A 144,179-nucleotide genomic window follows, 5' to 3' on the forward strand; every position below is an offset into this window, starting at 1 on the left:
CCTGAAACCTGGTTGATGCGGAGGCTTGAAATAGCCGAATTGTTGTAAAGGTTTATTTCCATATTGCTGGAAGGGTTTGTAGCCTTGATTAGGCGGAAGGCCAAATTTAAATTGTGGAGGAATTATCGGTTTGATTGCATTAGAGCTGACAAAATGAGGCTGATTGCCTGAAAATTTCTGTTGAGTTGGCGTAAACGAATTGTTAGGTTTGGGTTGCGAATGCATTTTGCTTCGCATGTTATATTGGTCCATAAAGTTTACTTCCTCGAGCACAATCGAGAGGGCGGCTTCCAAAGTGGACGGTGCCTTTAGTCTCACAATGCGCACAAGGTTTTCTGGTAAATTATAGAGAAACACGTTTAACGCGGTGTTGTTGTATATGGTGATTTTGGCGTGACGGATTGACTCGTCTGCTATGGTGTTTACTTTGGATATAAGCATTGATCTGGTTGATTGCACGCGGTTGCAAAAGTCTGTGTATGATTCATTCGATCTGATTTTTAGTGATTCTAATTCGATATTAATGCATGCCTCACTACGCGGGTCTCCAAAATGTTGTGTCAGAATTTCCTTAAGTTCCGACCAGTTTGTTAAATTTTCTTGTTCTGATAACAGTGCTGCTGCATTTTCTGTAAGGCGGCTAGTGATAGCGTGGTACACGTATAAATCTTGCTCAACCCCACCTCTATATCTCGATATAACATACTCACATTTTTTAAGGAACAAATTTAGATGTTTTTTGTCACCATTAAAAAATGGAATTAATCTGAGCATCTCGTTGGGTATTGGCGTGATTTGTACGGATTCGATTTGTGGTGAAGCCATTTTTACTGAATTTAAATGTATTTAATTGATATGCGCCAGTCAGAATTTGTAACAGTACTTTACACAATATTCACAATTAAAATATACGGTAATCACAATAAAACACACAATAAAATACACAATAAAATACACAGTAAAAATAAGAGTAGTTCTTAATTTAATTGTTCAATTTCGAGAGACAATTAACTTAAAAACTTTAATAATTTTTACTTTACACAATAAACTTATTTAATTTAATTCAATATTCAATTTATTTACTTTATTTCACTTTATTTACTTTATTTCAATTTATTTACTTTACTTTGTTTCAATATTTAATTCACTTAAATCTAAACGAAAAGTGTTAACGATAAAGTTTTATGACGAAAACACAAAATGCGATACCCTGGGAGAAGTTCTATCCCGGAGTAGCAATATTTCCCTACGATTTAAAAAGCATGAAAAATACACAGAGGATAAGGAGTGGAAGGATTGGCGAAAAGTTCTACTCACCAACCGACCGTTCTCTGCATACTCGTTCCACCCGTACTTCGATGACAAATTTATTTGGTTCGGCGGATTTATTAGTTTCCCGTAGTATCACGAATTTAAACGGCGGATTTTGACACCAATCGCGTAAACTTTAGGAAAACTTGCAGCAATAAATCCGAACGGCTGCGCCAGTCAGATTTCGGGAGCGGGGTGGAAGCTTTTTAAAAAGGATTATATTTAATTAAACTAAGTGATCACGTCCTCGCCGAGTTGGAGGCGATTTAATAATGATTTAATATTGTGGCCGATCGCAGTCGTCCAGTACGGTGTTTACAATTTAGTTCTGCTGACACATCTCTTATGTGAATAACAATTCTACGAATGCTTACACTGTAGAGCGGAAAGTGATGACTTATCTTGTTTAGTCTAGAGCAGAGGGAGCTGACGGATGCATAACTAGGTAGGGCACTAGCATATCAAGCTAAATTCTGTTACATCTTTTACAGTTGTAATAAATGCTGTTTTCGAAGAAAATTGTCTGGCAGTTGGCGACTGTACTTGATAGTATGAAAATTGTTAGAAAACTAAGAACTACTCGTAACTCTACATCTCATTCCTACATATAAACTTTCTACGGAACGCCTATGAACTAACTTTCTCAAAGAAAACATTCCTTTATTTTTGAAAAGAAATAGAACTGCATTCAAAGATTTTCGAAAAATTTTCGAGAATTCATTACCATACCATAAAATTTTCTGTATGTAATAAAAATAATTTAAGATTTCATGGTTTTCCTTTCATTTGATTTATCAAGTTTGTTAGAGAGATTATTTTCATCCTTATACTTACCTATCCCTAACGATCGATGCAATAAAAATACAGGGTGTAATTTTTAACAGATTTTAGTTAGTTCGATGCCCGGGTGTGGCAAGCAAATTTTTGGAAATCTTTGAATGCAGTGCTATTTCTTTTCAAAAATAAAGGAATGTTTTCTTTGAGAAAAAAATTCTATCTTCAATTTTAAGAGCACTTTCCCTCCAGGTGGTACTACAAAATTCCACCCTTTATACCTAACTAGCGGCCGCCCGCGACTTCGTACGCGTGGATCCCGTTTTACCCCCTTTTCCCGAATTTTCTTTGCTATGAACCTCACGGAGCCCGAGACCTTTCCAACGAATGCAAAACCGTGGAAATCGGTTCGTGCGTTCTGGAGTTATAGCGTCAGGGAGGAAAACCCGACTTATTTTTATATAGTAGATTAACGTATCCTTGCTACAGTATTTGCAAGCGACACGTCTTCAAAAATTCGTGTCTTTTTAATCTTTAATCTCTTCAATGTAACGTTTCTAATATCCGATATTTATGTATGGCCAAAAAATCAAATGATATCGCGATTGAAAGGAGCACAGCGCCATCTATTGATTGCCGGTAGAACTATCACGTTAGTGCAGGAAAAACTTAACGCGTTTTTATTTTCCACTGGAGTTTTCTGCTCGTAAGATTTTATTTACATAAAAATTACTCAGTCTTTGTATAGCGCGGCTAGTCATGTAGTCGGAATAGGTTGTGTGATTCTTTCAGGCAGTGCATTTTCGCATGTTAACAGCGCTATGGAACCGCTGGAAACGTATCTTTGTTTAACAATAATGTCGAAACTAATAGACGTAGACTAATAAATTTACATTTGTTTTGTAGAATAGCTCAAATATTAATAATACAATGCAAATAAAACATACTTTAACGACCTGGTTTTCCTTGGGTTGGCAAATAACTGAAAAAGAAATGAAAAAATTCATGATTTTTTCCAATTAAATCCATTCTTACTCCCTTAAAATGTATGAAACTTGTGTCTGTTTTCTACTTCTACTAATAGATAATTTTATTGGCTATCGCATGATATAATATATTTACTTATTAGTGTTACGCTTTCACTTGTTTTTGAAGGAAGAAAAGAAAACTAAAAATTAAAAACTTAAATCCTTGTAATTTTGCGAGAAATGGGTCAAGCCCCCCCCAAATTTGTGTTTTGAAGTATTTTCATCGATAAAATTGTCCATAGATTACGCCTTTAAATTTTGATCACTACATGCCCGGACACACTGTATAATCTTTTTGCTTTATAACATTCGGCAAGGCGTAAAAATTTGAGAAATCGTTTTCCGGAAAAACTAATTTATTTTCCCATCTGAAAAAAATAATGTTGTGGCTCGATTTTAATGATGAATTTTAACCTTAGATTTTTTCTAAGCAAACTTACACCTTTCACTAAATCCCTGTGTGGACTGCACCTTAGCATTGTCATCCAAACCATGTTGCTAATTCACAGTGAACTGCACCTAATTTCGTGTTTGGTCTGTGCATTTTTATCACAACAAAAATACAAATGTCTGGCCTCGTTTCTATTGGCCATAGTAAAGTTTACACTTAGACTCGTATTTAGGGGAATTTTAATAATTTACGGTAAGTTTTTTGCTTGTTATACTTTCTACGAGTCATCATTAACCGTGTGGTGATTCTTTGGTCGATTTTTGTTTAGGCACACGTTGTTTACTTTTTCGTTGTTCGCGCGTTTTTTAAGCCGAAGGAAAAGCGGCGCGCCAGCAACTGTGTTTTGGTGCTAAATATAATTATGAGGAAATCGTTACATCGTATAGTTATCACATCATAAAATGTTTCAGTCTCGAATGTGCAGGTCGACTACCCTCTATAATTTAGCCACCAAAAGCCCAAAGGTACATACAATCCCCACGCTTTACGAATACTCGTATAGGTAATGCCCGTTTTCACCATCAATCCCTAATTTTTAAGTGACGCCTATGAAAACAAAATTCCTGTTATGTGTTATCATAAGGATCACTTAAAAATTAGGGATTGATGGTGAAACGGGCATAAGTCCTTTATCCCTCTTTTACCAAATTTAAAAGTTTTAAAAATTGTTTTAGAATCTAAGTAAGACTTAGACATTCGTACCAGCCAGCCATTCTTCAACTCATATTGTTTGTGTCTATTCACTCACATTCATGCTAAAAATATCCAGAATGTAGCTTTTCGGCTGATTCAAAACTGGTTTTACAGTTACCATAACCAAGCCCAAAATTATTAAACAATCCCACAGACACATTCGTTTTAAAGGTGGCTGCAAATTATGCTTGGTAGAGCAAAGAGCAGAGCTTTTGTACCTAAAATTAAATAAATATGTCTGCAACTTCATTCAAATAGTTTTAGATCATCGTGAATTATTTTTCACGTCTGTCTCCTTATCAACATAGACAGCTTTAGCTTTAGAAACTTTAAAGGCCAATGTATAATTCACTTAGGCTGGGTTCCACCATCTTCCTTTAACTTTGACAAACGTCAAAAATCTGTCAAACTCTACACAAAAAACATCGGTTATCATTATAGTTTCGGTCAAAGTTAGGTGGTGCAAGTCAATCTTAGTTTTAAGCTACATTTAGGTAGGTATTACAATAAGGCTGTCTGTTTCTATGTTTTTTTTTTTCAGATGGAACTCGAAGTTCAAACTCGCTTTTTCTTGCTCAGGCGACCAAGTTAACCACTGAGCTCTATTTATTTATTTATTTATTCCTATATAGACATAGCTCTAATGGCTCTATATAGACATTTTATTTATTACAATTAAAAACCTTATGAAATATCTAGTAGTGAGGTAGTACACCTAACCAACCCTCACTGGTTGAGTTTGATTGATGGCCAAACAAAACTGACCATTGCAGCCGTAGGAAATAAAAGTAGAATTATGCCCATCAATCTCTAATTTTTAAGTGACCCCTATGGTATAACAGGCATTTTGTTTCCATAGGGGTGACTTAAAAATTAGCGATTGATGGTGAAAACGGGCATTAGTCAGGTAACTACATATTTTTTTGCAAAGTACGAGTAGGTCACTTTCACTTAGCTTCAGGTGTGATAACAAACAAACTAATAATCTACCTTTTGCATAATACGAAAGGTACAACAGTTGACACAGAACAGTAGGACCATGTTACAAGCAACCGCTCTATTCTGTCGGCACCACGAGAAAGCTTCGTCTCGAACTCTCACAGGTGTTGGGCCGCTAAGAGAATGCGCCGGCGCAGTTCTTTGGAGGCGGACCACGGTGTAGCACGTGCCATTGATTAGTAGTGAAGTGTTTTACCGGTGTGAACTGAAAAGCTGCAAGTAAGTACAGTTTACTTTCAGGTATTTATGTATAGTAATTAAATTTTAACGAATGGCAGAAAAACACCGTGACATTTCACAGAAAAACCCGTTCATAATCTTGAAAAACATTTTTGTATTTATGAATTGACAATGGTGACTGAGTTTGTTGCGGCGCTTCATTTCAGCACTTGCCAAATCTCGAAGCAAAATAATGAGCATGTCCATTGTCCACATGTCACATTCTTTTTTATGGATATTTGGCTCATAAGGAGCCTATGCTCCTTATGAATGACGATTTGTTAGTACTAATTTAATTAGTCTACAGTCTACAGAAATAAATATATATTTGATTTTGATTTTTGACTCGCAAGAGTACGGAGGGGATTTTTATTTCTTTAACTGTTTGATCGGCGCAGCACCGGTCTTTGTGGAAATCCTTGGGGGAGGCCTTTGTCCAGCAGTGGACGTCTTTCGGCTGAAACGAACGAACGAACTGTTTGATAGTCCATTACTTAACTGAAAATGTAGAGTGCGTATTATTTAATGCAGGTCTGTAGAAAAGGGGCTATTGCACATTAATAAAGAATTTAAGACAAAACTTGACCTCTCAACTCGACGCGGTCATAACGTTGTTCGATTGGAAACTATAAACCTAATGATATAGGTACAATAGGTATACCTACTTATTGCTGATGACTTTTTCAGCGTTTCGCTTATTGGTGAGAAATGAGAATCGTCAGTTTATAAAATAGTTTCCGAGATTAGCCGTTAGTCGGTACCTACATTGTCAGTAACTATTTGTATTTATCACTACCAGCACCAGTGAAAGTGACCTTCAATTCGCCATACTCTTTTTGTATGGTTTTAAATCACAATTAACAGGTGACTGAACCGCAAACCTGTTTACTACAACAAAGCTGTTTGAGTTTTCCCCAAATTAACGAACGCAACATATTTTAAGACTGCGTCTTTTCAAAAGTCGCTTTCACCGCTTATTTGACTTCGACTGCGACAATCTGCCGCCTACGTGATGCTATTAAATATTTAGCGACTCTATAACATAGTACAGTCAGCGTCACATAGTTTCTTCTTAGTCGGGCACTCTTGTCAGGTAACTTGGTTACTAAGTTTTATGCACTGTATTTAGTTATAATACCTTATGTACCGACACTTAGTGAGCAAATAAATGAATATGAATATGGTACCTACTATTACTTATTCTGTGTCAGAACTTTCGTCTTCCAATCGTTTGCGTATTCGACAAAATTCGATACTCAACCTTCGAATTAAACGATAACGTGACAATTTTGATTCTCAAAATAAGTTTCATGTAACCTTTCTCATACTAAGTTCACTTTACGACACGTTCACAAGAGCGCTGTTGTAGTTTTCGTACTAAGTAAATCTTTTGATGGCGATTCGAATACGCAAACGATTCGAGCTCGAAAGTTTTTCATGCTAGCCATACTGAGTAGTCGTGGTTGCGCTGACGAGGTACACGGTGGGGTGTTTGATATCATCTCCGAGGGTAGCTCACCTGGCGATGTGCTCCATTTTAGACGGTTAGAGGCATCGCGAGTACACTGGACCATGTGGACTCAGTAGCCTTTGCGATGGTGTCTATCCAGCGGGTTGGAGATCGATCGCGTACCCTTTTGCCTTCCACCTGGGCCTGAACTACCAATCTCTCCATCGAGTTCCTCAGTATTAATTGCACAGTAGACGATAGTCTGTCTCATAGTTGGTGACAACCAAAGTAGCCACAAAGTTCGCAACACGTCCTTGTTACAATTTGAATAAGGGTGTTGTCAACTTTTTGGCCACCTTGGGTGTCACGAACTATTTATTTGACGCTGACTGTACAGTTAATAGCATATGATCGCGAATCTTTCTGGGTTCAATAATCGCATTTGAACCGGTTTTAAGAATTCAAAATAGAATTGTTTATCGTTTTAGATGAATAATTTGCCCGCGGCTTCGTTCGCGTTAAACTTTGAACCTCCGTTTCATCCCTTTAAAGCTGAGGAGAACTTAGAGGTAAACTTTGGAAAATTCTTCCGTGGCGGATGCCTACGTCTTATCTCAACTGCTTCGTATGCTATACTTAGGCAACAAAAACCAAACTAACAAAAACTTATTTTTCTTTGTCAAAATGTCTGAAAATGTCACAACTTTATTTTCTTGCGTAGTTAATTTTATTAGTAAGTACTTAGATAATTATAATTATCACATCTTAGTAGGTAAATAAATAAGTCTTGGAATTGTTTGAAAGACCTCTGTAGCCTCTGACCTAATAATTACGTACCTACACAATATTTAAAATCAACGGATCACACAACATTAATGTTTGAAGTATTAGATACCGTTTCAGTATTCGAGTAGTTAAAGGTAGGTAGGTAATTAAGGCTAAGTATAAATCAACAGTTAAAGTAAGGAAAGTTAAAAAGGAGGTAAAGGAGTTATTGATACTTCACCGTATTATTACGAATCTCATATTATGTAACTGCCATATGCATGCATCTGATGTATGTAGCTACAGTTAGAAATCAGAATCAGTTGGAAATCTGCAGATAGATTGGTTCTCAAGAAAGCCAGGCTTCAATTTCATCTCAACTTTCTTTTGAAATTGATATTACTCAAATGGCTATGTTAAGTTCTACTTCAACGACATGGGGATTAGCTCAGCTATCTTGAATTCTCTAAAAAAAAACATACGGGTCGAATTGAGAACCTCCTCCTTTTTTTGAAGTCGGTTGAAAATGTCCAGCAGTAGGCTAAAAATGTCCAGCAGTAGGCTAATAAAACATGGACTCATTTCTTGGACAAAGTTGAAAGAAAGAAAGAAACTTCAAACTTCCAAAGCTCTTACTTAATTGGGATATAGAACCTTGTATTTAGGTCTTACATACACAACCATTTTTGGAATCTAAAAGTAGTCTGTAAGAAGTCTTTTAAAACTTATAGGCCTAGAGTTTACTTCTTAAAAACAATCACTTTCAACTTGCCAAATCATAAAATACCTACTAAAGAGCCTACTTATTCCGAGTTGGGTACCGTTACCTAAGAACCTCCGTTCCAGCGTCTAATGCCCATTATTTCCAAAAAAAACGAATTATCATACGAATGAGCAGTTATGACGATACAAGCGCGGGCGCATAGCAAGTCAAACCACGAACAACAAAAAACACACTGTAATTTGGACTCAAAACTGCAATTATGGTGGTAATAAAAATGCGGCCAAAAACCGAATTGGTGCAAACAAGCTATGCCACTAAAGAAAAATGTTAACAGTAAATTCCATATTTTAATCGTTCAATGTTTTGAGTTTTCGATGAATCGTATTCGATGTTTTGATTTTCGATCAATTGTTATTCGATATGGTGAAGGTAACCCGTCCTATCTACCTTCAAAATTCCTAAGGCATACACTGTGTAAGCACGTGTAAGTGTGCATAAACTGTTTTTTTTTTGTGTAGGTATTTGTGAAAACTAATTCTATGATGTACCTAACTTATTTTCTATAGGTACATGCTGTCAATATTTGAAAAATCCAGTATGACGTACCAAAGTAGCAAAGAGACTTTAAATAAAACACCACGAACTAACGCGTCATAATAACCGCATTAAACAAGTACAAACGAATAAGAAGTTAAGGAAACAATTTATTTAACAACAAGTTAAGATGCCCTTTGACTTAACCAGTGGTTTAACTGACTCAGTAATCAAGCACATCTTGCCGTGGGCGGTCGTTGAATACTAATTCGAGACGTCATGCGGAAATAGCTTTGAAACAAGAAAACAACATAATTGTGAGTTGTATTATCATAAGTAGTTTTATAAGAAACACAGAGAATAGGTAAATGGATAGGTTTTCTAAAACTTTATTAACTCAATCCAAATTAATATGAATCGTGGTAGAAAATCTGAGGAAATATTTAATATCATGATTGTTATGGAATTTAACCCCGGTTGTTCTGCATTATAATAGCTTTGGTGTTTTGTCTTGAAGTGGTGTAAAAAAGTTTATCTTGTCTGTTTTACAAATCAATCATCATACAACATCATCGTCATTTGTTTAGGTAGTTAAACATTCCATGCCATGCTTTTCACGTCAAAAAAGGCTGGTTACATTGTAAAGGAAACACAAAAGTAAAACGTTGGACGGCATTAGTTTTGGGCAATCTTATCGCTATCAAGCGATTTCTTTCAGGTTTCAGACAACCCGATAAATACAACAACAACTATTTTCCAAGAAAGCACTAAGCTACCCAATTGCCTATGCACGACATTTCCTTGTCTTTCCATGGTTCATGAATCAAATCAAAATATTTATTTGTAAGTAGGGTAGACCCTTTTTAGGGCACTCATACATACACGTCCCTATTATATAGCTTTACCTACCACCACTTATGGATATGGGACAGCATAATAGGCTGGTGCTGAAAAGACTAATAACATTTTTTACTCATTGTCATTTGTGATACCCATGAGTTCATTCTCTACCCATGACCGATCGGTCACACAGGTCGTGAACATCTGTCTGGGTCAGCTATTCACCGCGACTTTTACCTTACGAATGCCGGCGATTCTCCGACATTCGAAAGCCGGTTTAAGACACATCAATATTTGAATTGCAATCTCAAGTAAGCCAAAGAAAAGATACAAGTGAGAGAACTTTCCAGTTACTAAACTTAAACCTTTGTTTGTCACCTGTCATCCGCTTTAAAGAGGGAAGTCGATCCTTAACTTCAAACTCCACCTACTTACTTAAGTATCTGAATACTTTCGTTGCGGGTCCAATGTCAGTTTAACTTTCCCCCGGAACAAACTTGACCTTCACTGGTTGGGTTTTTTTTGGCGGTCAAGCTGTAGATCCTGGCCACACGGGAGATGCAGCGATGGGAATAGTAGGAATTTTCCCTATCCTCTTTAACTCTTTATGATCTTCTTAAACTTCATTGCATTGATCTAAAATAAATGAAGGTTAAATTACAATAGGTAGCCTAGTGTGGTAGTGTGTTTAGGAACAATAACGTATGTATAACAATAGAAACAAAACATTGAACTTAAACCTCAACAAAAACAATAAGTACAAACTTACTTAGGTAATTAAACAGGTAGGTACCTAAATGAGCTGTCATTCAATGAAGATCATGGCAATTAGCATTAAATACGTGTTATAGCACCTTAACATCAACATTGTAAGGCACTTATTTTTTATCATCATAAAACTAGTTTTTTTATCAACAACAAAGAAGCTCTTGGCATGCATCTCACCTGATGAAAAATATCATCATTTTTCAAGCCGAAGGTGGAAGCGAGCTTCATTCAGAATCCTCAACCACAGAGTACTGGCTTACCTCCAACTGCTGGAACACAACAATGGTATTAACATTGATGTTATGGCGACAGACATAAGGTGAGATGGTGGTAGATAGCAAGGTGGACATTACAAGCGTTTCAACCGCCTCTGTGTTCTAATTGTAAGACCCAGAGGTAGGTACCGGGTTCGATTCCTAGTAGGGGCAGATTTTTCTGTTCAGTTTGGTTGGTGGTAGGGCTTGTTTCGATTTATACACAAAATACAATCAATTTTAAAGTCACTTTATATCGATTATGTATAGATATTATTTATTAACCTGCTGAGGACGTAGTTAGAATGACAACGACACCGTGTGTCCCACATATTGTTATATGTTGTAATCGATTGTTTAGAATGCTGTGCGCGATTTCTTTGGCGTAAGCGTTATGTTAGTAGCTACTCACATGTGATAGAAACTAGGCGTGTACTTATTGGTGGAGATAAAGTTTAATTTGGCTAATTGAGGTAAGTGCTACATGTACGAGTAGGTATAGTTTAAAACTTATTTTCTTTTGAACTCAGTCATAAACATTTTCATTGTCAACTTTAAATAGGTTTAAATATTCAAATGACTGCATAGAATGAATGAGACGTGATGTAACTTAGGTATTAAGTAATTTTCTTAATAAACTGGAAGAAATATTACATAATGAATGGAAGAAATAATATCTAAGCCTATTGATTAAAGTTCTTGGCTAAGTTTGATAAGTTCTTACCTAATTTACGAGGCTGTTTGTAAAAATGAATGAGAAATTGAATCTTAAATTAATCGATCAGACTATTGTTAAAATAAATTAGGAATATTAATTTTTAACCGACTTCAAAAAGGAGGTTCTCAATTCGGTTCTTTTTTTCTTTTTCATTCAAAAAATGGCAAAGTACCTAATCGTCAGTCAAGCTCAAGACTGAAAAGCAAGGTATGGATTTCCAATCTTAAAAAAATATTTACCTCTCACGCTTCCGTTTCTCCGTACCCCGTGCGTGGGTAAATAGTATTTTGCAACTACCCACCAATATCAAATGGTCATAATGTCTGTTGATGATGATATTTTATCTTGTGTAGGTACACCAAATACTTAACCTACGTACGAAATTCAATACATTCCTTAATAATTTACAAGTTATTTATGTTTTTGGATTAGGTTACACCTTAATCGTTTTGAAACTATGCTTGGTAAGTGGACGGATCATTATTATAATCTGATGACAATTTCTAATTAGTTTCGCGTTATGGTGGATAAGATCAGTGGGGTTTCTAAGAGAAAACCACATAATTGGGTACTTCCATATTGCGGTGGATAGACAGATGTTAGTGGCTTTACGTGATTAACAAGATTAGTTTTAATTTTATTACCTCAAAATGATGATTGAAAATCGCAAGAAAGCGAGTCGATTCGTCAAAATCTTAATTTCGAAAACCAGGCGTTAGTTTTAGTTGGTTAATGTTACAGGGACCAAATTGTTACTGCTACATTCGGTTTACTGTTACTAAGTTATGACTCGTTATTTTAAATAAGTAAGTGGAAGTAGTTGACCACTTCGAACTTCGTACCTACCGCATAACTATGTTCATCAGAAATAATGTGAGAATTCTAATGGTGAAAGAATTTTTCAAATCAGTCTAGTAGTTTTGGAGCCTGTTCAATACAAACAATCAAATCTTTCCTCGTACATAACTTGTTACTTTACGAAAGATCCGCGACGGCCATTTCCGTTAAAATGTGACAAAGGCCTTAAACCTGTCTAATAAAACTTGTGTAAGTATCCTTTTTTTGTCAGCGAAAAAATGCATGAAAATGCATTACCTACCATGCAGGGACAGGATAAGATGTGGGGCTCACCAAGCCAGAAGGACAAGGCATACCCACTAAAACAACCCCGGTGCTCCGTCATTCGTCTTAAGTGGGAAAGAACTGTGGGATTCCGGCCAAAGCCTCCACTACCAGTCTTTTCCGAACACTAATGAATGCCATATTAAGATATTTTCTCTATCTTTACAGACATGATCGTCGCCGAATCGTGGGGAGCGCACTACCTGCTCTGGATCTTCCCGTTCCTCATCATCATCGGTCTACTAGCCATCCTCGGCTTCATCGGGTTCCTATTCGCCATTCGCCTCTACGCACAATACACTTGCGGCATGTTCAGGGATAAAACTAACATGGACGGGAAGACTGTCATAGTGACAGGGTGCACCAGCGGAATTGGGAAGGAAACTGCCAAAGATCTGGCGAAGAGAGGCGCTAAGGTCATCATGGCTTGCAGGAGTGTGGAGGCCGCTGAGAAACTTAGAGGTAATTTATTCATTTTTTTTTGCGAAGGTGATTAGGGAAGGGACGGAGTTAAAATTTAGGTTTATTAATCTGGAAAAGTTCTTAAAATTTCAGTTGAATTAAATACAAACATTCCTAATCAGAGAAAATAGCACCAATAGATTTACTAAATAACCTCCACCTCCAAATTCTAACTCTTGGTAATGAAAATGATTTGCCTAACACCTAAGTTTGACAAAAAACCCCCATTTCGAAGCTCACCAGTAAGAAGCCAGCTTTGAAATGTTTTTTCCCCACTTTGTAGCATACAAAAGGCTACGAATCCAGAGGGTTATGTTTTACCTATAAACACCTCGACCTCCTAAGTTCAAGCAACTTCAAACGAAGCTGAAGATGTCCCTCTAAGTTACAATCGATATTAACAGTAGCCAAAACAAACGATTAATTTTCGTAATCCCCTTTACAGATGACATCATCGAGTCCACGAAGAACCCCAAAGTTATCGTGAAGAAGCTGGACCTCAGCTCCTTTTCCTCCATCAGACAATTCGCAGAAGACATCAAGAAAACAGAAGACAAACTCGACGTACTCATCCACAACGCTGGATACGCAGGATCTTTCAGCAAAAAGAAGTCTGAAGACGACATCGAATTGACCATGGCCACGAACCACTATGGACCATTCCTTCTGACCCATTTGCTTATTGATTTACTCAAGAAAAGCACGCCCTCAAGGGTAGTCGTTGTGGCATCGTCTTTGTATCGGATAGCGACCGTCGACTTGGAAAACCCTAACCCAGTAGATAAGTTCCCAGCATATTTGTACTATGCATCAAAGGAAGCCAACATTCTCTTCACAAAGGAGTTGGCTCGCCGCCTTGAAGGCACAGGCGTGACCGCCAACTGCTTACACCCTGGTCTGATTGACTCTGGCATTTGGAGGAACGTGCCTTTCCCGTTGAGCTGGGGCCTACTGCTTATTGTGAAAGGCTTCTTCAAGACCCCCAGACAGGGTTGCCAGACTACCGTCATGTTAGCTGTGGACGAGAAATTGGAGAAAGTCACTGGAAAGTACTTCTCCGACTGTGGTGAAAGCACTGTATCTTCAGCAGCCAGTGACCCCGGCAGAGCCAAGAAATTATGGGAGATCTCCGAAACTATTGTCAAGCTGGAAGAAAGTGATCCTAAGATATAAGGGGATTTCGTAGACTGATTGTATAGCTCTTGATATTGTGTAGCCAGTTCTTCCGTTGTTTACATAAAATTAATAAGTTATTATATCAAGAGACTCTTAATTTACATTAGTATGACATTGATTGACATGACAATAATGAATAAGTTGGAAAAACAACTCACAAAAACTTTCTGCTTCCATATTTTTTCAGATTTTCTATTCTATTCATCTATTTCCTTATTTCTTACAGGTATTAGCTCAATAGATTTAAGTATTTTTTAATTTATTAATGCATTTGAATTTTTTATATTTTAATAAACTATTTTAACTGAATTTGTTTTTAATTTTGAAATGTTAATAAAACTGAATTTCACAACTGAATATTTTTATTGAATAAGCATTATTTACAGCACAAAAATAACAATTTACTATACAAATACTTTTCTTTAACAACAAGAAATAACATAATGATGTTAATATGAGTTATGAAAATAATTTATCGATGATAATGAAAAATGTTTAAAAATATATATTTGGATACATTAGGCACTTAACATGAGTTAGTTGAATACATGAATTAGTAAAAATATTAGTATTTCTTGCTACATAATTCTTTTTAGAAACAGTACAGTGCATTAAATTATGCATTTTATTGTTAATAATAATAGTTCAAAAATATGCATGCTGCAACATCTAATTATATGTATAGGTACTAACTGCAGCAACTATCATTGCTTAAAATAGTAATAGGTAGTGTGTAATAGTAATTCAATGATAATGTTAATCTATCAAATCAAATTGATCTAAGAACGTGTTATCAACGCCCAGCGCTGTTCCAAGACTTTGACGCGGTTTTCTTTGCTCCCTCTCTTCTAATTCCATACAAAACTGGTCTAAATAGTCCGTAGACTTGATGGACAGAGCACTGCAACTTGGACTTAACAGATCAGGCAATAGAATCTTGTTTGCTGTGAATACATCAACGTTGACCGAGTTCGTATTCTCCTTCTCTTCAACAATAGTCTTAAACTCTCCAGCCTCATCGTTGCTATCAGATGGCAGCACATTCGCGCGAACTTTCTTAAACCTATTGATGATTTTTTCCAACGAACTCGTTTTCCTTATAAGCTGGCTGGTATTCTTAGGTGTTTCAGTCTTTAATTCCTCCACTTTAGTCTCAAAACTTTTCTTAGGCTCTTTTAATACTGGCTCTATATCAGATAAATCTGCCTCAATAACTTTATTGAAATCTATCACCTTTTCTGCAGATGGATCTTTAGTTTTTGATTCAATATCTGGTGTGATGCATATTACAGGTAAACTGGTAGCATCCATTAGTTTCCTGGAGTTCTCTAAATGTGGAATTCCTTCAGGGGTGCCAAACATGTCATCTTTCTCTAACGCTGCAATGCCAGATACTTCAAGAAGCGAAGGACAATCTTCAGGCATAATCGACAGCTTCCTTTTACCTGATTTAGTGAAGGACCTCTTTTCTCTGTTCTCAAAAAGATTTGGGGATGAGTAGCTTCGGAATAATCCATTGCTCTCGTTCGATGTACTGGATTCATTGAACAAACCACCCTTTTTGACGTTCAAACTTGGCCTCTCCATCTTTTGCTTCATTTTCTTCGAGCTGCTAGACTTTTTGGTGGATAAAAGCCTCATTATTTGTTGTTTCGTGAACCCTGAACATTCAGCTATTGTTTCATTGCCACGAGGATTTACTTGTGATATGACTGATAGATTGTGGAAGTTTTGGCTGACATCAGGGCAATAGGAACTGACACGGCAAGAGAGATTCTTCAGGAAGTCGTCACGAGGCCCTGGTTGGAATGGCGTCGCGAACATCGATTTGGGTTGATTTGTTTGGTAGTTTGATTTTGTTGAGTAACTAAACGAATTATGCTTTCTACGTAAGTTGAACTGGTGTTTGGACATACTGATCGGTGTGAAGGTGTTGAAGTGAAGGCTTGGATGCTCTCTTGTAGCTTTCAGATCAGAGAGGTCTGGCAGTGGTGGTATTTCATACTCCTTGATTGATATTGATGACTGATCTAACAGCGTCGGCGATGGCTGAAAGGAGACAGAAAAAAATGATAGTTTATCATACATTTAAATTAAAAGAGGAATAATTATTATATGTAAAGATTTTACTGCATAAATAAGTACTTTCCATGAGCCTAGAATATAGCTCAAGAATGCTAGACATACAAAAAAAACAGTGAATTAGCCATCTAACTGTGCCAAAAAAGTAATTGTGAACAAGAAAGAGAGATTTAGCCAAACAAAACATAAATACTTATTTTTACTTGATAAAGGTACACCAATAGCAAAACACAAAACATTCACAGTATAGGGTTTGAGGATAGAAAAATACTGCACTATTTTACAGAAATGCAATTTTTCCCAAATAACAAGGCAGGTATTTGACCGCAATCGCACCTATTTGACCGCAATCGCACCTGGTGTTAAGTGAGAGAGATAAATTAAAATATTTTATAGGTTTGTGCTTCAATAATAATCAAGTTATGAAATATTTAAGCCTATCAAAGATAATATCTTACCTCTAGTCTAGCTTCTGCATTCAATACTCGGTTATTGAGTATCCTCATCGCTGACACAACTTCATTAAAATCTCTGCGTCCACTCTCCAAATATTTGTTGAACTTGAAAATATCATCATCAATTTCTGTATCCTTGAGTATGTAGCATATTGATATTAAAAAGCTTCGAACCAAATTAGGAAAGTAGAGCTTCTCATCTCGCACAATGTTCATTAAAATATACTTTTGCTGACTATTCACTTGACTTTGCAACTCTTTCGTGTCGATTTCATCCGTTTTGTGGTTATACTCTACCATAAAAGAGCTGCGGTCTGCCTCCCCCGTACATCTAGCTATTAACGCCTCTGTACTATCACGAGTCTCCATACATATTTTTAGGAACGGACACACTTTCTCTGTCCACTTGCACTCCAGTTCTTTCATTTGTTCATCAACGTACAATAACCAGTCATTGAAAATAGGAGCTGGTACGTTTACGTTTTTAATTTTCAGCAACTCATTTTTGGTATTTTCATCAAAATCTCTTTGGCTGATGTAACCGTCAACTAAGTTGTTGATATATTCCTGGGCTTTCGTTTCAGATAATACCTTTTCCATTGAAGTGATTCTCTCACGGAATATAGCAGCCATTTTTTCCATAGCTTCTCTTTTGCGCAAGTAATTGGAGAATTTACTTTTCATGTAGTGTGTTTCCTTCTCAACAACTTCAAGAAATTCTTCAGAACTGTTCTTGTATCTGTCTGTCATGGTGCTGTACAAATCTTTCTGTTTATTATTCATTTTAGACACAAGCAATCGCTGTACCGCAAGCTGGGACAACTGGAAAATCAGCATGGTGACCTTGTAGCATCCTGGATTCACCAGATACGACGACATAACCGGAGCCACCAGTCCTTTAGAGCTATAATCGTTTATAAACGCAGACAACTGCCCCCTATACGTTCTCTCGGTCTTCGTATCATATAAAGGCCACGAAAACTTGTCGCAAACCTGCGGATCGATGATTGACACCAAGTAATAAGATAAATGGTTGAACACGTTCTGTGTGGGCTTTTCGAGCGCATTCTCTTTGAAAACCTGCCTTGATAGGTCTGAAGGCATCTGCTGCAGCTTGCTGAGGATCCCCACATTTGAAAAAGTCTCCCTTTTCAGGTTCACTACAAGATCTCTCTGCATCGTCACTGATGCCATGATTATAGATTTTTAACTACACGGGAGACATTGGTCAGCTACAGAATGGCAGAGTCGGCACTAATTACGAAGGGAGTGACAAATTTAACTGCAGGAACTCGGAAAATTGTTGAAAGATAATCAAATAAATATCAACAACAAATCGGATTCCGGAACCGCGTCACTTCACTTCAAAAATTAAATGTCAAAATTTCCGTTACTGCGACTGTGCAACATTTTGTTCCGTTTCGTTTAGAAACAATAAAACTTAATCATTTATTTTCAAAATTAATACTTACTCGTTAGACTGACAGCTAAATAAATAAATAATAAAATACTGCTCATAATTTGCACAATTTTCTAAAATTGGATTTTATTGAGATAAAAAAAAGAAAACATTTCTTTTTTCTTTATAAGCACATTGGCAACAAGTTGTGCAGCCTTTGGTAATATATTTTTTAAATAAAATTAACTCGTTATCCAAAAGTAAAACAATATAACTTATTAAAGAATAAAATTATAAGAATAATTCGAAACAATTTTGAAGATTTTCGAAAATAAAATACTGCGCGTTCAGTAATATAATAATCAGTCGTGGTGGTAACATTGAACAATGCAAAACGGAACGTAACAAATAACCTCAAAATTCATTCATGTCAATTTTCCCGAAGAAGCGAGTTGTGCAAACAAACCACACGTGTTTTTATAAAGTTGACTAAAATCAGTGATGTTGCAGTGAATACGTGAAAATGGTGTGTAGTATTTCTGTTTTCTATTGTTATTTATCTGAAGCAGTGTTTAATAAATAGTGTTTGCGTTTCCAGAGTAAATTATACGTGCTCTATGAGCACAGCGCAGGCTTCGCGCTTTTCCGAGTGGCGGAGTTCGAAGAGCTTGCTGCGTTTTTGCCGCAAGTAGAAGAGTCTGTGACTGACTTGCAGCGGTTCAACTCGGTGGTGACTTTGATAGCGTTCCAGCCGTTCAAATCTGCCGTGTTGGCTTTGGAGAATATAAATGCTATTTCTGAAGGTTAGTTAGTGCCATGCTTTTTGACCAAAGATAGGAATTGTAGCAGTCTATGCTAGGACTTAGGCTGCTACAAGTTGTTTTATCAGTATAATTAATCTCAAAAGGGTCTAAACTATTTAATACAGTGTTAAAAAAAATAGTAAATACCTAATAGGTTATTCCTAAACAATGAAGTTACATTTTGATATCAGCCTAAGCTTCTATATCAATTTATCCCAATCCCATAGTAATTGAGTGAATGTGTTGTGTAATAAATTTAAAGCATGTAAATATCACACTGTTAATAATAAAAATATTAAATCCATAAAAATAAATACCACAACAAACAAACAAACTCTATAAATAACCATTCTCTTCCACAGGAATATTGCCTGAAGATTTGAACTTGTTCCTCGAAGGTGCTTTACCGAAACGCAAAAAGCGTGGCAAATGCACACTGGGTGTGCTCGACCCCAAGTTGGGGGCGGCGATCAGCGAAGCGCTAGAAATACCATGCTCACACACTGGTGCAGTCCCAGAGATACTGAGAGGTATATTTTATATCCGATTATTTAGTTCCTTTAGGGCCTATTTTTCATTCGTCAGATATCTTTTAACTGAAGAATAAACATTTTGATATATTTCCCATACTGAAACTATCAATGTACCAAACTTATTCTTCAGTTAAAAGTTATCCAATGATTGAAAAATCAGCCCTTAACGAGTTAAATCCTCTATTTTACCCCTTATTTCTTATTTTTGCAACTAAAGAATGTTAGAGATAGAAACTAAGTAAAATTATCAACAAGTTTGGGCACAACATCTTTATTAGCTCTCTCTAAGAGAGCACCCAACAGGGTCCATAATGAAGTGTATTTATTAACACATTGTAACATCAAGTCATCAACCTATTATGGAAGCAATTCTCATAATTTAGTGTGTCTCTTGACTGAGGCCCAGTTTCCACTTAGGCGGAGTGGAGCAGAGTTTTGTATAACCAACCAGATTTCATTATTTCCACATCTCTTCTCCGCCCGACACTTCTCTGCTCCGCCTTGGTGGAAAGCAGGCCATAGACCTCCAACTACATCCTTGTTTTTCCTTTAACCAGGTATCCGTCACCACTTCCACGCACTGATCAAAGGGCTCACGCAGAAGGCATGCAGCGTCGCCCAACTAGGTCTCGGCCACTCGTATTCACGAGCTCGTGTCAAGTTCAATGTGCACCGTGTGGACAACATGATTATACAGAGTATTGCGTTGTTGGATCAGCTGGATAAAGACGTTAACACGTTCTCAATGAGGATAAGGTATGGCTCGTGGATATATTGAAGAAACTTGACTGTTAATGTTTAACCTATCACAACATGACTGATGTGAAGACCATGACAGCTTGTAAAAAAGTAGTCAAATTGCTGATTAAAAATAGATGGTACTTATTTATTGGGCTATCAACATAGATATTTGTTACCTGTATAACACAGAAAAAAAAGCTAAAATATCCATAGATTCACAAGCTTTCCGCCCGCGTGAAATTTCGTTTGTTAAATTTTCCTGAATTGTCTTTGCTATAAACCTCATGGAGCCCGAGACCTTTCCAACGAATGCAAAACCGTGGAAATCGGTTCGTGCGTTCTGGAGTTATAGCGTCAGGAAGGAAAACCCGACTTATTTTTATATAGTAGATTGTCCAAGAATGAAGAATGTTCACTAATTTTGTTTTTTAGCTTTCTGTATTCTCTGTTAAAAATAAAAAATACACGTGAAAGAATTATTTCGATACGTCAATTAGTTTCCAAGATATTGAATTTTAAAAGTGCGGGCGGCGGCCAGCCCGCCATTTTATGCGCGTGACGTCATATTACAGTGACTGGCTCATATTTGTATGGGTGGAATCTTGCAAGCTGAATTAAGACCCACTTCCAGGCAACCGATTAAGCTGAAATTTCGCAAACACATGTGATTTGGATGACTATGCAACATTATGATGACATGGAGCTGATCTGATGATGGAGCTGGAAGGTGGCCATAGGAACTCTATAATAAAACGACTTAAATCCATCGAGTTTGGGCTCGTTCGTTTTGTATTGATGAGTACTTTATTTCTATATAGTAATCAGGGTCTAATGATGGAGCTGGAAGGTAATTCGCAATAAAACGACACAATCGCATCAAGTTTGGGTTTGGTTCAATTTTTATTTCTGTAATGGGTCTAGGTGTTAATATGTATAATAAGATTGTATTTACAAAAAAAATGTATTTAAGTATGTTTATATCCGTTTTCTAGTGAGCGGACACTGTGAATGTACGTCACGCGGGGTCACGTGACCGTCGGCGGGACTCAATATTTAAGCGAACTTTGAAAGCCTATAAAATCATAGCTACTGGGTATTTTTGAATGAAATAAAAACTAATGTATTTGTAAATGTAAAAGCTTAACTGTAACATAGGTTTCAAGTGATTTTGCATACCTAGTAACATTCTCAATTATGAGTATTCTGCTTATTTGAAATCTCTTCTTAGTCGGACACTTGACAGAGTTGTTGTGGTTGCGCTAACGGTTTGAAATACTCAGTAACTTTTACAAGAAGATGTGTTTCCATAACAAAGACAAAAAGAACAAGTACCTAAAAATCTGCTGCTTAAACTTGCTCAAATTAAACAGTACATTCTTACTTTTCCAGAGAGTGGTACTCATACCACTTCCCAGAGCTGATCAGCATCGTCCCAGAGAACCACTTGTACACCAAATGTGCGGAGTTCATCAAGGACAGGAAGACGCTCAGCGAAGAGTCAGTGGAACCGTTGACGGAGATCCTCGGAGACTCGGAGAAGGCCCAAGCTATTATTGATGCGTCTAAAATGTCAATGGGCATGGACATTTCGCCGGTCGACTTGATCAATATACAGATGTTTGCTGGGAGAGTTGTTGCGTTGAGTAATTACAGGTTAGTTTTTTTTTACGTATGGCTAGTGTTTTCTAAGTTGACAGCACATCAGATTCTGTTGTGTTAATTTTTGTTGAAAATTAGCACTTAGGCCCGGTTTTTTGATTCGTAGTTAAAATAACCAATGGTCAAATTTTGCTACTAATGGTTAAATATTAACAAAATGTAAACAAATAGTTTAAAAATGTACTAAAAGTCCAACTAACCATTGTTCGAAAAACATTTTCTTCTGATATTTAACCACTTGTCATTTGACATCTGTCAAATTTGACCATTGGTTATTTTAACTACGAATCAAAAAACCGGGCCTTATTACACTAAGGCCCGGTTTTTTGATTATAGATGACCCACGCTGAACTGTCCCGCCAAACTCAATGACAGGGGGGCGCTACCATCGTTCAACTATATGGTTTCCAACATGGCAAAAATCTGAACCAGCGATCCGGTATTGACGGTGGCGCCCCACTGTCAATGTCATCGACAGGACAGTCCAGTATTTTGGAACTATAGTAGTTGAAATAACCAATGGTCAATGACAAGTGGTTAAATATCAGAAAAAAATGTTTTTCGAACAATGGTTAGCTTGACTTTTAGTGCATTTTTAAAGTGTTTGTTTACATTTTGTTATTATTTAACCATTAGTAGCAAAATTTAACAATTAGTTATTTTAACTATGAATCAAAAAACTGGGCCTAAGGCTGAGTTGCACCAACTTACTTTAACGATAGCTATAACATTACTCAGTGTTTTTTGTATGGAGTTTGGCAGATTTTTTAACATTATGTTAAGAGTTAATGGTGCAAATCAGCCTAAGTAGCCTGTTTATAAGATTTATGTATAACAGATAAAAAATAAAAGAGGCAAATTTTTTTCATTGTTTTGCAATTCGCCTTCACATACTTTTTCATATTTTTAGCAACAAATAGTCTTTTAAACAGCATTTGAAGACAAAATTGACTCTAAACTCTTCCTAAAACCTTGCTAATAACTCTGTACTAATCTCTCATCTTTATCAATAACTAAATAATTCAAAATTACATTTCGCCTTCAGAAAACAGATAGCCGAGTACCTGCACTCCAAGATGAACAGCGTGGCTCCGAACCTGACGACGCTAGTGGGAGACCAGGTGGGCGCCCGGCTGATATCCAAGGCCGGCTCACTGACCAGCCTGGCCAAGTACCCGGCTTCCACACTACAGATCTTGGGTAAGTTGGTTTTCCAGCTGTGAATGCAACTGTCAAATGGTTCGGGACTATTCCCACCGCTGCAACTCCTGTGTAGCCAGGATCAGTTGATACAGTAAAAATCCAAACAGTGAAGGTCAAGTTTGCAGGCCAGGCAGGGCAGGTCTCCCACTAGGTGGACCGACGATCTGGTGAAGGTCGCGGGAGGTACCTGGATGCAAGCGGCACAGGACCGGTCTTTGTGGAAATCCTTGGGGGAGGCCTTTGTCCAGCAGTGGACGTCTTTCGGCTGAAACGAACGAACGAATGTCAAGTTTATCCCGAGGAATAATTAAAAACTTCCGCAAAACTGCTAAATACGAACGGGGACGGGGGATGGCGGGCATCAATCAACATTGCCTTTTAGTGACATCAGCCTGTCGATCTAAATCAGTGGTTCTTAACCGGTGGTCCGCGGACCACTGGTGGTCCCTGGAGGCATTCCAAGTGATCCACGAAGTGCACTTGCACACCTTGGTCAAAACCACTTTTAATTTTTGCAGTCAAACTGGTTTTGACCGATTATGAGGTGGTCCCTGACAAGACAGAAATCTGGTAAAATGGTCCCTCATGACTTAAAGGTTAAGAACCACTGATCTAAATAGACCATGATAGTGTAACGTCACAAGTCTATTAAAGTTGTGGATATACCACTCCAAAATGAACAGCGTGGCTCCGAATCTGACGACGCTGGTAGGAGACCAGGTGGGCGCGCGGCTGATATCCAAGGCCGGCTCACTGACCAGCCTGGCCAAGTACCCGGCTTCCACACTACAGATCCTGGGTAAGTTCATAGCAAAGTACCTCTTCTTCTTCTTGTCGTGGCGACAAAAAACCTACACAGTATCAGCCCAAAACTGTGCTACAAGAGTGGCGTTGTCAGTAGCATTAATTAAATCTTCCTGTGTGCAGTTGTTTGGGCACGCAGGGCACGAAATCATATGCTTCGTCGACTGGAGAACACAACATTTGCACTCCAAGTATTTCTTTCTTTGCTTGAGAGGGATGGCTACATTCGAAACTTCGGATCACGTTTTTAGGAGTCACTCTGCTGACCACGCTAGTAAAGTAAGCGACCAGGTAGGCGCGCGGCTGATATCTAAGGCCGGCTCACTGACCAGCCTGGCCAAGTACCCGGCTTCCACACTACAGATCCTGGGTAAGTTAAGACTGTCGGTTTATCAGCCGCGGATACAGACCTCACAACGTTGTGGTCTCATCACAAAAATCCCGCGAAACGACCAAATCAAGGCAATGGATACCATCAGCCTGTCAATAGAACATAAAAGTGAGATGGCGTGATGTCGCAAGTCTACTGAATTTTGCGTGATTTGAAGTTATTTTATGTAGTTAGATAATCGGTACACGCTGACACAACTTTTATTCTTCATAGATTCTGTAGTACCTAATGCGCGGGTGATTTATAAAAGAGAAATATCCATAAGATTTCATTTTGAAGAAAATTCCGAAATGCCTGAGAGATTTATCCGATGTTTCATATTGTCTAACAATCGTGGTGGACCGACGATCTGGTAAAGGTCGCGGGAAGAGCCTGGATGCAGGCAGCACAGGACCGTTCATTGTGGAAAACCTTGGGGGAGGCCTTTGTCCAGCAGTGGACTTCATTTGACTGAAACAAACTAATAAATAATAAAGTTTTCTGTTATTCTATCATTTTATTAGTAACCAATAATACGTTTCCATGGAAACGTCATACGACACGTCCATAGACGACACAAACGAATCTTATACACTACAGCACACTTAGTCTATGTATCTCGTAATATAACTAAGTATTAATCTCAAACCCCCAGGTGCGGAGAAAGCCCTATTCCGCGCGCTCAAGACTCGCTCCAACACGCCTAAGTACGGCCTGTTATACCACTCCACCTTCATCGGGCGCGCCGGCCTGAAGAACAAGGGCCGCATCAGTCGCTACCTCGCCAACAAGTGCTCCATCGCGTCGAGGATCGACTGTTTCTCTGGTAAGTCACTAAAGCCCGGTCTCCGAGCACGTAGAATTTCGTCCAATGAACCCAAGCTACCCATCCTTATCGCTCGCGCGTAATTATGTTGCTTGGGATCATTGGACGAAATTCTACGTGCTCGGCGAGCAGACTATACAAACCCTACACATATGGTGCGGCCCCATCCAGTGGCCAAAAAGTTGACATCGCGACCTTGGCGCTTTGGGGACCACTCCACCTTGAAGAACAAGGGCCGCATCAGTCGCTACCTCGCCAACAAGTGTTCCATAGCATCAAGGATCGATTGCTTCTCTGGTAAGTCAATAAAGCTCATATTGCTCCAACACAGCTAAGTATAGGTCGCTCAACGAAAACTGAGGCAAACACGTACTCACGCTGATGTAATGTTTGAATACAAAACTCATATTACACATTCAACTTCAAGTATCAAATGCACTAGCTACCACGCTCTTGTTAGTTTATGGGCTCAACTCTCGTTGCGCGGCCTATACGGCCTTCCGTACCACTCCACCTTCATCGGGCGCGCCGGCCTGAAGAACAAGGGCCGCATCAGTCGCTACCTCGCCAACAAGTGCTCCATCGCGTCGAGGATCGACTGCTTCTCTGGTAAGTCAATAAAGCTCATATTGCTCCAACACAGCTAAGTATAGGTCGCTCAACGAAAATTGAGGCAAACACGTACTCACACTGGATTGACTGCTTCTTTGGTAAGTCTCGTACTAAACGCTACACGCGTACGTCAGCATCAAACGTTCCTATCGACGTCAACTCTGAAAGAGACCACAACAGTGCATTTCCATAGAAAGTCACGGCCTACGGCGTTTATAGGAGACTAGCTTTTGCCCGCGGCTTCACCCGCGTGAAATTTCGTTTGTCACAGATCGTCATAAATTATAGCCTATATGTTATTCTGGGTTATAAACTATAATACTGTACTACTGTAGTGTTTCATCAAAATCCGTTCAGTAGTTTTTGCGTGAAAGAGTAACAAACATCCAGACATCCAAACTTTCGCATTTATAATATTAGTAGGATTTATGCACACTTTGATCTATCGCAAGTTCCATACATCGACTTGTGGTAATAAACGTCGTGCTAAAGTAACGCATCGCGATATGCGCGCGGTTGTTATTTATATCGACCGCGTTCATAAACTACGCTACATTCCCCCCTTTAAAGCTATGCAAGTAATGTGTTAATTTCAGCTAACCAGTATACTCAAAATTATTCTGAAACGTCAAGTGAACCCAATATTGATAATAGCGCCCTCCTAAGGGTGGATTGGACCAAACAAGAGTCAATATTAATCTCGGCATAAATCGTCAGTTTTGACATATTTCCCATACTGAAACTGTCAAAATGCCAGTTATACCAGCCCCCCTAGACAAAACGCACTTTTTGATCGAATCGAAAATCGAATCCGTCAAAACTCCATACAAAAATGGGGCTTTTCGACCACTTTTCGACTGGTTTGCGATTATAATTTGCACTTTGTCTAGACCCCCTGGAGTTATTCTCGGATAAAAGTTTGGTCGAATCGGGCCTAAATGTCATAGTTTTATCACGGTAATACTATTATGGTTGTCTAACGTGGCAAAAATCGAAACGAATAATCCAGTATTGACAGTAGCGCCCTCCTGCCAATGTCATAACGGTTCAGTATTAACCAACTTTATTCTCATTCACAGAGAGCCTATCAACAATCTTCGGCGAGAAACTCCGTCAGCAAGTCGAAGACCGCCTCAAGTTCTACGAAACTGGGGATATTCCCAAGAAGAACATCGAGGTAATGAAAGAAGCTATGGAGGAGGCCACACAGGCCCTCACTGAGGCCGCTGCCAGCGCTAAGAAGAAGAAAAAGAAGAAAAAAGTCTCAGAGCCCATGGACGAAGATTAGATTTAAGAAATCAATGGTCGATACTGAAAGAATGCACAGAGTTTAGACTGTTATAAAAAGGATAGAGAAGCTATCGAATCAAAATAAAGTTCGCTGCAGCGAAAACATTAGTCTGTCATATTCAAACTATTAAAACATGCAGCGCTAGATCGCTTATGTTAATACTTTGATGCCTCTGCTTTATGAAACTTGGCTGGAAGTGTGCCCAAAGACGAATCAGGAATGAATATTGAAACTGTCATCAACAAGGATGCAGCTACACTCCGGGGCGTCTTTAACCTACTAGGGGCCCTAGGCACGTGCCCAGAGTGCCCAGTGGTAAAGAGGGACCTGTAAATAGTATAAACAAAGTCGCTTCACTCTGTCCCTGTGTATGTTCAAATCTTTAAAACTACGCAACAGATTTTAATGCGGTTTTTTTTAGGTATCTATGCGAAGCAGGGGCGGGTCGCTAGTATACTATTACAGCCTCAACTTTGGATATTGTTTCAGAATAACGGCATATATTTTAGAAATAAAAATGATTTTTATCTTTCATAATTTGTTTTATTGTTTTACCCAGTTGACAATGATTGCAAAACAAGATATATTTTAATAGATGATATAAATCTTAAATAATAAAGGATTTTTCTTTTTAAAACTAAAACTAGATTGATAATGTCAATTTATGTCATCTATTTAAATAGTAAGACGTCATTTTCGTCAAATATAAAGGCGATTTAAATAATAAAGGCACTTAAATATTCTCATGGTACCCCTGGTACCAGCTATAGAACACCATATTCTAAAGTTGTGAACTTGTGAACGTCAAAGGTATTGTCCATAGCCTGCTTTTTTAAGCTGTGAGTGACGTCACATAGGGGTAACCAGCCCAGTCGTTCGTCCGAATAAAAAAACTTGAGAAAAGTTCATATAACACTTCCATCTTCTTTTCTTGATAGCGGCGAATTTGTTATTTCGCCTCTGTGACCACACTTTTGCCATGTCACATCAACTTTTTTATTGTCTATGCCGCTTTAATGGCGGGTAAAGCGCCAGTATTTATCCGCACGTTGATATTGACGGCAGCCAGCTGCGTGACGAAGTACTTGAAGATGTATGGAATGGCGATAGTCACGAGCGCGCCGCGTGCGCATAAACGACACGCATCGCGCTGTGCGCCCGCCACTGGGCCTAGAAGAGTTCCGCACGATGTGCATAGCACCGCCTGGGGACAAACAAATACATTTATTTATGTTTGATTTGACCAATACATATTATGTGTCATATTATACAGAGTGTCTTAAAATTAGCAGGTCACATTTACACTGAAGGTGGTTGGACTTAATACTCTTCGATGAGGCCCAGTTGTAGATTAGGAGCTGTCATTGCAATGACAATGGTGACATTACTAGTTGTCAAATTATTTTGTTAGTTTTTATTTTTGTAATTTTTATAATTTTATGTAATTGCCGTAAAAGTATTAGGAGTGTTACCAGACGGCGCATGGCTATTAGTTGCCGCTTGACTTCCACGCGAGCTGCGTCGTAACAAACAACTGTCAACTTTGCCATGTTGAAAGAAAGAAATCTATACGACGCAGATGAAGCTGAAAAGTCAAAGCCTTTGTTTCTTTGATAACTCAAGTCTTTACATTCCCAACGTTCCAACTCCTGTATATCCAGAATCCATACCAACTGTCTCTTCAGAACACTAACCTCGCTTTTATCCGAGCAATGGAACAGTCGATCTTGAAGTAGGAAGGCGGCGCCGTGAGACAGTAACGCGTCGCGCTCCATCTCTCCAAGTCTCACGCCACCACCGCGGCGACGACCTTTCACTGGTTGTCTCGTTAGAGCGTCTACCACGCCTGTTGTTCTGACCTGGGGACAAAACGGAAAGCAATTTCTTCAATTTGTCGCTATTGTCACTATTTCCCGAAGGGTTATCGAGATATGCCAATTTGTTAATGAATCTTCTTAAATTATTTAAAAAACACTTCATTTTAACCGTGAAAGTTAATGGTCCTTCGAGCCGGATCACCACTTTTTACCTATCTGGTACCCGCTTTCTCATAAAAGAAACGACATTGCTGCCATCCTAGAGAGAAAAGCTACAATAGTTACATTAGGCGACAGTTGCACATTATGGTCCTTCGAGGCAGTTTAATACACACTATGGTCCTTCGAGCCGGATCATAGTCGCCCTGCCTCACCTGCCACTTGTCGGACACCATGTGTCGTAGCCGTTGGTAGTGTATGACGCCGCAGAAAATGTCCGCCGTCATCTCGCGTCCGTCCACGTTATATGGTTCTTCGAGCCGGATCACCACACGCTATGGTCCTTCGAGCCGGATCACCACACACTATGGTCCTTCGAGCCGGATCACCACACACTGTGGTCCTTCAAGCCGGATGTTGGTCTCACCTGCCACTTGTCGGACACCATGTGTCGCAGCCGCTGGTAGTGTATGACGCCGCAGAATATGTCCGCCGTCATCTCGCGGCCCTCCACGTTATGGTCCTTCGAGCCGGATCATCACACGCTATGGTCCTTCGAGCCGGATGTTGGTATGGTCCTTCGAGCCGAATATTGCGCTCACCTGCCACTTGTCGGACACCATGTGTCGCAGCCGCTGGTAGTGTATGACGCCGCAGAAGATGTCCGCCGTCATCTCGCGTCCGTCCACGTTATGGTCCTTCGAGCCGGATCACCACACACTATGGTCCTTCGAGCCCGATGTTGGTCTCACCTGCCACTTGTCAGACACCATGTGCCGCAGCCGCTGGTAGTGTATGACGCCGCAGAAGATGTCCACCGTCATCTCTCGCCCGTCCACGTTATATGGTCCTTCGAGCCGGATCACCACACACACACACACACACACACACACTATGGTCCTTCGAGCCGGATCACAATCGCCTAGAGCCAGCCTGCCTCACCTGCCACTTGTCGGACACCATATACCGCAGCCGCTGGTAGTGTATGACGCCGACGGCCCTCCAGCTTATGGTCCTTCGAGCCGGATCACCACACACTATGGTCCTTCGAGCCGGATCATTGTCGCCTAGAGCCAGCCTGCCTCACCTGCCACTTGTCGGACACCATGTGCCGCAGCCGCTGGTAGTGTATGACGCCGCAGAATATGTCCGCCGTCATCTCGCGTCCGTCCACGTTATGGTCCTTCGAGCCGGATCACCACACACTATGGTCCTTCGAGCCGGATCACCACACACTATGGTCCTTCGAGCCGGATGTTGGTCTCACCTGCCACTTGTCGGACACCATGTGTCGCAGCCGCTGGTAGTGTATGACGCCGCAGAAAATGTCCGCCGTCATCTCGCGTCCGTCCACGCCGCTATACACACTATGGTCCTTCGAGCCGGATGTTGGTATGGTCCTTCGAGCCGGATGTTGGTATGGTCCTTCGAGCCGGATATTGCGCTCACCTGCCACTTGTCAGACACCATATGCCGCAGCCGTTGGTAGTGTATGACGCCGCAGAAGATGTCCGCCGTCATCTCTCGTCCGTCCACGCCGCTATACACGCGCTCGGTGCCGTAGTAGTTGTAGCCGCCAGCTTCTAGCAGGCGCCCGAAGTAGTTGATGGCGGTGTCTTTCTCGTTGAAGCGGAAGGGCGTTGCGTCGTGTACCTGAGATGGGATTGATAAAGATTAGAAAACGGCAAAACTAAACTTCATTTCATTTTACACATTCTGCGAAAATTTCAGAAACAAGTGACCCATTTATGTACAAATAGTTCGTGACACCCAACGTGGCCAAAAAGTTGACAACATAGCCTTATTCCAATTGTAACAAAGACGTGTTGCGAACTTTTTGGCTACTTTAAGTGTAAACTACGAGTATTTGACACTGACCCTAGGAGTACAGAGCCCTAGAAACAAAAGATGTGTATTTCTGAGTACGGAACCTGGGAAATAAGTGACAAATATGTAGCTCTTAGATATAGATCTCAAGGGACAAGTGAGCTGTGTACTTATGTACCCCTTGAGTACGAAGCTCAAGAAACAAGCGACAGTTGCGTACCCGTCGGGTACGGAACTCTAGAAATAAGCGACTTTGAAAACTCAGATGTCCGTTTCAAATATGCCTACCCTAGAAACAGTGAGTTTGACAAGTGACTGGGGTACAGATTGGTAGAAATAAGTGTATGTTTTGTACCCTTGGGTACAGAAGAGTAGTATAATGAGTTGAGTAGGATAATGAGCTTTTCCTGTATTCCATCTGTACCTGTATCCTACTTAATGGCAAATAAAATGTTTGAGTTTGAGAACACCAGAAACAAGTGATTTAAAAGACTCAAATGTGTTCTTCCATCAGAAATGTATCCCCAGGTACAGAGCCCTAGAAATAAGTATTTTTAAGACTCAAATGCCAGATCCTCCGACAAATATGCACCCTATAAACAAGTAACTTTGACTCACATGTCCATGCATGCTCGCAGCCTTCCCCGCCATGCACTCGATCATCATGGCGATGGTCATTCGAGAAGGAAAGCCGTGCGGGTTGAACATAATGTCCGGGATGAGGCGTAATATAATACTTAATGTTTCTTTCTTTATGCCTGTACCATCCGTCTGTTCTAAGACAGAACCCAGCAAGAAGTGACTTTGAAGACTCTTGTAGCCACCTAGCTCATACGTCATCGCATCATCAATATTGCTCCACCGCTTGACCGCACGCGCCGCGCGCCTGAGACTGACTGGCGCGAGCGGCGGCTGCGCGCGGTATTTACGTGCGCCGGCGATGGGTGACGTCACATGCGCAAGAGCAGCGGCGTGACCATCCCGTACGAGTCCTTGCCGTGCACTGAGCGAGACAACGGGCACGCGCCGTATTTATGTGGCGTAGATTTCAGCTGCAGCGGCCTACCTACACTAGCGAGCTATGCGATGCGTTCGCAGTTTTATTTTGACGACCCACTAATTGGAATACATTTTTGATAATATAAGAACCCTGGTTTTGGAAATAAATATCTCAGTCTTATTACGGCATCCGAGTTTTACTTAACATCTACCTACAACTACTTAGTACAACACACTAAATTGGTGACCCACGCAAGCATGAACACCTGCAACGAGAAAACGGTTGAAGCCACACAACACAACGAAGAAATGGCAGCAGTCTCCGTTAAAGCCCGTATTCCACAATTCTGGCGTCAAAAGCCTAGACTTTGGTTCGCACAATACGAGTCAATTATCGCTAACCAGAAGATGGGAGACGAAGCAAAATATCATCTCGTCGTGGCTCAACTTGAACTGGCCGACATCGAGCAAGTTGGAGATATAATATTATCCCCACCAGAAAGCAACAAATACGAAGCTCTGAAACAACGATTACTATCTGTCTACGAAGAATCGGAGTCCAGACAACTTCAAAAACTACTCGGAGAGATGGAGCTAGGAAGCCAAAAACCCTCACAGCTGCTGAGAAAGATGCGTGATCTAGCACTTGACAGAGTCCCAGATAACACCTTGAGAGTGATGTGGACTGGGCACCTACCTTCATCAGTTCGTGCCGTACTCGCCATCAGTGCTGAAACAAAGTTGGACCTCCTCGCTTCAATGGCCGATAAGATGACAGAACAGACACAAGAAGTCAATTCTATTTGTTCCTGCAGTACTTCGAAGCCTACTACAAACGAAGATATACTGAGCAAGATCGACGCCCTATCTAAAGAAATCGCATCGCTTAAGATGGAACAGAACCGTAACCGCGGAGCTTATCGTCGAAACAATAACAATAGAAACCGTTCCCGTTCAAGATCTGCGAGCCGTGCACGAAAGGACCCACTGTGTTATTTTCATAGAAAATTCGGCAAGGAAGCCTACCGGTGTCAGCAGCCCTGCGAATTTAAGAAAAACAACAAGAATGAAGATTCGTTAAACTAACAACGACTCAAGCAACGACGGGGGCTGGAGTCGACGAAATATCAAACCACCGTCTCTTCATTCAAGATAAAACCTCGGCTCTCAACTTTCTCATCGACACCGGCGCAAACATTTCCGTCCTACCCGCAACTCAGGCAGATAAACGAAGAAACGCACCGAGTAATTATTTATACGCCGCCAACGGTTCTTCAATATCTGTTTACGGCGAAAAGACAGTGGTGCTCAATCTTGGGTTGCGGCGGCCATACAGTTGGAGATTTGTCATCGCAGCAGTATCGAAACCAATACTGGGAGCAGATTTTCTTCAACACTACAACATCGTGGTCGATTTACACGGAAGAAGATTGATAGATAAACAAACAAATCTATCTACAAGAGGCTGTCTCATCCCAACAACACAAGGCAGCGTTCGAACGTTGGACGACTCTCAACCCTACCACGATTTACTCGCCAAGTTTCCGAAGATTACCAGACCGAGCCTGAACAATCTGTGCAACACTGAAGTCGAACACCACATTGAAACTACCGGACCACCTGTATTCTGCCGAGCAAGACCGCTACCGCCTCACAAATATAACGTAGCTAAAGAAGAATTTCGTCAAATGATGAATCAGGGCATCTGCAGACCTTCCAGCAGCCCATGGGCAAGCCCACTTCACCTGGTACCGAAGAAAGATGGCCAATACCGTCCCTGTGGTGATTACAGAAGACTCAACGCTGTAACGATTCCAGACCGATATCCGATTCAAATTCAAATTTATTTATTTGCCAGAAACAGGTAACATAATGATGGTCAAATATACATAAAATAAAGTCCATGTTTCGCTAAATACATCTTAGCATGCAATAAAGAAAACAAGATTACCAAGATACCAAGACTTCACGATTTCACCTTCAACCTGCAAGGCAAGAAGATATTTTCGAAAATAGACCTGCAAAAGGCCTACTTCCAAATTAAAATCCGTGAAGAGGATATTAAGAAGACCGCCATCATCAAACCGTTTGGCCTATTCGAATTCACAAGAATGTGCTTCGGTTTGAGAAACTCTGGCCAAACGTTTCAACGACACATCGATGACGTCATGCGAGGCCTACCTGTGTTCTCGTTTGTTGATGACATACTCTGCGCTACGGAGGACGAGATTTCCCACAAGTTATTACTAGAAGAAGTATTCACCAGACTAGAAAAAAATGGCCTACAGATTAATGCCGCCAAATGCATTTTCGGCCAAGAAAACATAGAATTCCTGGGATACAATGTTTCTTCTGAAGGTATCAAGCCAACAAACGAGAAGGTGAAAGTTATTGAAAACTACCCGCAACCGACTACAATTCACGAACTCAGGCGATTCCTAGGAATGATTAACTTCTACCGTGAAAACATTCCAAACGCCGCTCAACATCAAAATGCATTGAACAAATACATGCACAACTCGAAAAGAAACGATAAAACAAGAATTGATTGGGACAACGCAGCATTACAAGCCTTCGAAGAGTGCAAGCGAGACATCACTAACGCCGTCCTGCTCTCGCATCCGTCGACAGTCGCTCCTTTCGCCCTGATGACCGACGCCTCCGATACCTGCGCTGGAGCTGTTTTACAACAGAAAATAGAGGGTAGATGGAAACCGCTCGGATTTTTTTCAAAAAAATTCAGCGACGCCCAGCAGAAATACAGCACCTATGATCGAGAGATGTTATCAATCTACATGGCAATCCGGCATTTTCGACGCATGTTTGAAGGGCAAGAACTCATAATATACACCGACCACAAACCGCTAACATACGCACTGACTGCAAACAGCAAAAATGAAACACCGCGGCGGACTCGATACCTAGAGTACATCGGTCAATTTACTTCCGATATTCGTCATGTCGCCGGCAAATACAACGAAGTCGCCGACGCCCTGTCAAGAATTGATGAAATAACATGTCCTTCATCGATTGATTATTCATCACTGTCTAAACAACAGAACGAAGACGAAGAACTACAAAAATTATTAGAAGACAAGAAGCACGAGTTCAAGACAATAATCATGCCCGGCACTTCAATACCTATCACCTGTGAAACTTCAACTGGCATCGCTCGACCATACCTACCAACCGAGTTCCGGAAACAAGCCTATCAAGCTATTCACGACCTCAGCCACCCCGGTATACGAGCCACAAGAAAAATAGTCAGCAAACGCTATTTCTGGCCATCAATGAACGCCGATATACCCACCTGGACTCGAACCTGCATCCCCTGCCAGCGCGCGAAGGTACAACAGCATACCCACGCACCTATATCACAGTTCGAGAAGGTAGATCGCCTATATCAAGTACACATCGATATTATCGGACCACTACCTACCTCCGATAATTATCGATATTGTCTAACGATGATCGACCGTGCAACTAAGTGGCCAGAAGCTCATCCAATGGAAGACATCACTGCTGAAAAAGTCGCCGACACGTTTTATCAAGCCTGGATATCAAGATTCGGTTGCCCAGCGATAATAACTACAGACCAAGGCAGGCAATTTGAATCAGAAATATTCAAATTCCTAACACAACGCCTAGGAATTCATCGCACACGCACTACTGCTTATCATCCTCAAACGAATGGCATCATCGAACGCTGGCACAGAACGCTGAAAACTGCACTAACAGCTCGCCTTCAAAACAACACAACTTGGACACGCGAGCTACCTACCGTCCTACTGGGATTGCGAGCAGCGATAAAAGAAGACATCGGACACAGCGCAGCCGAACTACTGTACAATCAAGCACTTCGTCTACCCGGTGAATTCTACGGTGAACCGGTGACGTCATTCACATCGTCACAATTTCATAACGACCTCACAGAAGCTATGCACAGAGCGCAAAAACAAAGATCGTCGTCGAGGCCTACGTTCGTACATAAAGATCTACATATATGTACCCACGTATTTGTAAGGAACGATGCCGTACGCAAGCCACTCACACCAAGTTACACCGGACCTTTCAAAGTCATCGATCGCAACGACAAATACTTCGCCATTCAAATGCCACTCAGACGCACGAACATCTCAATTGAAAGACTGAAACCAGCATTCATCATAAACACGGAAGCTGAAGGCGCTGAAGCACTCAAGCACTCAAACAACTTGCACACCTACGTCACAAGAACAGGAAGAACATCGAAGCCTCCCGTACGCTTCGCTGAGGGGGGAGTGATGTAGCCACCTAGCTCATACGTCATCGCATCATCAATATTGCTCCACCGCTTGACCGCACGCGCCGCGCGCCTGAGACTGACTGGCGCGAGCGGCGGCTGCGCGCGGTATTTACGTGCGCCGGCGATGGGTGACGTCACATGCGCAAGAGCAGCGGCGTGACCATCCCGTACGAGTCCTTGCCGTGCACTGAGCGAGACAACGGGCACGCGCCGTATTTATGTGGCGTAGATTTCAGCTGCAGCGGCCTACCTACACTAGCGAGCTATGCGATGCGTTCGCAGTTTTATTTTGACGACCCACTAATTGGAATACATTTTTGATAATATAAGAACCCTGGTTTTGGAAATAAATATCTCAGTCTTATTACGGCATCCGAGTTTTACTTAACATCTACCTACAACTACTTAGTACAACACACTAAACTCTCATACCCGTTTCTCCGGCAGATAACTCTTAAGCACGGACCCATTAAAACAAGTGACTGGGGTACAGAGTGGTAGAAATAAGTGTATGTTTTGTACCCCTGGGTACAGAACACTAAAAAGAAGTGACACAAGACTCAAATGCGTTTCTCCGTCAGAAATGTATCCCCAATTACAGAGCCTTAGAAAGGAGTATTTTTTAAGACTCAAATGCTAGATTCTTAGACCCTAGATATAAACAACTTTGACTCACATGTCCATGCATGCTGGCAGCCTTCCCCGCCATGCACTCGATCATCATGGCGATGGTCATCCGAGAAGGAAAGCCGTGAGGATTGAACATAATGTCCGGGATGAGGCGTAATGTAATACTTAATGTTTCTTTCTTTTTGCCTAGTTTACCTTTTGTCTGCTCTAAGACAGATCCCAGCAAGAAGTGACTTTGAAGACTCTCATACCCGACAGATAACTCTTAAGCACGGACCCATTAAAACAAGTGATTGGGGTATAGAGTGGTAGAAATAAGTGTATGTTTTGTACCCCTGGGTACAGAACACTAGAAACAAGTGACTCAAGACTCAAATGCGTTTCTCCGTGAGAAATGTACCCCTCAGGTACAGAGCCCTAGAAATAAGTAATTTTTAAGAATTTTTTGTCTTAGTCGGCCGTTTGGTGTAGTGGTTCAGAACGGACTACTATGCCGAGAGGTCCCGGGTTCGATACCCGGTCGGGCAGAAATTGAAATGAAGAATTTTAATTTCTGTGACGGGTCTGGGTGTTACTATGTATGTATTTAAAAAAAAGTATATAAGTAGTATATCCGTTAAGCTAGCACCCATAACACAAGCATATTAATTGCTTACTTTGGGGCTAGATGGCGCTGTGTGAGATTGTCCAAAGATATTTATTATTATTTATTATATTTATTAAGACTATATTGTTAGATTCTTCGAGAAATAAACAAGTAACAACCCTAGAATTGAGTACCCTTGGAATAAGTAATTTTTAAGGCTCAAATGCCAGATCCTCCGACAAATATGCGACCTAGAAACAAATAACTTTGACTCACATGTCCATGCATGCTCGCAGCCTTTCCCGCCATGCACTCGATCATCATGGCGATGGTCATCCGAGAAGGAAAGCCGTGCGGGTTGAACATGATGTCCGGGATAAGACCGGACTCCGTGAAAGGCAGATCTTCGGCCGCCCAGCGCTGGGAACAGATACCCTTCTGGCCTGCTCGGGAGGCGAACTTATCGCCCACTGTTGGGTTACGCTGTAAGAAAGACAAAGACAATAAGGGTAAGTTTCAAGATAATGTGAGAACCATATTCCCACTGCAAGTTCAGGTTCAATATACCTATTGTAAAATGATACTTGAAATAGATACTCGGGCATAGATAAGCCTATCGGTGAAATACGTCTGTCTGAAGTTTGAATTGAGTTTTAAAAGTAATTTATTTATTTTAGCTAGTATTCATAATACGCTTTTTCACTTTACTCACTTTTCACAATTTCAGTTTATTACTCACTTTTCACTTAAATGTAAAAAGGATACAGTACAATTTCATTGCCTTTAGACCTTATAATAAGGTTCGATATTAAGAGAAACTACTATTTACCTGTATCCTAAGCATAATGCAAGCCTTAGCGAGCACGGATCGCGTGGCGAAGGTACCGCACAGTCGCACGCTGTCCACAAACACTTCTTCTTTGCCCGAGTACTTGTGCACACTGTACTGGTTCTTCTCAGCATCGAAGAAACTGGAAAGGATTGGGAATGTTCACAAACTCAAATACATTTATTTCAGACAGCAAAAGATAAACAACATTTTGTTAGTACATTAATTAATATAGCCCCTTGCGAATAGTTTACCTCGGTGCATGTCAAAAAATTGTTATCATCTTTGAGTTATTGATTTTATTTGCTAGATAATGTAAAGCCACATCAAATTAAAGCATCAACGAAGGGGTCCCGAGGTTTTGAGCTAGAGCTCACTACATAATCATTTCAGCCACAGGACGTCCACTGCTGAACATAGGTATCCCCCAATGACTTCAACATCGCCCGATTGGTAGCATACAGCGCCTTCCTTCTACCTTCATCAGGCGGTCAGTCCACCTTGTGGCTCACTTACCAGTAAAAGGGGTCGTCAGTCCGAACCCTAGCTCCGACCGCAGGTAATCCATCTTCGTCAATATACGGACTGAGCTCGGGCTTGCTGGGGTCTCGCTGGAAGTATGATCCCGGCGTCTTGAGCTCTATGAAGTCTGACTTATAGATGGACCCGGCTCCGAAGCCGCGCTCGTAAGCTGACTTGTTTATGATCATCGCGTCTTCCATATCGTAGCCCTGGGAAATAAAATGTCAGAAAAGTTATTTATTTTTTGAAGTAATGTAGTGAAAACCAACAGTCAATTGACATAGGTTATAACGTTATCACGAACTCAATTGACTAACGATGTATTGATTTCAAATTCAAAATTGCTAGCTATTTGAAAACTAACTCGGTTTATAGGTCTAAAATAAAGTTATTTATTTAAAACACTTTAAACAATTGAAATTACGTCCTAGTTTAGTTTTAGCCCAAAAAGACGCTACTTAGGAGGCAGGTGAAACAAACGACAGTCGGGATCACACTGGATTATTGTGGTAAACAAGACATATAACTTGCATGTTACTTATATCGAAACACATGATCTAAAAGTAATTAAGTAATTTAAACCTTACCGTGTATGAAATGACGGCTACAATCGCGTTGGTGCCCATGGGATAGTCGTCTAGCCCAATATTGTCATAATGCGTAGGACGAAACAGAGGCGAAGCCGGGGTCTGTAGTCTGTATAGTTTGGTTTCGGCATTGGTCTGCCACGTATGTATGGGAGTGCCCATGGTTTGTTTACCCATCTGACACTGGTACATGTTACTGTGGACAAATGAAGATAGATGAAGCGTTTATTTGCAGACATTTTGACTGTTTAACAAAGATTTACAAATAGAAAACAACAGGATACAAAAGTAAATACTTTTTTTTAATTAGAACAATATTTTCATCGTTAAAGTGCGTATTCCTAGCGTCATACCTCCCTGCAACATGTTTATCTACAATGTTTTAACCATATTTCACTAATATTTTTCTAGACAGATTTAGCAAAAACAGCGCACATAATGTACGTCAGTGTCATACAATTTATGGAGAACTCTTGAAATGTTCTTAGGAAGCAATCTCTTTCTGACAATATTTATTGGCTTAAGAACTTACCGTGGTGATTGGTTGCAGTCTGGCATGGGTACTAGTTGGGCCAAGTTGCTCATGAATGCCGACTTTGAAAGCTCTAAGTGTGTTGTTTTGCCTAAAAAACAATATAAAAAATTAAAGAAAAAAAAACATGAGGTTTGTCAAGCACAGGACGTTTTTCGGCTGGGAGTGAGATAATATTTATGTATTGCAATTGCTTTATGTAATGTAGCAATGTGAATGTACCTTTGTACATCTCATCCTGCTCAACGTTACCTATGTATATCTTAACCTGAACAACTGCCTGCTCAAATGTACCTTTGTATATCTCAGCCTGCTCAAATGTACCTTTGTATATTTCAGCCTGCTCAACTGTACCTATGTTTAGGTATTACAGCTTGCTCAACTGTACCCTTGTACATCACAGCCTGCTTAACTGTACCTTTGTATATCTCAGTCTGCGTCACAGCTACATCCAGGTACAGCTGCTCCATGGTCCCTATCAGCTCTAGCTGCCCCGTGGCTAAGTTGATGACCGGCCGCATCAGACGTGCCTCTGTCGTGAATAGGAACACGCCCGCGTATTGTGCGCAGATCTAAAAGGAATTCATATCATCAGGTCAATCATCATTATCATGCTACTTTAAATAGAGAATTTGGCATACACTTTTGACAACTCAGTCATTAAAAGGACATAGCACACTTATCAACCAGGGTTCGAGGATATATATCAAGGGATATATATCAAGATATATATCGGATATATATCCGATATATATCAAGCCGGTTTTGATGATATATATCAACTTTTAAAATTTGTTACTGTATTTGTACTTTTTGACATAAGATTTTTATTTTTTCAGTTGATTTTGCCGTATTTCAAAGATATTTTATGTTTTTGCTTTATTTGTCTGATTTTAAGTTTTAAAAACATTAAAAACATGTTTATGTAACACATATGCAATAGTATTCATGAATAATACAATAAAATAATACTATGGCTTTCATACAAAATTGATATATATCAAAGTTGATATATATCGGATATATATCATAAATATCCGATATTTTGATATTTATAATAAATATCGGATATTTTCGAACCCTGTTATCAACTCGGAAAGGGATCGTAACCGCGGTCAGTATATTCTTTGTATGAAACTCCATAGCAACGCACACTTATCTTCACCGTAACGTAAACGCCTTGCCTCGCGGTTTACAGCGCGCGAAGGGCGATGACAGTGCGAAAGGTGATACGGTGTTGATCCCTTTCTCAGATGATAAGTGTGCTATGACCTTTACTGGTAGTGTCTGAAGCTGAAGGCCTATACATGCAAATCAGAGGTGGAATTGTGTAAAGCAATCGTAATCATTTGACAGTTCATAACGTACGATAAAGTCAGTTAAACAAAGCGTTTGACAGAATAATCGTACGTTATGAACTGTCAAATGATAACGATTGCTTTACACAATGAGGGCTCAGATCATTCACTGCCACTCAAGAATATACCATCTCTACATATGAAGGGTTTTGCATTGGGTGTTCTCATGCTGGCCAAATAGAGAAGGCCTGACGCCTTGGATAATATTTCCAAAACAAGCAACAGTACCTACCAGATAACGGATAATTAAAATGTTAAAAATGTAATTTAATTGGACTTAACCAATACGCAAGTTTTCTACAATCTAAAATCCACCTAATTCTCAATTATAATTATTGAAAAATAAGATTTGGAAATTGATAAAAAGTTAGTCAATCGGATTGCTGAGTAAATACAAAATCTATCATAAAATCACGTTTTGATAATACGAGTAAGGCCCAGAACAGACGGTGAAACGCAACTGCAACGAAACTGCAACTTTCTGATGATTCTGATGAATGAAACTGAAACTGAAAGTTTCAAACTGGTGTGTGGCGCAACGCATCATGTGTGGTCTCTCAACGGACGCTATGGCAGAAACTTAGATGCAACTCAAAAGTAACTAGCAGTTGCAGTTTCGTTGCAGTTGCGTTTCACCGTCTGTTCTGGGCCTTACTCGTAAAAATACGTCAGTCAATCCCAACTAATATTATAAATGCGAAAGTAACTCTGTCTGTCTGTCTGTCTGTCTGTCTGTCTGTTACGCTTTCCCGCTTAAACCTCACAACCGATTTTGATGAAATTTGGCATAGAGATAGTTTGAGTCCCGGGAAAGAACATAGGATAGTTTTTATCCCGGTTTTTGAAACAGGGACGCGCGCGATAAAGTTTTTCTGTGACAGACAAAATTCCACGCGGGCGAAGCCGCGGGCGGAAAGCTAGTTGACTATAAACGGTGTCAACTCGCTAACTTTATCTGAGCAAGGAATTAGAAAAACTATCAACACGCACATCTGACAAGAATTCAGTGAGAAACTAACCTGTTTCTTCGGAATCACAACGATCTCTGTAGTCATGGGCACTTCCTCGCCCTTGACTTTCAACGTTCTGAGGTACGCGGCGGACTTATCCACGGTATCCTCGCTCAGGTAACCTAGCAGGCGGCCGTCCAGGAACACCGGGTATTTGTACACGTCGTGCGATAAGGGCGTCTGGGCTATCGAGCTTATGGGCTCCATGCCTGGGAAGAAAGGGTAGGGGTATATTCAACGTAACGTGCGTGACTGCGTTAAAATTAGTTTTTAAGGACATCGTAAAACATATTTGATTCTGTTTTGTGTCAAAGTTTTTAGGAGCCAAGCCATGACTTCATTGTTCGTTAGTAAGCCAAATGATATCCAGTCTCCCCCAAGTATTTCTATAACTAGCTTTCCGCCCGCGGCTTCGCCCGCGTGCGGAAATATTAGTATAGAAGTATAGATAGTATACGCATCCAGGCTCTTCCCGCGACCTTCACCAAATCGTCGGACTTCCTGCAAGGCAAGGTCCAATTTGTGGTCTTGGCATTATTTCAGCCATTGCATTGGACGTCCACTGCTAAGTATGTATATGCTACCTTGTAAACGTCTTACGCTACGCTGCATAAGCTGCATTAAAGCTCTTCATTCAGACGAATGGTTTTTGCAAGATTCATAAATATCTGCTGTCTAAATAGTAAAACTTACCGCATTTTTCGAGGACATACGGCAGTGCGGCCACTTGCGCTGCGTCTGGTGCCGGGGTCACCTAAACAAAATAAATAATATAAGCTGGGAAATGGAGTTTTGATGACGTGATTGAGATATTAGATTTTGCTAAGATTGTAGCCTCCCAGACCTCCTCATTATCTGGGTATCACAGGCGTACTTAGTATCTGGCCTCAAAGTCCTAATTAGTTACAGGCCTACTCCCTACCAGAGCCTCACAGGCCTTTTTCCTGTTCCTGCCTAGTTAGCGCCTGGGCTTCACAGGCTTCCCTACTGCCTAGGCCTCACAGGCCTCTCTACTACCCGGGTCTCACAGGCTACTTCCTAGCTGGGCCTCACAGGCCTACTTTCTACCGGGGCCTCACAGGCCTCCTTAGAACCAAGGTATCACAAGCTTCCTTAGAACCGGGGTCTCACAGGCCTCGTTAGCACCGGGGGTCTCACAGGCCTACTTAGTGTCTGGGCCTCATATGCTTACTTCCTACCGGGGCCTCACAGGCCTCCTTAGCACCGGGGTCTCACAGGCCTCCTTAGTGTCGGGCCTCGCAGGCCTCCCTACCACGGGCCTCAGGCCAGTACCTGCGCCTGCATGGTGAGGTGGTTGAGCAGGCCGCAGGGCGCGCCGTCGGGCGTGTGCACGGGACACACGAAGCCCCACGCGTCGGGCAGCAGCTGGCGCGCGTCCGTCGTCCGCATCTCCATGAAGAACGAGCCGCGGTGCATCGCTCTGGCCTCACAGGCCGCCTTAGTGTCACAGGCCTCCTTAGTGTCACAGGCCTCCTTAGTGTCACAGGCCTCCTTAGTGTCACAGGCCGCCTTAGTGTCACAGGCCTTAGTGTCACAGGCCTCCTTAGTGTCACAGGCCTCCTTAGTGTCACAGGCCTCCTTAGTGTCACAGGCCTCCTTAGTGTCACAGGCCTCTTTAGTGTCACAGGCCGCCTTAGTGTCACAGGCCTCCTTAGTGTCACAGGCCGCCTTAGTGTCACAGGCCTCCTTAGTGTCACAGGCCTCCTTAGTGTCACAGGCCGCCTTAGTGTCACAGGCCTCCTTAGTGTCACAGGCCTCCCTAGTGTCACAGGCCTCCTTAGTGTCACAGGCCTCCTTAGTGTCACAGGCCTCCTTAGTGTCACAGGCCTCCTTAGTGTCACAGGCCTCCTTAGTGTCACAGGCCTCTTTAGTGTCACAGGCCGCCTTAGTGTCACAGGCCTCCTTAGTGTCACAGGCCTCCTTAGTGTCACAGGCCTCCTTAGTGTCACAGGCCTCCTTAGTGTCACAGGCCTCCTTAGTGTCACAGGCCTCCTTAGTGTCACAGGCCTTAGTGTCGGGCCTCGCAGGCCTCCCTACCACGGGCCTCAGGCCAGTACCTGCGCCTGCATGGTGAGGTGGTTGAGCAGGCCGCAGGGCGCGCCGTCGGGCGTGTGCACGGGACACACGAAGCCCCACGCGTCGGGCAGCAGCTGGCGCGCGTCCGTCGTCCGCATCTCCATGAAGAACGAGCCGCGGTGCATCGCTCTGGCCTCACAGGCCGCCTTAGTGTCACAGGCCTCCTTAGTGTCGGGCCTCGCAGGCCTCCCTACCACGGGCCTCAGGCCAGTACCTGCGCCTGCATGGTGAGGTGGTTGAGCAGGCCGCAGGGCGCGCCGTCGGGCGTGTGCACGGGACACACGAAGCCCCACGCGTCGGGCAGCAGCTGGCGCGCGTCCGTCGTCCGCATCTCCATGAAGAACGAGCCGCGGTGCATCGCTCTGGCCTCACAGGCCGCCTTAGTGTCACAGGCCTCCTTAGTGTCACAGGCCTCCTTAGTGTCACAGGCCTCCTTAGTGTCACAGGCCTCCTTAGTGTCACAGGCCGCCTTAGTGTCACAGGCCTCCTTAGTGTCACAGGCCGCCTTAGTGTCACAGGCCTCCTTAGTGTCACAGGCCTCCTTGGTGTCACAGGCCGCCTTAGTGTCACAGGCCTCCTTAGTGTCACAGGCCGCCTTAGTGTCACAGGCCTCCTTAGTGTCACAGGCCGCCTTAGTGTCACAGGCCTCCTTAGTGTCACAGGCCTCCTTAGTGTCACAGGCCGCCTTAGTGTCACAGGCCTCCTTAGTGTCACAGGCCTCCCTAGTGTCACAGGCCTCCTTAGTGTCACAGGCCTCCTTAGTGTCACAGGCCTCCTTAGTGTCACAGGCCTCCTTAGTGTCACAGGCCTCCTTAGTGTCACAGGCCTCTTTAGTGTCACAGGCCTCCTTAGTGTCACAGGCCGCCTTAGTGTCACAGGCCTCCTTAGTGTCACAGGCCTCCTCAGTGTCACAGGCCTCCTTAGTGTCACAGGCCTCCTTAGTGTCACAGGCCTCCTTAGTGTCACAGGCCTCCTTAGTGTCACAGGCCTTAGTGTCGGGCCTCGCAGGCCTCCCTACCACGGGCCTCAGGCCAGTACCTGCGCCTGCATGGTGAGGTGGTTGAGCAGGCCGCAGGGCGCGCCGTCGGGCGTGTGCACGGGACACACGAAGCCCCACGCGTCGGGCAGCAGCTGGCGCGCGTCCGTCGTCCGCATCTCCATGAAGAACGAGCCGCGGTGCATCGCTCTGGCCTCACAGGCCGCCTTAGTGTCACAGGCCTCCTTAGTGTCACAGGCCTCCTTAGTGTCACAGGCCTCCTTAGTGTCACAGGCCTCCTCAGTGTCACAGGCCTCCTTAGTGTCATAGGCCTCCTTAGTGTCACAGGCCTCCTAGTGTCACAGGCCTCCTTAGTGTCACAGGCCTTAGTGTCGGGCCTCGCAGGCCTCCCTACCACGGGCCTCAGGCCAGTACCTGCGCCTGCATGGTGAGGTGGTTGAGCAGGCCGCAGGGCGCGCCGTCGGGCGTGTGCACGGGACACACGAAGCCCCACGCGTCGGGCAGCAGCTGGCGCGCGTCCGTCGTCCGCATCTCCATGAAGAACGAGCCGCGGTGCATCGCTCTGGCCTCACAGGCCGCCTTAGTGCCACAGGCCTCCTTAGTGTCACAGGCCTCCTTAGTGTCACAGGCCTCCTTAGTGTCACAGGCCTTAGTGTCGGGCCTCGCAGGCCTCCCTACCACGGGCCTCAGGCCAGTACCTGCGCCTGCATGGTGAGGTGGTTGAGCAGGCCGCAGGGCGCGCCGTCGGGCGTGTGCACGGGACACACGAAGCCCCACGCGTCGGGCAGCAGCTGGCGCGCGTCCGTCGTCCGCATCTCCATGAAGAACGAGCCGCGGTGCATCGCTCTGGCCTCACAGGCCGCCTTAGTGTCACAGGCCTCCTTAGTGTCACAGGCCTCCTTAGTGTCACAGGCCTCCTTAGTGTCACAGGCCTCCCTAGTGTCACAGGCCTCCTCTCACAGGCCTCCTTAGTGTCACAGGCCGCCTTAGTGTCACAGGCCTCCTTAGTGTCACAGGCCTCCTTAGTGTCACAGGCCTCTTAGTGTCACAGGCCTCCTTAGTGTCACAGGCCTCCTTAGTGTCACAGGCCTCCTTAGTGTCACAGGCCTCCTTAGTGTCACAGGCCTCCTTAGTGTCACAGGCCTCCTTAGTGTCACAGGCCTCCTTAGTGTCACAGGCCTTAGTGTCACAGGCCTCCTTAGTGTCACAGGCCTCCTTAGTGTCACACGCCTCCTTAGTGTCACAGGCCTCCTTAGTGTCACACGCCTCTAGTGTCACAGGCCTCCTTAGTGTCACAGGCCTCCTTAGTGTCACAGGCCTCCTTAGTGTCACAGGCCTCCTTAGTGTCACAGGCCTCCTCAGTGTCACAGGCCTCCTCAGTGTCACAGGCCTCCTTAGTGTCTATGTCACACAGGCCTCCTTGGTGTCACAGGCCTCCTTAGTGTCACAGGCCTTAGTGTCGGGCCTCGCAGGCCTCCCTACCACGGGCCTCAGGCCAGTACCTGCGCCTGCATGGTGAGGTGGTTGAGCAGGCCGCAGGGCGCGCCGTCGGGCGTGTGCACGGGACACACGAAGCCCCACGCGTCGGGCAGCAGCTGGCGCGCGTCCGTCGTCCGCATCTCCATGAAGAACGAGCCGCGGTGCATCGCTCTGGCCTCACAGGCCGCCTTAGTGTCACAGGCCTCCTTAGTGTCACAGGCCTCCTTAGTGTCACAGGCCTCCTTAGTGTCACAGGCCTCTAGTGTCACAGGCCTCCTTAGTGTCACAGGCCTCCTTAGTGTCACAGGCCTCCTTAGTGTCACAGGCCTAATTAGTGTCACAGGCCTCCTTAGTGTCACAGGCCGCCTTAGTGTCACAGGCCTCCTTAGTGTCACAGGCCTCCTTAGTGTCACAGGCCGCCTTAGTGTCACAGGCCTCCTTAGTGTCACAGGCCGCCTTAGTGTCCCAGGCCTCCTTAGTGTCACAGGCCTTAGTGTCGGGCCTCGCAGGCCTCCCTACCACGGGCCTCAGGCCAGTACCTGCGCCTGCATGGTGAGGTGGTTGAGCAGGCCGCAGGGCGCGCCGTCGGGCGTGTGCACGGGACACACGAAGCCCCACGCGTCGGGCAGCAGCTGGCGCGCGTCCGTCGTCCGCATCTCCATGAAGAACGAGCCGCGGTGCATCGCTCTGGCCTCACAGGCCGCCTTAGTGTCACAGGCCTCCCTAGTGTCACAGGCCTCCTTAGTGTCACAGGCCTCCTTAGTGTCACAGGCCTCGTTAGTGTCACAGGCCTCCTTAGTGTCACAGGCCTCCTTAGTGTGACAGGCCTCCTCAGTGTCACAGGCCTCCTTAGTGTCACAGGCCTCCTTAGTGTCACAGGCCTCCTTAGTGTCACAGGCCTCCTTAGTGTCACAGGCCTCCTTAGTGTCACAGGCCTCCTTAGTGTCACAGGCCGCCTTAGTGTCACAGGCCTCCCTAGTGTCACAGGCCTCCTTAGTGTCACAGGCCTCCTTAGTGTCACAGGCCGCCTTAGTGTCACAGGCCTTAGTGTCGGGCCTCGCAGGCCTCCCTACCACGGGCCTCAGGCCAGTACCTGCGCCTGCATGGTGAGGTGGTTGAGCAGGCCGCAGGGCGCGCCGTCGGGCGTGTGCACGGGACACACGAAGCCCCACGCGTCGGGCAGCAGCTGGCGCGCGTCCGTCGTCCGCATCTCCATGAAGAACGAGCCGCGGTGCATCGCTCTGGCCTCACAGGCCTCCTTAGTGTCACAGGCCTCCTTAGTGTCACAGGCCGCCTTAGTGTCACAGGCCTCCTTAGTGTCACAGGCCTCCTTAGTGTCACAGGCCTCCTTAGTGTCACAGGCCTTAGTGTCGGGCCTCGCAGGCCTCCCTACCACGGGCCTCAGGCCAGTACCTGCGCCTGCATGGTGAGGTGGTTGAGCAGGCCGCAGGGCGCGCCGTCGGGCGTGTGCACGGGACACACGAAGCCCCACGCGTCGGGCAGCAGCTGGCGCGCGTCCGTCGTCCGCATCTCCATGAAGAACGAGCCGCGGTGCATCGCTCTGGCCTCACAGGCCGCCTTAGTGTCACAGGCCGCCTTAGTGTCACAGGCCTCCTTAGTGTCACAGGCCGCCTTAGTGTCACAGGCCGCCTTAGTGTCACAGGCCGCCTTAGTGTCACAGGCCGCCTTAGTGTCACAGGCCGCCTTAGTGTCACAGGCCGCCTTAGTGTCACAGGCCGCCTTAGTGTCTATGTCACACAGGCCGCCTTAGTGTCACAGGCCGCCTTAGTGTCTATGTCACACAGGCCTCCTTAGTGTCACAGACCTCCTTAGTGTCTATGTCACACAGGCCTCCTTAGTGTCTATGTCAAACAGGCCGCCTTAGTGTCACAGGCCTCCTTAGTGTCACAGGCCTCCTTAGTGTCACAGGCCTCCTTAGTGTCACAGGCCTCCTTAGTGTCACAGGCCTCCTTAGTGTCACAGGCCGCCTTAGTGTCACAGGCCTTAGTGTCACAGGCCTCCTTAGTGTCACAGGCCTCCTTAGTGTCACAGGCCTCCTTAGTGTCACAGGCCTCCTTAGTGTCACAGGCCTCCTTAGTGTCACAGGCCTCCTTAGTGTCACAGGCCTTAGTGTCGGGCCTCGCAGGCCTCCCTACCACGGGCCTCAGGCCAGTACCTGCGCCTGCATGGTGAGGTGGTTGAGCAGGCCGCAGGGCGCGCCGTCGGGCGTGTGCACGGGACACACGAAGCCCCACGCGTCGGGCAGCAGCTGGCGCGCGTCCGTCGTCCGCATCTCCATGAAGAACGAGCCGCGGTGCATCGCTCTGGCCTCACAGGCCGCCTTAGTGTCACAGGCCGCCTTAGTGTCACAGGCCTCCTTAGTGTCTATGTCACACAGGCCTCCTTAGTGTCACAGGCCTCCTTAGTGTCACAGGCCTCCTTAGTGTCACAGGCCTCTTAGTGTCACAGGCCTCCTTAGTGTCACAGGCCTCCTTAGTGTCTATGTCACACAGGCCTCCTTAGTGTCACAGGCCTCCTTAGTGTCACAGGCCGCCTTAGTGTCACAGGCCGCCTTAGTGTCACAGGCCTCCTTAGTGTCTATGTCACACAGGCCTCCTTAGTGTCACAGGCCTCCTTAGTGTCACAGGCCTCCTTAGTGTCACAGGCCGCCTTAGTGTCACAGGCCTTAGTGTCACAGGCCTCCTTAGTGTCACAGGCCGCCTTAGTGTCACAGGCCTCCTCAGTGTCACAGGCCTCCTCAGTGTCACAGGCCTCCTCAGTGTCACAGGCCTCCTTAGTGTCACAGGCCGCCTTAGTGTCACAGGCCTCCTTAGTGTCACAGGCCTCTAGTGTCACAGGCCGCCTTAGTGTCACAGGCCTCCTTAGTGTCACAGGCCTCCTTAGTGTCTATGTCACACAGGCCGCCTTAGTGTCACAGGCCTCCTTAGTGTCACAGGCCTCCTTAGTGTCACAGGCCTCCTTAGTGTCACAGGCCTCCTTGTGTCACAGGCCTCCTTAGTGTCACAGGCCTCTAGTGTCACAGGCCTCCTTAGTGTCACAGGCCTCCTTAGTGTCACAGGCCTCCTTAGTGTCACAGGCCTCCTTGTGTCACAGGCCTCCTTAGTGTCACAGGCCTCCTTAGTGTCACAGGCCTCCTGAGTGTCACAGGCCTCCTTAGTGTCACAGGCCTCCTTAGTGTCACAGGCCTCCTTGTGTCACAGGCCTCCTTAGTGTCACAGGCCTCCTTAGTGTCACAGGCCTCCTTAGTGTCACAGGCCGCCTTAGTGTCACAGGCCTCCTTAGTGTCACAGGCCTCCTTAGTGTCACAGGCCTCCTTAGTGTCACAGGCCTCCTTAGTGTCACAGGCCTCCTTAGTGTCACAGGCCGCCTTAGTGTCACAGGCCGCCTTAGTGTCACAGGCCTCCTTAGTGTCACAGGCCTCCTTAGTGTCACAGGCCTCCTTAGTGTCACAGGCCTCCTTAGTGTCACAGGCCTCCTTAGTGTCACAGGCCTCCTTAGTGTCACAGGCCTCCTTAGTGTCACAGGCCTCCCTAGTGTCACAGGCCTCCTTAGTGTCACAGGCCTCCTTAGTGTCACAGGCCTCCTTAGTGTCACAGGCCGCCTTAGTGTCACAGGCCTCCTTGTTGTCACAGGCCTTGTGTCACAGGCCTCCTTAGTGTCACAGGCCTCCTTAGTGTCACAGGCCTCCTTAGTGTCACAGGCCTCCTGAGTGTCACAGGCCTCCCTAGTGTCACAGGCCTTAGTGTCGGGCCTCGCAGGCCTCCCTACCACGGGCCTCAGGCCAGTACCTGCGCCTGCATGGTGAGGTGGTTGAGCAGGCCGCAGGGCGCGCCGTCGGGCGTGTGCACGGGACACACGAAGCCCCACGCGTCGGGCAGCAGCTGGCGCGCGTCCGTCGTCCGCATCTCCATGAAGAACGAGCCGCGGTGCATCGCTCTGGCCTCACAGGCCGCCTTAGTGTCACAGGCCGCCTTAGTGTCACAGGCCTCCTTAGTGTCTATGTCACACAGGCCTCCTTAGTGTCACAGGCCTCCTTAGTGTCACAGGCCTCCTTAGTGTCACAGGCCTCTTAGTGTCACAGGCCTCCTTAGTGTCACAGGCCTCCTTAGTGTCTATGTCACACAGGCCTCCTTAGTGTCACAGGCCTCCTTAGTGTCACAGGCCGCCTTAGTGTCACAGGCCGCCTTAGTGTCACAGGCCTCCTTAGTGTCTATGTCACACAGGCCTCCTTAGTGTCACAGGCCTCCTTAGTGTCACAGGCCTCCTTAGTGTCACAGGCCGCCTTAGTGTCACAGGCCTTAGTGTCACAGGCCTCCTTAGTGTCACAGGCCGCCTTAGTGTCACAGGCCTCCTCAGTGTCACAGGCCTCCTCAGTGTCACAGGCCTCCTCAGTGTCACAGGCCTCCTTAGTGTCACAGGCCGCCTTAGTGTCACAGGCCTCCTTAGTGTCACAGGCCTCTAGTGTCACAGGCCGCCTTAGTGTCACAGGCCTCCTTAGTGTCACAGGCCTCCTTAGTGTCTATGTCACACAGGCCGCCTTAGTGTCACAGGCCTCCTTAGTGTCACAGGCCTCCTTAGTGTCACAGGCCTCCTTAGTGTCACAGGCCTCCTTGTGTCACAGGCCTCCTTAGTGTCACAGGCCTCTAGTGTCACAGGCCTCCTTAGTGTCACAGGCCTCCTTAGTGTCACAGGCCTCCTTAGTGTCACAGGCCTCCTTGTGTCACAGGCCTCCTTAGTGTCACAGGCCTCCTTAGTGTCACAGGCCTCCTGAGTGTCACAGGCCTCCTTAGTGTCACAGGCCTCCTTAGTGTCACAGGCCTCCTTGTGTCACAGGCCTCCTTAGTGTCACAGGCCTCCTTAGTGTCACAGGCCTCCTTAGTGTCACAGGCCGCCTTAGTGTCACAGGCCTCCTTAGTGTCACAGGCCTCCTTAGTGTCACAGGCCTCCTTAGTGTCACAGGCCTCCTTAGTGTCACAGGCCTCCTTAGTGTCACAGGCCGCCTTAGTGTCACAGGCCGCCTTAGTGTCACAGGCCTCCTTAGTGTCACAGGCCTCCTTAGTGTCACAGGCCTTAGTGTCACAGGCCTCCTTAGTGTCACAGGCCTCCTTAGTGTCACAGGCCTCCTTAGTGTCACAGGCCGCCTTAGTGTCACAGGCCTCCTTAGTGTCACAGGCCTTAGTGTCACAGGCCTTAGTGTCGGGCCTCGCAGGCCTCCCTACCACGGGCCTCAGGCCAGTACCTGCGCCTGCATGGTGAGGTGGTTGAGCAGGCCGCAGGGCGCGCCGTCGGGCGTGTGCACGGGACACACGAAGCCCCACGCGTCGGGCAGCAGCTGGCGCGCGTCCGTCGTCCGCATCTCCATGAAGAACGAGCCGCGGTGCATCGCTCTGGCCTCACAGGCTTCCTTAGTGTCACAGGCCTCCTTAGTGTCACAGGCCTTAGTGTCGGGCCTCGCAGGCCTCCCTACCACGGGCCTCAGGCCAGTACCTGCGCCTGCATGGTGAGGTGGTTGAGCAGGCCGCAGGGCGCGCCGTCGGGCGTGTGCACGGGACACACGAAGCCCCACGCGTCGGGCAGCAGCTGGCGCGCGTCCGTCGTCCGCATCTCCATGAAGAACGAGCCGCGGTGCATCGCTCTGGCCTCACAGGCTTCCTTAGTGTCACAGGCCTCCTTAGTGTCACAGGCCTCCTTAGTGTCACAGGCCGCCTTAGTGTCACAGGCCTCCTTAGTGTCACAGGCCTCCTTAGTGTCACAGGCCTCCTTAGTGTCACAGGCCGCCTTAGTGTCACAGGCCTCCTTAGTGTCACAGGCCTCCTTAGTGTCACAGGCCTCCTTAGTGTCACAGGCCTCCTTAGTGTCACAGGCCTCCTTAGTGTCACAGGCCTCCTTAGTGTCACAGGCCTCCTTAGTGTCACAGGCCTTAGTGTCGGGCCTCGCAGGCCTCCCTACCACGGGCCTCAGGCCAGTACCTGCGCCTGCATGGTGAGGTGGTTGAGCAGGCCGCAGGGCGCGCCGTCGGGCGTGTGCACGGGACACACGAAGCCCCACGCGTCGGGCAGCAGCTGGCGCGCGTCCGTCGTCCGCATCTCCATGAAGAACGAGCCGCGGTGCATCGCTCTGGCCTCACAGGCTTCCTTAGTGTCACAGGCCTCCTTAGTGTCACAGGCCTCCTTAGTGTCACAGGCCGCCTTAGTGTCACAGGCCTCCTTAGTGTCACAGGCCTCCTTAGTGTCACAGGCCTCCTTAGTGTCACAGGCCGCCTTAGTGTCACAGGCCTCCTTAGTGTCACAGGCCTCCTTAGTGTCACAGGCCTCCTTAGTGTCACAGGCCTCCTTAGTGTCACAGGCCTTAGTGTCACAGGCCTCCTTAGTGTCACAGGCCTCCTTAGTGTCACAGGCCTTAGTGTCGGGCCTCGCAGGCCTCCCTACCACGGGCCTCAGGCCAGTACCTGCGCCTGCATGGTGAGGTGGTTGAGCAGGCCGCAGGGCGCGCCGTCGGGCGTGTGCACGGGACACACGAAGCCCCACGCGTCGGGCAGCAGCTGGCGCGCGTCCGTCGTCCGCATCTCCATGAAGAACGAGCCGCGGTGCATCGCTCTGGCCTCACAGGCCGCCTTAGTGTCACAGGCCGCCTTAGTGTCACAGGCCTCCTTAGTGTCACAGGCCTCCTTAGTGTCACAGGCCTCCTTAGTGTCACAGGCCTCCTTAGTGTCACAGGCCTCCCTAGTGTCACAGGCCTTAGTGTCGGGCCTCGCAGGCCTCCCTACCACGGGCCTCAGGCCAGTACCTGCGCCTGCATGGTGAGGTGGTTGAGCAGGCCGCAGGGCGCGCCGTCGGGCGTGTGCACGGGACACACGAAGCCCCACGCGTCGGGCAGCAGCTGGCGCGCGTCCGTCGTCCGCATCTCCATGAAGAACGAGCCGCGGTGCATCGCTCTGGCCTCACAGGCCGCCTTAGTGTCACAGGCCTCCTTAGTGTCACAGGCCTCCTCAGTGTCACAGGCCTCCTTAGTGTCACAGGCCTCCTGAGTGTCACAGGCCTCCCTAGTGTCACAGGCCTTAGTGTCGGGCCTCGCAGGCCTCCCTACCACGGGCCTCAGGCCAGTACCTGCGCCTGCATGGTGAGGTGGTTGAGCAGGCCGCAGGGCGCGCCGTCGGGCGTGTGCACGGGACACACGAAGCCCCACGCGTCGGGCAGCAGCTGGCGCGCGTCCGTCGTCCGCATCTCCATGAAGAACGAGCCGCGGTGCATCGCTCTGGCCTCACAGGCCGCCTTAGTGTCACAGGCCTCCTTAGTGTCACAGGCCTCCTTAGTGTCACAGGCCTCCTTAGTGTCACAGGCCTCCTTAGTGTCACAGGCCTCCTTAGTGTCTATGTCACACAGGCCGCCTTAGTGTCACAGGCCTTGTGTCACAGGCCTCCTCAGTGTCACAGGCCTCCTTAGTGTCACAGGCCTCCTCAGTGTCACAGGCCTCCTTAGTGTCACAGGCCTCCTTAGTGTCACAGGCCTCCTTAGTGTCACAGGCCTCCTTAGTGTCACAGGCCTTAGTGTCGGGCCTCGCAGGCCTCCCTACCACGGGCCTCAGGCCAGTACCTGCGCCTGCATGGTGAGGTGGTTGAGCAGGCCGCAGGGCGCGCCGTCGGGCGTGTGCACGGGACACACGAAGCCCCACGCGTCGGGCAGCAGCTGGCGCGCGTCCGTCGTCCGCATCTCCATGAAGAACGAGCCGCGGTGCATCGCTCTGGCCTCACAGGCCGCCTTAGTGTCACAGGCCGCCTTAGTGTCACAGGCCTCCTTAGTGTCACAGGCCTCCTTAGTGTCACAGGCCTCCTTAGTGTCACAGGCCTCCTTAGTGTCACAGGCCTCCTTAGTGTCACAGGCCTTAGTGTCGGGCCTCGCAGGCCTCCCTACCACGGGCCTCAGGCCAGTACCTGCGCCTGCATGGTGAGGTGGTTGAGCAGGCCGCAGGGCGCGCCGTCGGGCGTGTGCACGGGACACACGAAGCCCCACGCGTCGGGCAGCAGCTGGCGCGCGTCCGTCGTCCGCATCTCCATGAAGAACGAGCCGCGGTGCATCGCTCTGGCCTCACAGGCCGCCTTAGTGTCACAGGCCTCCTTAGTGTCACAGGCCTCCTTAGTGTCACAGGCCTCCTCAGTGTCACAGGCCTCCTTAGTGTCACAGGCCTCCTTAGTGTCACAGGCCTCCTTAGTGTCACAGGCCTCCTTAGTGTCACAGGCCTTAGTGTCGGGCCTCGCAGGCCTCCCTACCACGGGCCTCAGGCCAGTACCTGCGCCTGCATGGTGAGGTGGTTGAGCAGGCCGCAGGGCGCGCCGTCGGGCGTGTGCACGGGACACACGAAGCCCCACGCGTCGGGCAGCAGCTGGCGCGCGTCCGTCGTCCGCATCTCCATGAAGAACGAGCCGCGGTGCATCGCTCTGGCCTCACAGGCCGCCTTAGTGTCACAGGCCTCCTTAGTGTCACAGGCCTCCTTAGTGTCACAGGCCTCCTTAGTGTCACAGGCCGCCTTAGTGTCACAGGCCTCCTTAGTGTCACAGGCCTCCTTAGTGTCACAGGCCTCCTTAGTGACACAGGCCTCCTTAGTGTCACAGGCCGCCTTAGTGTCACAGGCCTCCTTAGTGTCACAGGCCTCCTTAGTGTCACAGGCCTCCTTAGTGTCACAGGCCGCCTTAGTGTCACAGGCCTCCTTAGTGTCACAGGCCTCCTTAGTGTCACAGGCCTCCTTAGTGTCACAGGCCGCCTTAGTGTCACAGGCCTCCTTAGTGTCACAGGCCTCCTTAGTGTCACAGGCCTCCTTAGTGTCACAGGCCTCCTTAGTGTCACAGGCCTCCTTAGTGTCACAGGCCTCCTTAGTGTCACAGGCCTCCTTAGTGTCACAGGCCTCCTTAGTGTCACAGGCCTTAGTGTCGGGCCTCGCAGGCCTCCCTACCACGGGCCTCAGGCCAGTACCTGCGCCTGCATGGTGAGGTGGTTGAGCAGGCCGCAGGGCGCGCCGTCGGGCGTGTGCACGGGACACACGAAGCCCCACGCGTCGGGCAGCAGCTGGCGCGCGTCCGTCGTCCGCATCTCCATGAAGAACGAGCCGCGGTGCATCGCTCTGGCCTCACAGGCCGCCTTAGTGTCACAGGCCTCCTTAGTGTCACAGGCCTCCTTAGTGTCACAGGCCGCCTTAGTGTCACAGGCCTCCTTAGTGTCACAGGCCTCCTTAGTGTCACAGGCCTCCTTAGTGTCACAGGCCTCCTTAGTGTCACAGGCCTCCTTAGTGTCACAGGCCGCCTTAGTGTCACAGGCCTCCTTAGTGTCACAGGCCTCCTTAGTGTCACAGGCCTCCTTAGTGTCACAGGCCGCCTTAGTGTCACAGGCCTCCTTAGTGTCACAGGCCTCCTTAGTGTCACAGGCCTCCTTAGTGTCACAGGCCTCCTTAGTGTCACAGGCCTCCTTAGTGTCACAGGCCTCCTTAGTGTCACAGGCCTCCTTAGTGTCACAGGCCTCCTTAGTGTCACAGGCCTTAGTGTCGGGCCTCGCAGGCCTCCCTACCACGGGCCTCAGGCCAGTACCTGCGCCTGCATGGTGAGGTGGTTGAGCAGGCCGCAGGGCGCGCCGTCGGGCGTGTGCACGGGACACACGAAGCCCCACGCGTCGGGCAGCAGCTGGCGCGCGTCCGTCGTCCGCATCTCCATGAAGAAGGAACCTCGATGGATCGCTCTAAGGACAAAGAGAGATGGGTATAGACTATAGACTATCATCATCATATCAGCTAAAAGACTATGAGGAAAGAGATGGGTATAGATTCCGAATCAGCTAAAGGACGTCCGCTTTGCAATGGAATGAAGTCAGTTAACTTCGAACTTCTCCTATGTTCTACCGATTAATTTCGGTGCGGGTTCAATGACAGTTAACTTAATTTCTCCCGGGACAAACTTGACCTTCATTGAGTGGGTTTTATAGGCGGTCAAGCTGTAGATCCTGTCTACACAAGAGTTGCAGCGGTGGGAATAGTCCCATGCCACTAAAGTTTGGCAATTCTGCGGACTATGATGGTCATAAAGGTCGCAGGCCGCTACCAACCGGGCAACATGGAAAGCATTGGGGGAGGTCTATGTTCAGCAGTGGACGTCCTATGGCTGAGATGATGATGGATACTTTGGTTTTGCTGTCTAGAAACAGAGCATAGCATAGCTCTCCATTGCACGCTATGACAATTTGGGCTTCTTACCACTCCCATAGTAAGAGGCCACGTTTCACTTCCATGTCATCACTGCTAACCAACTGGTTCTAGAATTTCGTCTTTAAGCACTGCGGTATTTCAAGAACAGTATACTCACTTGAAATGCGACATGTATCGCATCCTATTAATGTTTTCAGCGACGATGGTGAGTCCTTTATACTGGGTCAGGTTGACGTTGTTGGAAGGCGCGTTGCCAGTTGCTAAGAAGGTCTCCATCTTCTGTTCCAAGTTGCCTGACGATTTTATGAGCGCGCCGATGTCGTTCTGTAAGGAACAAGTTGCTAATTAGTTGTTTATTATAACGTTGTTTTTAATTTGTACCTTAAAACTAACAACATTGTCAAGAATCAATGAGTAAATCGCAAAAAATCCTTACTATCCAAAGCTAACAGTCATTTTTATTTTATTTTTTTCTTTAATAAGGAAACAGCATTAATTCATAAAAAATGTCATTTAAAGATTTTTTTAGTCTTAGCTCAAAATGTATTACGAACTTCCCGATTTGTAACAAGTTTTGGGACATACCGTGAAATCTACTTTCGTTAATGGATTTCAGACCTTAATCCACAGACATAAAGCTTAAAACAATTTGACAGCAGGTGCCCTCCAAGGAGCCGTTTTTGGACCATCACTTTACCTTCTTACGTCAGTGGATTTCCAACCTTACTATACAATCAAAAAGCTCAAAATCCTTTGACACATACCACATTCAGCTTCAGTTTCCCTGACATTTTGGCCTTCTTATTGATCTGCATCCGCATGATAGACAGTAGGCTCTGCATTCGTTCTTTAAGGACTTGGAGGTACAGGTGGCCTCAGAGGAGCAGTGGATTTTGGACCTTACTCCATAGACATAAAGCTCAAAATTGGTTGACATAATACACGGGTGGTCACCAAGGAGCAGTTCTTGGACCATCGCTGTATCTTCTTTTGTCAACGGATTTCCAACCTTACTATACAATCAAAAAGCTCAAAATCCTTTGAAACATACCACATTCAGCTTCAGTTTCCCTGACATTTTGGCCTTCTTATTGATCTGCATCCGCATAATAGACAGTAGGCTCTGCATTCGTTCTTTGAGGACTTGGAGGTACAGGTGTCCTCCGAGGAGCAGTTCTTGGACCATTACTGCGTCGGCGCCTTCCACCTGGATGAAGAGTTTAGGAGTTTAGATCTGTATTCGATTCCCACATGTCGCGCGCATGGGTTAAAAAATCAAAAATCAAAAAATCTAAAATATTTATTCAGTTTAGACCAAAAGTGGCATTTATACATATAGTAAATAATAAAAAAGAAAAGGTAGCCTTATGGGGCACTTTACATGTCTCCTTATCTTTTGGGCCCTACCAGTTAAAAATAACTTTCGTGTTGTAACACCTGAACTGAATTGCTTGTTGCTACCTACAGTGTATAAAGGGTGTCCTAGAATGGGTGAATCAAACTGCTATCTGCTGCTGATCTCTAAAATATGATAAGACAAGCATTTTAGGGTAGCTGCCAAAGCCACGATAGACTAAACTTTATGATGCTCTATCGTATTTCTCTGTCACTGACAAACTTTCAGCTTTTATAAAATAACGAAGGTCTGACGTTTACGGGGTCCTGTATAACTTGTATTAGACAGGTGCATTCAGAGACTCGTTCAAAGGCGCCAAGACAGCCCGTGTTAGTTTGCTGTCCCAAATTAAATGGGAAAAAACACAGAAGAACAACAACGGAGTAGTTTTTCGAATTTACCATTTCTTGTATCACGAATTCACGATAGAATAATAATAATCCTAATAATTATTATAAATGCGAAAGTTTGGATGTCTGTATGTCTGGATGTTTGTTACTCTTTCACGCAAAAACTACTGAACGGATTTTGATGAAACTTTACAGTATTATTGTTTATAACCCAGAATAACAAATATGCTATAATTTATGACGATCTGTGACAAACTAAATTTAACGCGGGTGAAGCCGCGGGCAAAAGCTAGTATAATATATTTTACCTTGCATTTGTTCTGGACAAGGTCAAACAGCTTCTGCAGCATGAAGACCAGCGCGTGGAACTTGTCTTTCGGACCTGGCAAGTGGATGAGGATGCAGCGGCTGATGAGGAAGTCGGCTGCCTCTTCGTCTGAAAGGAAATAACGAGAATACCTTGGTAATTATTGATTGATGATAACAGTATTTTTAAGATTGTATTTTGGAATTCCAGGAATATTTTCTCTTAATTTCATGAATTTAGAAAAAGGATAAAATCTCAAAATAAAAAATAATATCTTTCGGGTAAGCAGCCTATATTCTTTTAAAATGATTTCTTCATATTTCTGTATCAGTATGACTTTTTTTAGTTTTGATAAAGTTGGTTGGTTTAAACAATTATTCACGAGAATACATTAGTTTGACCAATGTCAAATGATTAACAATTGCTGCATAAATCAAGAACTCTTTAGTATTTAATCAGTAATTGAATAAAACTTCTGTTTACCTGTAGCACTATCAGACAGCTCGTACAGTCTCTGCCTGAACATCCGGCCGAGATAGAGGCGGCAGTCCTCCGAAGAATGCAAGCCTTCCTCGTGCAACTCGCGAAGCATGTTCTGTATGCAGCTGGAAAGATATCATCATTGAAATGAGTGTGAAAAAAAAGCCTAGTCATAAAAAACATTATTTTGCTTGTTAGTTGTTTGAATAGTGTAACTGGTAAGTACTACCACTATTCTAGAAATAAATATATCATGAAATAATTTACAAACGTTATATGTGTCCAAAGACCAAACTGTACAACCCTGTCGAGTTATCTGCGCACCTGGCGGCCGTGACGTCACATCAACGCTCTGGTACGGACAGGTCGAACGCGACGTGCGAGGGAGAATCAGTACAATCAGCGTCAAATAATTACCTTATAGCCTCAAATGCCGTATGCCGCATTTAAGGTATCACATAGCTATTCCGTCAGTCGCAATAATAAATGTAAATTCTAATGTTATATTCCTTACATAAATCACGATCTGGTTTATATGTATAGAATCTTCTTGGTTATAAAACTTACTTGGTATAGTACAAGTCGTTCTTCTTCCCATGCAGTAGCAGCCGGTATATGTAATGGTCGGGCCAGTCCACCAAACACTTCAGGATCAGCACCAGCGGAGCATAGTACATCACTTTGTGGTGGGAGAACATCAGCTTGCATGTACCGTTTTGAATGAAGTGTAAGACGTTGTTCTGTTGAAAGTGACAAAGATTGTGTGTTGGGATTTTATGATAACCCTTAAATTATTTACAATTAACCAGAAAATACTATTATACACGATAAGTTTTATTTTGTATAATCTTGTAATAATTTTTATAAATAACTGAGTAAACATTATGATTTTCTTACTGATCTACACAAAGCCATAAACATTTTTTGTGGATTAGAAAATTTTAAAAATAAGTAGACAGTTAAGCACTAATGGAATTGAATCTGATACAATTTTATTGGTAAGTAACATTCTAAAAACAATTAAGGAAACGTCTAAAATGATGATAAAAGATAACTTACAGTGCTGGTCTGGTCAAAAGTGACACAACGGACTAATATTCCGTATTCCGAGAACAGGTTTCCCCTCATCTTCCAAGTTGGTCTCTTGATTGCGACTGGGTAGTTACGTCTGGTCGCTAACAGCATACGGGCAAGACGTTCGTGGCCCTGTGCTCAATGAAAAAGAATAAAATATTAGAAACAATTTATTGTAAACCACACAAAACAAGAGAGGAAGAAATACACAAAAGGATCAGGCATAATTTAGGCGGTCTTTTTGCTATAAAGCTGGGTTATAATATTTAAGTTTTATGTAAAATAAAATATTTAAAAAAGTAAATACCTTCACAATAAAATATCCGCCCCATTCATCTGCATGTTCATTGTGTTTCACCAGCTCTTCTGGGCTCATGTCGGCTAAGTGGCACATTTTAGACTGTAAAAACACCACAAATTAAGACAAATAACAAATGAAATACTAATATTGTGTAGATTGCAGATATAGGTTAATAATTATTGTTAAACCTCACCTTTAACATGATAGGCAGTTGTCCCAAGGATCTGTCCACAGTGGTAGACCGCCCATCGACAGTCATTTTGATTCTAACTTTGAAATCACCCTTGTAGGTGGACGCGCGTTGTCTACACTCCGTTGGTAATATACTCTGATTTCTTACACCCACAGCTTCCAAAGGAACACTAGGTTTGGAGAACGCAGCTTCCTCTATAGCTATTTTGATCTTCTCGCCGGTCGGGGCCTCGAATTCAACGGGTAATAAGTCCGCTATGGCTGCTTTTAGGCCATCTTGAAGCATGAAGTTGAACGAGTCTATATGAGGCGCTCCTAGACATTGTAAGAACTGTAACAGTAAATTATGAAGGTTAAGTTGGTGGTGACTATATTTTCTAGTAATTACATAATGTTTTATATAAATTATGTAGTTTTGTGTGGCAAAAAATAACGTAAATGTGCACTCACCGGATTAGCCGTTTTTGGTGGTTTACTATAGTTGGGATTGCTGGTATACGCCAGCGAAGGATTTTTAGGCACTTTTTTAGAATTCATTTTGTTATTTAGCACGCATTTACTGAGAAAAAGCTTTTCATAACCGCTAAACAACAGAAACAAACACGTGCGTTTTGTAAATCTGAAATGTCAAATTTGACATTGACAATGACATAATAAGACAGCTGTATTCGTCTAAAAATTAAAAGGAAAGTTCTTATTAAAGAAAGTAGGAAATATTTTATTTATTAATTAAATAGATTGTGTTTTTATTTTCAATATCTAATAAAAGTAATATCTTCAGGGATTAATGTTCACACTGTCATATTATGAATGGTCTGTCTTTGCATTTCACACCTCGGCAATTTTGCTCATAATTTACTAGTAGGCGCTCCTGAACATCCAATAATTTATTATAAATTCAGACTCTGACTGAGTACCTAGTACCTACTTAGTACCTAAATATGAATTATTGAAATGAATATTCATCCATTTGCAACTGACTTTCCATTTAAGGATAGAAATATCATTCGAAGTTTGCAAACAATGAAATCTCTGGAGAAATAATTTTTCAACATGATATACTTAGTCGTTCGTTTGTTGATAGGCATTACTTGGCAAAGGCCGTTGGTTGAAGATAAGTACCTACCTAGAATATAATGTTGTTTAGCTAAATAACATGGCACACATTAGTATGTACCTACCTATATCTTAGAATCTAGTTAGACCACTGCTCTTTATTATTATGTAGTATGTAAACTATCTTATCGTATCGTAATAACTTATTGCTAATTGCCATGTCAATGTATACAAATTACCTAATTCAAAACAATCTAGTCATACTACTATTCGTACTAGGTATACATGCCTATCTAAGTAGCGTGGGCAAGCCTCCTACTAGGTGGACCGACGATCTGGTAAAGGTCGCGGGAAGAGCCTGGATGCGGGCAGCGCATACTCAGTACATAATATTAATGTAAAGTTTCATCAAAATCCGTTAAGTAGTTCTGGCTTGAAAGAGTCAAACATCCATCCATCCTCACACATTCCTACCTACCTCTATAGGTAGGTAGTTAATCCTATGATTAATAGGTAGGATTTAAGATAAGTACCTAGTTACCTAAGTACTTATGATTGCTAAATAGGGCAATAAAAGGGCGTCAACTTTATGACTCCATTAACTTCGTTTTAAGGCTTATCACCGATCGATTTTTGTAATCAGATATTTGCGCAGGATCAGTAAACACATTAGCTGTGTCCACAGTCAATATTGTAACAATATCCACATTGTGGCTGGCACGAGGATGATGCATAATAATATTTGCATTAAATTGACCGTGATAACACAATGTTTGTGATTCTCAACATTAACTAGTTAATAGTTAATTTGATGAAGAACAAAACGCCAAGAAATAATGAAGAAAGGAAAAACTTTCTGCGCTAATATTAAAGAGGAAAGATTTGTTTGTTTGTATTGAAAAGGCTCTGAAACGACTAAACCGATTTGAAAAATTGTTTTTCTATTAGAATCCTACATTATTTCCGATGTACATAGGTACGAAGTTCGCCGGGTCAGCTAGTTAAAATACATGTAAGTACCTACTAGCTACGTTAGAAACGCTACGTACGGAAAACGCAGCGTGGGACACGTCCACCTACAAGGTAGCAGGGAAGCGCTGGACGCAGGCCGCTACTAATCGATCAACATGGAAAGCATTGGGGGAGGCCTATGTTCAGCAGTGGACGTCCTATGGCTGAAATGATGATGATGATGATGATGACCTACGTCAGCAGGACAGTTTTTGACCCCGACGAAAAAACGACGGGGTGTTATAAGTTTGACGTGTCTGTATGTCTGTGTATCTGTGCCTCTGTGTGTTTGTATGTGGCATCGTAGCTCCCGAACGGGTGAACCGATTTTGTTTTGTTTTTTTTTTTTTGTGTAAAAAGCGAGTTAGTCGCGGGAGTGTTGGCCGCAGCCACAAAATGGCGGAACATATTATCGTCGGTGGAAAATCTTATAAAGGGTTTGACTTACATAAGCGGTGCCCCGACGCGACATTATAATATTATTTGTTAATTTTTAGAGTTAATTTTTTGTGTCGGGAGTTTTCAAATTTTTAATTTCAGTGTTGAAGTGTCGAGGAGGATGTAAGTAGTGACATGTTAGGACTTACGTCAGAACTTTAGTATTTTTTGAGTAGTTGTAACTAATGTAATGATTTTAGAATTTATATTGTATTTTACGATTAGGTATTGTTTTGTAACGTAAAACCTAAAAATCCTTTATTAAATTAAAAAACTTTATTTGATTACTTCCTGGACATGTTTCAGATATTAGAATGATTTTAAAATGTATTCTGTATTATAGTCGATTATTCCACATTTAATATTTGATTATTATTTAATGTAAATATTCTAGAATTTTTATTGTATACAGTTTAGTATTGTAGAAATAAAAATCAACTATTATTTTTAATTAAATATTGTACTTGACTACTTCCGGGGCACGCCGTCGTTAAGTCGTTTGAGCTGATCGATTTTGACGAATGGAAGGGGAAGTGACGTGATCGCTGGCATGCCGCCGGACAGGAGCTAATTGGGTTGTAGCATTGGCACAGTAAAGACCTCAAATCCCTACGTATATAGTCCTAGTTGTAAATTGTAATAAATGTATTTTTGGAATCAACAAATAAAAGGTGTAAAGTATCCGGAGTTTATATTTTATGAAATATCAGAAGTGCGAGTGATCCACATCTTCAGCCCACAGACAAAGGTATGTTAAATTATTGAGAACATTTTTTTTAAATACATATATTTATTAAGAACAATAATTGCATCTGTACAAAAGATTATTATCATAATAGATTTTACTAGCTAAGTCTGAAGCGTATTTTTGAACTCATTTGTGTAGTATTGTGTTCCGTATATGGTCGGGGCTACTCCCCGGCGGAACGGTCATAATACAGATCACACGTGCATTCAAATTAATTATTTTGTTCGTATTTGATCGGGTCTACCCTCGGTTAATACTAACATAAAAGGACGCGTTAATTTGACTTAAGTAGATAATTTTTCCGTTTGAAAATACCGACTAAAGTACATAATTTGTAATGACAATGCAACATGTTTCTTAATAAAATATTTAATTTTGTATTTGTATAATATGTATTACGCTCGAATCTTGTGTGCTGTATTGCGTCTCGTATATGGTCGGGGCTATTCTCCGGCGGAACGGACATAATACGGAGCACATTTGTATTTAAATTATTATGTTTGTATATGATTGGGTCTACCCTTTGACGATATTAACATAATGAAGCGTGTACCTATATTTTAAAAACTACTGAAGTGCATGTTCGAATCTTGTGTGCTGTATTGCGCAACGGGCACAATGCGGAGCACATTTTTTATTCAAATTATTATGTTCGTATATAAACGGGGCTATCCTCTTGTTACACTAACTTAATATAATAAAATTTTATACGTTACGGACTAGTTAAGTGTGCTATGTCCTGACGAATATAATTCAAAAGACTAAGTAGGTGTTAGTTATATGGCTATACAGACCGATTAAGTGTGTCGGCATTTATTTAACGTGAAGGACTAGTTAAGTGTGCTATGTCCTGATGCTATACAGTCCGATTAAGTGTGTCGGAATTTATTTAACGTGAAGGACTAGTTAAGTGTGCTATGACCTGATACTATACAGTCCGATTAAGTGTGTCGGAATTTATTTAACGTGAAGGACTAGTTAAGTGTGCTATGTCCTGATGCTATACAGTCCGATTGAGTGTGTCGGAATTTACTAACGTGAAGGACTAGTTAAGTGTGCTATGTCCTGATGCTATACAGTCCGATTAAGTGTGTCGGAATTTACTAACGTGAAGGACTAGTTAAGTGTGCTATGTCCTGATACTATACAGTCCGATTAAGTGTGTCGGAATATATTTAACGTGAAGGACTAGTTAAGTGTGCTATGTCCTGATTCTATACAGTCCGATTAAGTGTGTCGGAATTTATTTAACGTGAAGGACTCGTTAAGTGTGCTATGTCCTGATGCTATACAGTCCGATTAAGTGTGTCGGAATTTATTTAACGTGAAGGACTAGTTAAGTGTGCTATGTCCTGATGGAGATAATTCAAAGGAAGTATGTTAGTTCTATGGCTATACAGACCGATTTAGTGTGTCGGCGGTATTTATTAACGTTAAGGACTAGTTAAGTGTGCTAAGTCCTGATGAAGATAATTCAAAGACTAAGTACCTATATATTAGTTCGTATAGTACCTATTAAAAATCCCCAACTAAGGCAGTCTAAAACTTTGTAAATTTAGTATTTATGCAAAATTTAACGTAATATAATATCGATTGTAAATTGGCTAGTTGCCCCTTCAGTTTATCAAAATGCGACTACAAAGCACTCGTACGGCTAGATGCGCCTACAATCACTTATACAAAGTTAGACAACTTCATATTGTTGTAGACTTGAGGACAAGGTTATACTAGCACAAATTACTTAAATAATATGTGACCAATTTAATACTACCAATATCATTCTCGTAAGTCGAGTATAAATAATTTATCATACGATTCATTTGGTCAAGGTTACTCCTTGATACTGTTGGCCCTTGATACGCTTCTTCTCAACACTTACCGAATGTTTGTCTCGAAGCACTGTTATAAAAAAAAAAGAGACGTGTATAGGCTCCTTAAGAGCATTTGACGATTTGTAAAAACAAATTTAATTAGTCTATACGAATAAAGAAAACTTCGATTTTACGATGCGACGACTGCTTGTGCTAGTGATAAATAAGGTTCATAATTATTGTAGTTATATGCAGACGACAGACTTGTGTAGTTTTATTATACGCTATTATTGCAATAAGCGCTCGAGGTATGGTGAAAAGACATAAAATTCGTAAACGCTATGTAGGATACAGTTGAGCTATGTATGTTCCACAACTAGTGTAATGGCCATGTGTGCTGTTTGCTGTTGTGGAGCTATGTATGATCCACAACAAGTAGCGGCCAATGTGCCGATGGGCCAAGTGTGTCCTTGATTTTTAAATTATGAAGCGTTAGCGGTGTGATCATAGTTGGTAATTGTTTTCATTTATTTATTTTTTTAGCTAGCTAGCTTTTAGCCTTTCCAGTTTCTTTTTTTTATGATAAAACTAACTTTCCGCCCGCGGCTCCGCCCACGTGGAATATTGTGTCACAAAAAAAAAAAAATATCACGCGCGTATCTGTTTTTAAAAACCGGGATCCTTTGTCCTTTCCCGGGACTCAAACTATCTCTATGCCAAGATTCATCAAAATCGATTTTAGTGGTTTAAGCCTTAAAGACAGAGTTACTTTCGCATTTATAATTTTAGTATAGATATTAATATAGATATTGAAGTTTAGTTATAATATAAATATATTAATATAAACCACCTAGTATTGAAAGGCCATGAAGTAGACACACTAGGTGTGCTTGCTGGCATTTCAGGCGAGCCACCTTGCGTTAAAGGGCTAAGTATGTCCAGAAGACTCGCAAGGTGTGCTTGCTGGCATGTCAAGCGAGCCACCTGGTAGTGAAGGGCTATGTATGTCCGTTTGATAGACACACTGGGTGTGCTTGCTGGCAAGTCGAGCGAGCCACCTGGCGTTGAAGGGCTAAGTATGTCCGTTATAAGACTCACTAGGTGTGCTTGCTGGCATGTCAAGCGAGCCACCTGGCGTTGGGCTATGTATGCCCCTTTAGGAGACGCACTGGTTGTACTTGCTGACTTCCGGTAGGATTTTGCGGGTATGTCAAGCGAGCCAACCAGTCGTCACAGGATTGTGTATGAAAGTTGCATAAAAAAAAATACAAACATAAAATCTTTATTTGTGAAGCATAAGTAAAATGGTTACATGTAACAGTGGAATTACCATGCTTTGCTCAAAGAGCATACAATAATTGTCGATTACTAGATTTTAATATTTAATTTTGGATAGGAGATAAATTAAACGTGCTTTAAATATGAAATTAACATTGAACATAGCTCCCAATTCTGCAATTGACTATAATTAATAATCTGTATTGACAATTTCACAATTTGACATGTAATGAATATTATAAATAAATTTCTTATTCTTATTATTCTTATTCCCATAAAATGTTGAGTTGATACTTGTCATACACAGTTTATTCCGTCGAGGACTTTATTTCACAGTTGAGAATAATGACGTCTGTAGACGAATCCGGTACACCACTGGGGACGCCCGTCAGCCGACGACGAAATAAGCGAGATAAGCGTATGAAGTTATCTTCGTCATCCAAGTAAGGAAGCGTCACCACGTCCGTCTTCTATGGGGCGAAGTTCCAAGAAAATAATGCAAGGGGCTCATCTTCGAGCTCTACTGAAGAAGCAAGCAGGTTAGCAGCTTAGGTTCGAAAATACTCTTTATTGAAGTATTTTGAAATTATTTTATACGTTTAGTAGTTACGTAGTTATTCTTTTAATAACAGTTTTGACAATGTAATCCCTGAACTCAACTTCAAATAGAATGACTGTTTTGGTAAATGGAAAATCCATAAACGCGTACTTAATATTTTTGTAATGAGAGCACTTTTATGCAAAACCGATACTGATGTAGGTACTTAGTTTGGCGAAGCATTTTGATAATACTCCATTTGTAAGAGATTTGGTCAGTTATCATTCTTACCTTAAAAAGAGTTAATATAACATGAATATTGATAGTATTGACGTTGTAATAGAATTGTTAGTAATCAATGATGTATTCATATACAGACCACTGACAGAAATGGTCGTAACTTCTCGGAACTGCCATTTCTCATGGTTTTGAAGAAAATTAAGGAAATATAAAGAAACACGGATCTTAACGCGACATTTAATATGAGTTGCATTATGCATATAAATATATTTTGAAGAGTAGTCCTACACTAACATTCTATTAAGGTCCTGATCAGAAGAATTAATTTTAAACAGAATATTTTTGAAAACCACGAAGACGTTTTGAAACTTCTTGCTAGCGGTACGATAGAAAATGCAGGTGAACTATTCTAGTTTTACCGGGGATATTAATTCAAATTTCCTGGCGATAAGCGTCGCCTCTCGATCAAAATCTTTACGTGGGTTCGATTCCCTCCTAATCAGTTCCCTTTTTGTTTCAAATAAAAAAATATATATCAGGAGATTGTTATGATCGAGGAATATAATATTGCGATCATAATAATCTGAGGCCGAGTACCGGATGTTACAAAGTCTTTTGAATCCACAATGGCGGAGATGAAGTCGTTGTTAGTCATAATAGTCATGTCTCCTAGTAAATAACACTTCAAGCTAATATTTCTTATAGCTAGAACAATGACATAACCAAACCACAAAAAAAAGAAGAGCTTTAGTTCAGCGAATAGCACTACAGCGGCTACAGACAGGTGGAATACTCTTTTGGTATTAAATGTCGATTTAGATTACAGATCTATAGTGCGCTGGGTCGAAATACCAAATTAGTCATAGGGCTTTATAGCATAGGGAAGGAAAATTGGCTATTGTCTCTTCAAATAGAGGATACAGAAATATTTAGAAAATTTTAAAACCTGCTGATGGTCAAGAATGTAGTAATATTCATCAAAATTATGTAGTCGGAAGCGTACAGAAAGGTTATTTAAAAAGTGTTTCAAATACAAATAAAATACAAAATTATTTATTGTGAATTATAGGTAAAATGGTGACATGTTACAGTAGGTAGTATCACTATGTTCCGCTCAAAGAGCATAAAAGCTATCAGACAACAATAAAATTTGGCAGTTACAATTCAGATATACATATATACTTACATTCAATTCATATATATGAGACACGTGTGGTGTGCTAATCGAGCATCACGGATATTCAAAGACACTCTTAAGATTTTTTTTTTTTTTACAAAATTGGTTTCTAAAACTTTAATGCTTAGTGCGCTTATAATAAAGATAATATCAAACAAAAAAAAAACAAGTTGAAATAATTGTTATTTCTGACAGGACTGCTACATGTACCTTAATTTTGAGTTTCCGTCCCGTAATAATAGTCCCGTCAGTAATAATAATGATAGTGACAATGAAAGTTTAAAACAAAAAGTTGAAATACAGTTTTTACACTATAATGAATTATTTAGATTCCTCTGCGAAGACGATAGACAGTAACACAATAGAATAATAATAAATAATAATACACACTGTCGTAGACGAATTTTCTAAAAAGTATTGTGAACTGTGTGTATAGAACTGAAAACAAAAAGTACAAAGTTTGTGCCAAAGTTCTTTGGTCCCTGTAAAGTGACAGAAACTTTAGATAACGTTACATTAGGATAGCTGGTGTTCCAATTTTTGCCAAAGAAAAGGTAAACCTTATTACGTTTGTGAAATGCGGCCTACAAAATTCGAGCTTAGATTCATGTTGAGGCCTTGGAAAAATCATAATTCTGATGAAAGTATCTAAAGTAATAAATAATTAACAGTATGCTCTTTATGTAGGCATAATATGCTCTCTGTAGGCAATACCAGTTAATATAAGTAATAATAGGTATTATCTAAGAAAAGTTATTATGTATAGATTGTTGTACCCAACCGGGTGTGCATAGTTCTTAAGTTACTTGGACTAGGTTTTTAAGTTTTCTACTGTACAGTAAATACAACACTTTTTCCCTTCCTTAACACAATTTGCACATGATTATAGCACTTATTTACAAGTTGTCAAAAGTTGTATATTTTATATGATTCGAAATTAATATTAAGTATAGTTTTGAAATTAATATTAATGATTTTAGAATAACTTTATTAGACGTTAATACCAGGCCGAATGTAATGATTTTTATATTTATTAGACGTGAATGCCAGGAGGCATCACGGTGACGGATGGCCGAATGTAATGATTTTAGAATTTATATTGTATTTTACGATTAGGTATTGTTTTGTAACGTAAAACCTAAAAATCCTTTATTAAATTAAAAAACTTTATTTGATTACTTCCTGGACATGTTTCAGATATTAGAATGATTTTAAAATGTATTCTGTATTATAGTCGATTATTCCACATTTAATATTTGATTATTATTTAATGTAAATATTCTAGAATTTTTATTGTATACAGTTTAGTATTGTAGAAATAAAAATCAACTATTATTTTTAATTAAATATTGTACTTGACTACTTCCGGGGCACGCCGTCGTTAAGTCGTTTGAGCTGATCGATTTTGACGAATGGAAGGGGAAGTGACGTGATCGCTGGCATGCCGCCGGACAGGAGCTAATTGGGTTGTAGCATTGGCACAGTAAAGACCTCAAATCCCTACGTATATAGTCCTAGTTGTAAATTGTAATAAATGTATTTTTGGAATCAACAAATAAAAGGTGTAAAGTATCCGGAGTTTATATTTTATGAAACTAAGTAGGTATTGTAAATATTTAATAGTGACGCAAAATACAATAGTTGCCTAGGTAACTTAACTTACCAACAAAGTAAACGAAATGACCTTTTAGAGTTCAAGTTTAAATAGTGTACCAAGGTAGCAGTTTTGCATAAGCACTCCTGCCTTTGTCATCCTAACTGATTATTAATAATAGCTAGAAGATTTTCTAGCTGACCCGGCGAACATCGCATCGCCTATGTTCAAAATAGCCTACACTGAGTTACAGCCTTACTTACAGCCCACATCAAAATCAAAAAATATAAGTAGCGAGATCTGCCCGGAAAAATGGAAATGGACGTTTCTTCTTCTTCCATTCTTTAAGGAGATCCTTAACATCAGGAGTTCTCTTTATCACTATCGAATCCTAGGCTTAATAATACACACCTTCTCTTCATTCATCTATAGGAGGCTTTATAATGTAATTTTAGATTCTTGTTGTTATTGAAAAATATTCTCTGACATCACGACACTCTGATGGCGAGCCCACTCCTCGTGACGTATCCGTTACGTAGGTATTCGAAAATTTTTTTTTGGCCAGTACATTAGCGTACAGTGCGACCGGTGGCTGCCCGCGCGCACAAACTCAATCCCAGCGCGCCAATACGCATCGTTACATAATTTAAAAATCGAACACTATCAGTTCTATAGTTAAAACTTATCTGTGAGTTCTGCCGGCCAGTGTTTTTAGTTTTTAACGTTCTGACACATCGAGTTTCATTTATTTTTGGTGAGTTCTCTTTTGTTTTTTTTCTTTTTTGACTTTGATAAGTCCGCTAGTTAACTTGAAGTACCTACAAAATTATGGAAATTAAATCTGAATATTTTTTCCTTGTATGGAAAATTTTAAGATATTTTTTGTTAGAACTAATGAAAAATAAAAAATTGTAGATGCTGCGACTTTACAATAATACATTATGGGGATATTACACATTATCTAACTGTCGGACATGAGAGATTTAACTATCAGTTAATAATAATAAATGATAATTAACATTTTAAACATAAAAAAGTTTGTATAAGTATAATATTATTAAAAATGTTGTTGTGATTTATGCCCGTTTTCACCATCAATCCCTAATTTTTAAGTGACACCTATGAAAACAAAATTCCTGTTATGTGTTACCATAGGAGCTACTTAAAAATTAGAGATTGATGGTGAAAACGGGCATTAGACTACCAGAAGAAAAAAGTTTTCATTAATAATAACAAATTAAAACTCGCTATGTAAACATGAAATTAGTATTTTAAACTATTATGTTGCATTTTTACTATAAAATTATCACTTCACGGGATTTATTGCAACAATATCTATTTTATTTTAAATATTTTATTTACCGTTAAAATAGATATTGTTGCAATAAATCCCGTGAAGTGATAATTTTATGAAATTAGTAGTTAGTTTATGCATAGCATTTCAAATTCCATGTAGGTAGGCCCTTTGCAGGCAAGATAAACGTCCCAAAATTAGCTGCCCTACCACTTCGGAGAAGAAGTGACGAAAAAAACTCATGCCCGTTTTCCCCATCAATCCCTAATTTTTAAGTGACCCCTATGGACACATAACAGGAATTTTGATTTTCTATAAAAACATCACAACCACCTTACACTAGGTGGACCGACGACCTCATAAAGGTAGCGGGAAGGCGCTGGATGCAGGCCGCCACCAACCGGCCATTGTGGAAATCATTGGGGGAGGCCTATGTTCAGCGGTGGACGTCCTATGAAATGATGATGATGAAAACGTCACTTAAAAATTAGGGATTGGAGGTGAAATCAGGCATCAGTCACCTTTAAGAGACTCTTCGAACAGGCGGCAAATCAGTAAATCCGTCACTGGAATCTGCATTACATTGTTTTATTGAAAGAAAAACAACTTTTGAAAAGATTCTTTGCATGCTTAACTAATCGTTGCATGGTGAAGAATATCAGTCAATGTTCTGAGATTTCTTTAGAGCCTTTACTTGGTCAATTGTCTTAAAAACAAGACAAATTTCTCACATTTATTCGAGAATAAATTTTATAATAATGCATTAACTTAAAATGACTTAAAAACTAAAATTTAAAAATTACTAATTATAAAAACTATTTACAAAATAAAAAATACTTCACCCCCAGCGCCGCAGTCAGGAATGGTGCCCAAAAGGCTGGCAGCATTGCCACGTTGAATGGCCAGGCTAATTCTCTGACCAAAATAGCTGCCAGCCTTTTGATCACCGGTCACCTCGGTGAGCCTCTTTCTCACATTATTTTTATTGTTTTTTTGTATTTTGACGGCGACCTGGCAGCATTGAGATATAATGTATGTACTAGGTACGTACCTACTATTACTTCAATGCATTATAATTTTACTTCAATTATATTAATCAAAATTATAATATTACTTCAATGCCTGGCAGTTCTGTTGGTTTGTGCGTACTTATAGCAGAGGTCGTGGGTTCGATCCCCGGTCATTACAAACACTTGTGTACTTTGTATTGATCTGGGGTTCGATGTGTAAAGTACTCGTATGTTTTTGATATTTTAACCATTATTTTTTAACCGACTATAGTGACCTATCATAGTACCTAGAATGCGCGCCGTGACAAACTTTTATACTTTTAAGCTTTTATCGCGCCATTTTATCAATTTTACGCGATATGCTAATGGCCAAACATTTTGATACATTTTGAAGTCTAAAATAATCGAAAAGATTTTTTAACGGCGTGCTGCGCAAACTTCGAATGACTGAATAATGACGTCATAATTAATATAATTTGAGTAGGTAGGTACCTACTAATATTTAAGAAAGATTAACTCAGGTCCCGAGCTGAAAGCTACCAAATGGCTAGACAATATTAGTCCATGAGTAAACTTAGTAATCATATTAAAATAACTAATTTATAACAACGTTTGCTATAGAAATAACGCAGACATAGTGTAAATATACGTAGATATATTTTTCTTTGTCTTAGTTTATATTAAAGCCTAGAGTAAATAAAATAGTGCGTTTTTTACATCGGCTACTTTGTATGGAATTTTTTAAATAGCGTTACAATATTGCTTCTATCTTACAAGTAGGTAAGTATTTTTTTTTAATTGACGAGGAAAGCCACGGCCATACAAACCTACTGGAGGCCCTAGGCATTTAAACATTACCTTTTTTCGAAAAATACATAACCTTATATTCTTCTGGCGCAGTCGGGTAAAAACGGGAAATTTCAAAATAATAGATACTTCTTAGGTCATACCTACTTTTCAGCGGTTACATATGTACATACCTAGGTACAACAATTGATATTATACAAATTCAAATATTTATTTGCACAATTTTGGGTTTAGTATGGTATTAGATATTGTTGAAATTTTTGGAAGCAGACTGAATCCGTTCGGGGCCCTGAGCCCTAGCACTGGGCCCTGGTGGTCCCAAAGTGCGAGAAAGAGGAGAATGGTGCCCGTTTTCACCATCAATCCTTAATTTTTAAGTGACCCCTATAGTAACAAATAACTTTTGAGAATGAAACCCTAAATCCCAAACCTAATGAATGGACGTTGTTGTTTCCTAACGAACTGGATTAATACCGAAAGTCAAACTCATTTATTTGCTCTTTTGACAATAATAAAATCGCACGGTGGAAATTTTAGGAAAACGTGATCTTTTGCAATGATTCACGATTCAAATTGATTTGAGTTCAACTTTTTACAGTCATCATGACCTTGCGAATTCGCAGACGAGGAACGTCAACTTACTTAGGTACTGCAAGGTGGTATTGTCACGTATGAAAATTAATCTATACAGAAAAGTCACTGACTGACTCACTCACTCATCACGAAATCTCAGAAACCACAAGTTCTAGGAGTCTAAAATTTTTCATGGGGCTTCCTTTTATAATGTACCTACTAGGTGCTCACTAAGACGGGATTTTACAAAATTCAACCTCTAAGGCCCAGAACAGACGGTGAAACGCAACTGCAACGAAACTGCAACTGCTAGTTACTTTTGAGTTGCATCTAAGTTTCTGCCATAGCGTCCGTTGAGAGACCACACATGACGCGACCAGTTTGAAACTTTCAGTTTCATTCATCAGAATCATCACAAAGTTGCAGTTTCGTTGCAGTTGCGTTTCATCGTCTGTTCTGGGCCTAAGGGGGTAAAACGGGGTCCACGGCTCCACGCGCAAGTCGTTAGTCAATCCCAAATACCTAGCCAACTAGCAAAATTAGTACTTGAGGTTTGCCGTTTGAGGTAGGTACAGGTAATTCTGTTATACTTATTACACCCCCACCCCCACGAAAAAGGAAAAAATAAATATAACACATAGCTTCATAAAATGTGCCATTTTGCTACAAAAATGCAGCCGATGCGCTGTCAACTGCATATTGAGAATAAATTAACAGAGATAAATGCTGAGAATGCGTTCTATTATTGTGGGTCAATCGGGCTGTCGATAGTGATTCATTTGCTATAGTTCGTTGTCCTTAGAATAATATGCACATAAATTAAGTAATCGAAGTAAAACAAACAAAATAAGACACATTTGAAACGTCTTTCTGTAGGATACAGACTTCGTTTTTAACACGCTTTTATTAGGTCGTCGTGTATACGTAACTATAATTATGTAATGGAACTAAGAATCTGAATTACACGTACTTCTAATTCTTGTATCATCATGAAACTTGGCATACAATATTGTGGTACCATCGAGCTGGTCTGATGATGGGGTTGGAAAGTAGCTATAGGAACTCCTGAACAAAACGATGGAATCGCATCAAGTTTGGGTTCATTAGATTTTCCTTTTCGAGCATAATTAAAAGCATGTTTTTAGTTTTTTTAAACTATTATTTAAAACCATGAAATTAATTGTTCTAACTATAACTAGAACTAAACCTAGACCTGTCTTTGAGCTGTCCTCTCCTTTTGATATTGGAAGCGATTGCTTTCTAGCGATCAGACAGCCTCCACTTACCTACACACACAGAGAAATACTCGTATTTGTTTAAGAAAGTGCGGTTTAACGTGAAAAAAACTATTGTAATTTATTTGGAAGGTTGTTAACCGTATTAATTAAGTTGGTAACCAAAATTACTTAAATTAAATTATTACCACAGTTAGCTACATAATTAATTTAATAAGATGTTGACACTTTTTTCTGTAGACCCATTAGTTCGATACGCTATCTTATATGAGTGATAGTGAGGACCTCGGGAGACAAGGGTCACGGGCGATAAATTTGTTTTTGTTAATAGATAACGCTTATCTAATAAGTTATCCATTTAATTGTATACTTACCTACTTCTTTATTGCTCGAGTAAACCTAGTCATCTGAGATCAGGTCATCAATCATCATCATCATTTCAGCCACAGGACGTCCACTGCTGAACATAGGCCTCCCCCAATGATTTCCACATCGCCCGGTTGGTAGCGGCCTGCATCCAGCGCCTCCTGCTACCTTTATGAGTTCGTCGTTTCAACCTAACGCCGTCCACTGCTGGACAATGGCCCCACGGATTTCTACAATGACCGGTCTTGCACTGCCCGCAATCTTCACCAGACCGAATGGGGAGACCTGTTCGTGTTCGTGGTCGCCACTTGTGAACTTTCTTGGCGCATACTTAGCTCGTAGACTACTGTTCTACGAGCTATGATGATTGATAAGGTCAGACAGATCCTGGAATTCCTTCCCAAATGCCGACGTCTGATAAAGTCCGTGATATTCAATTCGGAACTTATCTGCCAAGTAACTGGCCCTAAATTATTTGAGAATGAAAGTAAACAAGAGCTATCCTATCCACGTCGTTGTGGCGATATCTGGCGATATGCACACAATTTGACCGCCAAAAAATGTTACAGGAAATATCAAATCTTACTGTGTCAAGGTGGTTAAAAGTTAAAAGTGTCAAAACAGGTAGATTTCCGTGACATGAAAGTAAATTTTACCTTTATCCATCAGACAACAAACTAATAATGGTCTTGAACTACGGATAACAGTTTATTTGCCAGATAAAACTATGAATTCAAATGCCCGCATCCAGGCGCTTCCCACAACCTTCACCAGATTGTCGATCCACTGAGAACTTTGGGATGAAAACCTAAAACAATTAAACTTGGACGTGAAGCGTTGAATGTCTTAGACCCACAATGGACCAACGACCTCATAAAGGTAGCAGGAAGGCGCTGGATGCAAGCCGCTACCAACCGGGCGATATGGAACCTATTAGGAGAGGCCTATGTTCAGCACTGGACGTCCTGTGACTGAAATGACGATGAATTAAACAAATTGTTAAAGCATTGAGTGAGACGTACCTACTGCGTTGAAGATTGAAGATACGAGTATATCAGATGATCAAGCACTTATCTCTAAAGCATCTATCAAGTTAATCAACATCTCAAGAAGGCCTTTCAAGATGCGGTTTGTGGTGGCATATCAAATCTCCGCGGCCAGAAGCAACATTATATCGTTATACTTATACAGGGTGGAAACGATAAGTGATCTCACTCGATTATTTCTAAACTATACAAGATATCAATAACCTAGTTATTGATCCTGAAAGTGCTTCATGAGCTCTATCAAACGGTATTAATAATAGGTTACAGAATAAACTGGATCTATCCGAAACTTCAATGTTTCCAGCTTCCATACATTTGGTAAAGTCACATTATTTTAAAAACTACATATGATATCGTAAAACTGATTACTGATTCTAAAAGTGCTTCACAAGCTCTATCCAATGGTATCAATAATAGGTTACAGAATAAACTGGATCTAACCAAAAATTCAATGTTTCCTTCTTCCATACATTTAGTACTACCACAGTCATGACACTCATCTCTTGACAATATTATAGCAAGTAAAGCGTAAAACCAATGTTTTTCATTAATAATTTAAAATAAGAATACAATTTACGAGTTTATTTTAAGTATTTATTATTAAATTAAAAAAATTACACTTCTAATATTGTGTGTCTGGCATACATTTAGTATGGAAGCTGGAAACATTGAATTTTCAGATAGATCCAGTTTATTCTGTAACTTATTATTGGTACCGTTTGAAAGAGCTCATTAAGCACTTTCAGGATCAGTAACCAGTTTTTTAATATCTTGTATAGTTAAGAAATAATCGAGTGAGATCACTTAACGTTTCCACCCTGTATATGAAACACTAGCTTTTGCCCGCAGCTTTGCCCATAATATGACCACAGATAATATACTAGATTTGACTATCGGGCGGTTACAGAAAAACAATATCGCGCGGGTTTCCCCCTCTCAAAAACTGACATACTTACTTACCTACTATCCTAGGATTTTCTCTGAGTCTCACACTCTATGCCAAAATAAATTACTCGTACATCTCAATCGATTCAGTGATTTAAGCCTGAAAAGACAACATCCAGAATGAATGAAGAACAGTAATTTTTTTTCTCATTGATTTCTTAGTAAAAGTTGTTAATAACTGAAAGTCTTCCTGAAAATTTGGAAACCGCTTTAAAAGTAATAATTTATTTAGGTAGGTATAGAGACCTATTTGTCTTCGTGCATATTACGATACCTGGATCGTAATTAACTACTAAATAGGTACCGTTAATTGACTGCAGCAAGGTCAAATCGATAGGTATTATTGTTTACAAAATGGGTCTTTAGAACATCATATTACAATGAAGTAACACACATCATTTGAAAAATTGTATTTATGTTAAGAAGTCTAAACTTTTCTTTAAAATTTTGACGGCCTCCTAGTAGAGAAAATGTTACGGATTTGAATCCGTGGGGGACAAATGATAAATCTTATGAGCACTAACTTATTCCTGAAGTCATGTAAAAAGTAAACCTATTGTATTGTGTTACGTGTATCCATTATCTAGCCGTTATTTAACTACAAACTACTTTTTCGAGGCTAAGTGTAGGTAATTATTTACTTATCCTATTTATTGCCTAGCTTCGGCACGGCTTCGGTCGGTTTGATTCATGCTTTAAATATTTGACTGCAACTTGTATCGTAGGTTACCTAGGTACCTATTTTGGACAAAAAAGATGCATTTTGTTTTTTTTAATTCTACAAGGTGTTTGGAAGCTGGGTGCAAAGCCTTATGAGGAATAATTTGGGATTTTCTTATTTCTCTGAAAAATCTTAATTCCCTAAAAATATATCAGACTTTGGTTAGGACAAATATAGCTCAAAATGTTCTAGAGACTAGTAAATGATAATACACACTAACACTCCCATAAGACTTTGCACCCACGTTCAAAACACCCTGTATTTTAATTTCTTTTTTAGTCGGTCGCTAGATGCACTTCGCGTCATTTGATATGTAGTAATATCAGACCAAGTGTTAAAAAGGTTAATAAAAATTAATTACCATAATTATTTCTGCAATAATTAACTGCTAAATTTGGACAGTGTGGTATAAGTTTTACCTAAAGCGATAAAGACGTAGGTACTATTAATTTGTTGGCACGTCGAACACACGATTATAAATCGTGTGACTTCTGATAATGAAAACACATTTTTATCTTAAGTTTTAAGTGCACTTGATTTTTAAATTTGCCTATAGGTAAATAACTTTATTATGCTACAGTCATTATTTAAGTGTTTTATGGTTTATTCCACTAGTGTGTCGATTTTATTATTTTACTATGTGCTTGCTAGCTACTAATGTTTTGTTTTGATTGTTCATAAAAGTTTATAGTTTGCAATGATTCAAGTTATAGTATTACTAGCTTTCCGCCCGCGGCTTCGCCCGCGTGGAATTTTGTCTGTCACAGAAAAACTTTATCGCGCGCGTTCCTGTTTCAAAAACCGAGATAAGAACTATCCTATGTCCTTTCCCGGGACTCAAACTATCTCTATGCCAAATTTCATCAAAATCGGTTCAGTGGTTTTGGCGTGAAAGAGAGACAGACAGAGTTACTTTCGCATTTATAATATTAGCATAGAAGTATAGATAATAAAATAATATTTCTGATTTTAATTGAAGACCATTAAATCTTGTAATTTTTTAAACCGCTACTGGATCTATTTCATGGCTAAGCTTTTGCATAATGATACATATATGAAGAGATAGAGACCCATACTGTGCCCATACCACCCATACCAAAGAATAGGAAGAGTAAGGCTGGGTTGCACCATCTTACTTTAACTTTGACAAACGTCAAAAATCTGTCAAACTTCATACAAAAAACACCGGTTATCGTCATAGTTACGGTCAAAGTTAGGTGGTGCAACCCAGCCTAAGACAGTAACCTACATATACATCGATGTCGAAATACAAAAGAATTAAAAGATCCCTGATCAATTGATCAATCTAGTTGTCAACAGGTCTAGCCAATTTTCAGGGAAACGTATCATATCTTTAAAATCAACTTCAAATAACTTTCCTACCAGTCAGTGTAGGTATCTACAATGTATCAAAAAAACACCCAAATAAGTTATTTTAAAGATAAAAGTATGTAATTGGTTTTTATTATCTCAATTTATTAATTGATAAATGCTTTCAGGGATTAACACAATATGCAATTAATTATTCAGATAACGAAATGTGTAATACTGTAAAATACGGCACATCAGAGATTTTTGTTGTAAATTGCCCATTACAACTATTAAACAAAATTCCAGTGTGCACCTTGAATTTTCCTAATTGGTCCTATAGGTCAAGTCACATCGTAAAAAATTAACTCAAATTACTGGACGTCATTTGGCTGAAACAAACGAACAAATTAGTTAACTACTTACTTTACCTATTGATTGTTACATTCTAGTTATCTTCTATGTATATAAAAGAAAGTCGTGTTAGTTACTCCACTTATAACTCAAGAACGGCTGAACCGATTTAGCTGAAAATTGTCAGGGAGATACTTTAGAGCCAGGAGAAGGACATAGGATACTTTTTATCCCGTTCGAAATTAAAAAAAAAGTCTGCTTATTTATTGCCATTAAGGCGGAACAAAGTTCGCCGGGTCAGCTAGTTCTTTATATGATTTTCAATTGTGTTATCATGTATTTTGTACAAAAACACTGGGTATTACCACAGAATAATAATAAGTACTTCGTACAGAAGATTTTCTTCGCGAAGGTATTTAAAAAAAAATATGCTCAATGGCGTTAACAATATGGTGTAATTTAGCTTATCTCAAGAGTCGAGCACCATTTTGTCGACAAACGTCAGTGATCGGTACTGCGCCGAAGACATAGGGCTGACTTCGGTAAAATGATGTGTGACATGAGGTGCCAAACTGCGGAAAATGGCGGAGGAAATACATGAATAAGATTGAATTATATTTTGTGTTTCTAATATTATTCAGGCAATTAAAAATACTGCAGAGTATTAATTACACCATCGTTTTTACAAATTGTTTATTGTCTTTACAATGCAAATGGGTGAAGAATACGTGCGTGCGTCAATACTCGCTCGTGATTGTCCTGTCGATTAGGTACCTCAGGAGGGGTAGTCGCGCGTGTTTTGTTTTCGATGCAAACTCGCGGAGATGAACAGGCCTGGTATTACTATGCAGTACTCATTATTATACTATGGTATTACATAAGGTGCAGTGTTAAGTTTGATGTGCCACCCTCAAAGCGGGTGCTATCGATAAAGATTTCATATCCTTTATCTTAAGTGGCGATATCTTTGCTATCATTTTAAAACGTTTCCGCTGCCAATATAATCACTTAAAAGATTTGTTGACTGGAAAAATATTTATGCATTATCGTACATTACACAACCCACCTGGGCAGCGTGGTGGGGAGTGTAAGCCAAATCCTCCATTTGCCTCTGGTAAATTAAATCGCGTGCTCTTACAGTGGAGAGGAGACTAGTGGAGTGGACCATCACACACTTTTGGTCTTCTTTACCCCAAGCCTTTACCCTTTTTTTCTGGCTTTTTCTTCCAACAGAGGACAAAACGGATAAAATAATGGACGAATCCTAACGGTGCTGAATCTGATGTAAAGACTGGCCAAATAGAAATTCCAGAAACGCGGGTTTGCATCGCGCCTCTGTATTATGGTAAACAAACTCTTAACACAAGCTTTTTTAACCTTCCATCTGGAGTCTCTTAAATCTGGACCACGACAATCATGATGAGTGACTTCCAGATCAATAGAGTCCCAACCAACTCTCCAATCTCAAGACCACAGTAAAACCCTTGAGTCTGCTTACGGTATACAACGGTAGCTGTAACAACCAATTTATCTCTTTAAAATACACTCGACATCAAATAAATCGCACCTCCCGCGACAAGCACTTTCAAACGTATGCATCCCCACTTTCTACCAATATTGGCACCATTTAAAAGCCTAGTTCTAAACTTCATTTCATTAAGGAAATGTTTTTACCCCAAAAATGTGTCCTTAGAATGATCCAGAGTTTTCAGAGTATCTTCTTAAAGAAACAGTAGTTACGCTTGAGCCAACTTTTATGGCTATAAACTGTTAAGTTGGGATTAATCGCTATCCATCCGTTAAAGAGGACACGTGAGATAATTATTTGGTTTTATAACCACAAAAATTGTCTACTTGGTCCCAGAGGTGAGCCCCAAGTGAGGCCTTTTTTCAAGTCACATTTATGGTAGGTACCTGTTAATTGTTTATAAAAAAATTAAATGTATTTTTCTTCAAGTTTATTTATTGGGCTTTCAAATAACACCAATATTGTTGGGGCACCATGATTGTGTCAGAAGAAAATCTTTAGTTCGCGTCGCGGAAGGTGCGATTTATTTGATGTTGAGTATAGTTACTTTGCATTGACACTCTAGAGTCTAGAGTGTTTAGCTAGCCAGGGGATATATATCAACTTAACTGAGTATATCTTCAGTTATATTACCTCCTTTGCGTAATCCCAATAGTAGCACTATCAGCAATACGCGTTATCTCTGTAATCACTATTCACAGATTTAGATAAGCCAAGGTTTGGCTACCGTGCCATAAACACTTGCTAATAGGCTATAAAATATAGAACTACTGTTTTTATTATTTTATGTATGTAACTAACAAAATAATTGCGAAACGGCCGTGCCACATATAATATTTTGACAGGTGTAGAGTTTGTTTGTCACCTACCCCTACTCTTCCCACGGGTGTCGTAAGAGGCGACTTAGGGACTACACATCAGCCAGAGAACGAGCAGCAGCGCTCTCTGAAAAACATCAATATTTTTACCCGACTACGGCAAAGCAAAAGGAGGGTTATAAACTGCGATCTCCAACCCGCCTGCCAAGCGTGGGGATTATGGCAAAACCTCCACTATAGTGGAGGAGGCTCATAGTCCAGCAGTGGACTGTAAAGGGCTGTTGATGATGATGAGAGTTTGTTTAGTTAGGGCTTGTAGAAAGCGTGTAGAGTTAGAAGATTGACTCTACATGAGATCTGACATTATTTTCACAATGCGAGCCATTAACTAGGTACGATCTCGACTTGGCAACATTTTTCATGAAAATGTTTTAATGGGATAAAGATTCCCACCACTGCAACTCCTGTGTAGCCAGGATCTACAGCTTGACCGCCAATAAAAACCCTACTAGTGAAGGGCAACTTTGTCCCGAGGGAATGTTAAACTGTCATTGGACTCGCAACGAAATGAACCAGAAGAACATAGGAGGAGTTCGAAGTTAGGGTTCTGTAGGTATCTAATGCTAAAAGCTTTAAAACAAAAATGTGGAATGAAAAATCTTTTGTTCCTCAGTGTTAAATATTTTTCCATAGTCCTTTCCTTACAGAATTCCAGGGATTGTTTTGGAGTGGGTGATAAAATTGGCGCCAAATCTGACATCACTGACAGCTATCGGAGATAGGTTGAAGTATCGATTGACATTCGGCCTTGGGAAAACGCGACTTGAGGAATCGTAGCGTTTTGAATATGAAAAAAATATTATACAGTGGAGTTTTAAGAACTGCATTGTTACATTAACAACTTATGATAAGACTGAATACCACAGCTATCTAGGTCCGATCAAATCAAATTGCTTTATTTGCGTAGGTAATTCCTTAAAGATTTAATCTTTAAACCTTGAAAAAAATCGATTGCCTGATACTTTACAAAGATTAGGTTAGGAGCACCAAATGGATAATTTAGCTGTGACATTTCGTTCGTTCGTTTCAGCCCCATGACGTCCACCGCTGGACAAAGGCCTCCGCCAAGGATTTCCACAAAGACCGGCCTTTTTTTTTAATGCACAACGAGGAAGCTCTTGGCCTGTATCTCACCTGATAGTAAGTGATGATCAGGCCGAAGGTGGAATCGAGCTTCACCCGGAATCCTCCCACAGAGGAACTGGCTATCTTACCTCTAACTGCCGGAACACAACAATGCTGTTAAGATTGCTGTTATGACGACAGACTTAGGTAATATGGTGGTAGCTAGCCAGGCGGACTTAGAACAAGCCCTACCACCAACCAAACCGAACAGAAAAATCTGCCCCCACTGGGAATCGAACCCGGGACCTCTGCGTCTGAAGCAGGTGGTCTTACCACTAGACCACAGAGGCAATTACGAGGCTTACGCTACCTGTATCCAGGTACTTTCCGCAACCTATGAGATTAATCCCAAATGAAGTAAGCAAAACTTGTACGGATTGGAACATACAATCTAAAATATTACTTTATAAACATATAAAAAATCCTGCTAAGTTTGTGGTCCGGGTCACATACCTACATATCAATCAGTAAACAGATGACGTGACGTCATAACTTCTAGAGTATTTTTTATCGGTAGGGTGATTGCTATAGTAATTGGCCTGTACATAGTTATTGGCCACCTTGGCTAAAATAAAAATAAACAAGCATATGTACGTTATTAAGAGTGGAAAAGAGACACAAATACTTTCTCTGAGCAATACGCTGTCCAATGTAGTATGTCAGAGTAAGAACAGATGGCATTCTAAACAGCAGTAGCTTTCTTTCGACAACGAGTCGTCCGAGTAGCCGCATGCTTGTCAAAATTTTAAGGTAAATATTTATGAATATTGTTCGTAATTTAATTGTTTTTGCTTGTTATAGTAATTTTACTGTTTTTTTGTAAAGAGATAAATGGTAGCTTATGTAGATAGATTAAGTTACTTTGTTTTGGAATAAAATAACTTTAAAATTATACCGGCCAATAACTATACCACGTTTCAATTTATTTCAGTTATTGGCCATGGGTGGCCAATAATTAAATTTTACTTTTATTGTATTTTTATTCAAGATTAAGTTAATTTAACCCTTAAATATTTGCTATTAAAATACTAACGTCCTAACCTATTAGGATCAGTAATTAGCCGGGGGGGCAATTACTGACACTTATGCACGGCCAATAACTATTTTTATTGATTTACTTTACCTAGATTGTTACAAGATGCCGTAGGTAACACAGTATAGTAAGGTTGGTATAAGTAGTTGGAACAGAAACACTTAATCAGTTTAAAAAAATAAAACAAATAATACCTGAAATGCAAAACAATGATTTTTTTTTTATTCTCTATCGTTTGTGGGACTATTTATTATAAGCAAAATGGATTGGAAGCGGAAGTTACAGATGAACCTGAACCTGTAAGTCGGGAGAAAGAATCAACATTGAGTGAAATAGGAGAACTTCAAACTAGAGATAGAGAAAGAGAGACAAAAGACCCTAAAACTGGGACCCAAGAAGATGAGATAGGTACTTGTAGACGAACGAGAACGACGAGATGAACCGTTGGCCCAAGAAAAGGAAATAACAGTTAATGAAGCAGCGTTATCTGAAAATAGAACACAACAAAAAATAAATTTGACGACCTGGAAAAACTGAAACAAGGACTACCAATAGGTACTTTTATTAGTATCACAGCAGAAGTACATCCACGACCGGCTAAATTGACGAAAAAAAGACAATGATCACTAAAACGTACATTAAGGTGAAAGAAATAGAACGAAACAACTTTGATTTAATAGAAATAGAAAACGAAAGCTGTAAAGAAACTTTAGAAGCAGAAAGTGGAAGCTATGCTGATCTCATCACTTTTCGCATCACGCCAACAGGCAAAAAAAAATCAAGTCTGAAGGACTTTCTACGAGCCAACTCGAAAAGGGAAGAGAAATATATCGCGATTACCGTTTCACATATCAGGCCAGAATATCAGAGGATTCTGGAAGAAAAAGCTAAAGAAAAAGAAATCCTCGAGAAAGAAAAAAGGGAACGAAAAATTGAAAGAGAACAAAAAAGAGAGGACAGAAAACTGAAAGCTGAAGAAAAGAAAACTGCTAAAATAAAAAAAGTAAGAATAATGTAATCTGTATCCAATCAAATCTGTAATATTTGCAAAAAGCTTATAAAAAATAGACTTTTAGTATGCTCTGAATGTCACCGTGTCTTTCATAAATCTTGTGAAAAAGCATATTCCTGAAGAAGAAGGAGACAGTTATCTTTGTCACAATTGTTACAATGTTACTGAATGTATTGACGATGATGAGATAGATGAAGAAATCGATAAGAGTGATACCACAGACGAATTCTTAGCTAATCTTAAGGAAAGACAAAATGAGTTATAGTCCAGTAGAATTAGCTTTTAAATCGGAAATAATTCCTACAAAAGATTTTATTGTTTTAATGGCTTCATTGGTTGCCCATTAAGACTCTCCTAAGTTTTCGACTTCGACGGAGTTGTGCTTAAGTGGTGGGGGCCCCCGATAGGGGCATTTTTTCGGTTTTCCGGTTATACCGCGTAAAGGACTTACCCTATCAAAAAGTGGTCTTCATGACGGTTGAAGGGCACTTAATCCTGCATTGAATAAGACCAAATTCATATGTTTTGGACAAACCGTTCTCGCGCTAAAGTTCGGCAAAGTAGAAAATATACGTATAATTAATGACCCTCTCCACGTCCAATGGTTTGTTACCCACAGGCTTCCAAGTCTTGAAAAGGGCCACCTCAACCAGTGTAACCCTATCAAGGCTTACGAGCTTGATGCGCCTATCCTTGTACGTCCCAGCCGTTCCTTAACTGCGGTTGCTGCACCTCTTCCTGGCACTCACCTGAACGACTCTGTGTTACCTACTGTGGCTGCCCCTCTTCCTTGTATCCTCCTGCATGACTACGTTGCCTAGCCGTATGCCTGGTCTAAGGTTCGACGCCAAAAATCAACAACAACAAGTTTATATTAAAACGCTGAAGAGTTTTTTTTTGTTTGTTTGAACGCGCTAATCTTGAGAATTACTAGTTTGATTGAAATCATTATTTTTGTGTTGAATAGCTCATACATTGAGGAAGGCTATAGGATATATACAATCACTCTACGACTAATAGAGGCGAAGCAGTAAAGAAAAATGTTGCAAGCACGGGAAATAGTATTTAAACTATTTTCACTCGTACGAAGTTGATTTTGTGGCGTCGAACCTTGGACCAGGCATATGGCTAAGCAATGAAATCGTACAGGAGGGTACAAGGAAGAGGGGCAGCCACATTAGGTAACACAGAGTCGTTCAGGAGAGTGCCAGGAAGAGGTGCAGCAACCGCAGTTAAGGAACGGCTGGGACGAACAAGGATAAGCGAATCAAACTCGTGAGCCTTGTTAGGGTTACACTGGTTAAGGCGACCCTTTACAAGGCTTAGAAGCATGTGGGTAACAAGCCATTGGACGTGGAGAGGGTCATTAATTATACGTATATTTTCTACTTTGCCGAACTTTAGCGCGAGAACGGTTTGTCCAAAACATATGAATTTGGTCTTATTCAATGCAGGATTAAGTGCCCTTTAACCGTCATGAAGACCACTTTTCGATAGGGTAAGTCCTTTACGCGGTATAACCGGAAAACCGAAAAAACGCCCCTTTCGGGGGCCCCCACCACTTAAGCACAACTCCGTCGAAGTCGAAAACTTAGGAGAGTCTTAATGGGCAACCAATGAAGCCATTAAAGCAAAAAAATCTTTTGTAGGAATTATTTCCGATTTAATCAATTTTTGTGTTTAATTCTACTGGCCTATTAGGATTACAAAGCGTGAAGTTTCAGTGATTTTTATGGGTTTTTTTTCGGTGGCTAATAACTGTACTTCTAGGAGCCAATTACTGTGTTTTTGGGGCCAATAGCTAAATTTAATGTGATCTCTGACATTTTTAAAATTATTATTGTAATTCTTATCGTATAACACCAAATAGGTACTAGCTTAAATAGCAGCAATATTGTTTTCTCATAATAAAATATAAAAAGTAAACAAAAGTCGAGTTTTTGTTACATTTCACACAAGTTAACTTACACAACGCTCTTAAAGGGCCAATAACTGTAGCAATCACCCTAATTCAGAAGGAATTGTTGTTGTTTATGAATGAACTTTAATCACTGGGGACTTATTTTCGAAGCACTGGAATTCTTTATCACATTTGAATTTAAAAAAATCGCATACGAATATTTTCTATGCTTCAATAGCAATCGAAGTGGAGAAAAATCGAAGTAGTGACTAAGTAGGTATATGTAAAGGTCCCTCGGTAATGGATTATATTCGATTACAGACAGGAAGACTGGCAAACTCAATGGGGGACTTCAATTTGTATGACCACAAGTACCTGTAGTAATAGGAACTATTAGCCTAGGGACTATTCCCACCTCTCGTTCCCACCGCTGCAACTCCTGTGTAGCCAGGATCTACAGCTTGACCAACCCAAAAACCCAACCAGTGAGGGTCAAGTTTGTCCCGGGGGAGAGTTAAACTGTCATTGGACTGACCTGCGAGTATAACAAATCTATTATTACTATTGACTAACAACACTATAGCTTGACGTGCTATGCTCAGAGTTCCCTGCGTGATCGAATCAGAAATGAGGAGATCCGCAGGAAAACCAAAGTGACAGAACCTGTAGAATTGCTAAACTCAAGTGGCAGTGAGCAGGGCATATAGCTCGTAGAGCTGATGGTTGTTGGGGCAGAAAAGATCTCGAGTGGCCACCACGGGCCGGAAGACTGTGAGGAGCAGGCCTTCCACTAGGTAGACCGACGATCTGGTGAAGGTCGCGGGAAGAACCTGGATGCGGGCAGCGCAGTACCGATTGTTGTGGAAATCGTGGAAATCCTTGGGGGAGACCTTTGTCCAGCAGTGGACGCCATTTGGCTGAAACGGCATCACTATAAAATTAAATTCTTGCCACCATCTAAAATGATCTGTACAAGCTCTTTTAGTTGGTTATGATTATTATATTTCTTCCATTGTTTCTATTATGACTACGGAACAATCATAATATGATCGACATAGTGCAACTGACCATTGACCCAATAACTGCAGAGTGAGTCGACACCTCATTGATCCAGTTATGCTAGACAAATTGTACAGTAACAGCACATGATGCTACACATTTTTGTAGCAAAATAGTCCATAACATAGCTAGGTACATAAGATTCTTACATAAGATGCCACAGTGTTAACCTTGACGTGCAGTACTCAATAGACTGTTGACAGAGTACGGTGAAAATTACGATTCATATAAGACTCTACTTCTCAAACTTTAACGTTATTATTCTGTGCTTTAACTTCAAGTAGCCCCAAGAATAGCATAGGTAATATTTTTTTAAATGCAGCGACATAGCATATAAATTTAAAGGAAATCTAAGGGTAAGAACTCACGGCGCGATTTTCACCCGTGCCCGTGGCGGTTGTGGAATTGCGGTTTTATTTCAAAACTTACGGGAGCGGTTATTCTAACAAGCGGGACGCGATTACAACGATTACGAAGTGAGTTGTGCATTAGTTTTTACATAGTATCTGCATTCTACAGAAGCTGCGGGCCCGCAACCGCCGCGGGCACGGGTGAAAATCGCGCCATGAGTTCTTAGCCTGCCTGAAGACTAGAGTGTATAACCAATGTGTGTTACCAGTGATAACTTATGGCTCGGAAACGTGGCCTCTCACTATAGGCCTTATCGGTCATTCTCCGGATCTGGATTATTTTGTTGATTACCCCGACCTTTTTTATTTAGAGTAAGTTTAGGTAAAACCTTTCAAAATAGACATTATTACGAGCATATTTTTTATATTGGCCCATCTGTAGCAAGCAGGAATAAAAAGTTATGCGACATCAAAATTTTCATGGTCGGGGTAATCAAAGTTGGGAGTCAGAGTAATCAAAAATAAAACAAAATATTTTATGTTCTAAGGTTTTTTTTAAGTTATGGTAAAATAAATGTTATTATAACTAGCCATTTGTTATTTTGATGTATAAACGACAATATTGTAAAGTTTGAACAAAATCTGTTAAGTAGTTGTTGCGTAAAAGAGTAAAAAACATACATATACATTATACATATAATATTAGTGACTCAATGTCCTATGTCTCCTATATGGGACAGAAGGCGTCCACAACAGTCCTCCATCGCATTCGGTCTTGAGCTTCGTGTTTGATCTCGCTCCAAGTCTTAACAGTGCGCCGCTATGTTTTTTTGGCGCGACCACGTTTGCATTTTCCCTGGGGGTTCCAATCTAGAGCCTGCTTGGGGATGTGATCGGGGTCCCTTCGGAGAGTGTGGCCGATCCAGTTCCATTTGCAGCGTTTATTCTGCTGAAAGATCGGTATTTCGTGGCAGCGTTCCAAAAGTTCGTCGTTTGAAGATTTTGGAGAATTCGGCGAAGACAGCGGCTGAAGAAGATCTGCAGCTGGTGCGAGATAACCTTAGTGACCTTCCACGTTTCACGCCCATAGAGCAGAACTGGTTTGACGTTGGACCCGAATATTTTGATCTTGCTTGGGTCAATTTCCGTGACTGTCATACGGCTCGAAGTTGTGCGAAGGTAGCTCTGGCCTTGGCAATGCGCGAAGTGATGTCCTTTTCGGTACCTCCAGGCTCTGAAACGATGCTCCCGAGGTAAGTGAAATTGTGGACTCGCTGGACATCCTCTGCACCAACGGTGTGCAATTCCTCACTCCAGATCGCATCTCTTGGGTCTTCCGGTACTGATACCCTTGCTTTACCCTTTTTTCGGCACAATAATTAGAAGCCCCTTATGCAAGTCGTCTGGGAGTTCCTCTTCCATCCAGATGTTTTTGAAGACAGGTGTCAGGATGTTAACGGCGGAGTTTACATCGGCTTACAGCATTTCAGCGGTGATAAGGTCGAGTCCAGGGGTCTTGCCAATTTTGAGGGATAATATTATGTATTAATAGGAGATAGGATTTCATTTTGGTAAAGGGTAATTTTGCTTATTAAACGTTATTTAGTTAATCATTCATTAGTAAAATTACAGTATTATTGATTACTCGGTGACAAAAGTCGGGGTAATCAAGGTCGGGGTAGTCAAAAAATTAAGGTTTATCCTGAGCCCTGCCCAATCTGTAAGTTGAATCTCATATTATTGTATTAAAACATACACAAAAATGCGGTTACATGGACCATTATTCCTGTACATTCTCAAGAACTTTCCATGTAAAGAAACCTAAAAAAATTGGATAGAGTAAATCAATCGTGCACTGAACCAAGGTCGGGGTAATCATATTCTTATCTCGATAACTCCGAAATCCTGCGACGAGTTGCATTACCGATCACCTCGGCACGCAGGCCACCACTAAAGGTTCACGGGGGAGGATAGAGCTCGTTTCTAAATTGCGTAGCTAGGGACGTAGGCGCACATTAGTGACGTGTCGGGGTAATCACGGTTAACGCCCGGACACAACTTCAAATAGTTATTTTACAAAACCTTTTAGTCATATAGTTATATCGTATTTAATTTATCAATGTTTATTTAAGGCGATTAGAGTCCTCAATGACCTTGGGCGTTTGACCTTCACGCCGCGCGAAACACCCGCGCACCCCGCACGAAAACTCCGATTTGACACCGATCAAAATTACACGGGCATAGGTAGATACAGAATAGAAGCTCTTTTTTCATGACATTACTGCCTATTATTTTAAACTTGAATTGATGAACCTTGATGTCGGTGTCATTTAACTCAGGCGTAAAGGTATTTAATAAAAATAACACAATCCATGAACATTTTGTACGGGATATTTTTATTTTATTTTTTCGTATATTTTCTAATGTTTTTGTCGGATCAGCCGTTCTCGAAATTTAAACATGTAATATGTAGGTAACTTCGGGTGGAATCTTGCAAGCTGAATTTGTTAGACCAACTTCCTGACGACAACTGTAGGTATTAGAACACATAGTAGTATTGTCTATGGTTTAAAAAAGCAAATGTTTCTTCTTTTGTCTATTGTCATTCTCTTTGTGTCACTTATGAAGAATAAACTGAAAATGTGTTTAATCTCGTCTTTTTATTAGAAATCATTCAACAACTGATTGAGTTAAAATTTTGGATGTACATACCTACATGTAATTCGGATGACAATGCAATATTGTGATGACATCTGATGATAGAGCTGGAATGCCAGTGGCCCCGTAGCAACTCCGGGATTAAACGATTCCATCGAGTTTAGGCTCGTTTGATTTGTATTTATTTATTTACTTATATAAATATAAATAAGTAATATTATGTAAGTAAGCTACTTTAAAAATCACGAGTACCTACCTACTTCAATTCTCAAAGGCAAACAGGGTCTGGGGGGGATGATGCCCTCCATAGCAAGTGGACAGATTCGCAACTGGACAGATTCTCAACTGGACAGATTCTCAGGTGGACGGATTAGCAACTGGACAGATTACAGTCATGAGCAATGAATTATAGTTACTAAAAAAAAACTTTTGAATACCGGGACAAAGGATGATGGGCACAAATGTGTGGAAAGTGGTACCCGCTCCAATAGCCATAACCAATATACAATTTCAAAGGGCATTTAGATGTAGGAAAATGTCTGCTATGGGGCCAGTTCTAATTCACGTTTTGAAAGTAGTAATTCCACTAAGTATTATAAATCACGGTATAATACAATCATCCATGTATACGAAAAAACCGGCCAAGTGCGAGTCGGACTCGCGCACCGAGGGTTCCGTACCATTGATTTATGAAATTAAAATTATTATTTTTTATTTAAGTTATTAGTATGAAAGATTACGCGGTAATAAGCAGTTTACGATTTACGAGGTATTAAAAAAAACTACTTACTAGTTCTCGTTCAAAACAATTTTCGTTGGTAGTTTTTACAGTAATGTAAATCATATTGTTTTTTTAGATATTTCATTTTCTTATTTTAGAAGTTAAAAGGGGGGGGGGGGGGGGGGCGTTGGCAACCCTGTTTCCACTTTGGAAGCGTCTGTCACGCAAACTATTCGGTTTAGAAAAAATATTTTAGAAACTTCGATATCATTTTTGAAGACCTGTCCATAGATACCCCACACGTATGCGTTTGAAGAAAAAAACATTTTTGAGTATGGGGTTGGGGAGCCCCCAATATTTATATTTTTTTTTTATTTTTGCATCAAAATCTTAATGCGGTTCACAGAATACATCTACCTACCAAGTTTCAACAGTATAGCTCTTATAGTTTCGGAAAAAAATGGCTGTGACATACGGAGTGACAGACAGACATGACGAATCTATAAGGGTTCCGTTTTTTGCCATTTGGCTACGGAACCCTAAAAAGGGATGGCACACTCATACAAGCCGCGTGCGCGCAAGCGTGCGGTGCGTTTGAATGAAGATAAATTACTTCCCTTCTTTATACTATGTCACTAGCTTATTCAAATAATGCATTACATGATATAGGTTCAAATTAATATTACACAAACTACTGTACAGGAGGTTGTTTTTATGCTATGGACTGTACATGTCCTGTCCAGTTGCTAATCCGTCCACCTGAGAATCTGTCCAGTTGAGAATCTGTCCAGTTGCGAATCTGTCCACTTGCTATGGAGGGTGATGATGGAGCTGGAATGTGGCCGTAGGAATAGGCTAGTTTCTTAAAAAACACTTTTAGTCCGTCAATAATTATACTATCAAAAAATATTGGACACGGGATATTTTTATTTGTCAACAAACAAGTAATTACGAAGTTATGATGCGATGAAATTCCGCGTGACGTCACAAATCGCAACAATTTTAAGCACGCCTTAACGTCATGGGCCTCTTCTGAACTTTGGCGCGCTTTATCTCTTTAAATTTTCATAAGTTTAAAAAAGTGAAAAATACATTTAAAGTATTTTTTTGGTAAGTTGACCGACGGACTAATTCAAACTCTTGCTTTACCCAGGAAACATCCCTATTCTTCGAAATTATTACGAGCTACATAACGAAAAATTTAATCTTTGCTACTACGCCGCAGCAAATTCCGCATCATAAATAAAAAAATAAATTAAAAGAAAAAACCTTTTTTTTAAAACAAGTTTTTGTACGCTAATAATTTTAGTTTCATGACATGCTCCCAAAATTCATCATCTTATAAGAGGATTTCAGTTTGTATCGACGAAACTTTTTAATTATTATAGCCTATAGGTACGTTTCATGGTTAGGTAATTTAGGGAAGTTTATTTGCACTTAACATGAAAAATATGGTATCAATGTACTGTGTACCTATGCACCTTCAGTGGCAACAACAAGGTCTATTGAGTACCAACAAGGTCTATAGTCTAATAAAGGCATGAAATAAATTAATTTTCACCAAAAATTAAAACCAACTCCAAAACAAATCACCAAAAGGTAGGCTGTCACCGACTCCGAAAATATCAATCATGATATACGGGCATTTGTAAACAGTATCCACATTTTTTAATAAGCGCTATAGAACAATTTATCAATACCACTTTATCTTATTTTTTTTAACTGCGGTATTTTCGCGAAGAAACATATTGAAAATCTAATTCTAAATGGCCCATTTGCTCCGAGCCTAAGTATGAAAAATATAAATTGTTTTCTTCACGTAAATCGATTAAGTTACTGATTTGGATACTGATTGCAAAGGCCTAGTAGGTAAATAAATAACGGAATATATTTTCAACTTTTACTTATCTAGTGCCGTTTTTTTTTGGAGTCGATTTTTTTACACTAATAGATTCTATTTAGGTAGATAATAGCGTCCGAGCATGCCTTAAGAGCGTTGTAGCAAAAAGTTGGCGTTCGAATTTTAGGTTTTTATTGCTCGACGTCGCGTAGTGAGTGCGCAAACTGCATTTATCTTTACAATTTCAACGCTGCGTCGACTAAACGATCTTAATCCGTAGTTGTATCGTACCTAAGACAGTACGTCATACATAATAATACAGAAATAATGTAGGGTAAACCAGAGAGTGATTGCCCACTGGTAGTGATTGCCCGCTTTAAGAATAATATTCTCAGGTGCTGACATTGAATCACTCTAGTTAGATTTGAATTTACTAAGTAGATGGCTCCGAGATCAATGTACAGTAGATTTAAAATTTACAATAGGAAACACTAAAAAAAAACAGTTATGGCGGATTTTGTCAAGACGGGTGAAAATGTTACTCAAACAGGTAAAGACTTTAACAATTTTCCTGAGGAATTACTTGCTTAGAGGTTAATTTTTTTTGCAAGTTATTTAATATTCAACTAATGGTGTATAGTCATGATGAAATTATAATTGTTTTCTCCATTATCAATGAAAATAACTGATAAAATTTGATTTCTAACGGTCATTTTAACGGTGGGTAATCACTGCACGTAAATCTGTATATTTTTAGTTATTGCCCACCATCATTTCAGTTATTGCCATATGTTAATGTATAGTTATTGCCCAGGCCAATTATTATTAGAGTGTTGCCACCATGCAGTAGCAGTGTTTAAGTTGCTCATTGCTAGACTTGTTTTGCAATTTACAGGCATAAATAGTGAAATGGCTTTTAATGTTTCATTTTCAGTATGCCAAAGACTCCAAAATTTCAATATAGCATAGAAAATTTGCAAAAAGCGATCGAAGCTGTACAAGATGTATCCAACAATTTATCTACAAGATAAATTGCTGAAAATATGGTTTGGCTTGAAAAAATTGATAATTGATACAAAAAATGAAAATCCTACGTTAAATCTACTAGTGAAAATGTTAATTGTAAGGGAATAGATACACTTTTAGGGAAGAATAACCAACAGCTAATTGAACATTCTGAGCAATCACTTGAACTGATAACAAAGAAGATAAAAAAATAAATACATATAAAATTTACATATAAAATTCAAATTTTTGCGTCATCTATGTTTTGAAGTAGATGATTCTGTCTCTACCGATTCTGACTCATCAACATCAGCTCAAGAAATATTTGATAATATTATGTTAATAAGGCCAAACGCAATTTATTTTGAAATTTTGAAAACTGTACTACTGAATTTAAGTTTAATGTTTTGTTTTGTTTATTTAAAGCCTATTTTGTCATTTTAAAATTGATTATTTTGTTTTAAGATACTGGGCAATAACTGTGCTTTGATGTGGGCAATTAGTGTAAGCAATGGGCAATGACTGTACTTTTTGCAGGATTTTAAATTTATTTAAATATTTTCTAAGTTACGTAAGTTTTAACTAAAAACTGTTAATATTCTGTTTAAAAGTTTATTGAGTTATAAGAAAAAAGTCATAAATGGTCGATAATTAAAAAACTTTCTTTAATTTTTCATCTCAATGTGTTTGAAATCTTTAAGTGGGCAATAGCTATACGGTTTACCCTATAATTTACCTATTTGATTTTTTCTCAGATCAGACTTTTAGCAAAATCAAGTTACGTAATTAATGTATTTTTTACACAAGTAAATCCCGCGACAAGTTTTTAATCTTTAAATTGAGTAAAGTAATAAGTAAATGGGTTTGAAAGAATGTATGTTTTATTTTATTCTTTTTAGAGCATCAAAAGCTTGTTTATGAAAAATATTTACTATTTAAATTTAACTTTTGACTTTTTAGTTTTTATGATGCGGGATGGAAAAATTAAAATGTATTCTGATTTTGTGACGATTCTGCACATAAATATGGATAGGTTAAATAAATAGAATGAAATGTATGAAAACGAGCGTGCCATTTTTTAAACGTTATCTATAATATCTGTGTCCATCAAAGAGCTCGTAACTAAACATCGTAAGCGCCATTCACATTATTATCAAAAATTTGATAATAATTATTTAGTTTTTGTAAGTCTAAACAAGTCAGGAAATCAAAGAGGTAAATACTGATTCATTGTGATTTTATAGAATTTATTATTATAAAACACGGTCGTATAATGCTTTTATAAAAAAATCAGAGGTAACTTTAAGATTTTTATCCATAAAGCAAAATTTATCTAATCGTGTTTTTAAACAGTTATCCCATTAGGTACACATACGTTCTGTAATACAAACCCATCAAAAACAATACTTGTCAAAAAACCAAGTCTCGCTACTCAGTTGTTCTACGGTAAAAAGTTGTGAGATCCATGTAATACCAAGTCCAGTCCAGGAAATCTTTAACGTTTTACATAAATACATTGACTTGGCCATCGCATGAAAACACGTGTAAATTAAATTATTTAGTACGAAACGAAATTTTGCATGCCTGTGTAGACATGCAAAATTTCAGCTCAATGGGAAAACGGGAAGTAAGTAAATTTTAAGTTGCAAGATTTTACGACTCCAGATGTCAAAGAAAATAAAAGCTTGTAGATAGCTTTATGCAGAAAAGAAAGATTTATGAAGAAAATAAAAAGTAGTTACTGTCTACGATACATTTGTTAGGCCGTGTTGCACCGTCTTACTTTAACATTGACATCAAAATTTTTAATGTCAAAAATCTGTCTAACATAAAACAACGGTTATTGTCAGTTAGGGTCAAAGTTAGGTGGTGCATCTCAGCCTTAGTGTACTTTAATTAAATTTAATACAAATAAGGATGACGAAAATTATCGATAAGTGATCTCACTCGAATATTTCTTATACATAGTAGGTATACAAGATGTCGAACAAATGGTTACTTACTGAAAAAGTGCTTCATGAGACCTAGCAAACGGCATCAATAATATGTTTAAAATAACGAACTGAATCTATTCAAAAAAGCTATATTTCCAGCTTTCATACATTTAATACAGTTACAAACAAACACGAAATCAATGGTTTCTGAGAATTCTGAGTGCCTTAATGCCGTCCCCTTTATCTGTTTATTTAGTATTTATTAATTAGTATCTCTTGATGATATTGTAGCAAGTAAAACCTAAAATCATGTTTTCCGTAAATAATTTAAATAAGAATGCAATTTACGAGTTTGTTGTTTGATTATATTATTCAATTAAAAATTTAAATTAAAAAATTTAACACTTCTAATATGGTAGGTATGGCTGGCGGCATACATTTAGTATGAAATTCGGAAACATTGAATTTTCGCATAGATCCAGTTTATTCTTTAACCTATTTATTGTTATTGTTTTAAAGAGCTCGTGAAGCACTTACAGGAACAGTAAACAGTTTTTCGATATCTTGTATCATTAAGAATCAAGTGAAATCACTTATCGTTTCCACCCTGTACTTTTAAAAATAAACTCATTTTTATATTCATTTGTATAAGTATCTACAATACAAATACCTAACCAACTTAGTTGACGTTTTATAAAACTATTTGTCTAAGTGTCATCGAGTGACCGCTGGTGGATTTTCCATTTACCTGACCTACCCCTTTATTACTAAACGTTTAATATCAGATGAATAGTTACGCACCAATTTCTTTCATTCAGTCGTCAGTAATTGGACTTTCGGAAAAACATGACGAAGCGTTGTGTGACCATACAGACGCTATTCAACTTTTATTAGTAAGGAAGAGTATATTTTATGTTGGTAGAAACTCAATAGCATAGACTAATGTTTTGACACCCTGTTAAAGTCATTTATTAGTCATTTATTTTTTTCTGACCAAACAGATACCATAATAATATCTTTTGTCTATTCTACCCATATTCTGTAAGTAAAATGATAAAAAGTTTGAAAAGAAATAAATTACAAGTCCGATTTACCTAAACAAATAAATTAAAAATACTTGCGGATCAAAAGTACTCAATCATACTACAATTTACGAAAAAATCACGCGTGACGCATATACGTCAGTGGGCAGTCAACTGACATAGACCCGGCGTCTACGAGTGCCAAAGCACGACTGATTTATGCCATTTGATGCACCCGATTTTATAGTATTTTCAAATTAATTTTTCATTTGAAGATTGAAGATAGATATTTTTTCTTTTTCACACATTAATAGTACTATCTTTCTTCTTAAGTATAAAGTAGTTTATGTTGCCAAATGACTTTTAGATTATGAGATGTGACCTGTTTTCTTGCAGTAATTTTCTCGAATTTTGACTATCTTGGACATGATAAAAATGCATTTTAATGAATTAAACATCAAAATTTTCTCAATACACTTTCTTTTTCAGGGTATGCTTATTCTAATGAATACATTCTATCTTCTTACTTAGAAATAAATTTGTTGTAATATTAGTTCAAAGTTGTGCCTTCGCGAGTTACCTGGAAATCGGGCTTTCGAAATTCGCTGTTTTCGTAGGCAAAAATCCAATTTGAACGAGATTTTGTCAATAGACATTCCGTAAAAACGTATGATAATTACGATGATATAAGTCAAAAGAAGCTATAACAATAAATTATATGACTAAAATCATTTCGAAATCTGCCAAATTCTCGATTTCTGCATGAAAAATGTGACAACGCTCTTAATTCAATCGTATCGTCTGACTGAACGTGCTCTATGAACAACTCTGACATAAAAACTATTGTCAAACAAAGACTAGGTTGCACCATCTTATTTTAAATTTGACAAAAGTTAAAAATCTGTCAAACTCCATACAAAAAAACACCGGTTATCGCCAAAGCTACGGTCAAAGTTAGGTCACGTCAGGTGGTGCAACTCAGCCAAAGAAAAAATTCATTTTGATCGCTAATGTCAGTTTGCAGCGAGTGACACAACCTCCCCGTCTGAAGGCCAGCGGCCGACTGCCGCCCGCACCCCGCGAAGGCCCCCTCAACAGCAAAACGTTCGGAATTTATTAAAAGTAAAATTTATGAATGAAAGTAATGTTCGATTAAAAAACGCAACGTGTCATTTAAAGATTAAAGAATTCCTAATCTATTCGTGCAAAAATCTTTTAAATTAACATAGCCGTTTTGGAGGAGTAGGGAATTTAAGTAAAAAATCGATGTCCCGTATTAATTTTTTTAATCCAAAACAAAGAGACGTAGCGAAAATTCAAACGTCACAAATGTAGTCCTTGAACTGTTGTATAACATATATTTTTTTCAACTATTTCTGTTCAGCAGTAAAAGAGGAGTAGGCTTTACAAAATGCCCATTTGACGCGGATTGAGGACTCTAATCGCCTTAATCAGTAATCGATTACATAAGCATTGAAAGCGGTAATAATAACGGATTAATTTATACGAGCAAATTTGTTCTGAAATCGGGAGCGCGGACACGTCGTGGTAATCAATTTTTGACGACTTACGATTTTTTTTTAATTACTTAATTAACTATTATTAACTATCTCTGTGGTTTAACAACAAGAACCAAAGTTATACTATTAGATAAAAATATTTGTTACTAAAATATTATGATATTCGGGTACTTTTTGGCCCCGGACACGTGATTTTCTTGGCCGGTGGAATGACCCTTATACAGAAGCTCAAAGTTGCACAGCGTGCTATGGAGAGGGCTATGCTTGGTGTTTCTTTGCGAGATCGAATCAGAAATGAGGAGATCCGTAAACGAACCAAAGTCGCTGACATAGCCCGACGGATTAGCAAGCTGAAGTGGCAATGGGCAGGGCACATAGTACGCAGAACTGACGGCCGATGGTGCAGAAAGGTTCTGGAATGGAGGCCGCGTACCGGAAAACGCAGCGTGGGACGTCCACCTACAAGGTGGACCGACGACATCGTAAAGGTAGCAGGGAAGCGCTGGACGCAGACCGCTGCCAATCGATCAACATGGAAAGCATTGGGGGAGGCCTATGTTCAGCAGTGGACGTCCTATGGCTGAAATGATGATGATGATGATGAGTTCTTAGCCTAAAGTCTCGCTGACGTTTGACGTTACCAAAAACTCTCCCGTGTCGTTCCCATACCTCAGGCGCTGACTGAGTTAAGCACTAGAACTATAGTTGTGGAAACGGCTCTAATTACATTTCTTTCAATATCTAATTATCTACTTAAAAATAATCTTCCGTATGTAAATCCTCTTCCAAAACACGTCTAAATAACAAATTGGCTTACTAAAATTTGCATAATTTTCAACCGGGCTTGAATGTGTGTCTACTGTCTAGTTCGTTCGATTATGACTTGGTTAGCATCATTAGCGTGGAGATACGAGCTGGAGACCACGTTACTTGTCAAGGACTGATGTACAGTCAGCATCAAATAGTTCGTGACACCCAAAGTAGCGAAAAAGTTCGCAACACGTCTTTGTTACTTGGAATAAGGTTGTGTTGTCATTTTTTTGGTCACGAAAGACTTGACGCTGACTGTACACGTACACAGTTACATTATTGTTCCAAGATAGCACCATACAACTGGTTAAGAAGCTACAGAAAATGGCTGGATGACTATACAGATATATCCGAACAGAGTCATAAGGAATCGTTTTCTCAATGAGTACTGTTTCTCATCAGACCTCATTCGTCGCCCGAGGTCAATCTGAGTTCAAACAAGGAGTACCTAGGTAAGGCTGATGTTATGAGAAAAAAGCCAAAAAGTTAAATTGGTACCTGAGGATACTTAGATAACTTACTTCTTAGTATTCACTCGTTAGAGAAAAACAGGAGGGAAATAAAACAATTAAAGTGGACACTGAAGTAATCTGTAGGTAGATAGGTAGGTTAGGTACAGTGAAGTTTCTTGGGGTATGAGTGTACGCACATGTACGTCAATAATAAGCATATTGATACATCACACAACAGAGGTCAAAAGACATTGTTCAAGAGACGAAATGGCATGCTATTTTAAGAACAGACATGTTTTGAGTTGACCTTGAGACCAATAATACCTAACTTTCCACTTTAAAACAAGAAGGTAGTTATTATTTATCGCGCTCATTAAGTTAATTTATGCAAATAACATCCTTAAATGATCTGGGTATCACTTCAGTCTCAGATCTGTCTACTACATGTAGGCTTTTTAAATACTGTCAACTGTCAACAAGGTCTGTTGTTTGTTACGAAGCTGATTGAAGAAGAAACCCTTCTTCTTACGCAGTCGAGTAAAAAATACAGATCACGTTTCTTCCGTCATAGTATTCTTATTTCTGTTTTCATTTATTTTGAAATCAATTGATTGCTTTTTTTTCCTTTTACCACGTCACCTTCCTTTAGTAAAGAGTTCGCGATATCCAGTGACCAAAAAGTTGATAACACAAACTTATTCCAATTATAACAAAGACGTGTTGCGAACTTATTGGCTACTTTGGGTGTCACGAACTATTTGACGCTGACTGTATATCTGTACACCTACAAAGTGGACCGACGACTTCGTAAAGGTAGCAGGGAAGCGCTGGACGCAGGCCGCTACCAATCGATCAACATGGAAAGCATTGGGGGAGGCCTATGTTCAGCAGTGGACGTCCTATGGCTGAAATGATGATTATGATTATGTACATCTGTACAATATCAATAACGTGTTCTTCGTTTGTTCCAGAATGTTGTAAAAGATACAGAAGATGGATAAGCCGACCATTCATATGCTCTCCGTCCAGGAGAAGGGCGGGCAGACCAGGAAGGCGACACAGTACATCGCTGCAGTAGCAGGTAGATATTGACCAAGATTCTTATAACGGTCTATTCCAGGTTATTCACCTGGATTTCTTCTTGATGAAAGTGAACTGCAGGCGACACTTTGGTTGGTGTCCTTTAATCGCCCACGGATAAGATTATCTAGGTGATCAAAGTGGACTTCTAACCATGTGTGATCATAGGCCACCAAAGTGTCGCTTGGAGTTAGTTCACTTTGATCAGCTGGGTGATCAAATCCAGGTGATCAAAGTGAAATATACCCTTTAACATCTTAATATAGCTGGCCCCTTTTTTACCCACAACGGGGAAGCTCTTAGTCTGCACTTCGGTGGTCAGGTCAAAGAAAACAATTGGTGCTGAGAAATGGTGGAAGAACCCATGTCACCACTTTCAGCCTCTTATAGAGATTAGAATATAATAGAACCAAGTTACAACAGTTTTTAGAGGACAACGGCCCCTTGACTTTAGGGTACATGGGCCTGTATTGCAGCGTGCAATTTCCTGAAAAAAAAAAAGGATCTAAACAAATCTATATACAGTCGACAGCACAACCGATTACACAGTGTTGGAGCAAAATAGCTCTTATAACAGCTGCATCTTAATTTATTTCACTTGATCCAAATTCACTTTTCAAACTCTTCGGTACCAATTATCAAGGACACCACGTGCGCGCGCCAGCCGGACGCTATTATCAGTTATCAGATGCGCGCTCAGCGAGTTCATTGTCCTTGACAGCTGTTGGGGGGCAGAGTCCCCTGGTTCCCACAGATAAGCTGTAGTTAGAGTCAGTAACTATTCTATATTACTACAAAAAAACCTCACTTCTTTCTGTCTGTCCAGGCATGTTGGATATCAATCTTTCTTCTACTTTTCAATGTGCAGAACCGTACTTCTTTTCAGACAATTGTTTCACCATGAAAATGATGTAAGACTTGTTATTTAATTTAATTTACCTAAATTGGCACATATAGGGTACTCTTTCAGGGGGGCCAGGCCTCTGATAGGTATGCCACAGCCGATGCAATGCGGGAGTATTTCATATTTCAGGTATAATGATTTATGCCTGACTATATTATAACTTTTATGTCTCTATAGCCTAGTGCTAAAACTACACTTTATGCTACCATGAAGATGATCAGACAAAATCCAAAGTAACATTAACATTTTCCCAAAGGATGATGGGCACAAATGTATGGAAAGTGGTACCCGCTCCAATAGCCATAACCAATATATATTTTAAAAGGCCTTTAGATGTAGGAAAATGTCTGCTATGGGGCCAGTTCTAATTCACGTTTTGAAAGCAGTAATTCCACTAAGTATTATAATGAAAGTATAACACAATCATCCATGTATACGAGTATTACTATGACTACAATCTATTAATATATGTAACTAAAAGAAGCATTGAAAAGGAAAGGATTATACCTACGATGAACTATCCAAGCTATTAGCCCTTTATTCGCTTTCATCATCATCATTATGATCATTTTAGCCATAGGACGTCCATTTGAACATAGGCCTCCCCTAATGATTTCCACAATGGCCGGTTGGTGGCGGCCTGCATCCAGCGCCTTCCCGCTACCTTTATGAGGTCGCCAGTCCATCTTGTGGGTGGACTTATTGGGTCTTGTGGGTTTATTCGCTTTAGCAACCCATAATAAAACCCTTAAGAAGTAATAAAACTCCAACCCCTTTATTAATAAAAATTACACCCTAGTTGAACTCTGGCTTAAATTGTCACTTGGTATGGAAATGTCATTTTAATCCAAGGTTCTTCCTAGGTGTAACTTTTTATTAATAAGGGGGTAGTACTTCTTTAAATAAAAATATTTATTTCATAATTATCCCCATCAATAATAAGTTAAGGAAGGATGCTGGAGCAGTAAACCCTTCCTGCCTCGCAGAACCTAAGTACCATACGATGGACACGTATGATACTTCTTCTTCTTCTTCTTCCTCGGTCCCTCACTGATGAGGATCGCGACCACAGATAGTGTTCCTCCACAGACTGCGGTCATAAGCTGTGTGGACCGCACGATGCAAACTCCCGCCCACCATCTTTCTCACCGCGTCCGACCATCTCGTCGGTGCCCTGCCCCGAGCGCGTCCCCCTTCATACTGTATGATACTTAGGTTACACAAAAAGTATCTTTATCTTCGAACGCAACCAGATCTGAGGCTGGTGGCCATAGTAAATGTTGTTCGTCTTGGTAAGACCTTTCAAATGACACTACAAACATAACTATTGGAGCCGGGTACCATTCTGCAAAAAAGTATGTATATCTTCGTACACAACCAGATCTGAGGCTGGTGGTCATAGTAAAAGTTGTTCATCTTGGTAAGACCTTTCAAACGATACTAGACACATATCTATTGGAGCCGGGTACCATTTTGCCCATTGTCCTTTCCATACAATGATTGTGATTGTGACGCACTAAAATAACCTAGGTGTTAACAACCTTATTTAAAACAGACAGACGTTTGGCACAACTTTCAGTTTAAAAATATCTTCCCACGTGACTTTGTAAACAGATCGATAACTGGTAACAGTCGAGAAAAAATCGATTGAGCAAAAAATTTATGAATGGAATGCTCTTCATGATTGAGTCTGTCTGAATCTTGATTTGTTTCTATACATCTACATTATACGAGTATCGTCAGTTGCAGGTTCACTTGGGGTAACTGACAAAATACAGTTTTTCAGTAGAGCCGTTTAAAGTTTTTTTTCGTCTTAAATCGGACATAACTTTTTTCCTATTTAACCTTTTTTGGATCTGTTTTTACAGAAATGCTTAGAATTCTACGCGGTTTTCGATTAAATAAAAAGAATTATCTAATATGTCTTAGTTAAGGAAATAAATTGCAGTTACACCAATGTATTTTTGTACTTTTGACAGTTACACTAATTTTACACCAAACTTTCGAAAAAACATAGGTCAAATTGGTGTAAGTACTGCCCAAAGTTAAAATAATTTGCTGATTTTCTGGGTTTTGTTTACTTAGTTGCTGTATAATTTATGTAAAAGTATTAAAAAATAAGAGAATTCATGAAAAAAATAACATTTTGTCGTTTTCTTTATTTTTTTTTAATTTCATTAGAAGTAACTTTTATTTTATTCATTAAAAAATGTTAAAAAAACCACGAAAATCAAGAAAATATGTGTGTTTAATTTTTTTACGACAGAAATATTGAAATAACTAAAGTATTACTGTGAAACTAAGTAATTTGAATATTTTTTTAAGCTTTGACTTACCAATACCGTATTTAGCTCTACGGGGCAACATAAACTGAAAACAAAATGGATTTAATTTCCCACCTTTTTATAGCAACGTTGAATTAAGGTCATGAGTACTACAACAGTAAAAGTAACAGAGTAACAACAGTTAATGTTAGCAACGCGCAGTGACGCCTAGTTGGCTGGATAGTTTGCTCAATTTCAATATTTTTTTTTGTTGAGCTAACTTTAACTTCTTTAACTGATACTGCTGGTATAATAATAATGTAATATATCTTAAAACTTTCTAAATTCCTATTTTATTTCATGTTATAAACCTTAGCAAATCAGTGTAATTGCAAAGTTTTGTAGCAAAATTTTTACATTATTACAGATACACCAATTCAACCTGGTAAAATTATTACAATGTCAGTTACACCAAAATTGTGAAGGAAATCTGAAAAGTTCACACCTGAAAATGTCCGTGTAATTGTAATTTTTTTAAAGCTAGAATTTTTTTACGTATACCATTCGAAAGAGCAGAAAAAACTAAGAAAAACTGTATATTTAACTCAAAAACCGTATTTTGTCAGTTACCCCAAGTGAACCTGCAACTGACGGTATATTCCACTTCAGACTATCTGTGTAAACTAAAGACACATCTAACTAAACCAGAAGTTCCAAAACTATTTCAAATTCAATAGCTAGAAACCACAGAGGAGCTGGCTATTTATCTCCAACTGCCGAAACAAAAAAATGCTGTTAAAATGGTTGTTATAGCGACAAAGATGGCAGTTAACTAGCCAAACGGACTTGGAACAGCCCCTACCCGCTACCAACGTAGCAGAGCAGAAACTTTATGTTACAATACAAACAAACTGTTTACCTTTAAGTACACATTACCATTCGTAAGCCAAAAATTTTGGGATAGGAGTATCAGAATATTCAAGTCAAGATCTATTTATTATATTGCTGGGACAGGCTCGTTGCCTGACTCCATTTCACGCATATTTAGAGCACCGAAGTAATAATACCCATGTTCACAGATTTGTAGAGATTATAATAATATCATTCATAAGATTTTGCACATCATAATACAATTTCCACCTAATAATTTCAGGAGTCTTGTTGAAACCTCTTTCACTGATGATTCTTCATCATCGTGTATAGTTTCCACTGCAGGAGCACGACTTTCTAATTTACCAGAGGCAAATGGAGGATTTGGCCCGGGCCAAACGGGATAAGGGGCTGATGTTCGTTAATAAATTTGTCCCTTCTTTTACGACGTCCACCAATAGATTCAAGGTCTAATATATTCCAAAATAAATTCTTCTTTGCCTGGCCGGCCTATTTCCATTTTATTTGGGGTCGGCCCTCCGCGTCATGCGTCTCCGTCCTAAGTCGTCTCTTTGTTGACTTGGACCTCTTTAAGGTCCTTATTTACTACGGACATCCATGTCCATGTGATTCGGGGTTTTCCTCGTCTTCGAGGTTAGTTCGAAACTCAGTGTCGCATTAGAAATTCACACACACAAAGAAATCAAAATATGCAATGTAAACTGTTTACATTATGACGTCGCTGCTGTCATCATTGCTTTCACGAGCAATATGTTCTGTTTTTGGCAATATTGCTGCGACACCGGCCCCGCCCCCTTGTCACATCTCCCTTTAGTTTCTGTGATCTGTGGATTTTCTGGTCATAAATGGTCGGGTGGTTCTAAAATGACCGACCGAAATTACAAAACAACCATGTTATTTTCTATTCCAGCTGCCATCGGAGCCGTCATCGCTGGAACCATCTTGGCATGGACATCACCGGCGCTGCCGCAGCTGCAGCCTTACGTCCCGGTTAATGGGACAGACGCCACCATCCCAGCCCTGGCTAGGTCTGCGGAGGATTCAAATAACACTATCCTGATCAACTCTATAGGACAGCCTGCTGAATTTCTGTTGGATTCTAATGATAGTGAGTATATGTTTTGTAATAAAACCAATTTCGTTTCGAGTTCGTCAAAGCATAATTTCGTAAACAAACCCAACCGTGACTATGATTCGGCGAAACGTTCTATCGGCGAAATGTGTGTCTATAAGCCATGGAAGTTACTGTAAGTATTGTATAAACAGCTTGACAGTACTTTAATCTATGCAACAAATGAACTCTGTAATTCGTTAAAACAAAAGCCTTATAGTAGTCTGTAAATCTTCTGAACTGGCCGCGTGCCCGATGGCGCTCCCAACGTCTTAAGTCATCAAATCATTATTGATACATTCGCTCCGGTCGACATCACATGCTTGGATAAAGACCTATTGGATCATCAGACATTGTAGAACGTAGCTGAGTCATAGATAGTACTCGTAGAAGCACAAATAATAATAATACTAGTAGTAGAAGATATACCTACACCAAGAGAAGTTGTTAAACGACGTAGGTGTAGGTATTGGACCACGCGATCATTACGATGAAAATTGTTGAGGAAGTTAAACCAGGCCTGTTCATCTCCGCGAGTTTGCATCGAAAACAAAACACGCGCGACTACCCCTCCTGAGATACCAAATCGACAGGACAATCACGAGCGAGTATTGACGCACGCACGTATTCTTCACCCATTTGCATTGTAAAGACAATAAACCATTATGTAAAAACGGTGGTGCAATTAATACTGTGCAGTATTTTTTAACTGCCTGAATAATATTAGAAACACAAAATATAATTAATGCTTATTCATGTATTTCCTCCGCCATTTTTCGCAGTTTGGCACCTCACGTCACACATCATTTTACCGAAGTCAGCCCCACAGATATCCATATCTGTGGTCAGCCCTATGTCTTCGGCGCAGTACCGATCACTGACGTTTGTCAACAAAATGGTGCTCGACTCTTGAGACAAGCTAAATTACACCATATTGTTAACGACATTGAGCATACATTTTTTTAAATACCTTCGCGAAGAAAATCTTCTGTACGAAGTACTTATTATTATTCTGTGGTTAAACTAATACGATGAGATGGAACTAGACTTATTCAATACCCCTATCAACCAGTTTAAAACAAAATTTAATAATCTTTTCTTTGTTAAATAGTAGTTTGAATTTCATAAATTATTAACATCGTTTTCTGTACGCGATAAAATTAATTAATTATCTAACTATAGGTGGAAACTTGTAGGTAAATATCACATTTAGCTGTACATTTTCCTAAGAAATGTAAAATAAAATAAAACAGTACCTTCCAAATTATCAAAACTAGTACATAAAAACTTATGAACTACTTAGAAAATAGAAATCAAATAAAACGAACGAACAGCAGTGAAAAATTAAATGTAGGTAAGTAATGATAGAAAATTGTTTTCATACAGTTCATGAAAGTGGCACCCTGCATTTGTTTAAAACCGCTTGTAACGAAAAATCTTTAACTTTTGAACCGTGCCCCTGGAAAAAATGTAAACCAATACGCAGCCTAGAGCCGCAAACTTGTTTATCCGGATTTGCTATTTACGATAATATGCGAAATAAAAATAAATTTCGCAGTCACACCCACGGGGCACGTTCAAAACAATACGTATGGCTTTGGCTGCCTGCCAGAGCCCATCAGCTGATCTGACAACGTTATTTGTTATTTGCTTCAGTGACATGTGAGTGTAGGCTCGTTCTATGTAGCTGTTGTATTTAAGTGCCGAAGCATTACAGGAATAATAAATTAATAGTTTAAAAAACTAAAAACATGCTTTTCATTACTGAACGTCATCATCTAGTACTTAAAGTGCTCGAAAAGACAAATCAAATGAACCCAAACTCGATGCGATTCCGCCGTTTCGTTTCGGAGTGCCTATGTCCGTGTGCGTCAGAACCGCGGGTGGGGTATCATGAAATCGAATGAAACATATTCTGGTATTTAGTAGTGTTTTACTATTATTTGATAGCGAAGATAAAAATTTTAGTACTTATCTATAAACAAAATTAAACGAAAAACAAAGTTCCACCGCCAACCTGACGTCAGGATGGCGGGTGGGTAGTTGAACGGTGTACAATACTTAGAAACTGTAAATGCCAATTTTTAGTATCTCTTCATTAAATAAATAAAATAATGTTAATTCTTATCTACGCCTTTTTATTTACTTGTGAAATATAATTTTTTCAATGTCGGAAGCCATACAAATTTTTTTTTTGTTTAGATTCAAAAGTTCTCTGATTAAAACAGCATTAAACGATAAATGAGGTGCACTGATATTTAATACATATCTACAAGTATTGCATAGTAGAGTAAAAAGATTTAGTAGTTCTACTAAATACAAGATGAAACGATTAACAAAGTCCGCCGCCGTCCATTCTGACATCAAGTTGGCGGGTGGAAATAAAACGGTGTAAAATGCATAAAGACTATAGATGTTAACTTATTATAATAGTCCTTTGGTAACTACTTACATTTATTTTAAAATTATAACTTTTAACATCTTTAAATATTATTTATTTCATTATTTTTAATAACCATTCTGTGCGCCAAAATGTTAAGAGTCGCGGCTTAGATTAAATTATGGATTGTAATTTGTACTTAAATATGACTAACTTGTTTTGTGAGCCTTAAATAAATAAATAATAAACCCTTGTTCCACATACTTTATGGAATGAGATCTAGTTGACGGGAGGGATGATCGGGATCACATTCTTTATTAGCCATGGAACATTTCTCTCGACAGAGTAAGAGCAATGAGAATGAGAAAATGTTTAAAATTACTGCGTTTCATCTTTTTAAGCTATTATTTAGGTACTTACCTACTTACTAGTAAACATTTACATAGAAGTTCCTCAGAGCAGGGGGCGTAGTGTGAGTTTATGACAAACCCATTCGATGTCGACTGCAAAAGTAACAATAAACGTATGACAGCGAACCTAGCGGAAACTTCTTTGATGATCTAAAATCTTCTTTGATGTTAACTCACACTAAGTCCTCAGATGAGAATTCCTATCAAGACTGTAAATTATAATAATAATAATAATAAGCCCCGCAGGGCAGCTTTGTGGCGAGCTGTTGGTGAGTAGCGACACCACGGGGCCAGTTGTTAATCCGAGTGCTCCCGAGAGTCGGTCAAGACCCTCGTCTTCGGCTTGCCGAAGTGGAATCCGAGAGGGTCTGCAGGACTTTCACCTCTGGCTTGCCTTAACCGGCCGGCTAGAGTGGAGTCGCTAGAGCTATATGCTCCAGGGGTGGAAGTGTTAAAGGGCATAACGCCGCGAGTAACTTCGGAGAAAGCGCAGCACACCTCTCTACACCCCTGAGCTGGCAGACGCCAATGTTGCCCCTCAGTCCGGTCTATACGACCCATGACGCCAGGGGGGGCCCATTTAGTCGCTGGCTAGTCACCGCCTGCCATTTTTTCAGTCCGAGACTATGAACCAGGCAGGTGTCCCGTAGTCTCCATCCATAGCCCAGTAACCAGTCCATCCATCCCTCATCCATAACCCTAGTCCATTCTCCAATAACTGCAATAGCTCCTGTGCACAGGCTGGGGCTGGTCTCTGGCTACATCCCATGATATAGTCAGAGACTAGATCCAGCATGTGCACCACTTTCACTTTTGTCGATTATTTTGCGCTTAAAACGGCCTCTACGTGTTGGATCTGTATCCCCACGCAAGCCTCATAAAGGACCGGGCCACTTTTGACCCGTGAGCTCCAAAGCGTACAAACATAATAATAATAAAATCGTTTATTACCAAAATATCATTACATATTTTCACATAATAACGTTGGACTCCACACTAGGCAAGCCTGTGTCGTGGAGGCCAGGAGACAGTTTTACGATGTAGTAGGTACTTAAAACTAACAACAATATTAATGTATGGATGCATAATCAGATGTTACAATCGATTATTGTGCTATGTTTTATTAGTATGATATAACATAAAGTACATAATAGTTAGTAACAATAAATATTTCATGTTATAACATAATAGTTAGGAATATTGGCGGATATAATAATTTTATAGTTAACTTAGAGATGATTATGAATAAATTATGTAAATAGCAGTTGTTTTATTTAAATATTTATAAATTGAGAAACTTCTATGTAAATGTTTACTAGTAAGTAGGTAAGTACCTAAATAATAGATTAAAAAGATGAAACGCAGTAATTTAAAACATTTTCTCATTCTCATTGCTCTTACTCTGTCGAGAGAAATGTTCCATGGCTAATAAAGAATGTGATCCCGATCATCCCTCCAGTCTACTAGATCTCATTCCATAAAGTATGTGGAACAAGGGTTTATTATTTATTTATTTAAGGCTCACAAAACAAGTTAGTCATATTTAAGTACAAATTACAATCCATAATTTAATCTAAGCCGCGACTCTTAACATGTGGGCGCACAGAATGGTTATTAAAAATAATGAAATAAATAATATTTAAAGATGTTAAAAAGTTATTATTTTAAAATAAATGTAAGTAGTTACCAAAGGACTATTATAATAAGTTAACATCTATAGTCTTTATGCATTTTAAACCGTTTTATTTCCACCCGCCAACTTGATATCAGAATGGACGGCGGCGGACTTTGTTAATCGTTTCATCTTGTATTTAGTAGAACTACTAAATCTTTTTACTCTACTATGCAATACTTGTAGATATGTATTAAATATCAGTGCACCTCATTTATCGTTTAATGCTGTTTTAATCAGAGAACTTTTGAATCTAAACAAAAAAAAAATTTGTATGGCTTCCGACATTGAAAAAATTATATTTCACAAGTAAATAAAAAGGCGTAGATAAGAATTAACATTATTTTATTTATTTAATGAAGAGATACTAAAAATTGGCATTTACAGTTTCTAAGTATTGTACACCGTTCAACTACCCACCCGCCATCCTGACGTCAGGTTGGCGGTGGAACTTTGTTTTTCGTTTAATTTTGTTTATAGATTAGTACTAAAATTTTTATCTTCGCTATCAAATAATAGTAAAACACTACTAAATACCAGAATATGTTTCATTCGATTTCATGATACCCCACCCGCGGTTCTGACGCACACCCTATGTCCACCTTCCAGTCCCATCATCAGACCAGCTCGATGGTACCATAATATTGTATTATCATCCAATCTACACAATAATTGCCAAGTTTCATGATGATACAAGAATTAGAAGTGCGTGTAATTGAGGTTCTAAGATTCCATTTCATAGTTAGTTACATACACGACGACCTAATAAAAGCGTGTTAAAAAGGCACTAATTCTATTATTTATATCTTGAGCCAAAAGTAAGCGATAAATGGCAAAAATCCTTTACAACAGGGTATCTAAATCTATACTACTTTTAAAGTAACGCATTTTTATCCCGAATTATGATTTTAAAAGATCAAATACAACAACACAGAGAAGTAGATTGACGACTTTCCTGAAAAAAGTGCCATAATTTGGATAGAGTTGCTAAAACTTGGCAAGTAGGTATTAAGATTATTTTCAAATGGTTCCGACTTTTGTGTTCCTCAGAATTTATTTACTGAAATAAAAGCCAGTCGAATATTATACAAATATCCGAATATTCTCTTCCAAATGCTAACAACCGCTTACCTTGTCGCTAGAAACGTAAAAGATAGTCCAGGATCGGGCTCAAAATATGCAATGAGGGCCATCGTTTTAGCGCTCACCAGTTAGCGCCAGTGTAGAGTAAGGTCCTGTCACTTGCTAGTAGCGAAGACAGTGGCACCAACTGGTGAGCGCGAAAGTGGTAGGAGGACTATCGCATTTGCACTCATCAAGATGGCGCCACTGTAGAGTAAGGTCCTGTCAATCGCCAGGGGTGCCAACTGTTAAGTATAAAAACGATAGCCCTCATTGATGATGAATGCTATAAATCTTCCACAGTTTTAATCCTCTTATTGCTTTACAGGTGGGACAGTATCCTCAATACTGGCCATAGGTGCCCTCATCATCGCACTACCAGTGGGCTTCCTCGCCGAGAAGATCGGCAGGCGGCCAACTATCCTAATTCTGTCCATTCCATTCATGCTAAACTGGCTGCTCATCATCTTCGCCAATGGAGCCGGCATGCTGATCGCGGCCAGGGTTTTCGCTGGTCTTGGCACTGGTAAGTCGTAATGAAAATAAAATAATTGCAAAAGTATGCCTTGTTTTGAATCTGAATGGTAATTACTGCGACAGAACCTTGGACCTCTGATTTACATGCAAACAATATGATAGGAAGTCTTACGCCCGTATTCACAAACGATGCTTGTTTAAGTGAAGCAGAAAATCCAACGCACAGCGTTGAATAGAGCTCTGTGATTGGATCGTGTGTCATCCTGTGCGTCCACGCGCACTGTGAGACCTCATAGTAATGTTTGTGAATACGGGCGTATGGCTTGGTTGCACCATCTTACTTTAACTTTGACAAACGTTAAAAAATTGACTAACTCCATACAAAACGCACCGGTTATCGTCATAGTTACCGTTAAAGTTAGGTGGTACACATGACAGATAGCTACGCGATTTACACAGAATCAGAGCGATTCCGTCTCTCAATTAGGGGCAACATAGCAAAATCAATTACGTACTTCCTGGAAGCTCTTCTTTTGTAGGAGATGGTTAAACTGCAGAATGTACCTAATTTTCATAATCCTTTCCAGGTGGTATCTGCGTGGCAGCACCCATGTACATCGGCGAGATAGCCGAGACCTCCATTCGAGGGTCCCTCGGGGCGTTCTTCCAGCTCTTCCTGACCGTGGGCATCCTGTTCACCTTCGTCGTGGGCGCCTATACCCACTGGCGGACGCTGTCCATCATATCTGCTGTGCTCCCGCCTCTCCTGGTTATAGTGTTCTGGTGAGTTCAGAGCTGTTTTCGGCACGGGAAGTTTTTCTGAGATTATGTTTTTCTAAATTCGTTCGTTCATTTCAGCCAAATGACGTCCACTGCTGGACAAAGATCTCCTCCAAAGATTTCTACAACGACCGGTGCTGCGCCGCCCGTAGATATAGGCCTGTCCACACTACGTCCTCCGGCCCGTGGTCGCCACTCGAGAACTTTTCTGGCCCAGCGGCTATTAACTCTGCGACGATAATATTTTATGTGACATTCGTTGCTTGATAGTGATGGCGATCAGAATGTCTTGTATGAATTTGTAGCGATGAGTTCACATCAACGCGTCCTGTCATTGGTCGCAGCGATCTATGCACGCGCATTGATCACCATCGCCCATGCGATCTGCATTCTGCACGCGTTTGTTTAGTCGACGTTTTACAGTCCTCGTCCTTGATAGGATAAAAATAAGAAAACTAACATAAATAAGCAACAGAAAATAGTTTAATATTACGTCATGGGTTCCAGGTGGATGCCCGAAACTCCTCAATACTTGCTGGGCAAGAACCGGCGCCATGACGCGGAGAAGGCCCTTCGCTGGCTGCGGGGCCCGGACGCCGACATCTCTGCTGAGCTTGAGGATATGCAGAAAGACGTAAGTTCTTCTTAATCATCAATAATCTTTTGGGCTTTTTGTTTACATATTTTTTTAACTAAGAGCCGAGTCTTTAAGATTGGTGGTAAGTTGGACCGCCATACCACTTCTCATACTGTCGATATTGTTTCCAGTTTGAAGTAACATATTTGTTGAGTCCATTAGTCTACCCTGAACACTGAACCTATCTGCGAGCGAGAGGGGCACAAGCAGTTAACTGTCCACTTGTATATTTCTCTCTGTTTATATCTATGTCTTGCCTGCTTTTAAACCTTTCTTTCAAATAAATAGTTTTCTATTCTATTCTATCTTATCAGATTGTTCATCTTCTTGCAGATAGACAACGCGTCGCGGCAACAAGGCGGCATCCTCAGCATCGTGAAGAGTCGCGCGCCACGCAAGGCGCTCATCTGCTCACTGGGACTCATGTTCTTCCAGCAATTCAGCGGCATCAACGCCGTCATCTTCTACACCAACAACATCTTCCAATCCGCTGGCTCCAACATCGACCCTGCCATCGCCACTATCATCGTCGGCGTCGTGCAAACCCTCGCCACTTATGTCTCATCGCTCCTCATCGAACGCGCGGGACGACGCATTCTCTTGCTCCAAAGCTGTGTGATTATGGGCATCTGTCTCGCCATCCTTGGGGTCTACTTCAAGTTGCAAGCGGGAGGCGTTGACGTGAGCTTTGTGGGCTGGGTGCCTCTCGTCTGCCTCGTCCTTTTCATTATTTCCTTCTCGATGGGCTTCGGTCCGATCCCCTGGATGATGATGGCTGAACTCTTCACGGGGGAACTCCGCGGCGCGGCGTCAGGACTGAGTGTAGTCATCAACTGGTTCCTCGTGTTCCTTGTGACGATGTGCTTCCCTCTGATGAAGGCTGCCATTGGTATTCACACCTGCTTCTGGTTCTTCGGGTGCTTTATGTTTCTTTGCATCTTCTTTGTGTTCTTTTTGATTCCGGAGACGAAGGGTAAGACGGTGACGCAAATTCAATCGATCCTGGCCGGTAAGAGGTTGTAAGTGGATACGGAATACTCATGTGCTGTGTGAAATAAGGCAGATAGTTTTTGAAGGATGGGCAGAATGTGGCAAAACGCAAGGACTTGTACATTTTACGTCAAATATCATTACTTATTATTGTCATAATCTTTGTAACTTATAATATGCCATTTTAAACTGCTATTTTTCTGCAGAACAATAAGTTTTGCAGACAGAGGGAACCGATTTTTTTAAATGAACAAATAAGTTTAGTAATCAGTTGTGTGTATGAACAAATGAGTTGAACATGAACACAGTAGGGACCAAGTGGATTCCTCAGGGAAATGCTTGGTAATCGGGACGTTTTTAAAACGTTGACCCATTGGCAGCGGGAAAATTGCTTCTATCGCATTTCGTACTATTAGGTAAAACAATAAACACTTGGCAAGTTAAAAAAGAATAGTTTAAACCTAGGAAAATGGTTCAAGTTGATCCTACCTCAGTATCTGTAGAATGAATGTTTTAAAAGCAACTACATAATTTTGTAAAACAAAGTATTTATTTATAGCTGGAAGAAAGTCAAAAGGTTTTGCAGTTGTTATTTTATGCCAAATATCTTTTCTACAGATATTGAGCCGACGAATGTAAATATTTTTATTTTTTGATGCAAGAATATTTAGACCTAAGCTAACTAGGTATAGTTTGTAATTGTGAGATTTGTACATTATTTAAGTGCGCTGGTAGCCAAATGAAATAGGTAGGTAAGTATAATAACTAGCGTTGTCTTATTCATTCTAGTAATGAAAGACAGAGTGAGCACCAAACCAAAGGTACTTAGGTAGAATAAGAACAAATCGTGCCAAAAGTTCGACGATATTTTAAGCGATTTATTTCTGTTATTTCGTTATTTTATCAAATTAATAATTAAGTATGAATAATAATGTTAATAATATTTAATTAATGTATTTTAATAGAATAATAATTATTTTATTACAAAAATATTGTGTTTTATTAATTCCTCCTTGCGTTCAATGCAGGGCAATTTTTTGTTGTAATTATTTTAACTGAAATATTTTTGACACACACTTATGAAGCTCTTGGTCTAAATTTCACCTGAGGAAAATGCCGAAGGTGAAATGAAGAAGGAACCGCCTATGACCAACTGCCAAAACAAATAACAATGTTGTTAATCACACAAGCTTTAAGCCCCGGTGTAGCCAGCTGGACTTAGAACAAGCCCTACCAGTCCTACCATACCACCAACGAAACATTTCTATGAATCTTATCACCACAATATCATTTTAGTGTCGATAGCGCACTCAACGGTTCATAAAACAATATAAATTATTCACAAGTGTTATTGCGTAGTATAAATTGATACTTTTTATCGCATATCAAAACAAGTAGCGCTCTTCAGAGTAATAGAATCAGTTGATAAAATATTTTATGTATGAGGACATAACTCGTACCATTTGTACTGGATGATTAGTTTTGCAGTTATAATGAGCAATTAAATTACACATTAGTTACATTATAAATAAGTAACAATTTAACAATCAATACGAACTGTACGAAAAAAAGTTTTTTTTTACTTGATCATCACTTTTCATCTGGTAAGATGCAGGCACAGAGCACCATCGTTGTGAATAAAAAATATGTTTGACTGTGTCATCAAGATAAATCAAACCCAAGCTTCTTTCCCACTTCCCCACTTGAAGAGCAAGGAACTTCCTTGATCCTTATTCCCAGGGCCCCAATAGGTTAATGACGTCCCTGCTGTCCAAGCATCGAATGAGATTTACGATTCTATTCCTGGTTGAATGAAGGACAGTGGTTCACGAAATTTGTATCTAATGTGAATTACCGCGGAGGCAACGATCGATTACGCATAAAAAAGAAATAGTAACAAAATGGGGCAATTATAATACGTGAATACGAAAAGTAACTCCAGCGATCAAATCGCTTGCATGTCGTTGAAGTTTTGTTACGTGAATTAGGCCACTGGAGTTGAATCCGACTAAAATTGTACCGTAAGATTTTACATCAATGATTTCAATACATAATTATTATGACGATAGATCACTTTGTAATCGCCTTATACAAACTTCGGAGCAAATATTCACATCTGAAATTCAGCATACAACTGGGCAAGAGTCAGAAATTTAAATCTACCAACTTTCTCGTTTAATCTTTGAATTCCACTTTATTTAAGTAGTATTAAGGCACTTATGTAAAATCTCGAAATATTATTTGAAGATATTAGCAACGTCAAATTAATTTTGTGTTCTGTGACTCCCATTGGGCATAGGGCACACTGAAAACCAGCGTCGTGGCCTTCCTCACCGTGGGCCACGGCCATATTAATATGCTTTTTATTTACCTTTTTGTCTTTGTATGATGTCCGTAGCAATGTTTCTTTATTTCTTTTAACGAGTTTCAGGGAAAAAAATATAGTTTCTGTCAGGAAATTCAGTTAGGTCTTACATACATGTAAATGTGGTGATATTCAATTAATTAAGCAAGTAAAAGACAGTTAAACTTTTACCCAAACGTATATTCACGATGACGACACGTCAAAACATGGAGGATGTGAGCGACGGGCACTCCTTGCAGATGGTGCGCTTCTCCAGGTCATCTACCCTGGTCGACAACTCTGCTATCTGCTTCTCTATGGCCTTCACGTCACTCCTGGCAATAAATAAAAAATTGGTAGAATACCTACCTACATAGATGTAAACGTATACAGTGTGGGGAATGTAGGCCAAATCCACAATTTCATCATCATCATCATCATCATGATCCATCTGGATTCCACCCTACACATGACAAAGAACAGCGTGCAAACGGACACAGGAGTGGATTATTGTAGTTCCCTACAGATTGCCGCTGGAACCAGGGATATAAGAGAAAAAAAATCATCATCATCATCATACAATACGTAAGATGCTCCCTTGACGCGCCGTTCGTTAGGTGTCTATCGGCGTCGTTCGTCATTTCAGCCAAATGACGTCCACTGCTGGACAAAGGCCTCCCCCAAGGTTTTCCATAATGAACGGTCCTGCGCTGCCAGCATCCAGGCTCTTCCCACGACCTTTACCAGATCGTCGGTCCACCTAGTAAGAGGCCTGGCCACGCTACGTCTTCCAGCCCGGGGCACATAGCTCGTAGAGACGATGGCCATTGGGGCAGGAAAGTTCTCGAGATGTCTATCATCATCAAGTAATTTAGTCTCCACTGCAGGAGCACGACCTTCTCTGATTTATCAGAGGCAAATGAGGACCGCTACCAACCGGGCATCATGGAAATCCTTGAGGGAGACCTTTGTCCAACATTTGGCTAAAACAAAACAAAAAGAAAAAAAAAGGTGTTTTTTTTTGGACTAACCCGCGGATTTAAAAAAGGTGTAATAAAACATCTTAAGGATGACTTCTACATTGTTTACCAACCTGAAACCAGTCACTGTAGCGTCCAATTCTGTCAAATACTGAATCTTGTTGCACAGCTCATCATACTTCTGAGAGATGTAATCGCGGGCGTTTTGGGAATCGACCAGCTCCTTCTCAATCTTGTTGACGATGTCATACCGGAGCTCGTCGAATTTTGACTCTAAACTGGGGCCGAGTAAGTGTGCACCTGCCAAAGAACATTAACGCTTAACTCAATCAGTGCCCCGGCACCTGGTTGGTGAAGCTAAAAAATCAGTTCAATGTGTTCCCTATGGTCTAAACAGAGAGCCTGAGGTATTTCAAAGTTGTGAAAATCTAAATAAAAGCCAAGGTACAAAGATTTATAAAGGCTTTTATTCTTAGGATCACAATGGATTCTAAGGTTTTATTTCCTCTTCATCGAAGTTATTCTACTTTCAGATTTCTTCATTGAATTTCAGACCGCGTTTTTAATTTCAGAATGTTGGTACCGCATGTAATGACAGGTATAAGTTTTCAGTACCTAGTTTTCAGCACAGTCAATTATTCTGGAGCGTGGAAAACTTGGAAGAAAGCTCGCATTTCGAACTCAGTCTAGCAGCTTAATTGGTTCTACAAATTGGTGATCATGAAACTAATGAAACTTTAAGGTAGGGGAGACCGGGTACAATAGTACCACGGGTCAATAGTACCATCGGCGATATTTCTTCATACAAGCGACGTTAGATTGTGTGCATAGCGTCAGAATATGCGTTTTTTGTGTTTCCATCCGCTCACCAGTCGGCGGCGCTTGTGCTGAGAAACGAAGGTGTACAGGAAGGATTTTTGTTTTTTGCCCAGCCGCAGTAAGTTTTTATGTCAAATATATGAGCCCATAAGTTGCTTAATATGCTATTTGTTACCAAAGTATTGTTGTCAATAGTTTATCCAGGCTCTAAACTTTGTATCGACAGCGAATTATTGGCATTCACTGTGAAAATGACTGAATTTTAGGTGAAGTTCTCTTGACTACCTACTTGGAACAATTGTACCAGTCTCCATGGGGTCAATTGTAGCGGTACAATCAACCCCGTGGTACAATTAACCCCCGGAACCTTATTTTATACTTACTACATAATATTTTAAATTGGTTTTAAAGTACCTATACTTATAATAAGATAAGTTATTATAAAACATTCACGTGGTTATTTTACATTTTTACAATCATATTTTTACAATTACAGGCATACCTACCTACTGAAAATATAGTCTAGGGTCATTCATAGTTGCATGCATTAAGCATTAATAAGATACATACTTAATGTGTTTTATTAAATAAGTAGATAAAAAGGTGATATAAGTACCTAAATTCCTACTTAAAATGTTTCAATATAGGTTTCTAAAACCCTTCTGAATATGTACATTTTAGCTTAATTCAGTAAGTAACTAAGTATTTGAACATTTTGTTGAACTAAGTATTTGATCGCGGATCAACGGATCTATTCCTTTATGAACAGGCTTATGAAAAAATCTTAAAAGGTCGAAGCAGTAGTAGGTATAAATAATCAGGGTCAATTGTACCAGCGGTCAATTGTACCCTCATACAAAAATAGATTTTTCAGTTTTGATATTTCTATCATTGTTATTATGCTTATTGTTGTTTCAGAAGCAATATCCGAGCCAAATAGATGGCATATTATGTAGAAACAGTTAGTTTATTCGTTTTTATGGAAGAAAAGTTATTGTGTTGTTTTTAAACTTAAGTGTTGATTTTTCATACTTGTTCCTAAATATTTTCGATCTCAATTAATAAAGACTGATGATTGTAGGAGATTAAGAGAACAGAATACCAATAAAGGTGATGATTAAATAAACATAACTACTTTTATTGCCTCATATATTATTGGTACAATTGACCCGTTGTAGGGGTCAATTGTAACATGAGACATCGTACAGTTCAAATTCGTTTTTCATTAAGTATTCGAAATAATAGTTCAACTCTGCATGCTTAAATTTGTAGCTTAAGAGTCTAGTTTTTACAGCATCCCAACAGAATAAGTTACATTTCATTAGATTTCTCAATATTGAACAATTTCCAAAAAATGGTACTATTGTCCCCGGTCTACCCTACCGTATCTATCTAATAACCTCTATGATTTAGTTTAGTACCTTTAATAGCCAATTCCTCATCCAGTTTGATTTTGTTCACGTTAAATTTGGTGTGGCACGCCATGCTAGAGGGTGGGCAGTCGGTAGACTTTGAATAATTTTAAATTTTCAATTTGCATTTGCATTTTTGGGCGTAAAATTTTGCGATTATGACAGTTGAAACAAAAATAAAAGTGAATTTGTCGTTGTCAAAGATTATGACATTGATAAAAATTAAAAAAAGCGACAAATGACGAAAAAGTTTGTAAACTAAATCTTTCAAATACTTGTGCTAAATGGTACTGAACCATTCTTTAGCATTTTGTAGATGAGCTAGAAGCTGTAGAGTATTTTTTGGTATTTATGCGTACAAAAGTTCAGTTCTTTACGTAATTTTCATGTTTTAAGTGGAAATTTTTAAATATCAAAATAATACACTGTATTGTGTGTCCTTGAATTACTGATATCAATTTGAGTGAAATAGTCATCCAGTTAGTATGCAGGTATAGCATTATCTTAAGTGCAAGTACTAAGGAAATCACGTGTAGGTACCTATCATTAATTACTCACAAGTACTTGAAACTATTTATTTGAATGACTAAAAGTTACAATGTTTATCTTGCGAAAAATTCATCTAAAATACACTTCAGAAAGATTTTCATGAAGGTTTAGACACAATTTGTCAACGAGAAAAAAGGCCGTTGGGGCAGAAAAGTTCTCGAGTGGCGACCACGGGCTGGAAGACGTAGCGTGGGCAGGCCTCCTACTAGGTGGACCGACGATTTGGTAAAGGTCGTGAGAGGAGCCTGGATGCGGGCAGCGCAGGACCGTTCATTGTGGAAAACCCAAGGGAGGCCTTTATCCAGCAGTAGACGTCATTTGGCTGAAACCAACGATTGAACGAACGATAAATTGATGAAAATAGATGATATCCTCTTAATCTTGAGTTGCAATTATTAAGATATGGAACTTTACCAGAGCAAATACTACTAAGTACTACTTAGACCTCACGTGGACTTTTACCCAAAGATTTAGAGACGAAATACAATATTATCGTATTAGAACAAAAGAAAGAAAAAATGTACCATAAAAAACAATACAACGCAACACAAAAACAGAACATAAACCCGTCCAATGGATAAAAGTATGCTCAATAAATATGCAAAATAAATATGTTTTCTTAGGCAAATATTTTTTGCAGCAACACCACATCAGACCACAATTGTTTTTTTGCAATATCGCATTTATTACAATCACATAAGATACCATAGTGTAAAGCTTGATGTGCCTCGTCTGTAGTGCTGGATTTTTTCCACATGGGTCACCTTGACTCATCGGAAAATTGACAATCATCGACTTGAAGAGTACTCAACGTTGCATACGAGTGCACACAATGTTACTTTGCTTGATAAAGTGATAGATACCTATATTCATTTGGGTTCAGGCTGTGGATGCAGAAACCTATTCAATGATGCCGATGATTTTGATTTTTGAAGATTACTCATGGTTTTACAATAGTACTCTACAAAATGAGATCTAGAATAAATATACATACCTAAGCGTTCTAATAAAAGTGATTACAATAGTATTAATAGAGGCCGCAAAAGTAAGTTTTCTGTAATGGCCTCACTGAATTTCAGATGGAATGGCCTTCTTTTGTAGAATAAATAAAATGATACACATCACATCTACATAGGTACATACAAGAATACGTATTATATCTTTTCGATGATTTGAAGACTTACTTAGACAAAAATTCCCACCTACATTCCCACTATTTGTAATTCATATGTAGCTAGGATCTTTCAGCTGGGCTCTCACAATAGCAATTCTTAAATTTTCAGAAGAAAATAGGAAAAGTTTCAGGATTTCAAATAATTTTGACAAAATTGAGTTTAGATACGGAACCTCGCTGAATATCCTCCAATATAATTGTAGATGATGATTTATCAATAACTTACAGTATAGATGGGGTCTAGGACATAGTTGGTTTGGAAACGGGGCGCAGTGCGGGCGTGTTGCACTTTCAGTGAAAGGTGAGTTAGGAGCTTTTACTATACTTTCTTTTTGTAATTTCATAGTCAAAGGAAATAATAATAACCTTCACGATTAAAATAAACCTTAACTGAACAAAAAACAGTTAATCGTGCATTATTGCATTTTATTTTACTTGCACCGAGGCCTATTTATTAACCCCTGACGCAAAAAGGGATGTTATAATGTTATAATTTCATAACAATTAAGTAATTGTTTAAATTATTTTTTCATACAACAAGTGCTAACTATAAGGAATACTTAGTCGCGCTAAAGTACTTACGTGTAGGTGGGCTTTTCCTTAATTTAAAATTCTATTTATTGAAATGTTATTACTCCATTATAATTATTAACAATTTAAGTAGTAAGTTTTTCTATCTATATGTGATATTATTTTTGTTTATGCACCAATAGATAGAAATCTTAAACATCTTGTGTTATTAATCTAACAATTCTCTGTATTTTTTCTGATTCAGATAAAGATAGTATCCGAGATTTTATCGTTATTTGAAGGTTTTTTGGAAGTGTCAAATGATAAATCAATGAGTTCGAGATTTAATAATATTTATTACTATACCTAAATACCTATGATACGGGTGAATATCAACAAACTCGTTTTTTGCCTAATTCCGGTGGCGAATTTTAATTTCCACTTTCCAAAACTTTTTTGTGGCAGAAATAATAGTAAATAACTTGTATTATTCAATGATATGGTAGAGATCAAAATATTATTAAAACTTCTCGAGATATGTTAATTTGAAATTATCAAGAGCCACCGAAATTGTATTTGAGCCACCGGAATTAAGAATCAATCCACCGAAATTTATTTATACAGCGGAATTCGGAATGTTATGGATAATTGTCTAAAATTACTTATTTATTTGTAATCAATTAAGTATTATTATCCAGTAAAGATGTTTATAATTAAAAACAATATTCAGGCCTGTATTATGTTTTATCACACAAATTTTAGTATGCGTTCGAATTGTTCTGAAGAGGACTTAGTTTAATTCGTTCTATATTTTGTCTTGTAAGAGGGCGCCACGTTGGGTCGCCCAATTTATAGGAGGGGAACCTAACCTACAGAGAGAAATGACCAAAACCGATTGTATAGGGCTTTATCTCGTGTTTATTGCCAATCAACCTATGACTAAATTACAAGATCAAAGCAGACAACCTCTCTATTACGGAATAGTTAGTCGATACAAACAAATTATCACAGTAAAGTTAGGATCGGCATGTACATATGAGCAAAGCAATACTAATTGCATTGACTAATTAAATATTCAAAGCGAAACATGAGGATCGGTATATGCATTTGAGCCGGATCCAATAGTAAGCTATACAATTGTATTTACTTGATAAACTTTATTACAAAAGCGTGAGTAATTCAATTAGAACACAAAACAAGGATCGGTTTATGCATATGATCTAAACTTAATTGAAAACTAAACAATTGCGTCTAATTAATAAAGTTCATAACAAAAGCATGTGCAAAGCATAAAACTAGGATCGGCGTATGCATTAGGGCCATATTTAATACAATAGCATTTACTTAATAAATTTATAGCAAGAAGCGTGAATAATTATCTAAGTCATAAAAACAGGATTGGATTATGCATTTGAACCAAGCATGAATATAAATAATGTGCAACATCTAATTAGCGAAACTAAGTTAATTGATTATTACAAGGCAACATTTAAATATCTATAGATCTATCTATCTATCAGCACGTGAAGCGTGCATAGGACGATACAACGCGATGTCCAGTCAGTTCCGTGTTACGGAAGCAGACCTTACCATCGCGGTGTGTGCGAGTTCAATCCGGCGGACGCATCGTGTTCCGTCAGTTCCGTGGTACGGAAGCGCGGAGCGTCGCGGACGAACTGACTTCTAGGCCGGCTCGCACGCCTTTTATAGCCAGCCGGTGAGCGCGTGTGACGTACGCGGCGGCGTGCGGGGTCTCGGGGCAGGGTAAACCGGCTGCGCGCGCGTAGTCCTCGCTGTGACGTAGTGGCCGGCTCGGCGCTGGTCGCTCGAAGTAAATAAAAGGGCGCGCCGTGTTACAGACTCCCCCTCTGGCTCCGAAGTCGTCCCGACGAGGAAGCCAGGACTGGTGTGGATGACGGCGTGCCATCACACGATGTGGCTTGGGAAGTCATCTTCTTCAGCCGACCACGCTCACGCATGGCACGGCCTCTGGTTGACCACGCTCACGCATGGCACTGCGGAGGTGGCTCGTGAGGTCATCTTCTTCGTATGGCCACGCTCACGCATGGCAAGGCGGAGGTGGCTCGGGAGGTCATCTTCTTCAGCCGACCACGCTCACGCATGGCACTGCGGAGGTAGCTCGGGAGGTCATCTTCTTCAGCCGACCACGCTCACGCATGGCTCGGCCTCTGGTTGACCACGCTCACGCATGGTACTGTGGAGGTAGCTCGGGGCACCACCATGGGCTGGCTGACCACGCTCGTGGAGAGGCGCGGCTGGACTGGGCACAGGCGCCGTCTCAGCGCTCTGGAGCAGGCGGGGCGCTGATGAGTGGTACAGGCCCAGGGACTGGTCAGGAACATTGTGTCTGCAATTTCAAAGAGCTAGTCCATGAATTCGAAACATCATATAGGGCCTTGGTGCTGAGCCCTGAGTACAGTTGCCACGAAAACCCTCAGGCGTTCTCAAACTTCTCCCGTAAGGAATAATTTCCTCCCTCCCCCTGTATCCAAACAGGGCTGATGTGACCGAAGAGCTTCTTCCCTCCCCCTGTATCGAAGCAGGGCTTGAGTTTTTCGCTGCTAACATTCATCCCTAACACTGGTACCATTGTAAGTCCGCTTGCAACTTCCGAACTCATCATGGAAGGTTGAGGTGACTTTGGAAATCCAGGTGTGGTTACCATAGGGGAAACAATTCGCGGAAGGGCATATTCCTCCTTCAGCTTTTCGCTGCTATTAACCTTCATCTCTGACGGCACCACTATAAGCCCGCTTGCAACTTCCGAACTCATGGAAGGTTGAGGTGACTTGAAATTCAAGTGTGGTTGCCATAGAGGAAAACATTTCGCAGAAGGGCAAATTCCTCCTTCATCTTTTCAAATTATATCTTGGATGGACTCCTCCTGTTACTCGTGGACAATAGAAGGGTCTTCCAAATCTTTGGCGGCCTGTGGTAGTACCTACCACGAATGACGAATCTGCCAAAGTAGGTACCTACTCGTGTTACGAGTCTAGCCTATCTTAATTAGCCTAACCCTATTTCGACTAATCCCTAGTTCGCGAAACTAAGAGAGCAGGTTGTCTGTGCGGTTTTGGTCTTAAATGATAAGCTTAGGTTCGTGCCTCGATGGGACCCAGTTTATTAGAGGGCCCCACACGTTGGGACGCCAGTTGTAAGAGGGCCCCACGTTGGGCGCCAGATTGTAAGAGGGCGCCACGTTGGGTCGCCCAATTTATAGGAGGGGAACCTAACCTACAGAGAGAAATGACCAAAACCGATTGTATAGGGCTTTATCTCGTGTTTATTGCCAATCAACCTATGACTAAATTACAAGATCAAAGCAGACAACCTCTCTATTACGGAATAGTTAGTCGATACAAACAAATTATCACAGTAAAGTTAGGATCGGCATGTACATATGAGCAAAGCAATACTAATTGCATTGACTAATTAAATATTCAAAGCGAAACATGAGGATCGGTATATGCATTTGAGCCGGATCCAATAGTAAGCTATACAATTGTATTTACTTGATAAACTTTATTACAAAAGCGTGAGTAATTCAATTAGAACACAAAACAAGGATCGGTTTATGCATATGATCTAAACTTAATTGAAAACTAAACAATTGCGTCTAATTAATAAAGTTCATAACAAAAGCATGTGCAAAGCATAAAACTAGGATCGGCGTATGCATTAGGGCCATATTTAATACAATAGCATTTACTTAATAAATTTATAGCAAGAAGCGTGAATAATTATCTAAGTCATAAAAACAGGATTGGATTATGCATTTGAACCAAGCATGAATATAAATAATGTGCAACATCTAATTAGCGAAACTAAGTTAATTGATTATTACAAGGCAACATTTAAATATCTATAGATCTATCTATCTATCAGCACGTGAAGCGTGCATAGGACGATACAACGCGATGTCCAGTCAGTTCCGTGTTACGGAAGCAGACCTTACCATCGCGGTGTGTGCGAGTTCAATCCGGCGGACGCATCGTGTTCCGTGGTACGGAAGCGCGGAGCGTCGCGGACGAACTGACTTCTAGGCCGGCTCGCACGCCTTTTATAGCCAGCCGGTGAGCGCGTGTGACGTACGCGGCGGCGTGCGGGGTCTCGGGGCAGGGTAAACCGGCTGCGCGCGCGTAGTCCTCGCTGTGACGTAGTGGCCGGCTCGGCGCTGGTCGCTCGAAGTAAATAAAAGGGCGCGCCGTGTTACAGTCTTGATCTTGATCTTCCCATGTGAGTCGTAAGAGCCAACTAAGCAATCAAAATACTGGAGGGTGGGCTGCAGCATCTTTCCAGGTATTATACTACCATACTGGAACTACCAACCAGCCTGCTAAGCATGGTGATAACGGCAAAATCCCTCCATAGAGAACAAATCCAAAACTTTCTGGCTCTAGCCGCCAACAGCCACGTTGTTCTAGACTCATCACAAAGACATCATACATGACCCTCAAACCCAGAAACCAACTCTAGTCCCGGGAGGGCGACCAACTGCCCCAGGTTGGCGTTAGGTTTATCTTCCACTAGCTTTCCGCCCGCGGCTTCGCCCGCGTGGAATTTTGTCTGTCACAGAAAAACTTTATCGCGCGCGTCCTTGTTTCAAAAACCGGGATAAAAACTATCCTATGTTCTTTCCCGGGACTCAAACTATCTCTATGCCAAATTTCATCAAAATCGGTTGCGAGGTTTAAGCGGGAAAGCGTAACAGACAGACAGACAGAAAGAGTTACTTTCGCATTTATAATATTATAGTTGGGATAAGTAAAAATGTTGGTCCAGGTTAGCCAAGTTTTCATGATGGTATCATACCTATCCGACACTCAGAATTACGCTACTAATTATTCGCTAAAGACCATGCGAACTGCAGATTAAGTATGAAAATATTTTTAGATCTATACCAGCTACTGAACTAACACATTACATGTTTGTGACAGGCTAATTTAACGGAAAACTATGCAAACCTAGCGACAATGAGCTAAATGAAAGTAGTACAATTAAGAAACGGAGGACTAAATCCAGCCAGCCTCATGGAGAGAGAAGGCCTAGCAAAAGATGCCAGAACTGTAAAAGCGTACTGAGCTGCACCCTAATAGTACTGCAAAAATCAAAATGTAGTAGTCATTTTTAGACGAACAGGCAATTTAATCACATTTGCATTCTCCGATCACCACACAGCTTATGACCGCAGTCTATGGAGGAACACTATCTGCGGTCGCGATCCTCATCAGTGAGGGACCGAGGAAGAAGAAGAAGTGATCACCGAAATAGAAGAATTCCGAATAAAAGATGCTCAAAAGATGTTGACTGATGAAGCCTAAGCCACGACCAGTGCCAATCCAGCTCCAAAACCCCACGAATTTTCAGCTCAAGTGGCAGAATAGATTGCAACCTACGAGACTAGGGAAATTTTAGCTGTTTCAGAACTATTCTTATCTGTTTTTAAGATTTTGCTTAGTATCGATGTATAAATAGCCATCCAAGTCCTCGCGCTGATACAAAGTGTATTATAGAGACATTTTTTTTTGTAATAAATCGAAAGTATGTATTTGCGAGGACCAAATTGAATATACCTACCAACATGAATAAGGAAGATAGCAGAACCATTTTGGTAAATGCCTAAGCTGCTAGGAGAGATTAAGAAGCACTACTAGTAATTAGGCTGAAGATCGAGATTATTCCGACACTGTAGCGAAGATATCCTAGACTTTAGCTTGAGCGAGATTAGAATGCCCTATTAAAAACAACAAGGTATGTACCAGGAGATAATGAAATCACAACTGAGATTATGAAATCAGATGGAATGCTAGTACTAAAGTTCCCTTAAATACCACCATGTTTATTGGCCGATAAACCAAAAAATAAGACATGGTGGTGGTGGTAGAGACTGGAATGGAATGGACATTGGCGATGGTGCAGAGTCAGGTGAGGCCTCCTGCTTCGGGCTTCACCGCTTTTTCCTGAAATATGACACTCTCGCTATCCAACATCCAGTCTCCCAGACAACCTCATTTTCGAAAAGACGTTCGTAATACTACGTACATATTATTTAATGCCGCGTCAAATTATGCAGAAGACTGAGGACTATAATCAGTCATTATTATTGGCCTTTTTGTACATATTTCGATTCGGTCAAGACCTGGGCTGTGCTACAGTCTCTTTAATGGCGTCAAATTGATTGTCGATACATGCAACTTCTGAAGTATTTGTATGAAAACTTCATCATATCAGCCCTCCCCCAAGATCAGAACTCGAAACTTATCTGATTGCTGCGAGGGTTCAGAGTTGGAGACACCATAATCTCTTAAAGTCTTCACTACCTCCCACTTAGAGGTTTTCAAGCTTCGGAGCTAGACCGAGCTCAGTATCAAGATACGGCGAGTACATCACACAACTTCGACTCACTGACGTAGTTGACTCATTGTAGTTATGGCTGAGACCTTAGTAGACCTAGGTACAATGTTCTAGAGCCAATAAGACCAATTCTGGCAATAGATTCGCCACCGGAGCCACCGAAATTGCGCCACCGAAATTAAAAATTTGTTACAAAATTCAAATTATAATGAAAACTATAATTCTGATCAATAATTTCTGTATGCAGATACAAAACACCAAACTTTAATCATGTTAAAGAATCGTTTAGCATCTAAGTAAGTAGCTTTCACTCATACACTTGACAGCGAAATTGAAAAATTTTGTATTCCTGTGCCGCTGATACAAATATTTACGGGTCTGCTGGAAAAACAATACCACAAGTCGCAAGTCTTTATAGCCCGATCAGGAGGACACAGCTGAGTGATGCAGGGAAGAAGAACTCTACGTCTCTCAAAGCTTCTTTGGAGAAGTAAGAGAGTGTCGAAATTGAGCCACTGTAATTGCTTTTTTTCGTGGGACAGTTTTGAAAGGCTATTTAAAACACTTAAAATATGAAATATCACATTTCTTTTATATCATTTGGAAGTCTTATTTAATGTATTTTATGGCTATACTATTCTTAAATTACTAGAGTCCCCGAGAAAGAAGGAATAACACAATTTATGAGTAGAAATAGAGTTAGGACGCGCCACCGCTATTAGATTTTGGGTCTTTGAAAAATTTTTTAGCACATAAAATAACTACCTATTGTCCTGAAGACTTTGCTGTTTAAACTATATACAGAAAAAAAATCATCGCTCTAGTTACATTTCTCCCATCGATTCGCAGCTCCGCCGCGTAAAAAACGTGTTTGGGATATTCACCCATACATACAACAATAAGTAACATCCATTCCTTAGCAACTTACTTAGCTTTGCCCTACCTTTGAATTTTAGTATTTCACGAAAACTATCGCTCGCGTGTTATTTTCCAAAAATCGGGGTAACAATATATCTTTTCCCTGAGTCTCATTCAAACACATACCTGAAACATCCATAATAGCTTAAATATGTAGAGCTATTGTATTATTTCTATAGATTCATTTCCATAAAAAAGACAATATTTTAAATCATTAATTGTTAATTCAAATTAAAGGCAAAGCTGAGTATACTAATCAATATTTATCGTTAACTTGTACGCCATAAAGTACACAAGTTATGTGTCTGTTTTGTCGTATCTCGGAAATGTTTTACATTACTTAAGAATAATGTTAGAATTATAATGACCTGTAACAAAATAATAAAGTATCTTCCTAATACGACAAAATTCACGTACTGAACTACTGAAAAATTGTATATAGTAAATAATGGAGGTTCCTATTTTAACAAACGGTTCCCAATAATGTAGTTTTAAACAACTACGACTTTAACTGTTGTTGTAGGTTGGATCTTAGCCAGTGGTAATAAATATCAATCAGGTATATAACGATTTAATTGTTTAAACTTTATTTAAAAAAGAAACAAAGTTACAATTAGAGAACTAACTTAGCATTCTCTACTAGTCAACCTTGAGCTAATGTAGAGATGAGTTATTGGGGAGTTTGAATTAGTGTTAACTCCTGTAAGTTTGCCATTATATACCCTACTTAGTTTGCAGTATTAGTATAGAAAATGAGACTTTTGCCTATAATATCGTATCATATAACACCAATATGAATCGGTCACCAACACAACAGAGTAAATATTTCAGTATTTATCTCAAAACAACTCATAACTCAAAACGATCTCTATTACGACTGAAAAAAGGTTGATTAAGGGCACTACCTCCCGCCATGTCAATATTTCATAATTAAAAAGTGTACGATTTATCAGTAAGCACTGCAGCATAGATATATGTCGGGTTGATATGCTATCATTGTGTTTCTAACCGTGGCGGGAGACCAACATACGAAAAATAACAAAATCACTGCAGGACCAACTAGTTAGTGTCGTGTGTTGAATTAAGCACAGCCTGCAAGTAAGTCTAGTTTATACTTAACTCAGGGTGGATTCAACCAAAAAAGAGTAAATATTAATATCAGAATAAATCGTCAGTTTTGACATATTTCCCATACTGAAACTGTCAATGTGCCAGATATACCAGGAGTTATTCTCGGATATAAGTTTGGTCGAATCGGGCCTTGAAAGTTTAACAATCATTGTTACTCTCAAACGATACTTATTTCAACCATTCTTTGAGGATACTCTTTCATATTAGCTGAAGGATCGTTGGATATTAACTCGATGTTTAAATATTCATTATTAAAGTTTAAAAGAATACTTATGATTTACAGTTGATTGAAAACTAACTAAGTTTTTCGTACAAAAATTATTGGATAATATGTGAAGTACGTACAATGTTATAATAACGTATCCCCAACTAATCAAAGCATAAATTAATATTGCATTACCCAGGTAGATATAACATAACATACAACTTTATACATAAACATAGAGCTTTCGTAGTCGGCGAACTCTACATCAAAATGTTCGTATGTGTGCAAACAAAACTGCAGTAAGATGAAAAATCAGAATCTACCTCTGTTACTTACGATTTTAAAGAGGGTTTTTTTTTATATTTTATACCTTTTACCATTTGAAAAGTAGGTAGTACCTAAAGACCTAGGTAAACTATTAAAGATCCATAAATTTTAGAAGATTTGGCTTGTTGTAAATGATCATCATTAATGGAAATCGATAAATCAATAGGATCGACGAAAATTCTGAGATCGAAGGTTTCAGAAGGAGACCTAATCCTAAGCTATGATGTGTTTGTTTGACAGGACGTATTACTAACTTTACTAAGTATTGTTTGATCATCTCTTTCACCTACTTTTCCTGTTACCGTTGATTTTAGTTATCTCCTTATCAGCTCTCGTTGACTCGATAACTTTTATAGACTGGCTAGTCCATAAAGCGACTGATTTAGGTACTCAATGGGTGTTTATTGAAGGATTTACTGCTTCGGTATTAATCTCAATTCGATAATTACATAGCTATTTACCTACTTATTAATTACTATTAACGCTATCTGTTATGTTTTACGATAATTATTTTTTTACAAGCTTTTCTCTTTATTTGGGTTGGTCAGTTCCATTATAGATATAATTTAATGGAAATCATTACATTTAATTATCTTATTTCAATCTGATTTGTAAGATATTAACTTCATATCAAAGAGATTGTATTATTGAACTTCAAGCAGTAAAACCTGTGGTAAAACCATTAAAAGAAGAAAGTTAAACGCTCGCGATTCAATTGTTTTTAACGCTACAAAATTAAATTCGTAAAATTTTCCTTCAAAATTTGACTATACGTAGATAATATGTCGTATTTACTTGATATGTAGTTATCTATCTACCTTGGCCTTTTTATCTACGATAGGTAAGTAGGCATAAATATCAAAATCGCATTAAATCAAAGCTACCTATCTGAAACCAGATACTACGATTTTAAAGTACATTTTTTTATCATATTCCATCAAGTTTTATGTTTTGATTTATTTCAATGAAATAAGGACTCACGTGTTTATAATTTATAATAATGTTATTGAATTCCTGTCTACATTGTAAATTATTAATAATTATTGGAAAACACTGTCGTATAGAGAGGAATTCATTTATGCTGCTGGCAATATGACAAATAAATCTTGAGTATAAAGAACAGGGTTATCTTAATTAATTTATGTTATTATATTTTAATTAATAAAAAATATTAATTTAGCTCAGTAGCCTATATCAATCCGCTTTGCAACGGAAGTGGAATCTTAACTTCGAACTCGTATGTTCTTCTGCTTAATTTCGTTGCGGGTCCAATGACATAATAACATGTCACCATTTTACCTATGATTCACAATAAATGATTTTGTATTTGTATTTGACAGTTAACTTTCCCCCGGGACAAACTTGACCTTCATTGGTTGGGTTTTTTATGGCGGTCAAGCTGTAGATCCTGGCTACACAGGAGTTGCAGCGGTGGGAAAGAGAGGTGGGAATAGTCCCGTTATTATCACCTTTCGTAACGTTACCTATTACATCCTACTACTTCAGCTAATTACGAGTTTACATTTCATTACTTTACCTGTTTTATTCGTAAATCGAATTTATAGTCTAGTCTACATAACTTACTATAACTACAATACCTTTACTATATCTTGAAACAAAGTCGCTACATCTGTCTGTACGCTTAGATGTAATGAAGATATACGGGACTATTCCCACCTCTCGTTCCCACCACTGCAACTCCTGTGTAGCCAGGATCTACAGCTTGACCGCCATAAAAACCCAACCAATGAAGGTCAAGTTTGTCCCGCCCGGGGGAAAATTAAACTGTCATTGGACCCGCAACGAAGTTAATCAGAAGAACATAGGAGGAGTTCGAAATTAAGGTTCGACTTCCCTCCATTGCAAAGCGGATGACAGGTGACAAACGAAGATATGTCATGAGGTCATTACCTAATTATTACTATGTTAGATAGGGTGATTCAAGATAATAAAAGTTAATATAATATTGCAAGCGTGCTAAGTCCCGATTCGCTAGAACTCTAGGATTATTTATTAAGTAGGTACTTCATATCTATTTAATTTCTTTAGTCTAACCGTGACATTGAAATTCCTTATCAATAATATCTCACATGTAATTATCGAAGCAAAATGACTTAATTTATTGAATTGCAAAAACTGCATGCTTCACACGTTATAAGATAAATACGTTCAAAAACGTTTAAAGGTCATAGCAGACTTATCAACTCGGAAAGGGATCAACACCGTATCGCCTTTGTAGCTGTCATCGCCTTTCGCGCGCTGTCAATCGCAAGGCGACGCGTATACGTTCCGGTGCGGATAATTTGGTACCTACACAGAATATCGAGAACATAGAAATAGAGCCAGAGAAAGAGCACAGGCTACTCTTCATCATCATCATTTAAGCTATAGGACGTCCACTCTTGAACACAGGCCTACCCCAATAAAATCCATAATAACGGCGTTCGTTTTTTCGTATTCGGTTACGGATTTCCTCATTTATGATTCGATCTCGTAAAGAAACACCGAGTAAAGCCCTCTCTATAGCACGCTATGGAATTTTACTTAGCTCAGTTTCTGAGCCGTTTATTATCACTGGTAATATACACTGGTTGTAGACTTTCGTTTAAGTGTAGGTACGTTGCAGTATGGAGTTTCATACAAACGCCCGTATTCACAAAACGATGCTTGCGTGAAGCAGCAATCGAACTCACAGCGTTGAATAGAGCTCTGTGATTGGTTCGTTTATCACCCTGTGCATCCACGCGTACTGTGAGACCTCATAGTAATGTTTGTGAATACTGATCGCCTCGAGTTGATACGGTTTCGATCCCTTTCCGGCTGATAAGTGTGCTACGTTCTTAAAGCTGATAATTATGTCCACTTTATGGCATCACTGAATGGTTTTATTCTTCCATTGTGGCGTAAATTAGTCAATTGTAAGTGAAGTGTCAAAGGAATAACTCAGTCTAGTTGAGGAATTTTGAAATAATGATACAAGTATGATAATAAGTTGGCTATTAGAACCAAAACGTAGTACCGGTTCCATATTTTCAGATTGTTTTGTCGCTCTCGCTCTTACCAGCATCTCGATTTTTGAGTCGAAAACTACAGGAAAAGCATTCGTAACATAGCCCGTGAAGTTTAGTAGTCTAATAAATACCAACATATTCTCGTTTCTTACTGTTTTCCAATGCAATGAAAAGCAATAGAAAAACATGCATGCCTCAACGTGGCTTTTTTAACCGACTTTAAAAAAGGGAGATTCTCAATTCATCGCAATATTTTTTTAGAAATTAATCAGTATGTGATCCCATGAAAAATCTACATGAATTGGTTCAGTAGATTTTTCAGAACCCTTAAAAAACGCAGACGCCGTTTCATTTTTCCAACTTCATGCATCGATATCTTCGAGTGCTGTTAACCAACTTCGATAAATGTTAACCCCCAACAAATTAACCGAACACACTGAAATACCTACTTCTAAATTCTGCAGAATAATCAAGTTTGATCGTGAAAAAGATATAAACAATCACATTCTTCAGTCACTATCACCAAAGATCTAAAGATGTCTGGATACGTCACATCACGACAGCTTTCGGGGATTAATAAAATAACATTGATTAGAATCAATACCAACAGCATTTGGCAATCTTGTTATAGATATGATAATTTACAGTTACCTACCCACCTGCTAACTTAGTGAAACATATTGAACTTGCCAAATGACATGTAAAGAAATTATTTCAGGGTTAAGTATTTTACGAGTATTTGATAAGGTATGCCTAAACCCAAATCGATATGATTGGTGGTGGTTAGTATGGTTTAGATAATTTTAACTTAACCTTACCTTCGATTAAACCACAGTTTAGTGATGAGTCATGTTTGAGATTTGTAAGTTCTTTAGTAATACTGCCCTAGAGCTTCAAAAAGCTTCAATATCGGCTTCAATTACTCCATAGCTGAAACAGTTTACTTAGCTATCCGTGATTTTTCAAATCTTCAAGCACTGAAACACATAGCTCTCCATATAACCCTCCACTGAACCAACCATTATCACAAGCAAAGAAATTTTTCCGCTTTGTAAGACTTTTACACAATAATTTCCTATTACTTGAGTAACCTACTTGTGCGAGTTTGTTCTTTGATAGCCCCACTCATCTGGAGAGCGTCCTTGTGACCATGCAATGTGCGTCCACTTCTGGTGATAATTATGGGTAATGAGTTGCGTAATTAGTGACAGATAGGTACAGTTTCAACCGCCTCTGTGGTCTAGTGGTAAGACCACCTGCTTCAGACGCAGAGGTCCCGGGTTCGATTCCCAGTGGGGGCAGATTTTTCTGTTCGGTTTGGTTGGTGGTAGGGCTTGTTCTAAGTCCGCCTGGCTAGCTACCACCATCTTACCTAAGTCTGTCGCCATAACAACAATGTTAACAGCATTGTAGTGTTCCGGCAGTTAGAGGTAAGATAGCCAGTTCCTCCGTGGTTGATGATTCCGGGTGAAGCTCGCTTCCACCTTCGGCCTGATCGTCACTTACCATCAGGTGAGATACAGGCCAAGAGCTTCCTCGTTGTGGATTAAAAAAAAACAGTCAGCGTCAAATATGTAGTTCGTGACACCCAAAGATAGCAAAAAGTTCGCAATTCTTTGTTACAATTGGAATGAGGTTGTGTTGTCAACTTTTTGGCCACTGAGTGTCACGAACTATTTGATGCTGACTGTACTCTTTATTGCACCACGCAAAATGGAATAAGTATAGAAATAAATAAATATAAAATTGAAGCGCAAGTTTGGCGCTCTTATCGCTAGGAAGAGATCAAGAGATCTTCAGTTATGGGGGAAGAAGTTTTTTAAATGAAAGGGGAAGGCAGTAATCGTTTGATATTGAACGACATGGTCTAATGATTGATTCATACCATTACTAGATTTCCGCCCGCGGCTTCGCCCGCGTGGAATTTTGTCTGTCACAGAAAAACTTTATCGCGCGCGTCCCTGTTTCAAAAACCGGGATAAAAACTATCCTATGTCCTTTCTCGCCTTTCTCGAAACTCAAATTTCATCAAAATCGGTTTAGTGGTTTAGGCGTGAAAGTGAGACAGACAGAGTTACTTTCGCATTTATAATATTAGTATAGATTCCTTGGTCTGCCAATAAGATTTTCAGAAATGAAATATGTGTTTCGTAGGTGCTATTAAAGCTGAAATCGGACTATTGTAAGCCAGCGCCAGCACAGTCTTCCAAGCACTGTGATTGTAATGAGAAAATTTGCCGATAAAATATTGTAAGGACTTTTTGTGGCGATAGTCTAGTACCGTAGTACTTTATTATTATTCTGTGCTAGTACTTAAGTAGTAAGTTGTATTTTGGGTTAGAGAACAAAACTCTTTTCCATGAAATCCTTACTTTTCAACACTACAAGTCGTTGCATGATCAACGGCATTGAAATATCTCGATCACAAATAAACAAGAGTTCTAAATCATTAATAGTTTATTTTATCGGTTCGTATGAATCAAAGATGGTTTACAGAACATAAACATGTCTTCTGTGGCTATGGACGTTTTGCAGATGCTTTCCTGCAGTTTTGACCTTGGTAACTGCAACTACGATAGCCATTTTGGTAAAAGTTTATTGATTAGATAGGTACTATGTTGATAAATAAATAGTTGTCTTCTCCTTTATTTATACGAAATATGTAACATTTATTTATTTATTTATTTATGTAACAAAGGACTTGGCCAAAAGTCCATAGAAAAAAACCTATAGAAAATAGGTTTGTAGTATCCCACACGTAAGATTGCGTTTAGGCCTCCATGAATTTTGTTACAGCCCGGCAGAATTTGTAGAAAATAAAAAGGTCAAATTGTAAATACTATTTTCTTGGTTCCTAGCGTCCTATAAATAATGTAAATGCTTACATTATTTATACAGAACTCTAAAACCCAATCTTATAACTTTGTTTTTTTATTTACTTTGTCAGTAACGTATCATTTTAATCGCATCCTTATGACAAGAAAATGCACCGTCCATCAAAACTGGAGGAAAACCGTCCAAATACGTGTTCCACCGATCAATTAGACGGATGCAGGAACACAGGAAATCCTGGTACAGTCGGCCACAAATTAGACCTTATTGCAATCACATAAGAATGCTGCAATTTAGTCATAGACAGTCATCTGTCATCTTAGTTGGTTTCCTGCGCGTGCGCCCTTGAAAAGAACGCGAGAGGAATTTCTATTGCCTAATTTTGTTAATGAAAGCAAAAGGAAGAATGGCTTAGCGGTTAAAGTTAGCAGTGGTCCTGCATTCGATTCCTGTAGGCGTAGGATGCGCGCTACGATAAACTTTTTATCGATTTAGCACATAAGCCCATACATTAATTGTTGTCTAAAATCGTCGATAAGATTTTTACCACGGCGCGTATCCTGGCCCGGCTGGATGGGGTATCTATCATGTTATGAAATAAAGACTATGTCGTTTCATGGTCAGTGATTTATTTATTTATTTATTAATTGACAAAGATCTACCAACAACACAGGATTTTCCTCTGGTTCTAATATTCCTAGCTAATCACAAATGTTACAAAGCCTATGAGGCTCTGTTTTGTCTCCATCTTCTATCTTGTACCTACTATATTTTAATCTTTTCAATATTTAGTCCTTTCAAGGAAAGGTCATAAAGAAAAGATTATAATTACTATCAAATAAATTACTTTCAGAAGAAAGTTTACTTATCAGCCAGCCACACGCCGTTCTTTATTTTATCATAATAATATCCTAAGATAGGGTAACATATGATAGGGTAAAACGACATTATCGATGTTCAACTGCAATAAAATAATAAAGATGGGTTTTAAATCGAATCAATTTGGAAAAAAGACTTAATGGACTCTTTAGGTGTGATATGTAATCTCCCCTGTCTAGTACCTATAGTTCCAAAATACTGAGCTGTCCTATCCATGACATTGACAGCGGGGCGCCACCGTCAATACCGGATCGCTGGTTTTGATTTTTGCCATGTTGGAAACCATATAGTTGAACGATGGTAGCGCCCCCCTGTCATTGAGTATGGTGGGACAGTTCAGCGTGGGTCATCTATACCTCCGACTTACGTAAACAAAGATAAAAAAATTACATAAAATTATCACTAACTACTTACTGGCCAGTATTAATTTAAAAATTATATTACTTGAATAAGCTGGTACTGGCTACATACACATAATGCAAGCCATAAGAAAAACAAAAGAAAGAAAATGCACAGATTCTAACATTATAATATTCAAAAATAGAACACGAATAGAAATAGGAAAAACAAAAGAAATAAATTACATAGAATACCTAACTAACGAATTCAAAAATGGAACACGGATGTTTTTTAATTATTTTTGGCTTTCATGCCAGTTCACACAGATTAAGCAAAAGTAGGTATTTAAACTCAAAATGGGAATAAATTACATTTTAAAAAAAATAAAACCGACTTCTATAAAGAAAAGTTGCTTGTTGATCAATTACTTATTTATTTAGGATACTAATTTATACATTTCCAACATTATAACACCTTAAAGTTACTACTTCTTGCTTTCAATGCTCCAACTGAACTGCCTGTCCGGCGGCATGCCCGCGATAAGGCAACTTCCCCTTCCATTCGTCAAAGTCAACCGGCTCGAAACGACTTATCGACAGCATGCCCCGGAAGTAGTCAAAATCAATACTTAAATAACAATTTATTTCTAAATTACTAAACTGTATACAATAAAAATTCTAAAATAATTACATTAAATAATAAACATGAAATATGTAATTGAATATAATACAGAATAAATTCTGAAATCATTCTAATATCTGCAAAAATGTCCAGGAAGTAATCAAGTAAAGTATTGAATTTTAATAATGGGTTTTTAAATTCTACCAAAATTATTACAATAACTATCTATAAGCAACTAATAATCGTATAAAATACAATATTAATTCTAAAATCATTACATTCGGCCATCCGTCACCGTGATGCCTCCTGGCATTCACGTCTCATAAAGATATTAAAATCATTACATTCGGCCTGGTATTCCCGTCTTAATAAAGATATAGTCTAAAATCATTACTATTAATTTTCGAAACAATATGAATCATATTATTATTTATACAACTTGTAAATAAGTGTTATTATCATGTGCAAATTTTGTTAAGAAAATGAAGATCCTGAATTTTATTTAATTTTGTACATTAGGAAACTTAAAAACTTAACCCACGTAACTTAGGTACTATGCACACACTGTTGGTACAGGCACAGCAGTCTTTACACAATAACTTTCCTAGATAATACCTATTACTTATAATATTAACTTTAATTGCCCACAGAGAGCATAATAATACGCCTACCTAAAGAGCATTCATTATTTATTTATCACTTTACTACATCAGAATTATGTTTGCGCACACTGTTGGGTACAGCAGTCTATACACAATAACTTTCCTTAGATAGTACCTATTACTTATAATATTAACTTTAATTGCCCACAGAGAGCATAATAATATGCCTACCTAAAGAGCATACTGTTCATTATTTATTTATCACTTTACTACATCAGAATTATGTTTTTCTAAGGCCTCAACATGAATCTAAGCTTGTATGGATCATAATGGTTTGTTTTTTTGCAAAACTTAGAACACCAGTAGCTATCCTATGTATCGTATTTCCTAAAATTTCTGTCAATTTATAGGGACCAACAAACTTTGACAGAATCTTTGCACTTTTTGTTTTCAGTTCTATAGCGAACGGCCTTCACAAAAACATTTTAGAAAATGCATCTACGACAGTAACGATGTGTGTGTTACCTAAAATATTATTCGGTTGTGTTCCCGTCTTTCGTCCTCACAGAGGAATCCAAATAATCCATTCAAGTGCGAAACTGTACTTCAACATTATTTTTTTTGTTTTGGAAACCAATACTGTTGTATTCTTACGAGTGTTTGAATATCCGTAATGCTCGATTTCATCACGATTAGCACACAAATGTCTCATCTAGCATTACGTGGGATCACTAAAAATAATTTCTTATTAACTTTAACGTGGTTCGGTTATGGCATTGGAGACATAAATAACAACGACTTCTATGCCGTTGTGGATTAAAAAGACTTAACATCCGGTACTCGGCCTCCGGTTAATCTAAATATATATAACTCAAAGGTGATTGATTGACTGACTGACTGACTGACTGACTGACTGACAGTGATCTATAAACGCACAGTCAAAACCACTCAACGGATCGGGCTGAAATTTGACATGCAGGCAGGTAGATGTTATGACGTAGGCATCCGCTAAGAAAGGATTTTACGAAACCACCTCCTAGGGGTAAAACAGAATCCGCGCGTACAAAGTCGCGGGGGGGCGTTAGTTACATTATATTCCTCCATCACTATTATATCACTTGTTTTGCGAACCTTAAATAAATAAATAAATATCAATGATATCGCAACTGCCTAAGGTGGGAATTAAGCCCACGAAAATATTTTGATCGAGAGGAGACTAAGAAATTTGTAACTATCCTCGGTAAAACCAGAATTAGTTCAAATTCAAATTCAAATTCAAATAATTTATTTGTGAAACACAGGTAAGGAGTATGATGTACAAACAAAAGATGTGTTCAAGCCGTGATCAGCCTTGTCGGCATACAAATGTTAAAGCGTGATTTTAAATAAAGAAGAGTAATAATGAGCAAATTAAATGTCAAATCATAAATGTCAGTTAAATTAATTGTAAGATTAAAATAAATAAATGCAGGGCAGTCAATCGGATATTAGTCAATATTAGATTAAATCAAGGTTGTCAAGGAGGAAATTGTAGAAAAACTATTTAAATTGTAGGAACTCATGCACTGAGTAAAAACTGTTACTTGTATCTGTGATTTCTATTATATCAGTAACAAAAAGTGCCAAAAAGTGTTCGTGGTTCTCAAAAGTATTCTGATTAGGACCTTAATAGAATGTTAGTGTAGAACTATCATTCAAAACCGTGAGAAATGACAGTTCCGAGAAGTTCCGACCATTTGTCAGTGGTCTACATACCTATACATCATTGATCACTAACATTACAACAACGTCAATCTTATCAACATTCATGTTTATATTAGCTCTTTTTAGAGGTAAGAATGATAACTGACCAAATCTCTTACAAATGGAGTATTATCAAAATGCTTCGCCAAACTAAGTACCTACCAACATCAGCATCGGTTTTGCGTAAAAGAGTGCTCTCATTACAACAATTATTAAGTACGCGTTTATGGATTTTCCATTTACCAAAACAGTCGTTCTATTTGAAGTTGAATTCAGGGATTACATTGTCAAAACTGTTATTAAAAGAATAACTACGTAACTACTAAACGTATAAAATTTCAAAATACTTCAATAAAGAGTATTTCCGAACCTAAGCTGCTAACCTGCTTGCTTCTTCAATAGAGCTCGAAGATGAGCCCCTTGCATTCTTTTCTTGGAACTTCGCCCCATAGAAGACGGACGTGGTGACGCTTCCTTACTTGGATGACGAAGATAACTTCATACGCTTATCTCGCTTATTTCGTCGTCGGCTGACGGGCGTCCCCGGTGGTGTACCGGATTCATCTTCAGACGTCATTGTTCTCAACTGTGAAATAAAGTCCTCGACGGAATAAACTGTGTATGACAAGTATCAACTCAACATTTTATGGGAATAAGAATAAAAGAATAAGAAATTAATTTATAATATTCATTGCATGTCAAATTGTGAAATTGTCAATACAGATTATTAATTATAGTCAATTGGGAGCTATGTTCAATGTTAATTTCATATTTAAAGATAAGATACTTTATTGCCTCGTTTTTACATGCTTTACAAACATAGAAATATAAACAAAAAAAATTACATTAAAAAACATAAGAGGCAAAAGGTTGAGGCTCAGCATATGCGAGGTCAAGCATACCCTACCCAAATTCGAATTCAAATAATCTTTATTGCTCCAATGTTGGGGATATAAAAGTTCTTACATAAGACATAGACCCAAAACATGGACCCTGCTAGGGTATTGCAACATGAGATCAAATCTAATAAGTATTATAATTTAATATACCCCACATTAAAGCAAGTTTAATTTATCTCCTATCCAAAATTAAATATTAAAATCTATTAATCGACAATTATTGTATGCTTTTTGAGCAAAGCATGGTAATTTCACTGTTATATGTAAACATTTTACTTAATTATGCTTCACAAATAAAGATTTTAAGT

The 144,179-nt window shown here is 40.2% G+C and overlaps 7 protein-coding genes across 10 annotated transcripts in view; 4 read left to right on the forward strand and 3 right to left on the reverse strand.

Annotated features, from left to right (window-relative positions):
- The first annotated feature begins 5,363 nt into the window (after positions 1-5,363).
- LOC135083905 (retinol dehydrogenase 14) lies at positions 5,364-14,597 on the forward strand. 3 transcript variants are annotated; one of them, XM_063978659.1, is made up of 3 exons: positions 5,364-5,475; positions 12,819-13,112; positions 13,558-14,597. In XM_063978659.1, the coding sequence occupies exons 2-3, from the start codon at positions 12,821-12,823 to the stop codon at positions 14,283-14,285; spliced, it is 1,020 nt and encodes a 339-aa protein (XP_063834729.1). In that variant the 5' UTR covers positions 5,364-5,475; positions 12,819-12,820; the 3' UTR covers positions 14,286-14,597. The 3 variants fall into 3 exon arrangements, with proteins under 3 accessions (XP_063834729.1, XP_063834731.1, XP_063834730.1); XM_063978661.1 differs by lacking the exon at positions 5,364-5,475 and adding an exon at positions 9,173-9,265; XM_063978660.1 differs by lacking the exon at positions 5,364-5,475 and adding an exon at positions 11,186-11,283.
- Positions 14,598-14,665: 68 nt separating this feature from the next.
- Positions 14,666-18,195, reverse strand: LOC135083977 (uncharacterized). Its single transcript, XM_063978737.1, has 2 exons — positions 16,829-18,195; positions 14,666-16,337 (listed from the first exon to the last, which is right to left on the reverse strand). The coding sequence occupies exons 1-2, from the start codon at positions 18,017-18,019 to the stop codon at positions 15,045-15,047; spliced, it is 2,484 nt and encodes an 827-aa protein (XP_063834807.1). The 5' UTR covers positions 18,020-18,195; the 3' UTR covers positions 14,666-15,044.
- A 445-nt stretch (positions 18,196-18,640) lies between these two features.
- Positions 18,641-27,603, forward strand: LOC135083785 (nucleolar protein 56). Its single transcript, XM_063978534.1, has 8 exons — positions 18,641-18,750; positions 18,823-19,027; positions 19,390-19,557; positions 20,118-20,316; positions 21,691-21,954; positions 23,006-23,160; positions 24,993-25,163; positions 26,855-27,603. The coding sequence occupies exons 1-8, from the start codon at positions 18,748-18,750 to the stop codon at positions 27,061-27,063; spliced, it is 1,374 nt and encodes a 457-aa protein (XP_063834604.1). The 5' UTR covers positions 18,641-18,747; the 3' UTR covers positions 27,064-27,603.
- Positions 27,588-61,706, reverse strand: LOC135083666 (uncharacterized). The gene is made up of 45 exons (XM_063978374.1): positions 61,537-61,706; positions 61,088-61,417; positions 60,901-60,993; positions 60,579-60,725; positions 60,087-60,259; positions 59,523-59,644; positions 59,041-59,168; positions 58,038-58,193; positions 57,941-57,995; positions 57,751-57,860; positions 57,144-57,310; positions 56,376-56,523; positions 55,768-55,920; positions 55,088-55,240; positions 54,732-54,884; positions 54,394-54,546; positions 53,908-54,060; positions 53,588-53,824; positions 53,250-53,402; positions 52,771-52,953; positions 52,289-52,471; positions 52,041-52,205; positions 50,590-50,742; positions 48,957-49,109; positions 48,194-48,346; positions 47,874-48,110; positions 47,320-47,472; positions 46,804-46,956; positions 46,000-46,152; positions 45,716-45,880; positions 45,343-45,495; positions 44,519-44,671; positions 44,286-44,438; positions 43,501-43,665; positions 42,901-42,961; positions 42,217-42,416; positions 40,258-40,411; positions 39,840-39,930; positions 39,308-39,503; positions 38,715-38,929; positions 38,199-38,340; positions 37,646-37,852; positions 30,492-30,695; positions 28,761-28,925; positions 27,588-28,270 (listed from the first exon to the last, which is right to left on the reverse strand). Exons 1-45 carry the CDS (start codon positions 61,621-61,623, stop codon positions 28,070-28,072), a joined length of 7,182 nt encoding a protein of 2,393 aa, XP_063834444.1. The 5' UTR covers positions 61,624-61,706; the 3' UTR covers positions 27,588-28,069.
- A 9,827-nt stretch (positions 61,707-71,533) lies between these two features.
- LOC135083772 (facilitated trehalose transporter Tret1-like) lies at positions 71,534-117,191 on the forward strand. Its single transcript, XM_063978515.1, has 7 exons — positions 71,534-71,731; positions 102,455-102,564; positions 107,533-107,730; positions 113,646-113,843; positions 114,382-114,577; positions 115,082-115,208; positions 115,545-117,191. The coding sequence occupies exons 2-7, from the start codon at positions 102,477-102,479 to the stop codon at positions 116,232-116,234; spliced, it is 1,497 nt and encodes a 498-aa protein (XP_063834585.1). The 5' UTR covers positions 71,534-71,731; positions 102,455-102,476; the 3' UTR covers positions 116,235-117,191.
- A 1,534-nt stretch (positions 117,192-118,725) lies between these two features.
- On the reverse strand, positions 118,726-121,951 carry LOC135083842 (uncharacterized). The gene is made up of 3 exons (XM_063978581.1): positions 121,766-121,951; positions 119,639-119,825; positions 118,726-118,880 (listed from the first exon to the last, which is right to left on the reverse strand). Exons 1-3 carry the CDS (start codon positions 121,827-121,829, stop codon positions 118,766-118,768), a joined length of 366 nt encoding a protein of 121 aa, XP_063834651.1. The 5' UTR covers positions 121,830-121,951; the 3' UTR covers positions 118,726-118,765.
- Positions 121,952-123,702: 1,751 nt separating this feature from the next.
- The window catches only part of LOC135083775 (facilitated trehalose transporter Tret1-2 homolog), a 62,579-nt gene continuing 42,102 nt past the window's right edge, over positions 123,703-144,179 (forward strand). Inside the window, exon 1 of one of the 2 annotated variants that reach the window (XM_063978522.1) lies at positions 123,703-123,780. The gene's annotated coding sequence lies outside the window, so the exon portion shown is untranslated. Of the gene's footprint in view, positions 123,781-132,265; positions 132,381-144,179 lie in introns of those variants that run through there. The other variant, XM_063978521.1, reaches the window with a different exon arrangement.

The sequence above is a fragment of the Ostrinia nubilalis genome, chromosome 24 (genome assembly GCF_963855985.1).
Source record: "Ostrinia nubilalis chromosome 24, ilOstNubi1.1, whole genome shotgun sequence".
Classification (NCBI taxonomy): domain Eukaryota; kingdom Metazoa; phylum Arthropoda; class Insecta; order Lepidoptera; family Crambidae; genus Ostrinia; species Ostrinia nubilalis.

What these genes read in the sequence shown, in the direction of transcription:
- LOC135083905 (XM_063978659.1), top strand. Translation starts at nt 12,821, where the DNA reads ATGATCGTCGCCGAATCGTGGGGAGCGCACTACCTGCTCTGGATCTTC. An exon ending in GGCCGCTGAGAAACTTAGAG is followed by an intron (nt 13,113 to 13,557) that starts GTAATTTATTCA and finishes TCCCCTTTACAG; the next exon opens with ATGACATCATCGAGTCCACG.
- LOC135083977 (XM_063978737.1), bottom strand. Translation starts at nt 18,019, where the DNA reads ATGGCATCAGTGACGATGCAGAGAGATCTTGTAGTGAACCTGAAAAGG. An exon ending in ATGCAGAAGCTAGACTAGAG is followed by an intron (nt 16,338 to 16,828) that starts GTAAGATATTAT and finishes GTCTCCTTTCAG; the next exon opens with CCATCGCCGACGCTGTTAGA.
- LOC135083785 (XM_063978534.1), top strand. An exon ending in AGTCCCAGAGATACTGAGAG is followed by an intron (nt 19,558 to 20,117) that starts GTATATTTTATA and finishes TCCTTTAACCAG; the next exon opens with GTATCCGTCACCACTTCCAC. An exon ending in ACGTTCTCAATGAGGATAAG is followed by an intron (nt 20,317 to 21,690) that starts GTATGGCTCGTG and finishes TTACTTTTCCAG; the next exon opens with AGAGTGGTACTCATACCACT.
- LOC135083666 (XM_063978374.1), bottom strand. Translation starts at nt 61,623, where the DNA reads ATGAATTCTAAAAAAGTGCCTAAAAATCCTTCGCTGGCGTATACCAGC. An exon ending in ACCTCACCATGCAGGCGCAG is followed by an intron (nt 52,206 to 52,288) that starts GTACTGGCCTGA and finishes TGTGACACTAAG; the next exon opens with GAAGCCTGTGAGGCCAGAGC. An exon ending in ACCTCACCATGCAGGCGCAG is followed by an intron (nt 44,439 to 44,518) that starts GTACTGGCCTGA and finishes GCGGCCTGTGAG; the next exon opens with GCCAGAGCGATGCACCGCGG.
- LOC135083772 (XM_063978515.1), top strand. Translation starts at nt 102,477, where the DNA reads ATGGATAAGCCGACCATTCATATGCTCTCCGTCCAGGAGAAGGGCGGG. An exon ending in TCTGTTGGATTCTAATGATA is followed by an intron (nt 107,731 to 113,645) that starts GTGAGTATATGT and finishes ATTGCTTTACAG; the next exon opens with GTGGGACAGTATCCTCAATA. An exon ending in TTGAGGATATGCAGAAAGAC is followed by an intron (nt 115,209 to 115,544) that starts GTAAGTTCTTCT and finishes ATCTTCTTGCAG; the next exon opens with ATAGACAACGCGTCGCGGCA.
- LOC135083842 (XM_063978581.1), bottom strand. Translation starts at nt 121,829, where the DNA reads ATGGCGTGCCACACCAAATTTAACGTGAACAAAATCAAACTGGATGAG. An exon ending in TGAGGAATTGGCTATTAAAG is followed by an intron (nt 119,826 to 121,765) that starts GTACTAAACTAA and finishes GTTCTTTGGCAG; the next exon opens with GTGCACACTTACTCGGCCCC. An exon ending in GCTACAGTGACTGGTTTCAG is followed by an intron (nt 118,881 to 119,638) that starts GTTGGTAAACAA and finishes ATTTATTGCCAG; the next exon opens with GAGTGACGTGAAGGCCATAG.